The sequence below is a fragment of the Delphinapterus leucas genome, chromosome 6 (genome assembly GCF_059928025.1).
Source record: "Delphinapterus leucas isolate spDelLeu-1000000601 "Yukka" chromosome 6, BTC_Dleu_Yukka2, whole genome shotgun sequence".
NCBI classification, from domain to species: Eukaryota; Metazoa; Chordata; class Mammalia; order Artiodactyla; family Monodontidae; genus Delphinapterus; species Delphinapterus leucas.
The window spans coordinates 112494456-112616351 of record NC_143134.1 but is presented as its reverse complement, the minus strand read 5'-3'; the positions used below and the strand labels follow the sequence as shown (position 1 = coordinate 112616351).

The 121896-nt window shown below is 51.6% G+C and overlaps 4 protein-coding genes and 1 long non-coding RNA gene across 11 annotated transcripts in view; 3 read left to right on the top strand and 2 right to left on the bottom strand.

Moving 5' to 3' along the window:
* The first annotated feature begins 272 nt into the window (after nt 1–272).
* Nucleotides 273–23476, top strand: LHX6 (LIM homeobox 6). Of its 3 annotated transcripts, XM_089913703.1 has the most exons (10): nt 273–450; nt 1519–1671; nt 2063–2245; nt 2600–2721; nt 11613–11833; nt 13993–14093; nt 14310–14405; nt 14623–14797; nt 18546–18649; nt 22825–23476. In XM_089913703.1, the coding sequence occupies exons 1-10, from the start codon at nt 367–369 to the stop codon at nt 22843–22845; spliced, it is 1260 nt and encodes a 419-aa protein (XP_089769829.1). In that variant the 5' UTR covers nt 273–366; the 3' UTR covers nt 22846–23476. The 3 variants fall into 3 exon arrangements, with proteins under 3 accessions (XP_089769829.1, XP_022434519.1, XP_089769831.1); XM_022578811.2 differs by lacking the exon at nt 18546–18649 and having other exon boundaries at nt 1600–1671; XM_089913705.1 differs by lacking the exons at nt 273–450; nt 18546–18649 and adding an exon at nt 676–801 and having other exon boundaries at nt 1600–1671.
* Nucleotides 23477–27357: 3881 nt separating this feature from the next.
* MORN5 (MORN repeat containing 5) lies at nt 27358–59594 on the bottom strand. The gene is made up of 5 exons (XM_022577964.2): nt 59432–59594; nt 55628–55775; nt 53901–54012; nt 49834–49965; nt 27358–27560 (listed from the first exon to the last, which is right to left on the bottom strand). Exons 1-5 carry the CDS (start codon nt 59476–59478, stop codon nt 27481–27483), a joined length of 519 nt encoding a protein of 172 aa, XP_022433672.1. The 5' UTR covers nt 59479–59594; the 3' UTR covers nt 27358–27480.
* Nucleotides 59595–59693: 99 nt separating this feature from the next.
* On the top strand, nt 59694–74270 carry NDUFA8 (NADH:ubiquinone oxidoreductase subunit A8). The gene is made up of 4 exons (XM_022578812.3): nt 59694–59823; nt 65714–65877; nt 69886–70051; nt 73952–74270. Exons 1-4 carry the CDS (start codon nt 59773–59775, stop codon nt 74087–74089), a joined length of 519 nt encoding a protein of 172 aa, XP_022434520.2. The 5' UTR covers nt 59694–59772; the 3' UTR covers nt 74090–74270.
* A 36724-nt stretch (nt 74271–110994) lies between these two features.
* LOC149749047 (uncharacterized) lies at nt 110995–116669 on the bottom strand. The gene is made up of 3 exons (XR_016393643.1): nt 115247–116669; nt 114374–114484; nt 110995–112952 (listed from the first exon to the last, which is right to left on the bottom strand). It is a non-coding gene; the product is annotated as an uncharacterized LOC149749047 (long non-coding RNA).
* The window catches only part of TTLL11 (tubulin tyrosine ligase like 11), a 269679-nt gene continuing 263264 nt past the window's right edge, over nt 115482–121896 (top strand). For 2 of the 5 annotated variants that reach the window (XM_089913700.1, XM_022578815.3), the window contains exon 1: nt 115486–116030. In XM_089913700.1, the coding sequence (XP_089769826.1) occupies nt 115602–116030 (429 nt within the window). In that variant the 5' untranslated portion in view covers nt 115486–115601. Of the gene's footprint in view, nt 116031–121896 lie in introns of all 5 variants that reach the window. The other 3 variants (XM_089913702.1, XM_022578816.3, XM_022578819.3) reach the window with 3 other exon arrangements.

Below are 121896 nucleotides of genomic sequence, written 5' to 3'. Positions count from 1 at the left end.
CCGCCGCCGCAGCTGGAGGGGGAAGAGGACGAGGAGGAGGGAGAGGAGGAGGGAGAGGAGGAGGGAGAGGAGGAGGGAGAGGAGGAGGGAGAGGAGGAGAAGAAGGAGGGGGCGGGGGCCTCTCCAAGTTTGTCGGGACCTTCTTCCGAGACCGCGGCGGAGGCAGCCAGGGAGGCCAGGGCTGCGCACCGGACGGGGCTCGGGGCGGGGGCGGGGGCTGCGGCTGGGACCGGGCCCGGGGCGGCGGGGCCGGCGCCTCCGCTCTCCTCCAGCTCCTGCTTCAGCCTTTGCTCCCGCTGCGGCCGTGGCCCCCCTTGGCGCGGCTCTCCGCGCTGCGCGTCCGCTGAGCCCGCCGCTCCCCGGCCCATGTACTGGAAGCATGAGAACGCCGCCCCGGCGCTGCCCGAGGGCTGCCGGCTGCCGGCCGAGGGCGGCCCCGCCACCGACCAGGTGAGCGAGCGAGAGAGCGAGTGGGTGAGTCGTCCGGGCCGGGGTGGGACAGGGGCCGAGACCCAGCCGGGCCGGGCCGGGTGGCGGGCGGCCGCAGAGCGGAAGGGTGCTGGGGTGCGCTTGGGAGTGTGTGTATGTGAGTGTGTGAGCATGCAGGAGCGCGAGGGGGGGTCGCGGAAAGCGGGAACACATTATGCAAATGTTGAAGGAATTTCTCAAAAAGCGATTTAGCAAAGACACAGGCGAATCAAGAGGAGGCGAGGCGGGTATTGTCCGTCTGAATAGGCGCTGATAGCGCCAATGCGCCGGGGGTTGTGCGGGCGCAAGGCTGAGAATCTCGGCGCGGGGCCGGTCCCGGGCGCTCCGAGGGGCTGGAGGGTGCTTTTTCCCCTTCTTGGACGTCTCCGTTTTCTCTTTTTGGTCCCGTTTCGGCCCCGATCTAGCCCCTGTTTTGCTCTGGGTTTCCCTCCGACTGGCCCGCGAAAGGCGCCTGAATCCGAGTCGGTATCGCCGCACCGATTTCGCCGCGCGCGCGGGGTGGACGGGCTGCTGCTCCCAACGCTCCCGGTTTTATTTTCCTCAAGCGCCCACCCCCCATCTCTTTCTTTTCTTTCTTTCTCTCTTTTCTCCTTTTTGCATTTTGTGTCGAGAGGAGGAGAAGGGAGCGAGAAAGGGGGTGGGTGGAGGGAGAAAAAATTCGATTTTTAATTACTACCATTAAAAAATCAAATTTGCAATTCTTTGGGCGGCCTGATGGATCTCACTGATTGACAGTTGGAATTGACACTCTGGCTACCTCTTATCTTGGGCATTCACGACAATTTCTAATTGCAGGTAGTTTGTATGTGTGCGCGTGTTTTTTTTCCCCCTCAGAGGCTTGTATTGCAAGGGAACTAAGCGATTACTTCAAGAGCCACGGGTTAAGTGCAGGGAGAGGGGGAGAGAGAGGGAAAAAATCCAATCCAAATTCAAATTGCTTCATTAGAGAGACACCGCTTTTGTGGGGAAGGGCTTTAAATGCCCACTACAAAGTTAGGACTCATTGTTCCGCGCCGGTTTATATAACAGGCGCGGGGAGGCGCTGGGCTCAGGCTGCGCGGAGCCAGTTCTGCAGCCGCCGCCGCCTGCGTTCCCTCCCCCCTCCCCCAGGTGATGGCCCAGCCAGGGTCCGGCTGCAAAGCGACCACCCGCTGCCTTGAAGGGACCGCGCCGCCCGCCATGGTGAGTTCGTTCGGCCCTGCTTTCGGTCCCCGGTCTCCCGGCGGCCGGGCCCTGGGGAGCTGACCCGGCTTTCCGGCCCCGAACAGCTGCCCGTGCGCTGGGGGACTGCCGGAGGGCGCCGCCCCTCTCTGAGCCTCGGTTTTCTGGCCGGGAATGGGAGCTTTGACCGCTCCTGGCACCTAGGAAGCGCGTGCTAAAAGTTGGAGCCGTCCTGTCCTCTCCAGTAGGCCCTTCCATTCCTGTCCTGTAGCCCGTGGCTTGTCGTTTCGGGGGCATTTCGTTGTTAGTTGGTTCGCTGAGGCCCCAGATTTGTCTCCGAGGCAGCAGCAACGCTGGGCACCTGGCTTAGCCCTCAGCTCAGAGCGCGGCTCTCCCTCTTTCCCCACTGCAGGCTCAGTCGGACGCTGAGGCCCTGGCAGGCCCTCTGGACAAGGACGAGGGTCGGGCCTCTCCCTGTACGCCCAGCACGCCATCTGTCTGCTCACCGCCCTCTGCTGCCTCCTCCGTGCCGTCTGCCGGCAAGAACATCTGCTCCAGCTGTGGCCTCGAGATCCTGGACCGATATCTGCTCAAGGTGAGACAGGGGCGGAGTGTTGCGTGTGTTGGCGGGGTGTGGGTTGCAACCCAGAGGACTGCAGGGAAACGATGCCGGCGCCAGGTCCACTAAATTCGAAACCTGGCTCGTCCCTGCCTGACTGCGTGGCTTCGGGCAAATCGTAGCGTCTCTCTGCGTTCCCGGGTTCCTGTCTGAAAAATGGGCAGAGTTGATTTCTACCTCCCTGAGTCTGTGTTACAGAGGAAAAGTGGGGAAGTCCCATGTACCTTCAGAGCTCTGGCGTATCTGTCTGCAAATGGGGCCGGGGAAGCTGGGGCCGGGCGTGAAAAGAGGCCCGCGCTGAGCCGCCCCCCATCTCCACCCCCTCCCCAGGTCAACAACCTCATCTGGCACGTGCGGTGCCTCGAGTGCTCCGTGTGTCGCACGTCGCTGAGGCAGCAGAACAGCTGCTACATCAAGAACAAGGAAATCTTCTGCAAGATGGACTACTTCAGGTAGGCTGCGGCCGCTGGGCCAGCAATGTCGCCGCAGGCAGGCCACCGGCGCGCGGAGGCCGCCTTTGCGACGCGCTGTCTCTGGCTCCGGAGCCCCCGTGTCCCGAATGCTCTGGTGCGCCGCGAGGGCCCAGCCCACCGGCTCTCAGCGCCACGAACCAGGAGCTCCAGGCCGAGCGCGGGTGCCAGCACAGGTTCGGGCCGCTGATCGCCTCCGGTTGCTGTGACCCACTCGGGTTTGGTCGCGTCTCTGGCTCGGTCTCGGATCCTGCCCGAGTCTCAGGCTCAAGTTCCGACTTCCAGCGCGTTGGTCGAGCTCTGATGTCCCCGTCTTGCCCCGATCCGCTCGTTTCCCAGCCGACCTGGCTGCATCTCCGGTGCGCTCCGGCTCTGGGTTCCAACCCTACTCCTACTCCAGCCAAGCCGGCGTCTCTCCCGGGCAGGACCCTGAGCTGGGCTCCAGACTCTTGCCCTGGCTCTGGTCTCGGCTTTTACCCCGGCCGGGTTCGAGGCTGGATTCGAGTCTGGTCCGGCCCCAAGCACTAGCCTCGCATCGGTCTCGGATCCGAACCCATATTCAAGCTCATCGATCTAACTCCCGACCTCGGTCTCCGGCTCCGCCTCAACTCAGACCCCGGCATCGCTCGAGTATAGTGTTTCGAGTCTGGGTTCTGCCTGCATCCCAGGTGCCTGTTCCAGTCCCAGCTCCGTCGTCGTTTCGGGCCCCGGCTTCAGCCTCTCTGGGGTCTAGGCTCTGACTTTGGGCCGCCGGGACAGGAAGGGGGAGTCGGGCGCCGTAGCCAGGGCCCCGAGTAGGATCACCCTGGGCTGCGCTCTCTGTGCCGCGGTGCCGCGTCCCCGCCGCTCAGCTCTCAACAGCAGCCCGGCTAGTCCTCCCGCCACTTCTCCGTCACTTGCGCCTGGCTTCTCACCGCGCAGCTCGGGCCTGACCCGGTCACGGGGTCGAGGTCACTGCGAGGTCAGAGGAGCAGCGGCTGCCGGCTCGATCCCGGCGGGAAGCGTGAAGCAGGCCTGAAGCCCGTCCAGCAGGCCTACAGAGTCCAAAGAGAGCAGAGTGAGATTGGTTCCTGGGCCGCACGCCTGTTCCCAAGGGCTTTCTCAGGAAGTGGAGAAAGCTACTCCCCTATAACCACCACCACCCCCTTCCCCAGTCCGCCAACATCCTTCCCATCCTTGCCTCGGAAGAGGTCATGGCTTCAGTCTTCCTGGGAAGACCCCAGCCCCAGAAAGATCCCCTGAGTCAGGGGATGCAGTAGAAGGCAGTGCCGCCCCCTTCCCCGGCATTGAGTCTCTGGGAACTTGGAAAGAGAGGACCTTGAATCTAGGAAGAAGCTAGCAGCATTGGGGGCTGGGGTACTCTAAGGAAACCTTAGGAAGCCTGGTTCGAAAAATGGACTCTTCCTGGTGCATGGCTGTGAGCGGCAGTGCAGCTGGGGTGTGCATGGGGAGGGGCGGCTCTGCCAGGTGGCCTGGGACTCATGGGACTCAAGGATGCTTGTGTGTCTGTCTTGTCCGGATCTGTGCAGTGGTGCTGGGGGAATGTGTCACTGAGCAGGGTGAGGGGTATGCGGACAGCGTAGGTGTTCCTTTACAACAAGCATTTGTCTTTTAGTTTATGTGTGAGTGTAGAGAGTGTGTGGCTGTGTGAATGTCGGGACCGTGTGTGTGTGCGCGCGCGTGTGTGTGTGTGTGTGTATGTGTTGTGCAAGGTGGTCAGGACAAGTTCACATCTGGACTGGGATCTGGAGGTGAGCAGGTGAGGGTTCTGAAATCCCTTCATTCCCCATCCCGCCACACAGCCCTCCTCTGAGGGGGCATTTCTGCTTACGGCCTTAACCCAGGCATTGGGGGCTCAACGGTGTGAGGTGAATGTGGATTTGTGGGTGTGGATGTGGGCTGTGGTGTGTGTGTATGTGAGAGCGGGCTTATCATTGTGTGGTGTGTAATCAGAGCGTGATGTCTCCCCTCCACTGTCCCATCTGACACTTAGCTGGCCAGGGCAGGAGAGGGAGGTTGGGGTCCCTGTGTAGCCAGTGCCCTGCTCTAGGCCTGACTCCAGTTGGTAAAAAAAAAAAAAAGAAAGAAAAACAAGCCAGCTACTCTTTCAGGGCTCCTTGGGTTCATCAGCTATCCAGGGACACAGCTGAGGCCTGGGAAACCCAGCAGACCTCTTCCCGTAGAGTAAGGCAGGCCTGGCCCCCTCTCCTTGCTCTCCTTGTGGGGACAGACCTGCCACCCTGTGAGCCACATGTCTTTGCTGCAGCTCCAGCCCCGGCTCATGCCCAGGCTGGACCAAGCCCCCGTGGTTGACATGCTTTCCTAGACCTTCAAGGCTTAGTCAAAACTCAGATCCTGATCTCACTGTTCAGCACCTCACTGGCTGTGGAGTCCCCCTTCCCACTGCGGTGGGGTGGGGAATGGGATGTCCAGCTGTTGTGGAGACACAGAGACCAGGCTCCACCAGGCCAGCCCTGATCACTGTGTGACCTTGGGCAAATCCCTGCATCTTTCTGTCCTCAGTGTCCTCCTACCAGGGTTATCTCTCTGAGCTGCCAAGGAGGCCAGTGAAGGGAGGAAGGCTCAGTAGAGGCTCCCTAAAGTGTAGGTGCTATGGATGTCACCACTGTCACCATTGGTGACAGGATTCCAGACATAATCCCCTAATGGCATTTCCTCAGGGAGTCTGGGGAGCAAGGATGGGGATGGGCCATTTCTGGGCTGCAGGTTCTGAACGCTAATCCTTTTCCAGCAGTGACAAGAGCCCCCAAAGCAAAACTAAAACAGATTTTTGGTTAAGAAAATGGAGCGAATAAAAGCTCACATTCCTTGGGATGAGAGGAGAATTGTGGCTCTTCTGATCATTTCTCCCCCAGCCAGGTCTCCCTGCAGGCATAACTCATCCCTGGCAGCCCCACCTGTAACAAAAATAATAAAACCCACAGAAAGGGAGAGAAAAAAGCAGGCGGAGTGCCAGGCAGGGACTACTGAGTGCCCGGCGTGGCAGCCCAGGCTCTGGGCGGCTGCTGTGAAGGAGCCCCTCCTGGAGAGAGCAGGAATGGGAGCACGGGAGACAGAGCCCCCTCTAGAGCTGGGGCTCAGGGAAGGGCTGAGCGCTCAGATCCTCTAGCCCTCTGTTTCCTGAAGCCCAAGGTCGAGAGTCTGATGGGAAGTGGACTGGAGCGCTCACCCCAAAGAGAGGCCAAGATCTCTGGACAGGATGCAGGGAGGGAGGAAGTGGCCAAGACCCCCTGGAGGGGGCACTGGTAGCTTCCGAGGTCCTCTGGCTCTGGTCTTATTCCCCAGGGAAAAGTTTCCTCTCAGTTCTATCCCCTATCTTGCCCCTCCTTGACACTGGCCTGTAGACCCCTCTTCCATCTCCTTTGGCAGAGCTGGCAGCGTTGGGGACTCAGGAAGCTAGAAGTTAGGAAGGCACTCCAAGCTCATCGGGGCAGGAGACTGCAGAGCCTGGGTGGGGAGGTGGTCCAGGGGTCCAATGCTGCTCCTGGCTTTGCATTGTTGGAAGGGATTGGTTTTCCACTGGCTGTGTGTCCTCAGTGAGGTCGCTGGACCTCTCTGCCTCAGTTTCTCCATTTGCCATCCAAAGAGAGACCTCACCAGCCTTTGTGGCTTCAACCAGATTCCCACCTCCCCTAACCCCCTGAGTCCTAGCAGGAAAAAAAAAAAAAAACTACCACCAAGAAAATGTGTATTGCTTTTAATTTCTTCACTTTTTTTGGTTTAAGACTGTTTTTTATTTTCTTCCAAGAAGTGAAAGAAAAAAAAAAGTCCTGGGGGGAAAATAGCGTTCCTTTCTGGGGCATTCATGTCTCCACTGCCCTCAGCAATCAAAACCCCAGACAGCTGCCTCCTGCCCACCAACCTGTGGCCGCTGCCCCCCAAAGGCAGGCATGGACTGGTCTGCAGTGCCCTTCAAGCTCCTGGCCTCCTGAAGCGTCTTGCCTATTGTAGAGTGGGGGAGATGATGTCCTGAGAGAGTGGAAAGTGCTGTGCCCCGGGTCCCACCAGCGAGAGAGTGGAAGAAGGGACCAGACAGGGACGAGGACGCTGTCAGGAGACTTTATGGAGCTCTTCTCTAAGCCAGGAACTGTGTTAACCCTTTACATCTCATTGTTTTATGTCATTGACTCCTCAGATTCCCCCTGTGAGTAGGCTACTATCATAATCCCTACATTATAGGAGGGGAAACTGAGGCCCTGAGTGGTGAGGTCACACAGCTAATAAGCGGCAGAACTGGGATAAGCCCCGGGGCTGCCTGACTCACCATCCCTGTGTCTAGATACTCAATACTCTTCTTCTATAGCCGAGACATGTCAGCAGCCCCCCTGTGCAAGGTGGGGCCCATGCAATGGCAAAGGCCACCTCCCCCCACCCCACCCCCACCCCACCCCCCGTGGCCCTAGGGCTCCCACAGGGAGCACCTGCTGTGCTGTGTGACTCTCCATGGGTGGGCCCTGGGAGTACTAGGGCTGGAGTGAAGTGACCTCAGAGTCCCAGTGACTGGAGCAACTTTGCCAGGATCGGGTCACCAGGGTCTCTAGCCCTCTTGCCTCCTGACCACGGGAGTGGGGAGTAACGGGTTAACCGCTTCTCCTTGTGTTTATGCGGGTGGGGTTCAGAGAGTGCCCCGGGCTGGGCCTGGGAGGGGCCCTACCTACTGCTGTCCCCAGCTTGGCGCGAGACACTTAGGGCAAGCCCGCAGCCTTCTTTCCCTCCTTCTGCCCCGAACCCAAGCTCAGACCTCGGACTCCAGCAGGAGAACCCCACCCCCTCCCCCGGAGCTAGGGTACCCCGGGAGGTTCAGAGCTGGGAAGCCGCCCCCCACCGCGGCAGAGAGCAGCCCAGCGGCCGCCAGCTGTTGGGGGACAGATGTTGGGGGAGCTGAGAGAGGCGTTCGGGGAGGGGCCTTGCGCTGGGACCTCCGAGGAGTGGGCCGTTTTAACCTCTTAGTTGCTGGTTCTGTTGTTTCTGGCTGCTTCTACGAATGGTTTGCCGGGAAGGGGAGGAGCAGAAGGAATAGGAAGGACTCCACCTCTGATCCCCCCAGTTTGCTTCATAGCCTCGCTCTAAGGCCCTCAAGCGAGCGTCCTGAACGCAAAACAAGGGACGCCTGGTTTGAGTGGCACCGCCTTGGCTCACTAGCTTCTTAATTAACATTGCCCTTCCCACTCTGAGCTTCGGTTTCCTCATGCAGAAAAGGGGTAGTTTAGTAATGGGCAGGGGTCGCAGTGAAATTCCGATGGGCTCTTTCGTTGAGGCTCATTCACCCAACCAATGACTTCCGAGCTCTTACTCGGTATCCAGGAGAGGTAGGCCGGGGGAGCGAGCCTGACTTGGTCAATGGCGCACACCTCCCTCTGCGGAGCCACTAGCACCCAGATGTCTCCGTTCCCTGCTCCGGGGAGAGAGGGCAAGGCGGTGCGCGTGGCCCACTCCGCTCCTTTCAGCAGTTACCAGGATGCGCAGCCTCCGTCCAACATCTCTCCATCCTCAAAGCGCCTCTGTGCTTTGAGCCTTTGCCCCGTGGCGCGCGCGGGGACCCAGGGAGGGGCGCGCACAAGGCTGGGGGTGGCGGGCGATGGCCGCGCCCCCTAATCGCTTTGGCGCTCCCTTCGCAGCTTCCGAACACCCCTTTCTTGAAGTTTCGTTGTCTCCGCCGCCGATTTCGCTGCTTCCGGAATCCGGCGGCTCGGGCCTCGCAGCCCGCCTGGGAAGGAGTCTGTCGGTTTGTCAGAGCCTGGATCTGTAAGCCTCCTCGTGCCCCTTGTTTGTGCCACTGACCCCTTCCCCGGGTGGGGGACACGCTTCAGGAGCGGCCCGAAAACTGCAAAACGACCCCCCAACTTCATCCAAGGATCCAGCGGGAGGATGATTTCGTTGACTGGGCGGAGACACGGCGAGCGCACGGAGCTCCTAGAGCTGGGGACAGCTCCTGGCATTTAGGGTGACACGCGGAGGGTGAGAAAGTTGCTGACAGGTCGCTAGCGGCTTCCGCCTCAGAGCAAGGGGATGAGGGCACTGTGAGCCGCCAACGTAGGCGCAGAACGCGCCCGGGCGTCGGGGCTCGTGGAGCGGGAAGATCAGGGATGCGCGGGGAGTCTTGGATGCGTCTTGGCCGAGAACGAGGCATCCCGCAGAGCCAAGCGCCAGGATCCGAGATGTTACACTCTGGCTCAGCGCACTGATCCCGGAACACGACAGGCTGGAGACGCAACGGCTCCTGCCGGCCTCTGAGGGCCCGGACCTTCGCCTCCCGGCCCTTTCAACTCCCTGGGAACGCACTCCCAGCTTACCGGAGCCTGAGGGTTCCTATGCCTTGCGCGCGGGAGTTTCCAGGTCCCAAGGCCCGGAGTGGGGATTGCGACTTGGTCAGACCAGGCCCCTTTCCTGTTCATACACCGGGATTCAACTCTACGTATCTCCCGTCCGGCTGCTTTCGCAGGTTCTAGGGGTTCTTTTTGCACTTCGGAGGGGACCTCAACCCCTGCCCCACATTCCGTGTGGTCTTGGCGAAGTCACTTGTCCACCTTGAACCTCCGATTCCACGTGTGCAAATTGGGTGCCAGAGTCCCCATTTCACGTGGTTGCGGCGAGGGGGATGCAAAGAAAGAGTTGCGCCCCAGGACGCTGGAGCGCAGCGAGGGTTCTGCACTCGGTTGGCCCTTCTTCCTCCCTTCAGAGGCCCGGAAGTTCTCCCAATCCTGAGCCGGACCTCGGAATTTGGGGTCGGCCCCTCGGCGGGAGGAGGCTCCGGTGGGCAAAGCGGTTTCCTCTCCTTTTTACTGAGAGATTGGGAACGGAGACGGCGGGCTGTGCCGGGGAAGCCGAATTTCCGGGGTCGGGAACCACTTCTGTCTGGGAGGCAATTGACCGAACCCGCAAAGGTGCGCAGCGCTGCCTGAGCGAACCGCGCCGCCCGCCGACAGGGTCTCCTAGGGCTCCTTGTCTGACAGAGCGGCATGGCACTGGGGGTACGTCTAGAGCCGGGGCTGGCAGAGGCCTCCGCTCTGCTGCACTCAGTTCAACCCGAGACCGTTTATTCAACCGGCAGTTGCTTGCATCTGCCAAGGCAGGCGAGGCTGTAACCAGGGCGCATTTGCTGGGCTGGTTCCTCCACGCACTCAAACGCATTTCCGAGTGCTCTTTTGGGTGGAAATGTGCCTCTGGGGACACAGAGGCAAATCTTCTAGCTCCTTTCCCAGGAATGCCAGGGGTGGAAGGGAGAGCCAAGAAACCTGACATTTACAAACCGGTGTGATCATTGCTGAGAAGGTGGTGCTGGGAGCTGTGGGACTGGGGGTGTGGGGGGAGGGTGGGAAGAGGGAACAGCCTGTGCGAAGGCCTGGGGTGGGAAAGTGCTTCAGAGGGGGCCATAAGACCTGGAACCAACCTTCCACTGTAGCTGACTGGGGCTCATGCTTGAGTGTAGGGTGAGGGATCTTGAGGAAGGTTAGGGAGGAGAGGAGCCAGAGAGGACGTGGTCTGTTGAGCTTTGTAAACTCCCAAGGATCTTGGACCAGATCCTGAGGGTAGAGTGGAGCCACCAGAGGATTTTAAGCAGGGCAGCGGACAGGGTAAAGTGCGCATGCTGGAAACTTCCCTGTAGCCACTACTTGGAGGATGGGTGTGGAGACTGGCAGCAAGGGGCGCATGGTGGGAGCCTGGTTTAGGAGGGCAGTGGTGGCAGTGGCGAGGAGGCGGTGGGTCCCAGAGATACTTAGGAAAGGGAACCAACAGTGCCTGATGATTGGCTGGATGGGGGATTGAGGAGAGGGAGGAGCGTATGATTTAGGTTTATGAGCTTGAGAGGCTGGATGGGTGAAAGCACCGTTCCCTGAAACAGTGTGCACCAGAGGAAACTGAGGCTCAGAGGGTCCAGACAGGGTCACAGAGTGAGTCATTCACTTCAAGAACAAATTTTCCCTGGTGCCCTGGGGACAGGCCTTGGGCTGACTTCTGGGACAGGGCAAATCAGACTGCTGCTTCCTGGAGGGGCTCCCAGTCTGGTGGTGGAGGCAGCCACACCCAAATAGCCCCACCACAAAGGGGGAGGGAGAAGGGGAAGAAGCAGAATCAAGGAAGGCTTAAGGGAGAGTGGGGCATTTGATCTGGGCTTTTTTGTCTTGTTAGAATGACACAGGACTCCAGAGTCTGGGACTAGCTGGTTACGTAATAGACTACAAAGCACTAAACAAATAGCCGTAGCTGCTGTTGTCACCTAGTTCAGCTCAGGGCAAGGAAAATGAGAACTCAGAGAGGTTAAACAATGTGCCCAGGGTCACAAAGCTAGTAAGGGCATATCTGTCTATGCTTCCAAGAAACTCTGAGCTTCTCTACAGCTGGGTTACAGTTTATTCATCTCTGGAGTCATACTGGCTAGGAGTTCTCTCCTTGCAAGCTGTGTGACCTTGTGCAAGTTACTTTACCTCTCTGGTCCCCATTTCCCTCATCTGCAAAATGAAGATTACTTGGGACGATCAGCATAAAACACTTAGAATCTTGCTGGGCAAGTGGTTAAGTGCTCATAAATCTGCCTATATTATTACTACTATTAAATTTTCCCTAACACTTATATTTTAATGAGCAGGTTAATACTATATACAAATGTTAAGTGATCATTGAAGAAAATTTGGAAAACTCAGAAAAGCACCAGGAAGAAAATAAAAACCACCTACCAGCTTGCCTTCTAGGTGGGACTTGGCTGCAGGGGGTGGTGAATCCAGGCAAAGGGAAATGCACGCGTGAAGGCCCTCAGGAACCTGGGCACGGCCGGGCCACTAGGATTTGGATGGTCTGTCTGAGCCTCGCCACCCCCTCCCCTTCGCCCCCCACCCCCACCCCGTGTCCTTCAGCCGATTTGGGACCAAGTGCGCAAGGTGCGGCCGACAGATCTACGCCAGCGACTGGGTCCGGCGGGCACGCGGCAATGCCTACCACCTGGCCTGCTTCGCTTGCTTCTCGTGCAAGCGCCAGCTGTCCACGGGCGAGGAGTTTGGCCTGGTCGAGGAGAAGGTGCTCTGCCGCATCCACTACGACACCATGATTGAGAATCTCAAGAGGGCCGCCGAGAACGGTACCCAACCCGCCCCGCCCCGCCCCGAAACTGGCTGCCCCTCGGCTCCCCAGCCTTCTCTGACCACCACCCCCAGCACCCCAGGGACTGCCCACACTTCGCTAGAGCCAGTTGCCCCCTTTATCACCTGCAGGCAGCATGGGGGTGGGGCTGCACACGGATCTGGCCGCTTCTGGCTCCACCATTTGTTTGAAAGTTGGAAGTCACAGCCGGTCCTTGCAAATTATGTTTCCTAATCTGTAAAATGGGGCTGATGGTAGGACACCTCAAAGCTAGATGAGCCGATGTGCTGTGAAGCCGAGAGGCGCTCAGTGAACCCTAGAGATGATTCTCATAGTGGGGCAGCCTACTCCACCTTTGGACAGCTCTGGTTGGACCGGAGGCTCATCCCCTCCAGTTTCCTGGAACAAGGCTTGGGCCCGTCTGCGAGAGATGAAGTGACCCTCTTCTCCCAACTCCCACCGCAGCAGCTACAGGCCAGAGATTTGGGGGTGGGGTTTTCATCCTGGACTGTAAGGAGAGAGGCCTTTGAGTCCGGAGACCCAAACTTCAGGTTTGCTTCTGGCGTGTTGTGCTGACATACAAAGTTTCCTTTTCTCTCTGGGCCTCAGTCTCCCTAGTTTCAAGATGGATATTGGACTAGAAAGACCCCTAAATCTCTTCTGGCTCTGATACTGTGATTTCCCAAGACAGGCTCAGAGACAGGGTCCAGGTCTTCCTGGGATCATGGGGGCTGAGTCATAAAGTGTCTGCCCCGTCCCCAGTGCCTCTGAGGAGGAACTAGTCTAGACGTCCCCAGAGTGTTCTTGGCCATGGCCACAGCAGATCCATCACTTTCTCCAGCCAGGATCAGGGCTGAGTGGGTCTAGGTGGGGAGCAAATGAAGCTGGGGTGCTCTGAAGTTACCTGCAAGTAACTGGGCAAGTCAGTTGTGGAGCTGGGATGGAAGTCCAGGAGTTAGAGGTTCCCCCACACCATGGCTCAGGAGTGACTCCAGGCTCCTTCCATACCTGGACCAACCGGGACTACCCCTAGTCACAACCTTGCCAATTACACTCCAGCTCTCACAGTCAGGCCTGACTCCAGACTCCTACCACGCAGGGAACCTGAAGGCTTATGGTCTCAGGACTCCTTTACTGACCAGCCCTCAGTTTTGGCTACTGGTTCACTTTTTAATCTTAAACACACACATGCCCATTATAGAAAATTAAGAAAAGATGGTTAAGCAAAAAGAAGAAAATAAAGACCACTTCGAATGCCACCACCCCTCATATTCTAGTGTCTATCTTCCCAGATTTCGTTCTATGTCTGTATGTTGGAGTGTTTGTTTAGTGTTTTTCCTAATTAAAAAAATTATGAACAGTGGTGGAATTCCTGGAGATTTTTATTTTCTTCTTTGTGCTTATCTGAATTTTCTGAGGTTTTGGCAAGGAGCATGTTATTACCTTTGCATTGCAAAAAATGAGGTTCTAAAAACTAAAATGGGAATACATCTAGTGTGATTATAAAAGTAATGTAAATGGAAAGAGAATAACTAACGTATACTCCAGTTAACAAAGTTAAACCTTAGAGAAATAAGGTGATGAGACACGTGATTGTTGAAAAAACTTCAAAAGTTGCAGAAACATTGAAAGTAGAGTCTTCATAATTGCACTCCCTCCTGCTAACACTTTGGTGTATATCCTTCCAACCTTTTTTGCTCCCATCCGTTTTTACAAAATTAGGATCACAGTTCTGTAACCTGCCTGCTTCCCATCTCCGCCAGCCCTTGGTTTCCCCAGTTTATCAAGGAGGGAGCCCAATTTGGGGCGCTAGAGTCAGCCAGCTGTCAGAATACCAGTCGAAAGGTCCAGAGCTGGGATTTTCTTCTCTCTGAACCTCAGTTTCCTCCGCTGTAACACGAGGATAATGTCGCCCGTGCTCAGGGCTGTGAGACATAAAGGGCACACCGAAAGAGAAGCGTCTGGTACTGAGCAGACGCTCAGAAGTGGAAGCCCCTTCCCCAAAGACTGAGCTCAGGGACTAGGACCCTGGGATCCCCCCTCCCAGCCCACTCCGCTCCCGACACTTCCAGGGACCAGCTCCCCCCACCCCCGTCCTTTCCAGGCTGCCACTAGAAGAGATGGGGACGCGTGGTCAGCCACTTCTGTCGCCCTCAGGGAACGGCCTCACGCTGGAGGGGGCAGTGCCCTCGGAACAGGACAGTCAGCCCAAGCCGGCCAAGCGCGCGCGGACGTCCTTCACCGCCGAGCAGTTGCAGGTACCTTGGCGGGCCGCGAGTGGCCGGGTGTGGGCCGGGCCTCGGAGTGGGCGGGGCTGAACGGGCCTCCTGACTCCGCCCCTCTGCCCGACCCGCGGGTGGCGGGGAGGGGCTGTAGCTGTCTGGGGCGTGGCCTCCGGGCCGGAGCCTCTGATTGGGCCGGGGCCTTGGCGACCTCGGCGGGCTCGTGCCTCACCGCCCCGCGGCGCCTGGCAGGTTATGCAGGCGCAGTTCGCGCAGGACAACAACCCCGACGCGCAGACGCTGCAGAAGCTTGCGGACATGACGGGCCTCAGCCGAAGGGTCATCCAGGTGGGGCCGGGGGTGGGCGGGGCCTTCGGGTCTGGGGCGGGGCCTAGGGACCTTGGGGGTGGGCCCTCGAGCGCGTAGCTGGGCTGCGGAGCCGCGGGTTCGGGGCGCACGTGGCCGCCCTTCCTCAGTTGGCGACGAGGCAGTCCCTCCTGGGGTCCCCCGGCGGCGCGTCCGACTCTTTTCCGCGAGGCTGAGGCTGCTGAGGCTGTCGTTCCAGGTGTGGTTTCAAAACTGCCGGGCGCGTCATAAAAAGCACACACCACAGCATCCCGTGCCGCCCTCCGGGGCGCCGCCGTCCCGCCTCCCCTCCGCCCTGTCCGACGACATCCACTACTCCCCGTTCAGCAGCCCCGAGAGGGCTCGCATGGTCACCCTGCACGGCTACATTGAGAGTAAGTGACCGCCACAGCCTGGTCGCCCGGCCTGTGGGAGAGGGGGGTGTAGATGAGCGCTCGTGGGCGGCGGAGGCATGGGGAGCCTCGTGCGTGCAGACGAGGGTTCCGCAGTCCCTCGGACCTAGTGGTTGTGGAGAGGAGTTAAGTGCCCCGGCTCTGCCTTAGAGGGACTCGACCCTTAGTAGAGGCAAGCCATTAAGCCGTTCAAAAAATATTGGTACTTTCCAAACATCCACTCGGTGCCAGGCCCCGGGGACTAGGGAGAGAAAAAGATGGCTAAAGTCCTGTCCTGGGGAGCCTGGGTTCTGGTGGGAGAGACATGGAACAATACGAGATAGATGAGCGTGTGGTGTTAATTGTGGTGATTCCTGTAGTCAAGATGCTGGCTGGGAGTGTCTGGAGATGTTGCCTATCAGTGGGCTGAGACCAGAAGGATAGGTAGGAATTAGTGAGACACAAGGAGTGGGGAAATAGGGGTGCAGGCAGCAGAGGAACCGAATGTAGGCAGAAAGCGTGGCATGGGTGCGTTTGGGGTTGCAGAAGAAAGCCAGGGTGGCAGGAGTACCCAAGGTTGTGAGGCCGTGGGCAAATCACCTGACCTCTTTGAACCTCAGTTTCCTCATCTGTAAACTGGGACATTAATAATGCCTACTTCACAGGGTTATGAGGATCCACTCATGTGTTCAGTTAATATTTTTTGAGTGCCTTCTGTGCCTTCTGGGATACAACTGAAAACACAACAGACCAAAGCCTGTGTGCTCCCAAGGCTCACGCTGCAGGACAGGAGGGGGGGAGAGAGAATAAATGAATAAAGGATGGAGGGCAGGCATGTCAGTGGGGACTGAGCACTGTGGTGGAGAGGGGGTGGCAGGTTGTGGTGGAGTGACCTTTGAGCAGGAACCTGGGGGAAAGAGAGAGAGTAGGCTTGTGCATTTCTGGGGGATGGACATTCAGTGAATCTGCTGTTGAGCAGGTGCTTATCACAGATTTTCTTTCCCTTTGAGGTTGTTTCTATTGATTGTTTCCTCAAAGCTGGGCATGACCAGAAATATAGCAGTGATGACAACATACCCACAAACTCAAACCCTCCCTCTCTGGCTCCAAGGGAAAGAGAAGGGAGGTCAGGGAGAGCACAGCTGTGCCCTGAGTCCCTGCCATGTGCCAGGCACTGTCCTACCACATGTTTCTAAACATCACCATCCCATTGTACAGATGAGGAAACCAAGGGCCAACAGTAAGTTAGTGGGAGCCAGGTTCCTTAATGATTGAATGTGGGCTCTAGCATCAGACTGTGGGGCTTCGGATCCCGTCCCTGTCACTTACTAGCTGTGTGACATTGGGTAAGCTTCTTAGCATCCTTGAATTCCAGTTTCCTCATCTGTAAAAAATGAGGACAGTAAGAATCCAAGCCCTTTTAAAAAACGGAAAGAATACGTATCTCGAAGCAGTGTTGCAAGCCTCAAACGAGATCATTGACTTAGCGTCCTCAGCATTTAGTAAGTGCTGGATGAGCACTAGCTGCCCTTGTGGTGGTGGCAGTGGCTCTGGTTGGTGGCGCTGAGAGTGTAGAGCCCTGCTCACCGCGCCAGGCTGTCAGCTGGAAACAGTGTCTCTTTGTTCTGTTCCATTTCTGAACCATCTGCTTAGTAGGAGGGACTTTTTTCCCCCTTTCTTTTTGAAACAATGACATGTTCAGGCTGCAGAGAGCCCATTGATGATCTAGTTCATCTGTTAAAGGAGCCAAGGACCAGGGGCTCTCTAGGTACCAGGAGTCTGGGCCACCAGCCGGCACTTGCTGTGGAGTTGCTAATGGATCTAGGTGGCCCTGTGGGGAGTGGGGCCATGGCCTCGGGAGCTGTGCCAGGACTCTGCCCACACAGTTTGTCGGCCAAGTCTAGAACTGTCTTGGACACCTAGAGAAGGGGCTGAGGTACCCTTTCCTTTTCCCCTTAAGGTGAACCCAGCTCAGGGCAGGAGGCATCAAGGGTGTTTGGACCTGCTGCCTCTTGCTGCATGACTGAAGGTCACCCTAGCACTCTTCTTCGCCGTTCACTAAATTCACAGGTTCCTGAGTTTCCCGGAGACTTCGAACTTGGAATATGATAAAAAAACTTTGGAATCAGATTCCAGAAATATGCACACACGCAGTTTCCCATGTAATCTCAGGCTGTTTGTGGACCCCTAAAACCCCCCAGGTTAAGAATCCCCCATCTTATACAACCACCTTATTCTACAGACGAGGGAACTGGGGCTCAGAAAGGAACAGTGACTTGTCCTAAGTTACATATCAATTGTAAGTCTCTGTACAAAGCTCTTTCCCCTCTGACCAAAGAGGGTGAAGTGCAGAGAAGAGCAAGGCCATAGACTTCTCCACTGTAGTGGTAAAGAGGCTGAAGCATGAGAGATTTGGGTCAGACATAAGGATGGACTCCCCCCCACCCCCGCCACCACCATTTTAGATGTTGTACAGAGACCCATTCAACAAATTAGATGCCATGCCTCATTCTAGATCCTGGAAATCCACAAAGATCTAGAATCTAGAAAACAGACAAAAATTCCTCCCCTCATTGGAGCTTGCATTATAGCTGGCAAAGACAGATAATATCAAATAAAAAATAAAAATATACAGTAAGTCAGATGATGGTAAGTGCTAAAGAGGAAAAATAAAGCTGAGAAGGATGACAGAGAGGGTAGGGTTGGTGTTGGGTTGCAGTTGTAAATGGATGGTCAGGGAGAGCATCATAAAGAAGGTGACATATGAGTGCAGAGTCCTCTAGGGTGTGGGGGTAAAGCCTTGGTGATTCTTGGGAGATAAGAAGGTACAGTGCACCAAGGGAGGATTCTAATGGATGGGGTACAGCCTTGCGTGTAGGAGGTGTTCTGTACATATTCGTTTCTTTTTCTTTTTTTACTTTTTTAATTTCAATGTTGATTTACAATGTTGTGTTAATTTCTGCTGTACAGCAAAGTGATTCAGTTATATATATATCTGTATATATGTATATATACATACACACATTCTTTTTTTTATATTGTTTTCCATTATGATTTGTGAGAGAATGTTGAATACAATTCCCTGTGCTATCCAGTAGGACCTTGTTGTTATCCATTCTATATATAATAGTTTGCATCTGCTAACCCCAGATTCCCACTCCACCTCTCTCCCACCCAGCCCGCCTTGGCAACCACAAGTCCGTTCTCAATGTCTATGAATGTGTTTCTGTTGCACAAAAGTTCATTTGTGTGATATTTTAGATTCCACATATAAGTGGTATCATCTGGTGTTTGTCTTTCTCTTTCTGACTCACTTCACTTAGTATGATAATCTCTAGTTGCATCCATGTTGCTGCAAATGGCATCATTTCGTTCTTTTTTATGGCTGAGTAGTATTCCATTGTATATATGTACCACATCTTCTTTACCCATTCATCTGTCGATGGACATTTAGGTAGTTTCCATGTCTTGGCTGTTGTGAATAGTGCTGCTATGAACATAGGGGTGCCTGTCCATACTCATTTATGAGTTTATTTATCAGTGAGCTAGACAGTTATCATGTAACACTTTATAGCTCATAAAGAATTTCACGTAGAAAAATGGTACCCTATTGAAATTTTGCCCGGGACCACACAGCTGGTAAGTGGCAGAGGTGAAACTGGCCCCAGGGCTCCAGCCTACCGAGCCTGGGGCTGGTGGGATCCTGCATGGAGGCTGGGGGATGGGCTCCAAGGCATCCTCTCGTCCACAGGTCAGGTACAGTGCGGGCAGGTGCACTGCCGGCTGCCTTACACCGCGCCCCCCGTCCACCTCAAAGCCGATATGGATGGGCCACTCTCCAACCGGGGTGAGAAGGTAAACGGAGCTGGGTTGGGTTGGGTGGGTCAGAGCCACCTTGCCAGGAATGGCTTTCTGGCAGGATTCTCATCGCTGAGCAGGCACCATGCCACTTTGTGGCAGACCCTCTGCCCAGACACTCAGGCCCCCACTGTGCCCCCGAGGTAGTACTCCCTCAAGCAGGCGCCAGTGTGTTCAGCGCGCATGGCCAGCCTCCTCACAGCGCGCCCGCCCATGGCTGGCCTTCTCTTTTTCAGATTTGTGGATTTAGTTACTTTGCTCAAACTTGGCGGTCCTGAGGAGGGCTTATATATCACACACCACCCCGCCTCCCACCATCTCACGGGTTTCTCCTACTTCCTCCTTTGTATTCCTGTCTGTTGGGAGTGAATATCCCGAGCTGGTGGGGCCCGGGGACAGCAGGCCAGCCAGTGACCGTGGTCAACTGGTAAGGCCTCCTTGGTGGAACCCGATCTCTGGTTGTCTCAAGCATTAGGACTGGACACCCAGAACGGTACTTGGACATCGCCCAGTCCAGTGGCTTGAAAGCTTTGTTTTAAGCCCGGGAACCCGTTTGTTTACTCTTTTCCATAACACAAGATGCAGATGAAAGGGGGTGGAGCTGCTCTGGGTGAAACTGCGGAGTGAGTAGGGCCCTCACCTCCGGCTCAGCTCCCAGACACTTCCCAGCGAGCCTTGAAAGCCACTGCTCTCAGACACCCTCTCATTTTAGAGACGGGGAAATTGAGGCCCAGGTGGCTCAAGGTCACAGAGCCTGAATGAGAACTTGTGCCTTGATTCGTTCACTCATTCAGCCGACATTCACTATGTACTGACTGTGCCCGCAAGCCCCGAGTCAGTTGCCAGGAGCACAGAGATGAGGAAGGCATAGTCCCTGCCCTCGAGGAGGCCAACAGTTACAACAAAGGGTGATCAAACTGCGACGCAGAGGCCAAGGGAGCTGGGGGGTGGGGCGCGGCTCGGGAGAGACACAGGAAGGCTTCCTGGACGCAGGCACGTCTGAACCTCAGAGTTCAGCCGGGAAGGCATGAGCCGCCACGGCTCTCAGGCAACCCAGAGCAATTCAGTGCTGCTGGCACACAGGCTTGGGAGGAAAAAGAGTGAGAGGCGGGGGCCTTGGGCTGCCAGGTGAAGGCATGTGGACCGTGGTGGGCCCTGGAGGCCTCTTTTAGAAGCATCACTATAGCGGTCCTTGGAGAGGCAGGGAGCCCCGGGAATCATTGGGTGTGCTGGGCCAGGGAGACAGGGCCAGGCCTTCGAGCTGAGTGCAGTCTTCATGTGCCTCAGCATCATTTGGGCAGCTTGTAGAGATGCAGATTTCCCAGCCTCGCCCCTAGAGAGCTGGTGGGGAGTTCTGGGACAGGACCCCGGGATCTGCGGGTGTAATACCCAACCCCAGTGATTTTGGCAGGCAGACAGGCGTGGGACTACTCCTCCAGGACAGCCCCTCTTACTCTGCCTCCTAATTAAACACCTGCTGTGTGCTAGGCTCTGTGCTGGGCTCTGTGCTGGGTACCGTGGGGAAAGTAGATGGTGCGGAGGTACGGACAGCCCAGTAGGACCAGTAGGTTTATAAGTAAATGGTAGTACATATTCAGCCCCACATCCCGCAGACCCCAGTGGCGGGTGAGCACGCCCCAGGAACGTCCCCTCCAAGATAGTCATACAGGAAGGGCTGCTTTTGGTTGAAGCACTTTCCACGTGTTGTCTGATGCCACCCAATCACCCTGTGGATATGAGGATGGCATCGTCATGGTAAAGATGAGGAAACAGAGGCTCAGAGAGGTGACACAGTTTGTCCGGGGATGCAGCAAGTCTGTCAGACTCTGAAGTCCGCCTGGTTCAGTAGTGACCTCCTTCTGTGCCGCACTTTACAGTTTACACAGCGCTCTCTCTGACCTCGCCCTTCACTGTCTCCCTAGGAGGATGACTATGGTTGATGCCATTTCATAACTGCAGAAACTGGGTCTCAGTCAGAGCAGCAGCTTGCCCAGGGTCACACAGTGAGCGTGGGTACAAGCTGGCCTCCATCCTAGGACTGCCTGCCTCGGAGCTGCCCCCGTCCTGTGGGAGAGTTTGTCCTGTCAGACCTGGCACCGGGACTGCAGAGGCGAGCTGGCGTGGTCCCTGTCCTCAGGGAGTGGGTGGGTGGCTTAGAGCAGGAGGCAGGCAGCCACATCCCAGCTTGACAGGGCAGTTGCGGTGAGGGATGCACGTGGCCTTCGAGGATTCAGAAGAGGGAGTGGCCAGCTCTCGGGAAGAAGCAGGGGACACGAGGAGCCCGTGCCGAGGCAAGGAGGCTTGGAGGGACCTGGATTTGAGGGATGGTGGGGGGTTTAGTGCGGCTGAGGCCTTGGGTGGGGTGGGAGCTGACAGGGGGTCCCATAATGAAGGCCTTGCACCTTCAAGCAAGGGGCCTGGGCATTATCTGGAGAGGAGAGGGGAGCCTTGCAACAGATTAGGGCTGGGCTCAGCTCTTGGAGGTGAGCCCTCGTCTCCTGGTTTCTCAGCTAAGCCTGTGGTTATGTCTGGTTCAGCCTGAAGGATGAGCCGGTCTGGGGTCTGGCAGCTTTGGCCATGGAAGTTTTCTGGCCCCTGGGTTTGGCTGCTGAGCCAGAGTTTTTCTCTTGCTGGGCCATATCCCCAACTTCGTGTCCAGCGGCTCTGCAGAAAAATGTCTCCGCCTCGTCCATGACCTTCCGCCCTCTCACTGTCAGACCTTCCTGCCAGCGGCCAGGGACCTTTTCTGTCCACATCTTGCCAGCCTGGCGGGCTGTGTGTATGACCAGTCAGTGCAGAACTGCATGGGCTTTCTCCCAAGTCCCTCCGGGCCTGAGCCAGCCTAGTGAGGAGGAGACTCAGGGCCCCCTAGGGCAGCCCCCTGAACCCACTCATCAAGACCAGCACTGGCTTGGCCGGGAGAACAGTGCTCTGAGCATCTGGGGTAGCACCCTCCGCCTCCACCACATCATCATTTGGTCACACCTGCCTGTGAGCTTCCAGGACCACATTTTTTTTTTTTTTTTTTTTTTGGTACGCGGGCCTTTCACTGTTGTGGCCTCTCCCATTGCGGAGCACAGGCTCCGGACGCGCAGGCTCAGCGGCCATGGCTCACGGGCCCAGCCGCTCCGTGGCACGTGGGATCCTCCCAGACCGGGGCACGAACCCAAGTCCCCTGCATCGGCAGGCAGACTCTCAACCACTGCGCCACCAGGGAAGCCCCAGGACCACATTTATTCCCGGTCATGGGCCCAGATCCCACGGTTCAGAGCTTGGAAGGCTCTTAGAAATCAGGGCCCGGCCGTTATCGATCAGATGGAGAGACTGAGGCTTATGGAGGGGAAGCGTCTTTCAGAGTCACCCCTCTTGAGAGAGCTTCTGTTCGGAAGAGTCCAAAGTCAGGCAGACATCCCAGAGACCAGAGGGGAGCACGGCCCAAGGTGGGGTGAGTGGGCGAGGCCGTGTGACGTGGGCTCTGGAGTCAGGCAGACCGGACCCCAGCTCAGCCACCTTTTCTCTTTGAGACCTGGGAACACACCCACTGTGTGTCAGGCACCTGGCGTGTCTGAGCCACCTGCCTGTCGAGGTGCTTGGCTGCATGAAGGGCTTGGCCTGTTGCCTGGTGCTTGGTAGGCACCGCTGGTAACTGTCAGGGTGGCCTGGAGAGGAAGAGGCAGTGGGTCTAATGAAGAGAGCTTGTTCTAGAGCCTAGGCCTGGGTTGCAGTGCTGGGTCCATCTCTTCCTGGCTGTGTGATTGCGGGCTCACTGAGTTTCACCTCCCCGGCCTCAGCGGCCTCCCCTGTAAAGAGGAGATGGTGGTGGGACACCCTCGTGGGGCTGAGGTGAGGCTCCTGTGAAATCATGCAGGTGTGCACTGTGCCCAGTGCCGGGTACAGTGCCCAGGAGACAGTTGCTGCTGCTCTTGGATTTCACCAGCTCCTCCCCATTCTGAGAGAGAGGTGTTGTCACCCCATTTTATAGATGAGGAAACAGGCTCAGAGAGGGGGAGTGAGTTGCCCAGGGCCCCGCAGCAAGTAAGTGTCTGCGCCAGGATTTGAGCCTAGATGTGGGCCCTGGGCCCGCCTCCTTCTCCATGCCTTCGAGGACTTCTGGGGCGCTACCAGGTGGGGCAGGCCCTGGCTCAGCCCCCTCCCACGCCCTCCTCTTGCAGGTCATCCTTTTTCAGTACTAGCGCTGCCGGCACTTCCGCATCTGAGCATGGGCGCCCGGCAGCTGCCCCTCAGCCGCTGAAATCCGGAGTCTGAGCCGCTGCCAGGGATCCACCCGCTCTGCCTCCACCCCTCATCCGCCATCCTGCCCACCACGAGCTGGGCCCCTGGGCCTGGCCTTCCCCTCTCCTGCCGAGAACCAGAACCCGCCAGGAGCACCGCGGAGCCCTCCTCCCTGAAGGCAGAGCTCCCTGAAATTTGGAGCCAGGGTGAAAACAACAGCCTGTGTTTCCCATTTAGACAGGAGTCGTCTTCAACTTAAGCTGATTACAATAGCAAAAGGCCGAATTGAATCGCACGACGCCAACAGCCTTCCAATTTACAGGTTTTCTTTCCTCCCATATTGGCCTTTATTTACTACTTCCTTGGAACCATCTCTGAATTCTGAATAGCGGACAACCCCCAATGTTATCCACTCTGTTGCTTTTGTTTGGAAAACTCTACAGTGTTTGTGGGATGTCCCCAAAGGAAAGCTATGTTCTAATTTTATCATTTCCATCTGTCTGGTTATGTCAAGTTAATTCAGAGAGAGAAGAGACACTGACCAACCCTGAGAGGCCCAACAGGGCACAGATGGAGGCCTGCCCAGACCAAGAGGCAGGGGGAAAAGCGGGGGCCGGGGGGAGAGGGCGGGGCAAGGACCCCCATGGGTTTGGAGGCCCAGGAGAAGGATGCGGCACACTGGACTGGGAGAAGTACTAGCCATTTTAAGGAGAGGACAGAGGAAACTCGGGGTGTGTGTCGGGGACCCTGCTTTCACCTAGTTATCCAGCATATGTGCAGGAGACATAGCAGAGGTGGTGTTTGATCTGTGTGGTGACATTTCTGAACGCTTGGACAAGTTAGAATTGGGGACCCTTGTTGGCTACTTGACTCCTGATGGGGGTGCTTGGGCCACGTCTTCTTTGGGGGGACCTCTCATGGGGGAGCTGGAGAACAGAGCCCAGGGAAAGGGCAGAGCTTTCACTCTGGACCCACCTCTGAGTAGAAAGAGAGTGCCTGCTGCCTAGGTGAGTGTACTTCTGGGGTGCTACCAGGCGGGGCAGGCCCTGGCTCAGCCCCTGGCTCAGTAGAAAGAGGGTGCCTGCTGCCTAGGTGGTAGCACCCCAGGATTCTAGCTGGCACTTCTGGGCTTCCCCACCAACCCTGCCCAGAGCCAGTCCCACTCACTCCTGAGAACACAGGCCAGACACAGCTGTGCTCACATCCACCCTGACCCGCTGCAGCTCTTCCACCCCAAACAAAAGGGCTTGGGCTACACAAGACCATGATTTATGTTTTCAGGGGACCCCGTTTGTCCCAGGCTAATCCTGTAATTTTAGAATGACTTGGGTGTCCTGATGCATTTCCCACTAGAGGCTGCTAGTAAGTATGTTTCAGCCCAAGTCCTCCTTCCTGCTTTGATTAACCTGATACGTTGCTTTTGGAAGGAGACGCTAGGACAGGGAAAGCAAGTTCATGGTACCTAGGTGTCTGCTGCCCCGGTTTCACCCATGGCAGACATCGCTAATCGATCGCAGCACTCTCTATCTCGCCGAGTCTGGATAAGGGTTCGGAATCCACATGCTTGAAGTTGGCACTTAACGTGAAAAACGATATGCTCTTCTTACTCTGGGACCTGGAGGAGGGCTGGGCCCGGGTGCAGCCCAAGAAGGGAACTTGCTTCTTTTCCCTTTCAAAGACAGTTCCAGCTGACTCAGGGCAAAGGAAAGACACCCCTCAGAATGTGATCAGTGCAGCTTGGTTCAGAACTCACCCGGTGAATAGAGTGTGCCTGGCCCTACCCTTGGAGCTGATGTTAACCGGAGCAGCTTGGGCCCAGTTCCTGGTGACTGGGGAGCTCTAATCTTTCCTTTGATGTGGTGAGTGGCCAGCCGAGCCATGCCCAGGGTCACCCAGTACCCACTCTGCCTTGAGCCTCCCCCCAGGGTCTGTTCCTTGCGTGGATCACACGGTCGTAGCATGCTGTGGTTCAGACACGTCTCCACTAGGCTGTTAGAACAGCCTGGGAACGTACAGGCCATCAAGACTATTTATTTAAATACAAAACAAAAGGAGGAAAACACACACACGGAAAAAAATTGTAAGCACTTTTTTGTAAAACCAATGTCTGTTTTGTTACATACCTTTCATGTTGTGCTTTGTAAATGTCTTATTTGTGTAATAAATAAAGTTAATGCAAGTAGAAGTGCTGGCACTGACATCCGGAGCACGATGGAATTCCATTTCTTTCCTGCTCTCTGGTTAAGGGCTCAGGCTCAGGCCTGGCCCCCAGAATATCTGGGCTGCTAGACAGTGAAACCCCTTCCCGGAAGACTGGTTCTGTTTCCCAGCTAGGAAACTGAGCGTTGTAAAGGCATGGTGGTGGGTTTCTTCTCTAGTCTGAGCTGTGTAGGAAATCAGGCTGGCTGCTGTCCTCCGTCCCACTCCTGACCGCGCTCTGCTGGGCCCCGTGCCACCCCTGCAGCCTCAAAAGGGTCCAAGGGGGGCTCTCAGCCCAACAAATGCTGGAGACAGACAGATCCCTCCGACGTGCTGTCGAGACGGAGGGGGGCATTTGAGCTGTACCCTTGGATGAGAAGTTCACGGAAATAAGTTCAATGGAGGAGATGCTGGGGGACCAGGGAGGGAGGCACAGAGGAGCCTGAGTGGGAGATGGGGGAGAATCTGATACTGCGAAGTGAAAGGGAATATGCGACGGGAGACAGGGCCACAGGGCTCCAGCTTCCGCACGAGTCTGGGTCTCATACTGGCCTCATCGGGTTCCAGAGCCACCCTGTAATCTGGGGAGTGAGAGAGCGCATCCTTCTGCCGGCCGCCAGATGTTCTTGTAGCAGCAGAACCTTTTGTGCAAACCAGAGCCCACCAGGAAGGGAGTGGAATGGCTCTGCCTGGCGCAGAGGCTTCCCCAGCGCCCCAGCCCCACCCCGTGGCCCCACACAGAGTCACTCCGAAGCCTCAGCTCAGGGTGTACGTGGCCATCGCCCCTGCAGGGCCCCCCGGTTAGTTGTTGCATTCTCCATCCTTGACCCTATCCTTGTCCCTCCCCCTCGACTCTTCCAATCCATTTATCATTTCGATATTTAGAGATTTAGATATATGTGTATCTTTGAAAAGGAAGTTTGTGTGTGTGTGTTCCTTTACATGAATATACTTTATTTATTTTCAAAACACAGTTTGGAAACCCCCAGTGGACATCAGTCCTGTCATTCTACTGAGGTGAGTGACTGTTGCCTTGGTGGGGAAAGGTGATCCCCCATCCCTCTGCGGCGCAGCTGAGCGGGGCCCAGGTCTCCCTTGACTCCTGGCTCTGCCCCAGCAGGCCGCTCATGGGGCCCTAGATCCAAGGCTAGCTTCCTGTCCTTGCGACCTTGGCAAAGCCCTCCCAGGCCCGACTCCCTCTCCTGAGCAGCCCTTGGTGAGCCAGGGGACAAGGCGCAGGGGGCTACAGGGTTCGCAGCCTCTAAGGAGGGAAAGCTACGCAAAGATCCAGGTGATCCAGGTTGCTTGTGGCCCAAGTACAGCCCTGGAACATGTTACCACTTCCTCTGCTGGTTTTCAGCTGACACATGAGATCCCTGGGGGTGATTCTGAAGAATAATTACTCTGTATGCACAGCTAACGAATTAGTTTTTAAAGCAAGTGCGTATTGAATACCTGCTAAGTACCAGCTCCTTTATTGTATTATTTCATTCAATCCACATAGCTACCCTATGGGTTTCAGCATCATTATACATTTTACAAATGGGGAGACTGAAGCTCAGAGAAGTGAAGTGACTTGCCCAAGGTTGTATGATACCCTGTGATGGAGCTGGGATTCACACCTAGGTGTGTATGATGACAAAGCTGCATTCTTTCTGTGGCACCCCACCGATTCCGTGCTTAGGGTAGGAAGCTCAGATAGGGAAGCTTCCGAGAGGAAGAGGCAGTCCTGGGTAATCATTTCTGGGCTTACAGGAAGATAGCAGCTGTGAGCCTGGGCAGTCATCCTGTCCTACTGCCCTGTGAAATCAAGACTGGTAAGGCAGGCAGCTTGTAGTAAACAAACAAACAAACAAACAAAAAACAGCTGGGCTTTATCTTCAGGAAGACTCGGATTCAAATGCTGTGTGACCTAGGGCAGGTCACTCAGTTTCTCTGAACCTCAGATTTCCCATCTCTAAAAGGTAATGCTAAGCCCTTTCTTACAAGGCTGTAATGTGGAGCTGAGATAACATAACCACACTGCCCGCACACATGAGTTGCTCATTCAATTACATTTGTCTATCATTATAAGGTGATGGCTCTCAAACTTCCATATGCGTAAGAAATACCTGAGAATGCAAACTGCTAGACCCCAGTCTCAGCGATTCTGATTAGCAGGTACTAGGGTGGGGCCCAGGAAGAGCTAGTTCACAATTTTGCCCAGGTGATTGTGATGCAGGTGGAGTGAGGGTCCCGCTCCAAGAAATAGTCTAAGGAAAGTACACTTAGGGCCACTGATGGCAGAAAGCTTTTATTCCCGAGTCAAAAGTCAGGTTCTAAAACTACAGCCTGCTCCCTGGGCCAGCCAATGCCAGGGGCACAGAAGGAAGCTTGTGACCGAGGGGGCTTAGCGTTCACGGCTTGGGCTTAGGACCCATGGCCTCGTCCCAGCCCTTCCGACATGTCCGGATGATCCACTCGTGCTCGTCACCATCTGCAAGAGAGGAGGAGGGAGAGGTGGTCATGCCCTGCGCCGGGAGCCCCCAGGCGGGGTCTTGGGGCTGGGGTGCATGTTGGAGGTGGACCTTGCTGACGGAGCCAGGCACAACATGGATGGGCCGCTCTGAGCTGGGCCCGTGCCCAGTGTGACATCCACCAACGTCACCCCCGGGACAGCCGGTCGAGGCCTTCGTTTCTTTTCTGGGTTTTCCATTCTGGACGCTTCAGAGAACCTGTGGTTTCCCAGGAGGCTGACACCCTCTGTTTGCCCAGGTCCTTTCGGTGGGGAGAGGAGAGGAGGATCTGGGGGTCCTGTAGGCCCACATGCATTTATCTCCCTTAACTTAATCCTCATGACCACCCGATGGCAGCAAGCCCACCTTTCTGTGGACGGACTAACAGGCTCGGAGGATGAGTCGCTAGTCCACAGCCACAGTGTTGGTACGTGGGAGAGCCCAGAACTTGAGCCCCGGGGCTGTCTGAGTACAAGGCCTGTGCTGTTTTTAAACCTCAGAGAGAATTGAGTGGGACACATCCCTTAGTCCACAGCACACTCTCTGTGCCAGGCCCCTCTGAGGGCTGACTCTATTTTCATTTTTCCCCTTTATCCTCCAAAGCCACACCCAGCCCCTCCCCCCACCACGACAGAGACCCGCTCCAATGGCGGGATATATACCCCTAAAAATGCACGTAGCTCTGTAAAATATGTACTGTTGTTTTGTGTGCGAATGTGGTTTCAATTTACATAGATGGCATTGTGCTGTGAATTTCATTGTGCCTCACTTTTTTCACTCAACACTACATTTTCAAGATCTGTTCTTGTTGCGACGCGGACATCTTGTTCTTTGCTCCTGACTGCTGCCTAATATTCCATGGTGGGCTTCCGTCATGTTGTACTACCCATCCTCCCAGGGGTGGGCACGCAGGTTGCCTCCACCTCCGGTGACCGGGAATGACGCTGGGACAAACGTTCTTGGGTCCATCCCTTCGTGGATACGTGGGAGAATTTCTCTGGGATTATAGTCCAGGAGGAGGGTTACGGAGCCGTGCACATACTTCATTCCCCAGGACTCCCAGCGAAGCCCATGTTTTTTTCCCCAGCGCCGCAATGCCTGCCTGCGGTCCTTCCCTCGTTCCTGCCTTCCCTCTTCCTGGGGATAAAGAGCCCCGGCCCAAACCCCTGCCCTCGAGCAGCTGTCCTCAGGGCGCAGCACCAGAGTCTCTTGATTCCTACCCTCACCCCCTGCCTAGCTCAGTGCCTCCCTCCCGAGAGGTGGGAGTATGGAATTACTCATCCTCCTTGGGTGCCAAATGGCAGAAGCTAGACATAAAAGACACTCCTTGAGAGCTGAAACGCAGAGGGCCTGAGATATCCTACCCTCCGAACCAGAGCCGCCTGCCAGGAGCCCTTTCCTCTTCTGCGACAGCACCACTCCCCGGCCCAGGGACACAAGGCTTATTGTCAGCCTACTGTGTGCTCTGTAATTTACAAACGTCAATCTGAGTTTTTTGTGAGAGCCCAGTAGGGTACGAAAGATTACCTCCACTTTACAGAGGACGAGCCTTACCTCGTGTCCACAGCCAGTGGAATTTAAGCCAAGGCTCATCAGACCCCAAAGCCTGACTTTTCACCCCAGGGTAGGCCCGACGGTGCCAGAAGGTGAGGCTGCCCCACAGAGCCGGCCTCTTCCGTCCCCCCCGCCCCCCACTAGTTCTTTGTCTGTGACCTCAGGAGAAAGGCTCTCTGCCTGCACGCTCTGGCCTTTGAGGACTGCCCTCAGCAGCCGGTGGGCCTCAGTTTCCCCGGGGAGGCTGCGGGGGAATCCGCACCTGGCTGTCAACCCCGGGGGGTGGGGGGGATGGTGGGCGGGGAGAGCGGCGGCACACAAGGAGTTAAGTGCTGGTGAAGCCCACTTTTGCCACACCGAGAGCAGCCTGGTTGATAATTACAGTTCTGAAGTCTCCGGGCTATTCGAATCAGTGCAGCTGCAACCTCTTCAGTGGTAACCCTGAAACCAGACCAACTGGGTTTATTGTGCTGAACCAGTCCTCAGGCCCCTCCCTGATGGTTACAAATTGACAGCAATGGACTTAACAGCCCTCTTCACTACCCCTTTCACTCTCTACCTGGCCGCTCAGTCACCAATTTGAATGACAGATGCCTCCCCTCCCAGCAGCTGCTCCCCAACCCTCCCCTCCACCTCCCCTATGCCGCGAGGCGGCTCCCCTGTCCCTGCCACGCCAGGGTGAGGCTGCCCAAGCACATTTCATCAATATTTAAAATGGAATTAAACCTGCAGCTTTGATTAATGCCTCCCAGATCCCGGCAGTTGTGATTACTATTTTGCAAATTGCGATTGTTGGAATATGTTAATATGATTGTCTGAGAACATCTTCACCTTCTAGGATAATTTTCCCCCTTTTTCGGCAGGACGAGAGGGGGAGAGGAGGGGAAAAAAAGATGGGGAAAAAAACACCCCGCAAACTCTTTAATCAATTGTAAATTATTACCCTCGGCACAATTGCCGGTGGTTCAGAGGAAGGGGAGGGAGACTTCTGGTTTGGTGCATTTATCTTGAAAAGTTTTGGCCCCCACTGGCCCAGTAATTCCACCCTGGGATGTTATGGGAATAATCTATTTGTCTCGGTACTATTTAGAATCAAGAAAACTGAAATAACCTATGCTTCTAGAAACAAGAGGATGATTACTTTGTTGTATATTCATTCATTTAACAGATAATTTCTAAACACTGACTATGTGCCAGGCATACCGCTAAGTTTGGGGGGCGGGTGGGAGACACCATGTGCCACATGAGAATTTAGCAGCCACTGAAAAAATATGCTTAGGAAGTCTGTATAGCAACATAGGAGGAATGTTTCTGATATTATATCATGTTCTCCAAGAGGAGTGGAAACCTTTTCACATACCCAACCATCCAAAATAAAGTCCTTCACGCCCTTTCCTCTGTCCTGGGCCCTGCACTTCACAATTTATGATTCTACACAAATATGGAGAACAAACTAGTAGTTACCAGTGGGGAGAGGGAAGGGAGGAGGGGGCCATACAGGGGTGGGGGGGGGAAGGGGTTATTATGGGATTATATGAAATCATATGTATGAAACTTGAAAACTGTAAAGCACTATAGAACTTAAAGAATCTTTCATTCAATAAAAAAATTTATGAGCCTACACTTACTTGCAGATTTCCTTATATAGTTTTCTCTCCCACTGGGCTGTAAACTTAATGCAGAGACTATGTCTGCCTGTTGACCACTGGACCCAGCGTGCCGTAGGCAACCAACAACTGCTTTGCCAGTTGAAGTCTGGAATAAGTCTGTTGCCTTCTGATTTGTCTTTGATTGCTATCAACAGACATTCCTGACACCTATTTCTTGGCATTCATGTCTCATCTCAAATGTCACTTCTCAGTGATCCCTGATATCCGGTGTTCATTTTATCTCCTTCAGGGCGTATGCCTCTTGCTGCAATTTTCTTGTTTATTTACATGTTGTCTGTCTCCCCATCCACACTACAAGCTCCAGTGAAACCAGGGCCTTGTCTGCTTCTTCACTGTGGCATCATCAGACCAGTGTCTGGCACACAGGAGTGCTTAGCCCACATCTGTTGAATGAATGAATGAACGATTAAGTCAACAAGCTCAATCCTGTGGCCAGCCCTGTGCCTGGTGCTGGGGGACAGAGGGGACTGAGACCCAGAGGGTTGACCCAGGCACTCTGTGGCTTAATCTGTCTGCTCTTGGGGCACAGAGATTTCTTTATTCTGGTTCTCAAGCTTTGGAAGTGACCTCGCTGCTCCCTGCATCCCCTCCCCTGCTGCCCCCAATGAATCTCACCAATCACTAGGAGAGCTGGGCTTCTTACAGAGAAGAAAAGGAACTTGCAGCAAGAGAGACCCCGAATCTGACCACAGGCCACCCAACTGAGAAGCTTTCCCTGTGAAGGCTCCCCACTCCTTCGCCTGGACCTTAAGAACTTTCCAGCCTGCCTCCCTCCCCAGCTGTGAAATGCAGCTACCCTGACGTAACACAGTCGCCCACAGGCATGTGTTCAGTGCCCCTGTGCCTTTGTACAAGCTGCTCCAGGGAGCGGGGGACACCCTTCCTTTCAGGACCTGGTTCAGCTGCAGGGCCTCTCAGAGCTCAAGAGAGGCCCAGGGCACTTCCCATTTCTGGACCTTAGTGAATATAAAAGTGAAGTAAGACCTAAACATGAGTATAACAACTGCAGTATATTTTAAACATGTACGTTTGACACATTAATTCTTTCAACACAAACAACCCAATGTAACATAGATGAGTTTTTCTAGGATTTCTGTCAAGGAAGTGGAAGTACACAGCGCATTAAAGATGGTGTGGTCAGGAAGCAGGGCTGCCTGCATGGTCATGGTTTCCTTTCAGGCCTATCACAGCCCCAGCTTCAGGCACCTGAATGTGTGTCCCCCTGGCCGTCCTCTGCCACCATGGGCCCTACCTGGATGTCACCTTCCCTGACCCAGGCTGCGGTCATGGTCATGGTCACCCCTGCCAGCCACGGGGAGCCATGGTCAATTCACTCTTCAGAGCCCGGCACAGATCCAGCACTTAAAAAGTATTTAATAAGTATATTAAATATACTTATTTAATATGGATGAGTGAATAAAGAAATGTAACATTGGGGACATAAAAGTAATAATTTTGCTCTGTGGGATTTAGAAAAAGGGGGAAGAATTTCTTCCCCACCCTCAGCCAACGGAGCTGAGAGGGCAAAGCAGTCATGCCAAGGGCGGGGCCAAGGCCAAGGGCGGCGCCAAGGCCACCGGCCGCTGTTTCCTTTCCTGTCTCCAGGCCAAGGACCGAGCAGCCCCACCACGTGGGGAGGATGGGTTGTCTGGGCTCACACCTGGGCGCGAGCCACACTCCGGAAGCTCAAAGCCCTGGCTGGCCTGGGGCCCCACGGTGAGGGTGGGAGGGGCAGGCCCGCACAGGCCACCAAGCAGGGCCCAGGTCACCGAGAGTGTCATTCGTGCAGCCTGCAGGTCGGTGCAGTGCTGGGGGAAGAAGAGTCCTGAAAGTCGGACGGCACATGCAACACAACGTTGGCTCCCCCGACGGCTGGCAGGGAGGCGGTGTGGCGCAGTTGTTAAGGGCGCGAGCTTTGGAGCTCGGCCGCCACTAGCTCAGAGGCCTTGGGCAGATGGCCTCGCACCTCTCTGGGTGTCATTTCCTCATCTGCGGAGGTGCCTGCCTGGAAGGTTTCCTGGGAGGATCAACTGAGGTCATTCCCGAAAAGCGCTTAGCGCAGTGCCTGGGGCGCAGGAAATGCCCCAAACCAAAGAAAGCCGGAAGCTGTCTTTGCAAGCTGTCTTCAGGGCCCCTGCGACTGCACAGCATAGACTGGAGGGAGTTCAGGGTCCTTTGTGAGCCCTGCCGCCATCTTGCTGGGTGATCTTGGACAAGTCACTGCCCCTCTCTGAGCCGGCTCCTTGTCTGTCCAGTGGGTTTAACCAGACCTCTGGCAGACGGCAGACTGGGGACTGGCAGGGCTGAACGGCCCTAGGTGGGTACCCAGGAAGTGTGAGCTCAGATCATCATTTCGATGGGCCTTTAATTCCCAAACTGGGTACCTTCAAGGGGGTGTTCTTAAGGAACTCAGCAGCCCTGGAACTTCTGGTTCCCTGCGGGGACGGAGGGAGGCGCTGGGGAGGCGGAGGTCTTTACACAAGGATCAAGAGCCGCAGCTCAACTAGTGCTTTTGTTCAGAGCGAGGGGCAGCTTGGGGCAGGCGAGCACAGAGAGGGCAAACGGGCTGATTCAGGTCATCAGGCACCCGCATGCCAGATGTCGCTAGCTCATGGCATGCCTTTGGGCAAGCACACCTGCAGTGCCACCTGGTGTGCGGGAGCCTCGGGTGGGGACAGGGAAAGGGAGGAGACCAGGTGAGTCAAGGTGTCCAGCCTCGGGAGAGGGGATGAGGGTCACACTGGCCGAGCACCCGGGAAGCACAGGGCTCTGTGGGAAGAGGGGCACGTCCGTCCTCTTCTCAGTGAGTAAAAGGCATTGGCCCCAGTCAGGACGAGGAAACCAAGGCTTGGGGTGCGAACCGTCTCCCCACCTCATTCCACAAGCGGGGAGGGGAAGGGCACAGAGTGCTGGTGTGAAGGTCACACTTGATGAGGCTGTGTGTGCACAGGCACAAGTGGGCGTGTTTCCGTCGAAGTGTGGGAACCTACTCAAGTGTGAGTGTGAATGTGTGCAAGCGTGCATCGGTGTGCCGTGAGTGTGTAAGTGGCTCTGTCTGAGGCGCAGGGTGAAGAGAGAGTGCGCCCGTATGGGGACCCTCAGCCTGCGTGTGACACACGGTGTGTGGCTGGGTGAGTGGCAGGCGGTGTGTGAGCGTCTGAGTCTGTGTGTGCGTGATCAGATGTCAAGGGAGGAGGCGTGCAGCTTGCAGTGACAGCCCGGCGCGCACCCAGAACGCCAGGCCATGCCAGGCTCCAGGGCAGGAGCTCTGCCGTGAGGGCTGCCCTCTCTTCCTGGGGTCAAGGCCAGCGCGCTCTCAGATGGCTCCTGTGTGAACTGTGGCTGGGGTGAGAGGTGCGTGGCAAACCTGGGACCCCAGGCTGTGGGCAGATGCAGTCCCCAAAGCCCGGCCACACCCTCTGTGCAAATGCAGGGGTGAGAGCGGCAACCAATGCCGGGCCATCCCTGTCCCAACCCCTGCAAAGAGGCTTTGAACTTTGCTGGCAGAGGTGTGGCCAGAGGCCAAGGCCACAGCGTCTCCAATATTGACTGACGGGTGGCTGCCCAGGCAGAGCCCACCATCGGGCAGGAAGGGAGGCCCGGGGCTGCTCTTGCTTTCCCTGTAAAGGAGCATCTTCTGGGCTGGGTGGGTGGAGGTCTCCAGGGGGTAGGGGTGGGTGTGGTGAGGCCAGGCTGCTTCACCCACGGGGAACTAGAGGGGCAGGGCCCAGCACCCACAAGCTTGTCAAGGCCTATTCAACTGTAAGAGACATGGGAAAAAAATGACTGACTCTGAAACACAGAAAGGGAAACTCCAACACTGAAATTAATAAATGTTATAATTAATGCATAAAGCCTGAATTAATTATTAAATTTGGAAATCAAAACAATGTTATTACACTTGAAATCAATTCGTAGGCTTGGTTTCCTCATTTGTCAAGAATTCTCCAGTGTGTACATGGCTCTCAAGAAATCACAGCCAATTGTTAAAGTCTTGCAGTCATACCATCTACCAAGCAAAGTCTGAAAAATCCTTTCGAAGTTTTAACAGCAAAAAATTACATTTAATATGGGAGCGTGGCTACATTCTGTTTTAATATGTTGAAACCATTGGGTTGAGACCTTCAAGGTCAGACCTAGGGCTGGATCGGGCTGTGACCGGGGGAGGGTGAGTCTGGGCAACGAACATGGTGAGCTGGGATCAGGTCCATGTGCCGGGCACATGCATGTACTTTCCATGCCCGATCTCATGCAATTCTCATACCACCTTTGTTATGTGCACAGTTGGTGTCTCAGGTGGCATTGCAGATGCTCCAGTTGGTGGGTAAAGGGAAAAGTGCCCACGGTCATAATGACCCTTGGGAATCTCTTAGGAAAGCCCCAGACTGGAGAAGGACGTCTCACTAAGTGTCGTACTATTGGCTATTGGGATTCTGACACTATTGGGACAGAGAGTTATTCCTGCTGTTGAGGTCCAGATGCATAGCTGGCCTGTGTTTATGGGCCCTACTGGTAAAAAAAAATACACATCCTTAAATACTAGCATCAGCCTGTGTGCGGCAAGGTGCTCACACAACAGGAGGTGCACAGGGACGCAGACCAACTGATTCATATCTCCCACACTCACTCCAGAGCAGGTGTGTGCTAAGTAGGGGAGGGTGCAAAGTCACCAACACCATCTATATTGCTATTCTTCTTGTTTCCCTGATTCCCACTTTTATTTTTCAAGCACTCATAATTGCATTTGTGTTCACTAAAGATGTCTGTGATGCCTGGCCGCTGTACACAGGCAGCGCTGGGAAGACAAGTGCTGAGGCCAAGGTCACTTGGTCGGCCCTTGCTCTGACCCTCTGCTCCCTTCTGCCCCTGCTCTCCAGCTGCGTGTGGACGATGGACTGACAGGGACAGGCCTGGCACTTGGGCCTGTCCTCCAGGTGGCAGATGCTGGGGGCAGAATTAAGGCTGGGACAGTGCGGATGGCCAGGAGGGATGTTAGGATGTTAAGGACCTACGGATCTCAGACTAGAACTCACTTAATCCTCACAGCAATCTTGCAAAGTCAGTGTTATTATTTTTTAAAGATTTTTTTAAAAAATTAATTAATTAATTTATTTTTGGCTGGGTTGGGTCTCCGCTGCTACACGTGGGCCTTCCTTAGTCGTGTTGAGTGGGGGCCTCCTGTTGCGGTGGCCTCTCTTGTTGAGGAGCACGGGCTCTAGGCGCGCGGGCTTCAGCAGTCATGGCACACGGACTCTAGAGCGCAGGCTCAGCAGTTGTGGCGCTTGGGCTCAGTTGCTCCGCGGCACGTGGGGTCCTCCCGGACCAGGGCTCAGACCCGTGTCCCCTGCACTGGCAGACGGACTCCCAACCACTGCACCACCAGGGAAGCCCCAAAGTCAGTGTTATTATCCCGTTTCACAGGGGAGGGCTCTGAGGCTCAGAGAGATGGAGTTATATGTCCCAGCTCACTCAGCTAATAAGGGGGTACAGGCTCATACCCAAGTCTATCTCCAGAGCTGCAGCCCTCAGCCACTACAGACTTCCCTGAAAAATCTTTCTGCAACTACCACGTCTTTACTGTCTGAAGGATTGAAGCTAAGCTCCCTAACCTGGCATTCAAGCCTCTCTCCAGCCCACACTGGGTCCCTCTGCTTTGAATGCCCAGCTCAGACACACTCCTACACACCCATCAAAGCCTAGTCTGTCCATCACTGCCTAAGGGAGGCCTTCCTTGACTACTCCTCTGTCTCCCAACACAGTAGCGGGTCTCAGGTGCTCCATCTTGAGTACCCAGGCCCCTGCGTCTCTGTGCCTCTGCTCATGTTTTCCCTTCCTTTCCAGGCAGCAAAATCCACCTCTCAACCTTTAAAGCCTAGCCAAACACCACCTTTTCCAGAACATCAACTTGACTTGGGACACACTTACCGTTTTCTCTGTGCTCCCCCAGCACACTGTGCTTCTGGCTCCTGGCACCAGCAAAGCAGGGCACTCCCGGTTTTTCGGAGAAAGAATCTCATATCTGGGACTTCCCTGGTGGAGCAGTGGTTAAGAATCCGCCTGCCAATGCAGGGGACACAGGTTCGATCCCTGGTCCGGGAAGATCTCACGTGCCGCAGAGCAACTAAGCCCATGTGCCACAACTACTGAGCCTGTACTCTGGAGCCCACGAGCCACGACTACTGAGCCCACGTGCCTAGAGCCCACGCTCCGCAACAAGAGAAGCCACCGCAATGAGAAGCCCGCGCACTGCAATGAAGAGTAGCCCCTGCTCACTGGAACTAGAGAAAGCCCGTGCGCAGCAACGAAGACCCAACCCAGTCACAAGTAAATAAAATAAATTTATTTTAAAATAAACATCATGGAGAATATAGACTTATGTTGGATTTCCTTCCATGTACTTTTTTTATGGTTTCTGTTATGTTACTTTCTGACCTATATTTTGAGGGGCAGGAGGTTCTCTGCAGCCTTTTGAACACTTAGGCTCTAGGCTTCCATCCAGAGAGTGCCCATCCCGGGTCCTGTGACTGTTTATGCATCTCTCCCCACCCCCGACCTGCACTGGTTTGGGGAGGTGGCAGGCACTGAGGTGGCCCCCAGGTGAGACGCTGGCATCCGCAGGGGATCAGCGAGGGCCCGCGTCTGGGGGATCCTAGAGGGTGTGAGGCTCCAGATGAATAAGAAATGCTGCGGGTGATGCGAACACATCCAGAACAGTGCCGAAGGCGGGCTAGAGAGACCAGGGGACTGCAGGCCTCCAGCCCAGTTTCGAAATTGGCATTAAAAGCAGGTGGGAGGAGGCCAGAGGGCAGCTTGCCAAGGTCACTCTGGCTCCTCCCTTTGGGGCATGGAGTTAAGGAGGCCCCTGCATCTCAACCAGCACTAGTCCCTGGGATATAAAATAATCCCAACTGTTATCTCTGACAGGCCTTAAGCTCCTCGTGGGCTGGGCACTGCTCTTGCTGCATCCCCTGCATCATCTCAATAACACTCACCACAATCCTGGAAGGAAGGTCGTAGTTCTACCCCCACTTGTCAGATGAGAAAACTGAAGCTCAGAGAAGTTAAGAGACTAGCTTGAGATCACACAGCCGGCCAATGGCAGAGCCAGGGTGTGAGGGCAGATCTGGCAGCCCCTGGGGCCGGCCTGTAACCCTGCCTGCGTCTCCTAGACCTGAGGTTGAGCAGGGATCTCAGCCAACTGCCCTGGGTTCCAGCGTGTGGGCTGAGGAAGCGAGATGAGGCTCCTGCCCCCTGGGCTCTGGCCTCACATCCACTTCTATTAAAGGAGACGAAACAAACCACGGCGGTGCTGGCTCGGGTGGACTCCAGCCACGGAAGGGGAAGCTGTATCCTTTGGATGCTTCCAGGAGGCTGCTGTGGGGGGTGGGGGATGTATTGCTGTCAGAGTCCTGTGGGCACAATGGCTGGAAGGGGAATTTCCAGGGCCTTTGGAATTGGAACTGGGAAAAGAGTCAGGCAGGGGGCGGTTCCCGCAGGTCAGGGAGGGGCACAAGGCATGGCAGGCTGTCATTCCTAGAGCAAAAGGGCCTTGACAGGCCAATCCCACCCTCTGTAGGGGAGGGGGGTGGCTTCTAGTGTATGTCTCTGGGGAGAAGAAGGTCCACAGCTTTGCCAGACTCTCAGAGAAGTTCATATCAGTTCACAGTGTGGCCTCTGGTGTCAGAGATGCCTGGGTTCAAGTCCCGATTCCTCCCTTTAGTAACTGCTCCTGTCAGTAAGTTACTTACTCTCTGAGGCTCAGTTTCCCCATCTGCCAAATAGGGATAATGATGCATTCCTCAAAGGGCTGGGACGTGGTAAGTCCCTGGCACGGTAAAGGCATTTGATACTCATGATTCCCTTCATACTCCTTTGGCTTAAAGCAGATGCCGGGATCTGTGGTCCGTGTGGGCATTTTCTTTGGCAGTTACAAGTGTGATATTATCCCTCCACAAAGCCTTCATTATGGTGCTGCTAACAGTACCGCAGATATGGCAGGCACGGCCCTGCGTGCCAGCCTCCAGGTGATTATAACATTTGGGTAAATTGCCTTTTGTCTTGAGGAGAGATGACAGCGGGAGGGGGCGGGGCAGGACAGTCGCTCGGCCATTTTGCAGAAACCACGGGGGAAGCAGGGTGGGGGGCAGCCTGGGTTTGCCGAAGGAGCCCTGGCTGGCAGTGGGAAGGTGGGTCCGGCCCCGGCCCTAACACAGACAGGCTGTGTGGGGTCCGGCACGTCATCCTCCCTCTCTGGGTCTCCGCTTTCTCACCTGTCAGGTGGAGGCAGAGGCTTCAAGATGAGAAGAGTCTTGGTTTGTTGGTGGCATTGAAAGACTCGTGTTCCTTGGCCAGTTTTTGAGCAATAAAGTGGGCAGAGAACTATCTAGGGAAAAAGAACCACTACTGCCATCTTACACTCCTTGGATATTTTTATGTCTCTGGGCCACAAGGAAGGCCCTTGGTTCTTCCTTTCTTTCACTAATAAACTCCAGCTTCTCATTCAGAACCAGCTCAAATGTCATCTTTACCTCTGAGTCAGCTAGACCTGGATTCAAATTCCAGCCCTGCCACCTATCACCCGGGTAACTTTGGGCAAAGCATTTCACCCCACCTCAGTTTCGTCATCTGTAAAATGGAAATAATAAAGACAACTGTTTCCTAGATAAAAGAAAATGAATTATGTAAAGTGGTCAAACCAGTGCCTGGAACATAGAAAGCACTCAGTAAGTGGTGGTTATTATTATTATCCTGCTTTTTCACCTGAAATAAACTATGGCTACCTTTGTATATCAATAGGTCCATTCCTTCACTGCCATTTTAATGGCTGCATTGTATTTTATTGTAAGCCTATATCATATATTATCTTTTACTTGGCCTCACCCCGCAGCTTGCAGGACCTTAGTTCCCCGACCAGGGATTGAACCCGGGCCCACGGCAGTGAAAGCACTGAGTCCTAACCACTGGACCGCCAGGGAGTTCCCGAGGCTATATCATATATTATTTAATGAGTTCCCTCCTGCTGGACATTTGGGATGCTTCTAGTTTTCAACTGTTTAAATGATACCAGAAAAACTTTAGAAGGCCAAGTGGCCTTTCACTTCTAGCTGCTCACTATGCAGCTTTGTAAAGTTGGGTGGGGAGCAGATAAACACCAATGTCTGGGAGCTCCATGCCCAGGCCTCTGTGGACAGACAGTCTTGGAGTTGGCTGGGCAAAGTGGAAAGAGGCAAATCTCTGGAGGCAGATGAGCCCAAGTGTGAATCCCAGTTCCTGCCAAATTTTCTGGGGAAATTCTTTAACTTCACCGAGCCTCAGTTTCCTCATTTGTCAAACAGGGATCATGCGAATACACCCCTCCCCTGTAGTTGAGTGCCTGGTGCAGGGTCAAGGCTCAGTCAGTGCCACCTGTCACCCCACCCCCCTACCATCTTCATCCTCCCCTGGTGGAGCCAGCTGTCACCTCCAAATCACCCAGGCCAGGTCACTCTTTGGACCCCGATTCACACCCCTGCTTCCTCCCATCATCCATTTACCCGAGCATACATTCAAACGAGGTTCATGATCTTGATTTTAAATTCTGTCTGAAACCTACAGGTTCAAACGCAAAGGGGCCCTCTCTGCAAATAATCACTGGTATGCGATATTTTTAAGAAGCCCAAGCCATTGTTTCTGATTGAAGGAAAGTTGGTGCTATTTTGAAGAGGAGCACGATTAAGCGGTGGCGTTCTCTCTCTAACCGTTGGGAATTATATGCTGTTTGAAAGATTTGTGAGCTCTAGGACATTTGCCAGATGTGCTTGATTCGACATTTCAGACAACAAAGGGGATAATGTTGGCGGGAATCTTGACAGCATTTCTGATGATCAGGATATTCTTTGAGGATGGTACTGAGACCTTTCGGGGAGGAATTTCAGCTTTTACATAAACTAATTTGGGATGCTCACTCTCTGTCTTCCACAAAGCAAATTTAGTTCATTGTTAGTTGTATATGTTAAAATGGTTACGAGCGTTTTTTCCTTTGAATATTAATAATGTGCCTTTCATCTGAGACACGCGCATGGGGTGTCATTAATTGCGGGGAGGGGGGAAGGCTTAGTGGTGCAGTTATTTTGCAGATGATTCCTGATAGTAACGTTGAGGCAAGCAACAGCTACTCCAAGAGACGTACACACTGCCAGCGCGGCTCAGGCGCATCCCTCCTGAGAGGAACGAAAGGGGAGAGTAGGAGGGCTAAGGGTTAGAGTTAATCTCCCAATTTCCCACTATGTTAAAGGTAACTATCCCAAATGTCTTCCAATGCTTCCCTACTGGCCCACAGTCTGTAAAGGACCCTTTATAAAAAAGGTAGCATCTCATTTGGGGACTGTGGTGTTCCTGTCTCAAGACTCTCAAATGGACATTTTCATTCATTTAGAGCATCACTGAGCTCCCCCGCTGGTACCAGGAACTGTGCTTGGTGCAGGAGCACCTGTGAGTGAGACACAGCCCTGTTTGGGAGCGGAGAGGCCGAGTAAAGAATAAGCTAGGACAGGGACTTCCCTGGTGGTGCAGTGGTTAAGAATCTGCCTGCTGATGCAGGGGACACGGGTTTGATCCCTGGTCCGGGAAGATCCCACATGCCTCAGAGCAACTAAGCCCGTGCGCCACAGCTACTGAGCCTGAGCTCTAGAGCCCGCGAGCCACAAGTACTGAGCCCGTGTGCCACAACTACTGAGCCTGCACTCTAGAGCCCACGAGCCACAGCTACTGAGCCCATGTGCCACAGCTACTGAAGCCTGCGCGCCTAGAGCCCGTGCTCTGCAACAACAGGAGCCACCGTGATGAGGAGCCCGCGCACTGCAACGCAGAGTCGTAGCCAAAAACAAATAAATTAATTAAAAAATATATTAAAAAAGAAAGAATAAGCTAGGACACAAAGCTGGCAAGAAGAAGGAAAAGAAGAGGGTTTGGACAGAGTTGGGTTCCACTCGACTCTGTTGCCAGCTGTGTGACTGGGAGCAAGTTATTAACCTATTTGAGACCAGATCTTCTCATTGCAAACTCTGGCTCCTGAAAATTCCCCACTTGGGATGCTGGGAAGAGCAGAGATCAGCAGGTAAGGCACTTAGCGAGGGCCTGGTAAGGAGCCTCCCCAGCTTCGTGACCCTGAGCTGTGGATGGGCAGGTGAAGCTGCATGCCATTCTTCCAGGCTTGCAGGTGAACCATGGCCTTCTGTTGTGTGCTGAGCATGGAGAGATGAGGACTGTGATGGGGGGGAGAGAGGGGGAAGGGCATTCTCAGCAGGGGGAACATACGATGTGAGAATAGAGCCATGTTGATCAATGGAGGGCAGCTAGTCTGCTTGGGCTGGACCATGGGGTGGGAAGAGACAGGGTGGTGAAAGGTAGACTGGCACTCTGAACCCCGTAATCAAGAGTCTCCAGACCCCGGAGTTTCAGCAGGATTTCATTTCCCCAGCAAAACCCTGAGGAGGCAGAGAGACCTAGCACGTCCAATCACATGTCCCCTCAGAGCCTTCTCCTCTCTCAAACACCTAGAGAAATCTTAACAAACCCCAGGGCTTACTCTCCTCTCTCTCCCCCAGCCTGAGTCAGTAATCAGTACAGTGATAACAGCCTCAACTACCGATCACCGGACACGTGCCTTGAGCTGGGTGCTGTGCTATGTACTTTGCTTACTTAACTCCATCTTTTCTAACCACAATTCCTCCAGATTAAGTACTACTATAATGCTCATTTTACAGATGAGGAAACAGGCTCCAAGAGGAGACAAGAAGTAAGCTACCCATGGCCACCTAGCTGGCCAGTGGCGGATCCGGGACCAGAGGACAGCCGGATGTGTGTATTCTAGGTCCTGGACATTTCTCCACCACACCAGAGGGAGGGAGCTCCTAACTCAGTCTCTGTTTTGTTTTGTGTCTGCTGTATTAATTGCAATATTGCCTACACTGAGTTGCTGTCTTTTATAGTTTTATGGTCCCAACAGAGGCAGCATCAGAGTGGAGTGGAAAGACCACAGGACTTGTAGGAAGATGGGAGTGGGTTAGAATTCCAGCTTCACCATCACCAGTCTGTCATTCATCACTCCCTGACCTGGATTCCTAATCTCAGGACACACCCATTCCCAGCTCACAGGATGCATGTAGAGTTCCCAGGAGATGCAGGGGTCATAAGCTCAAAGGCTTTAAGGGGGGTACCTTAAAGAAATGACAGACGCTGGGAATTCCCTGGCCGTCCAGTGGTTAGGACTTGATGCTTTCACTGCGTGGGCCGGGGTTCAACCCCTGGTTGGGGAACTAAGATCCTGCAAGGTGCGGCATGGCGTGATCCCCCCCCACCCCGGGACAAACAATGACAGGTGCTAATGGGGGTCAGACAGCAGGGAGTGGTGGGAACCTGGGCAGTGCTTGCCCCCTGTTGGTGCCCAAACCCATGCCAGTTCAAACATGCGGCCAGTCAAACAAAAACTCTGGCTTGAGAGCCACTGGTTTGAGATCTCTAATGCTTAAGCTTTACAAACTTGGAGGTGCAGAGAAATATAATGGCTTATATTTATTATTGAAAATAAGTTGTCTATTATGTGCCGGGGACTGAATTTTGTATAATTTGTTGAAGAATCTGAGGGAGGTCCTCTGCCCACCAGCCTGCTTTTCTTTCACAAACGTTGAATCACCTCCAACTTGTGGGACCCGTGTGAGGTGCAGAACACCCAGGGCTGAATCAGACACAGACACACGGTCCCCGCCCTCAAGAAGCTCTTAGTCTAGTGGGGAAGACAGGCAAATAGAGATTCTTCTACTGTCATGGGCTAAGTGCTGCGAGGCTTGTGGGAGCACAGAGGAGGGACATCTCACACAGACAGGACGGAGGGAGGCCGGGGGGCGGGGAGGGAGGGGTTGGTCAGGGAAGGCTGTCTAGAACAATGGTCCTGACCCTTAAGAAGGTTGTGAAATCAATTTAGTGCATAGCAACCATCATTTTAAAAAACGGAATAGAAAATATGGACTTCTCTGGGTGTCCAGTGGTTGAGACTCCGCGGTTCCAATGCAGGGGGTGTGGGTTCGATCCCTGGTTAGGGAACTAAGATCCCACATGCTGCACCGTAAGGCAAAAAAAAAACCAAAACAAAAAACCAAAAACTGGATAGAAACTATCATAGCACATCTCATGTAAGAATACATGCGTGAGTGTGAGTCTGTGTGTGTTCTGGGTCATGATGTACATCATTCCTGATACGAGCCAAGGTCCAACGGTTTGAGAGCCACAGTTTGAGAGAATTCTTGCCTGCCCTGCTCCCCAAAGCCTAGCGCACTGCAGGCACTCAAAGGCTTCTGGATGAGCAGACGGATGGATTTCAACTCTTGCGGTGATCCGGCAGTACGTACTGTCCTTTCCAGTTAAGAAAGGCACACTTGGAAACCCAAGTCTAGCAAACCTGGATCTGTCAAGCGTGCTCACAGCCTAGCAATTTGTAGCTTAGCCGTCCAGGGCTTTCTCTCTGCCCAGGGGGAAAAGAAGCCAGCCCAAGGTGGGTGAGGGGCCGAGGCAGTTCTGAGCGAAAGGCGACCCTTCTGCTGGTGCCCCAGCCTGTGACCTCCTATAAAGCAGCATTCTCGGCTCTGACCCACCCAGGTGGCACGTGCCTCATAATAGCAGTGGCTTAGGCCACTGTGTTTACTCTGGGATGGCCTCAGTCACCGCCTCGGGCCCACGCGGCCAGCCGTCCTGAGCCTCCAGGACGCCGACAGGAAGCACCGTTTACGGGGCAGATTGGGACGCAGGGGAGAAAGAGCCCCGGGGGAAAACAGAAGATGGACAGAAGGCCACATCAGTCCCCGCAGGGTGAGACGAGTCAAGGGTAATGACGAGGTGGCTACTAACAGAGACCCCTTTTTAGTGGTTTTCAGGACACTCCGAACTTGATCTGTCCTATAGTATCAGGACCAAAATACCCTTCCTCCTCCATCATAGACTTTTAAGGTTAGAAGTGGCCTAGAAATCATCCAGTTCAACCATCTCATTTTGCAGATGAAGAGAAAGGGGCCCAGAGAGGGAAGGCACTGGCCCAGGGTCAGCCAGCAGGCAGCCTGGAACCTGGGACCTGTGGCCCTTCAGATGCCCCTCTCTTGCCATCTTGCTGGAAGGATCTCCCATGTCCTATCCTTTGGCCCCTTTTCTAATGTAACAAGAGAAATCTTTCTAATGGACAAATCAGTTACTATTCCACTTGCCTAAAACCCTCCCTTACTCCCCCATGGCCCTCAGGTGACAAGACACCTGTGATCTTTCCTCCGGCCCTCTTGAGCCTCCTCTCCTGCTTTTTCCCCTGACGTATTGGTGTCTCACGCTCCTGAGCGACCTGTAGCCTCTTAGATGTGCAGTGCTCTCCCCCATCTCTAATCCTTTGCACATCCTGTTCCCTCTGCCTTTAACACTCTTCCCAACCCTGATGCACTTGCCTGCTCTGATTTAGGTTTCACATTAGATCTTGCTTTTCCCAGGAAACCTCCCTGGCCTGCTGGCCTCCAGGCTTTGGGATCCGCACCAGGTTCTCTTGCAGCAACTCTGAACTGTCACGATCCATTTCACTGTCACTTTCTCTTGCTGCCTGAGAGCCTCTAGGATGCCGCTGTCACCTTCATGCCTAACACAGAGCCCGACCCATAGCAACTGGTCAATAAATATTTGTCACCCAAACAATAATCAGTGTCTGCCCTTCTAAGAATGGCCTTCCCTTCCCCGATGCAGTTTTTTAAAAGACTTAATTTTTTAGAGCAGTTTTAGGTTCACAATAAAATTGAGAGGCAGGTACAGAGATTACCCATATATTCCCTGCCCCACACATGCACGGTCTCCCCCATGACGAACATCTCCCAACAGATGGTACATTTGTTACCACTAATGAACCTACATGGACACGTCATAATCACCCGAAGTCCTTAGTTGACATTAGGGTTCACTCTTCGTGTTGTATGTTCTATGGGTTTGGACAGATGTATAATAACATTTATCCATCATCATAGTATCATCCATAGTATTTTCACTGCCCTAAAATCCTCTGTGCATCCCCATGATGCATTTTAAAGTTTATCATCAAGCATGGCTTTTGCCCACAGGATTCTGGGAACCACAATTTCTGATTCCCCAGTCACACCATGCGTATTCATGCCTCTGTGTCTTTGCCCATGCTGTTCCCTGTGCCTGGAATGCCCTTACCCACCGATCCTGTTTACGAAACCCCTACTCATCCTTTAAGACCCATCACTTGGGGAATTCCCTGGTGGTCCAGTGGTTAGGACTCTGCACTTCCACTGCAGGGGGCACGGGTTTGATCCCTAGTCGGGGAACTAAGATCCCACATGCCATGTGGCGCAGCCAAAGAAAAGACCTATCATTTCTGGGACCTTTTTCCTGACTGACACCCTCCACCCCGGACAGGTGATCAATTCCCCCTCCCCATCCCCCCCCACCATTCTCCAGGGCTTCCCCCCACCAGGGCCCACATCACATGATATTGTGATTATATTTTTCTGTATCTGTCTTCTCCACTAGTCTGTGAACCTGCACAGGACCAGCATGTCCTCTCAGTGAGGCAAGATTTGAATACAATTCAAATCTAGAAAACTGAAAATGCATCAGTTGTATTGTACAACAACTGAAGAAAGATTATGCTAACACAGAATTCCCCAAAACAGTAGTGCCATAAAAATTCTCCCTGCTGCCCCATCTCCCAACTAATTTTATGGTCAAATAATTTTAGGAAATGATGTAAATATATCTCTCTGGTAGAGATTCACAGTACACACTCATTCCTTAATTTATTTTTTTCATATGCAGTTAATGAGCACCTAATATGTGCCTGGGTCTGTGCTTGGTGCTGGAGCTACAGCAGTGTGCCTGTTTTTAAGAAAAAAATTTGCTTCCTTTCTCCTGTAACTTTGAACTTTGTTGGTTCAGAGGCCTTAGTTCTCAAGGAGAAATGGTCCCACCAAGTGATACAACAATGGTTCGATTGAACTGGAAGTGGAAACAGCCACCTAGCCATTTTCGCACCTTATGCCACTGAAACAACAGGCAAAGTAGGGGAATACATTTCTGGCTGGAGTGAGGGATCTCGATTGCCAGGTGGAAATTGGGTTGCTGTTACTGGGGAAAGGAGACACTGTATGGAACCCAAGGGGGTTCTCTAGGGCACTTCTTAGTACTTCCACTGCCAATAGTAAAAATGAATGCAAAACTAAACCAACCAACGAAACAACCAAAAAAGGCAGGACCAGTAAGGATTCAGACCCCTCAAGAATGAAGGTGTGGGTCGCCCTACGTGTTAAAAAACCAGACCAACTGAAATGTGGGCAGAAAGCAAATGGAACATGGAATTTATAATAGAAAAAGGAATTTATAAGTATTAACTACAGCCTCATGACCAGTTATAGGAAGAGGACTGTATCGACGATACAGCTTTTCTTCCTTGCTTGTATGTTTATGTATAACGGTATCTATATCATTTATCTATCTACATATTTGCTTTTATTAACTAATTTTTTTTCTCTTCTTTCCTCTTTTCCCCTTAATATTTTATAGGAAGATTCTTGGCAGTGGCGTGTAGGTTGTAGATTAGGCAGGACTGTCAAGGGATAACATCACTCAAAGATGGATGCAACGTCTACTGGGTTTAAGGTCTCCCCTCTCCGAGGAGGTGGTGAGAGCATCTTTGTATTAGTAGGAAGGATAGTTGCAACTTGTAATACAAAAGAGCATAAATGCGTTATCTTTACAGCAGAGAAGAGTGTGTTTGGATGCTGAGCAACAAAAAGCAGTTGATGGGGCCAGTTATGAAGCTACTGACTCTCAACTCCAAACCTACCTTTCTGCACTCTACTTGGCGATGCTGGGACTGGGACCGCATGGAGGATACTTCTCCTTTGCCAGCTGGCCCCCAGTCAGGTGCTTCAAGGCAGACAGAGGGGGAGGGGACACGCTCCTTCCTGTTTTGCTTGCTGTTCTGGTCGGTGTCTCAGCAGTGGCCTTTCACTTCCAGTTTCCAGCTTTCCCCACACTCCTAGAATCAGCGTCATTGTGCTCTCTCTCCAGAGGCCCTCCTGGGCAGTGCCCCCTCCTCACAAGTCTGGGATGCAGCTCCTGGTTGGGGGGGCCTCTATCAATCTACATTCTAATAACCCAATCTCTTGCTTCCGCCCCCCGCCGCCCCAGTTTTGAGGTGGTAGCTGCTTCCTGCAGTTACTTTCTCTGTCACCTCAATGTCTTCCTTTTGATTTTTCAGCTCTCCAATACTTACTTAACCAATTTCCTGATATTAAATTCTTTGTTTTTCTGACTGGACACTGGACAGGTACAAGTGGAGACAAGACAGACAGAGTCCCTGCTCTCAGGGACCTTACCATTTAGTGGGAGAGGCAGACAGTAAGCAATTCATTACACAAATGAGTATTTAATTACACTTGAAATAAGTGCCGGGAAGGAAAACTACAAAGTATACCAGCATCTAAAAGGTCCTGAGAAGCCCTTCAGCAAGTAAAGCTGTTTAGTAGTACTTAACTCAGTATCTCCTTAGTTGATTTGATCAAGAAGCTTCATGGGAGCCTATTTATATCCAGCAGAATTAGTGTTCTATATAGTACACTCTGTTAATGGAGGATGAGAAGTCAGAGAAAAGTGCCAGGGACTTGGAATGCAAGCATTTGCCATGTTCCCCCAGCAGCACCCAGTGGGCGAGGGGAATCTCAGCTCCAGGATTCAGCCACGCCATCAGCTGATGATTCCCTTTGCGCTTATTCCAGCACCACAAGGCAACTTTCTGATCATCGTTGAATTACTGAGTAAATTTCCCTACAGGGAGTGGAGACCCTCAGTAGCCAACCCAGGCCTTCTGGTCTACCTGGCAGTTTCTTTCTCATTACACAGTAGGGTTTCTTGACCTGGGTCTTTAGGGGAACCATCAACCCCTTAAGACTATATGCAAAATGCATATGTGTGTGTGTGTGTACACATATATATTTGTGTGTGTGCATATGTGGGCATTTTCCTACGAAGAGGGTCCATAGTTTTGGTTATTCCTAGTGGGACTGTGACTCTAGAAAAGAGAAGGATTAGGAATCATGGTGTTAAAGGAAAATGTTCTTGTTCTTATTTGTACATTGGCCTCTTGCAAGTTTGTTCACTGTCAGTCAGTCCTTCTCAGTCTGATCAGCTTGTGTTCACTCACCAAACTGAGGTTCTGGATCCTCCAAGGTACTCCCCAGGCTGAGGGGCCAGCAGTCATCCTGGACCACATGGCATCACTCACTTTCCAGGCCTTTACCTGTGCTGGTTCCTCTGGCTGGAAAACCTGTCCCCACACCTTAGGGTCAACTCCGCATCATTTTTTGGGTCTCAGGTTAGCTATTTCCTTCTTGAATCCTTCTCGGAATTTCCAGTTCTGGATTAGATAGCACTTCTTTGTGCTCCCACAGCATCACTCCCACCTCTCTGGGACCCCATTCCCATCTCCACTACCCCCCACCACCATTTAGGGCCATGTTTTTCCCTTTCATTTTGCTTATTCCATGATGCAATTAACTGTTCATAGTACTTGTCTGCTATTTGCCAAACATAAGCTCCACGAGGGAGGGGTTTGTGGCTAGCTTTGGTGCCCAGACCAAGCAGAGTGTCTAGCATACAGCAGGCACTTACTAGCTGCAGGGAAGCATGCAAAGATAAGTACTTGAATCCTTTCCGTGCTACACTTATGTGCTGTCACAGTTAGACCATTAATGCCCTCTGCCCTACTCTGTGACTATGTATAGACTTGTCAGCCATGAGAATTCCAAAGAGTGAAACATTCAATCAATTTTTGTCAGTTTTCGGACAATCAATGATTGGCAAAAGCTTCTTTCTCGCTAAATGCATGCATGTGTGTGCACACGTGTGCGCAAACCTACATGCGATCAGGCGAGACTGGGCACGTTCAGGGTGGTATGGCCATAGACCAAACCTACGTGTGATGAGAGAAGAGAGAACATGTGTCACATACCTGCATTTCTCAGAAAGTGATTCTTATAGTCCTTGACGATCCTCGTGGTCGGGTTATAGAAGCCATCTCCGCAGTCGTAACAGCCTGGAGGGATTTTTCTAGGCGGGTCCATGTTGGTGAGTTGAGAGATACCTTGAAAGGATATCACGGATCATTAGCTGACCACCAAGGTCAAATCCAGTCCCAACCTAAAGTCCACTTTTGGCTGGTTGCTCATGTGACAATCCGGCCCCATTTCTAGACCACACACTCCCTATCAGGGTACACAGCAAAAGCACCACAAACAGGGCCCCAGAGGAACTTCCTGAAAATGGCTCCATGAGTAGGTTCTGGGAAACTAAGTTGCTTGCATTCCTTGGCTCGTGGCCATGCATCCCTCTGACCTTCACTTCCATCACCACATCTCCTCTCCCTCTGCTTTTATCATCACCTCGTCTTCTCTCACTCTGACCCTCTTGCCTCCCTCTTATAAGGACCCCTGTGATTACACTGGGCCCACCTAGATAATCCAGGATAATTTCCCCACTTCAAGGTCCTTGACTTAATCACATCTGCAAAGTCCCTTTTGCCATGTAAAGTTAACACATTCATAGGTTCAATGATTAGACGTGGACAGCCCCCTATCTTCTTCCCTTGACCCCATCCTCTATTTCTAGGGACACCATGAAAAGGGCACAGGTTCTGGAATCAGAGAGACCCTGAGGATGTGTCAGAGTCGGCCACATAGCTAGAAAGGCATGTCTGGGAGAGGAATGGCATTCAAGGTGTGAGCAAAGGCCACAAGATATGAGCCTTCATGCCTTGCTCAGGAAGCCTTGTGGAACAGGGTGTGTGTAAGGAAAACAGCAGGAAAGAAACGGGTCACGTGGGCAAGGATCAGGTGATGAAGAACCCTGACCCAAACTACCAAAATAGCTGCCAGGCATTGTGCTAAGTGCTTGACTCCTACTATTTCGCTTACTCCTCATAGCAACCCTGTGGTCCCATTTTACAGATAAGAAAACTGAGGCTCAGAGAGGTCAAATAACTTGCCCACGGTTAGATACTGAGCTCTGTAGCCTATACGTTAAGCTGCTGATATCAGGGGAGGAGAGGGCCTGGGCACCGCCTCCCAGAACCGGGGACATTGGAACCACCAGGAGTCGGTGTACCTTTAAGGTCATAACCCCTGTGTGTTGTCTCTCTTGGACGCTGAGGCCTGAGGAAAGGAGATAAGGTTGGAATAAGTAACTTCTTGGTTTCCTTCTACTAGTGGGTCTGTAATTCCCTGTCCTCTGGACTGAGGGCTGGATGCCTGCCGAGCGCAGCACACACTCACAGCTCAGGGTCCCGCACACAGCGGTGCTCTGAGGTTGGCTGACGATGATAAGCAGGTACACTATTGGCTGATGGTTACTGAGGGCACACTCCACGCCAAGCGCTTTACAGCCAGTTCTCTCCCCGAAGCCTCCTGCCAAAGCCCATCTCATGGATGCCCTCCCCCCGGCCCTAACAATGCCTGCTGCTGAGGCTGAGAGGGGGCTTTTGGAGAGGTGAGCAGAGTGCCGAGGGACTTGGGAAGGAAGTGCGTACTTAGGATAAAGCTGCTGAGCCAGGAGCCGCTGGAGGAGAAGGCGTGGCCGCAGGAAGGCTGTGCGCTGCCTCACGCAGCTGTGTGAGAGCTGAGGGCCTGAGGCCGGGAGCTCTTTGCCTACAGGCCTCAGCTGGGGTGAAGAGCTCATGACAAAGTCATCGCTAAGCCAAGGGGGAGCCATTCACAAGGTTCTCCAGTGGCATCCAGACTGGCAGCTATTTGAAGGCAGAGACTGTGTCCTCGGAGCTCTCGGTCCCCCAGGGCCCAGCCAATGTCTGCCACAGAGCAGGTGCTCAGGGAACGTCTGTGAACAGCATTGCTGTAACTACCCAGAGTGCACCAATCACCTCCTACTGTGACGTCAATATTATTGTCCCTGTTTGATAATAACTCTTTATCGAGCACCTCCTACGTGCCAGGCAATGTGCTAAGCACTGGGGACACACAGAGCCTTTGCTCTCAAGGAGCTCACAGTCAGCTCCTCATGAGAGACACTCATGACAGAGCTGGGGGAGTGGATCGTGGCTGCTCTGTGATTTCTCATGGGGAGCACTTGCCTAGTCTGGGAATTCAGGGAAGGGTCCCAGGAAAGGGGCATTAAGCTAAGACCTGAAGGGTGGGAAGGAGTTATTTGGGTGAAGTGAGAGGGTTAGAGCATTCCAGGCAGAGGGAAAGGCAAGAGCATGGTTTCTTGGAGGAGCAGAGAGAACATCCGAGAAGGGTAGGGAGCGAGGGATGAGGCTGGGGACCTCGCAAGAGCCAGAGCACGCTGGTCATTCTAAGAGTGTGGAACCTTATCTTCAGGGTAGTGGGGCGGCACTGGAGGGCTGGTGGCAATCAGATTCACGGTCTTCAAAGATGAAAGTGACCACAGAGTGGAGAATGGCCCAGAGGGGGTCAAGCGTGGATCTTAGGAGATCAGGTAAAGAAGGGCGGAGCATGGAGGTCTGGAATAGGGCAGCGGCAGAGAGGATGAAGAAACTCAACTTGGCACACGGCGGTGCTTGGTAAATATTTGTTTAATGAACAAATGGATATACTTTAGAGGCAGAATCCGTAGGACTAGGTGATGGATTGCACACGGGGGTAGGAGGAGGCAGGATTAGGCTTATCTCGGCTGGGGGTGGGGGGGAGTGACAGTCTCTGGGGGAGCAGTCCTTGGGGGAGAGGGGGCTGGTGAGGAAGGTAATGAACTCAGTGCAAATTGAGGGACAACCAAACGTAGGTGTTGGGGAAGCTGGATGCAGGAATCTGAGACTCAGGGATTTTGATTTCAATTTGATTTCAATTAAATGAAGGCTTAAAAGTGCATCAGCTTGTAGGGAGAAGGTACAGAATGATGACAGAAGAGGGTCTAAGCCAGAGAGCCGTGGGAACCCCAAAGTTAATAATCAAGGGGGGGAGAAGCTGCAAAGGAGACGGGATGGAAAGAAAGTGGGAGAGTGAGGTGTCAGGAAAGCAAAGGGAGAGAAGGAGTCTCACCTGGTCAGCTCTCTGATCCAGGTCACAAAGCCAGGGTTTGCACTGACTGACTCTGACCCTGAGTGCCTTCTGGAGGTTTCTGTCCTCAGGGAGGTTGAGCTGCCCAGGCTCATCCAGCTACTGAGTGGGAATGCTAGGACTCCCACCCTGACCTTCCAGCTCTCTGCTCTGTCAACTACACCATTATCTCATGTTCGGATTTTTTTTTTTTTTTACAGTTTGCAACATCATTTTCCCACATTTGGATATGTCGTCTGGGTTGTGCCGAAGTCTAGCCTCTTGAGGTTCAGCTGACCTCACACGAGTCTCAGAAACACAGGATGAGCCCCTTAAGCTGTCAGAATCCAGACTCTAGCCCCGATGTCGCCCTCTGTGATGGAACTCGATTTTTGCAGGGACATAGCGTGATGCAGGGGACCTCAGAGAGGAAGACATGGGCTCCCATGGGAGCTCTGCCACTGGAAACAGGTTTGGACTACGTGGACTCAGCTTCCTCCTCTGTGACATGGGACTAGGAAGGCAGACATGGCAGGGCCATCTGGAGATTCTACTAGACAGGGATTATAGAGGGCCTCACCCGGCACCCGATACACAGAGCACACGCTCCACTGGTGCTGGCCCACGTTGGTGCTACAGCTGATCTGATGAATGACAGCAACTGAGGTATACTGTGCACCTACTGTGTGTGCAAGACACTGCTGTGCACACTTTACACGAGTGATCTTATTTATGAGACACGTGGGGTAAATGATGCTATTGTCCCATTTTGCAGGGGAAAAACTGAGGCACAGAAAGGTGGAGGCACTGCCCTTGGTCTCCGGCTGGTACAGGCGAGCTGAGATTTGAGGTCTGGCCTCTCTGATTCTAGAACCTGGCGCTTCTGCATTCTGTGACCCTGCTCCGTACTTCCCCCCTTTGGGTGGGTTACTTCAGTGGTGCCACAGCCCAGTTATTTAGAACCGTTTTTCACCTTCCTCTCCGTGTGTGAAGGGAAAGAAGGGTGCCTGGGTACCTGCAGGCTTCAAGCCATAGCAGATCTCAGTGTAAAACCTCCGATCGTAGCTGTCACAGTAATGCCAGTTCTCAGAGTCATACTGCAGCCCGTCTGAGAAGGTGTACGTGCCCTGGAAGGTAAGGAGCACACACACAAGTCTGAGGAACTCACAGCCCACTTGCCAAGAAGGATGAAAGTCAAGGGAAGGGGTGGCTTTTTCATTGCCGTGGAAAAGAAGTGTTAAGTATCACAGCTATCACAGCTGTGGTGATTAGGAGGAGTGGTTATGAAGTCCTGGCACCCAAAATATGCAACTCAAAATATGCAATGCTGTATATTTAATAGGGTTGATTCAATGTAAGTCGGTGAGATAGTACATGAAAAGCACTTGACATAGGGCTGGCATATAGTAAACAGTCAATAAACGTTACTATTATTCTTTTATTATTATCACGGCTTGAAAGTTCAGAGCCCTCAGTCATGGCTCTTTGTCCAAACATGTACATTCAGCTTTTGCTGCCTTAGTGCTAAAGGAAACCTCAGGATGTAGACATCGCATTGGCCTGGGCATCAGGAAACATGGGTGGAAATTCCAATGCTATTAATTCACTGGGTGACCTTGGGTAAGTCACATCCCCTTCCTGGGGCTTAGATTCTCCAAGCTGTAAAGCGAGGAGTGTTTCTTAGCCTTTTTTTAGGTCATGAGCCAGCCCCTGTACACACCCATAATCCCACGAAAGTTACAGATCCTTTCTCTGGAGAAATTATAGTCACATGTACACAGAAGCTTTTGTATATAAATTGGGAGATTTCATTGACTCCCTGATTTCTACTTGTAGCCCACAAATCCCAGGCTAAGAACTGACTTAGATGATTTATCATGATAGTAATGGTGGAGTTAACATTTATTGAGTGCCTACTGTGTGCCAGGTACTGAGCAGAGTGCTCACATATATTGCCTCATTTATTCTCATACCCATCCTAGGAGATGCCTAGTACTCTCATGGCCGGTGGAATCATGGTCCCCCAAAGATGTCCACGTCTAATCATTGAACCTATGAATGTGTAACTTTACATGGCAAAAGGGACTTTGCAGATGTGATTAAGTCAAGGATCTTGAAGTGGGGAGATTATCCTGGATTATCTAGGTGGGCCCGGTGTAATCACAGGGGTCCTTATAAGAGGGAGGCAAGAGGGTCAGAGTGAGAGAAGACGAGGTGATGATAAAAGCAGAGGGAGGAGATGTGATGATGGTAGTGACGGTCAGAGGGATGCATGGCCATGAGCCAAGGAATGAAGGCAACTTCTAGAAGCTGGAAAAGGCAAGGAAGTGGATCCTCCCACAGAGCCTCCAGAAGGAATGCAGCACTGCTGACCTATTGTAGACTTCTGCTGTCCAGAACCATAATAAGTTTCTGTTGTTTGAAGGCACTGAGTTTATAGTAATTTGTTACAGCAGCAATATGATACTAATACAACCATTGTTCCAGTTTATAGACAAGAAACATGAGTCTCAGAAAGGGGAGGTCATGGGCCCAAGGTCACACAGTTGGTGGCAATAATAGGATTCAAATTCATCATGGCCTGTCCAGGAGCCCTTCTGGATGCAGAGGGAGAGGATTCCAGAGCCCTGAAGATCAAGAGGAGGGAAAAAAGGGCAGCAGAGGGGGAGGGCAAGGTGCGTGTCGGGGGGCTTTTCCTGTCCGAGGCTTTCCCCTCTGCAGACTCCTTCCCCAGCTGATTACCTTTACAACCAATCCTTTCTCCCAAATGGCATCGTATCGGCTCCCACTGGGGAAGTACAAGGTTCCTTGGCCATGAAACATGCCGTCCTTCATTTCCCCAACATATTTTGTTTCGGTAGGGAGGATGTATTCGGCTTCACCCTCCATCCTGTAAGGACAAAGGGAAGTCACTGAGCCCTCATGGCAGCTGGAGGATCAGAGCTGGCAGGTGCAGCAGAGCCAGCAGGAACCTCAGGGTCCTCGGACGTTATTGTCCCAGCAATATTCTGTTCAGAAACAAAATGTTTGTTTCCGTCAAAGCTCAAAAGTAAGAGGGGCTGTGTGTCGAAGGGGATACAGGGTTTGGTCTATTTGTTCTCCCTCTCTCTCAGGTAGGGACTGTCCTGGAGTTTACACTGCCCCTGGAAGCCCCCTTTGGGAGGCCCAGAGAGGGGAACAATGCGTCCAAAGCCACACAGTAAGCACTGTGAAGCAGAGATGGGGGCCAGGTTTCCTGGTAGCTGATGCTGGGTCTTCCCCGTCCCCCACAACCAGCCTACCCCTGCCCATTGCGCCGTAAGTAGGAAACTGGGAAAAGTGTGAAATTTAGATAGGAAACAGGAATTTGAATCCTACTTCACCATGCTCTAGATGTATCATCTTGGAGACTTTCCTAAATCTCTCTGTTTTCCCTCCTTCCTTTGTTCCTTCCTTTTTTCCAAGAAATATTTACAGAACACACCTGCTATATTCCAGGTGACTTGCTGAGTCTAGTCTGTTGGATACAATACTACAGACACAACAGTGACCAAGGTAGATGCAGTCCTTGTCCTCGGGGAGCTCACAGTTCAGTGGGGGACACAGTTTAGCAATTATATAATGCGTGGTCAGTGCCATGTAGAAGACAGGCCCCCACCTGAGCACGGGGCAGGGAACCAGCTGGACCACTTACTTCACGTGTGGAATGGCTGAGATTAATGCCCAAGATTAACCCAGATTCTGGTAACAGTTTTCCTAGTAAAGGGCCTGACATACAGTGAGTGCTTAAGAAATATGCTTTCATTCATTCCTTCATTCCTTCTCCATTCTTCCCCACTAGCTGGAATTTACCTCTCCTAACTCTGAACTTCTTTTTGGTTTTGTTTGTACCTCCGCTGGACGCCTTGCACTTTCTGCCTTGCCTCGTAATTGTATACCTCATCTCCCCTATTTAATCAAAGCTTCTTGAGAGGAAGACCTTGGTAGCCTCAGCTCCTAGAATCATGTTTTTTTAAATAGGTGCTCGTGAACATCTACTAAGTGAGGAACGAAGGAAACAGAAGGGCCAGTGGACTTCCTGAGAGGATGACAGAAGTTGCCGCTGTGACAGAGGCCCCAAGCAGGAGAGCGCTGTGGTTAAGGCACAGCTTCTGAGCCGGGCAGGCCTGGAGTCCAGACCTGGCTCCACCTCTCCATGCCTGTGTGACCTTGTGTGACCTCCACCTTTCTAAGCCTGAGTTTCTCATCTGTAAAATAGGGATAATGATGACACCTCTGCAAAGTTGTGGCGTTAATGGCTATGAAACTATAATAGAATGCCTGACGTATAGAAGAGCTTAAAAACTATTTTGCTTTTACTTTGCTGCAAGACACAGAAGGAAAGAGAACTCTTCTCTTTTTTATTTCTTTAAATTTTGGGGGGCTGCACTGGGTCTTAGTTGTGGCACGTGGGATCTTCGTTGAGGCATGCGAGATCTTTTGTTACTAGCGTGCGGGCTTCTCTCTAGTTGCGGTGTGCGGGCTCCAGGGCGCGTGGGCTCTGTAGTTGTGGCACCCGGTTCCAGAGTGCGTGGGCTCTGTAGTTTGTACCGCGCAGGCTCTCTAGTTGAGGCGTGCAGCTCAGTAGTTGTGGCACGCGGGCTTAGTTGCCCCGCGGCACGTGGGATCTTAGTTCCCTGACCAGGAATTGAACCCACGTCCCCTGCATTGTAAGGCGATTCTTTACCACTGGGCCACCAGGGAAGTCCCTCCTCTTCTTCTTTCCTCCATCTCTTTGCTTGAGATCACATCTGTCATTTCTAAACATAGTCTCCATCTAAACCCTTCTCTGAGATTTGGCATCTCCCCTCTTATTATTTTTTTTTACTGCAACTTGGACACTATTATTCAGACCACCTACAGACATCTCCAGCCCACCCCAAATAGAACTCATCCTCTCCTCCCCCAAGCAGCCGAATCTTCCAGGTTCAAAGCCTGGAGGTGGGCTCTGGGCTGGGATTGGAAGTAGTCTCTGAGTGGGACCAGGAGTCAATCAGTTGCCAACTCCTGGCAATGAAATCACCCAACTTCTACGTTTTTCTCTTTCCTGCAGCCCCACTGCCTCTGCCTTGGCCCAGAGACCTGGTGCCTCTTACCGAGACAGTGGCAATGGGCTCTGACCTGATCTCCCCACCTCCACTCTGCTTCCTTCCGTCCCTCTTTCCATCCTTCCCTTCCTCCTCTCCCTCTCCTTCCCTTCCGTTTTTTCTTTTATTCGTTCAAGGTGAAAAGCCTTCATTTTATATATGTATTTTTTTGGCCGTACCACGTAGCAAGTGGGATCTTAGTTGCCCCACCAGGGATAGAACCCACGCCCCCTGCATGGGAGTGTGGAATCTTAACCACTGGACCACCAGGGAAGTCCTGAAATGCCTTCATTTTAAATTCAAAGTAAATTAGAAAGAACAAAGAGAGCTACTTTATAATGAAGACATCAATCCTTAACAAGGATATGATGACCATATCTCAAATATTATTCATTCATTCATTCTCTTATTTATTCATGTGGCTAACATTAAACGGAGTGTGTGCCAGACAGATGTACTATGAGGAGGGTTACAGAGATGAAATAAATTAGATTTCCTAATGCCCAGCACTAGCAAGGGTCTAACAGTGGCTCTTCCCACCCACAGAATTGTGCATGGTATTCAAATCTCTCTACGTAAGAGCACAGCCCCCCTGTCTAGCTTGGGCTCCCACTCTCCTCCAGGCACATTCTACACTCCACCCAAACTGAACTGCCTTCTCTTTCCCTTATAAGCCCTCTGAGCTATTGCTCATGCTGTTCCCTTTGCCTGTAAGCATTCTTCACCTTGCATCTCCATCCACCTAGATCCTACTCAACCTTCAGGGCCCATTTCAAATATTGTCTCCTCCATGAAGTCTTCCAGGACTGCTCCAACTAGATGCATCCTCTACAGGGGCTCAGCAGGGGTCTATAGTAGAAAGCACAAGGGCTCTGAAGTCAGATCTGGTTTTCATCTCTGCTCTGTCAAATGCCAACCAGGTGACTTTGAGCACATTATATAATTACCTTGTGCCTCACTTTTCCCATACGTATAATGGGGATGATTATATCTATCTCATAGGGTTGCTATGAGGAGGGAAATATTCAAGCAAAGCCACTATCTGAAATTATCTTCTCATTTATCTGTTTGTTGGCAGTATACCAACTAGATACGCTTCACAAGAGCAAGAATCTTGACATTTTTAATATTCTTATCCCTATATCTAAGACTGGCATTTAGCAAACACACATATATACGGGTATACATGGAATGGATGTATCTCAGCTCTGCTGTTTATTAGATATGCGTCCTTGAGCAAGTTACTTCACTTCTCTGGATCTCATTTTCCTGAACTGTAAAATGGGAATAAACGTTCCTATCTGAAAGGGTTGTCCTGAAGTTTAAAAGGCATAAAGTTTGTGAACGTGTCTGGTACAAAGTCCTTTGCAGAGGCAAAAAGACCGCCGGCTTTTCCCAGTCACGGATGTTCAAGACATAGTGAATCAAACGAGGTCCTTACCTCCCATCTACAAATTCCCCAATATATTGGCTCCCCGTGTACTCCATGGCGCCTGCCTCTAGCTTCCAGCCGTTAGGAGACCAGATTCTCGGTGTATCCCGCCTCACTATGACAACCAGAAGGGATAGGCGGAACCGAGGCGAAGCCCCACCCCCAGGGTCCGCGGAACTTCCTGGCTCTGCGCATGCTCTGTGGCTCGCTGGTGGGCAGAGCAGTGCGCCTGCGTGCCGCCGCTGCGCATGCGCGGACGCTACGTGGCCCACGACAGTCGGAAGGGGAGTTCAAGGAGACGTGGGCGACGCGGCAGCGGGCACCTCCTCGGGGTCGGGGCTACCGCCGTCATGCCCGGGATAGTGGAGCTGCCAACTCTGGAGGACCTGAAAGTGCAGGAGGTGAGGCTCGTCCGGAGGATAGGCAAGCGGGGCACAGGGCTACAGCTTCCCGGGCCTGGGCCCAACCCTGCTTGCACTCCGCGGACCCTGGGCCCCGGATCCCCCATCCCCACCCCATGCCCCCAACACTTACACAGGTTGACCCTCGGAGGCCTCCTGGTCAGCTCGGGGAGACCCATCCCTAAGTAGCTCGAGAACTCTCCTCCCCTTCCCCACAGCAACCTGCGTCTCCGTTACGTGAATAATAGTACTTTTTATTAAGCACCAACCAGGGTCACTTTACTTACTTCATGTCGCTTAATACTCAAACCTCCTTGCGAAGTGAGTGTACAACCCCGGGTGCTCCAGTCGAGGGAGAGAGAGAGTCACCTTAAAGTAGCATCGTCGGTGCAGAGTGCATTGGAGTGGAGCTAGGAAGCCGCAGAAAAAGGAGATGATATTGGAGAGTGAATTTGCTAACAACCTGGGAAAGTGTTTGGTAATAGGACATTTAAAGCATTCATTTATTCAACAGCTCTCATTTGAATAATTACCCATACACTGGAAAATGAGAGAGATAGTCCCTGTCCTCGTAGAGTTTATAATCTAATAGGGAGACAGAAGCATAAAGAGGCAATTACAGTACAGTGTAGTTAGTGCTATGAGAAGTGAAGACTGATAATACTAATTACAGCAGACACGATCAGGCCTTTTCTAGATGTCAGGCAGGTTGCTAATTACAGACATTAATTCATAGGGTCCTTCCAGCAACACTGTAAGGAAGGCTATAATCGATCTCTCCACGTTACAGATAAGGAAACAGGTCCTGAGAGAAGTGATTTGCCCAAGGTCACATGGTAAAGCTGGAATGTGAACCCAGGTCTGATTTTAAAACCCATGCTTTTAAACTACCATATTATGGGCAAAAGCTCAAAAGAGCGAGAAGGCAGTACCTTTTGTATTTTGTGTTTTGCTTTTTGACATGACTCTTTTGTTGGTGGAAAGCAACAGTTGCTGAGCCAGGAGAGGTACCTTGGGCTGAGGCAGGGCTGGAAGCGACTTTCACAAGGCCAGACTGAGCAGTTTGGACTTCATCCTGTAAGTGAGGTGGTGGGGAGAGGTGGAAGATTTTAAGGCAAAAAAAGTGCCAGGACAGGACTGGATAATGAGGCTACACTGGAGGAGAGGGAGGGGAAGATGAAAAATTACATGCCAAAAATTATATCCCAGGCCCTGTGTTAAGTGTTTTACCTGCATTATTTCACTTCATCTTATATGCCTGTGAGAATGGCAACTATTATTATATTATTTTAATTATTATAATAAAGTGACACGTACCAAAGGTTGGGGGTGGGGACGTGTGGGTACTGCCAACAGTCAGTTTGTTTCTTGCCCGACTGTGAAGCTGGGTTAAGACTTTGAGCTGCTGTATTTTTCACTGGCACTTTAATTTGGTTCAGCAGTCATCTGAGGTTCTGCTTCTTGCACGTGTTCTATTTCTGGAATAAATTTGCCTTTAGAGTTCACACAGTTGAACTGAGGAACAGATAATTACATAAATAGCTAAAATACAAAACCAAGTATGATTAAATGCTACAGAAGGGGGCAGACATGGTTTAAGAAAAGAGGGTAGGATTTGAAGTTGTATCTAAATTCTAGGCCTAACTCTTCGGTTACCTCGATGAGTCACTTTTCCCATTTGCAGACACAGTTATTTTATTTGTAAGATGAAGTGATTCCAGCTGTGTAGTTCTCTGAGGCTATGAAGGGAACAGAGAAAGCACTTCTTGGGCATAATGTAAGACTTGGCTAAATGTCATTTGAAGAATGGCATTTACAGGCAGAGATGGAGAGAAGAACTTTCTAAACAAAGCAGGATCTGAGCAAAGGTAAGCAGGTGAGGCCAAAAATGGGTTCCAGGAAAGTGAGTTCAGTGTCCTAGAGGACAGCCAGTACCTTTTTAAAGTCTGGTGGGTGAGAAGGCCGGAAGGATAGTTGGGATCCGAAGGGTTTGAATACTTAAGTAGAAACTTAGGCCTTATTCTGCTGTTAAGCCTGAATCCTTCAAGGGTTTTGTTGCTAATTTGTTTTAATAACAGAGTAAAATAAGAATTGCCTTTTAGGACAGCAGCTCTGTGAAAATGGTTGGAAGAGAGGAATAAGAAAAGCAGGAAACCAATAACTGAGGAAGATATTATTGACCCCAGCATGATTGGTGACTGTGCTTACAGAGAGGAAAGAATGCATTTATCTAGCATTGATCCGACTTAGCAATGACTTAGGTATCAGAGGCAGGAAAGGTTGAGGATTCGGTGTCAGATTTGCAACTTGACAGAACTGGGGAAGCCAGAAGGAGTGGGTTTGAGAAGCAAGTTAAATCCATTTTGGACCTCATTGACCTTCGAGTTATATGACACATGCCTATGGAAAAATAGTCAGAAGCTTTGGGCAGGAAAATCCTTGTACACATTAACGATTTTGAGTAAAAATAATGGCCAATATTTATGATGTGCTTCTATGTGCTAGGCACTGTTCTTCATATTTTTAATGTGTGTTAACCCTGACAACAGTTCTATCAACTAAGTACTATCATCCTCCATTTTACATAAATTAAGCAAAATACAAAACCTAGTATAAATTAAGAACTACAAAAAAAAAGGTGCAGATCTGGTTTAAGGAAGAGAGAACAGGACTAGAAGACTGCTCGTAGATTGTGGGACTTCTTCTGCCTCTGTTTCCGCACCTGCAGACCATCTAAACCTGCTGTGCAGTGAGGCTGTTATGAGGACAGATGAGGAAGGGCATTGAAATTCTGTGTTCTTTGAGACAAAGGGAGCTGAATGAATCTGAGAGGGTATTCACAGTAAGCAGCTGTGAAAGGCTGTGGCTTCTGTTGGAACTTGTCAGTATTAGTGAAGAAGCAGGTGAGGGGTGGTGGTGACATCTGAAGTTCTTTGCCTCCTCAGTGATGCAATGGGGAGAGACCTGATTGGAGGTCACACTTTCTGGTGCTAGTTCTGCACTTGCCACTGACTTGCTGCGCCATCTCGAGCACATTGCTCCTTTTCCTTAGGAAATAAATTCAGTGAGTGGTTCTCAGCCTTGATTTCCCTGTGACAGGGCGTGTTTTATGTGCTTAACAACATGGGCATAACCTAGATTGGGATAAGACCTCTACACTTGTGGGGAAGTAAAGCAAAGAAAGCCATAGGCTTTTGGGGGCGTGATAGCTGTGAAGGCATCGGAGTAATTAAATCAGCCATTTAAAGATGTTTTAAGACATTTGACAAGGAAATAAATGCAGCTAACTTAATTTTTTAAATATATTAAGCTTTAAAAAAAGTCTGCGTCTTGATTTTTTAGCCTCCCAGCTCTTTACAGGTAATATAGCAAGCAAACGTGTACTACTCAATTAACCTAAGTAAACTATTATCAAAAACTCGAATACAAAATATTACAGATTTTTAAATGAGCATATTAGAATTGTCATGGCAAATTTCACTTACATCCTAAATTTACCTTTGCTTTGATAATTAGAACAGTTGTAATATTAGTAGTCATAGTCATAACTTTATTCTTCTCTTCCTATAGTGTGTAGATGAATTATCTTTTCATCTTTCCTTGCCTTTTATCTTATTAAAAATATTAATAATTTAACCTAAGCTGTGTGAAATTCCTGAAAAATGAAATTATAAAATTTTTATTATTATAAAAATAATAATTATAAAATTATTCTCATGTAAAAGTTCTTAATACATATTTGCAGATCAAATCCAGGGGTATCTTAAGGCATAATGCACTAGGGCAAACTAGATTTTATTCTAGGTACAATGGGTCAGTTTTAGAAAATCTGTTCATGCTCTACAGTACATTTATAGATTAATGAAAAAGAAACCTGAAAATTTCAGTCTTTCCTGGTGGAGGAAACAACAGTGCAACAAAGCCATTTATGGTTAGAAAGAAACTTCCCTAATGAGGAACGTCCAACAAGTATATCCCAGACACCAACAGCCAATATCATACCGAACTACTTTAAAGTTTAGAACAAGGCAAGGACGCCTACTGCCATTGCTGTTTGTCTGTATCATCCTGGAAGTTTTGGTCAGAGCATTAAGACAGGGAAAGAGAAGAAGAAGGACAAAAAGATGTAATATCAGAGAGGAAGGGAGGCAGTTTTTATTTGTAAATGGAAGCTTTTCTCTTAATCCTCTCGAGTTTCCTATTAGAACTGACAAGAGTTCAGTAGACTATGGTTACAGAGAAGATACAGTGTAAAAACAAGCAGTAACCAACTTGAAAATCTAAGGGAAAAATGTCCCATTTAGATAGTATCCAAAATGTGAGAACACTGAGGAATAAACAAGAAATATGCAAGTTTCCTGTATGAAGGAAACTGTAATTTTGACCAAAGAAAGTGAGAATGAGCTAAATAAATGGAGAGACATACTGTGTTCTGGATGAGAAGGCATCAGTCACGTATTCTTAACTCTCTTGTAACTGTTACCTCCCCTGCTGCTGGCACGGAGTGAGTGCTTGACGGCTGCTTGTGCTGGGGCGCTGTTTTGGGTGCTTGGTGGACCATGGTAAACGCCACCTTAATTAGTTTAACTTAGGGAGAACGGACATCTTTACAGTAGTCGTCCTCTGTTAAAAACAAAATGCCAGGGCTTCCCTGGTGGCACAGTGGTTGAGAGTCCGCCTGCCGATGCAGGGGACACGGGTTCGTGCCCCGGTCCGGGAAGATCCCACATGCCGCGGAGCGACTGGGCCGGTGAGCCATGGCCGCTGAGCCTGTGCGTCTGGAGCCTGTGCTCCGCAACGGGAGAGGCCAGAACAGTGAGAGGCCCGCATACCGAAAAAACAAACAAACAAAAAAACCCAAAATGCCTACCCTCTTGGAGCTAACGTTCCAGTGGTCACAGATAGAGTGACCACTGGTGCTAGCTTATCTAAGGTGATTAGGGAAAGACTCTGAGATAAAATGTGAGCAGAGACCCAATAGTGTAACCGTGCCCTTTCCTTTCTAATTTGTTGTATAACTAGACTTAGGACAACTCCAATGGGAATTATTGGAGGAAGGGTGTTCATCTGTAAGAACAGCCAGAACGGTTTTGAAAAGGATGAATAGTGAGGAGGATGGTCTTCCCAGACAACGAACAGTAATTCAAACATTGTGGCATCGGCACAGGAAGAGGTGGTACAGAAAGAGGCTAGCAGGACCCCTGCTGTAGCAGCTGCTACACGGGCTCTGGACTGTACCGTGAGCTGGCTGAGGCTACGCTGTGCTTCTCAAGAAAATGTGCTGGGGTGCAAGTGAGTGACACTGACACCGTCGTAGGGATGGCTGCCTTGGATATACTCTATAATTTTAAAAAGTTCACAGATTCGGTTCTTTATTATTAATAATAACTTGCTAAGCTAGATGCTCTTACTGATCCCTTCCAGTCTCTAATCTTCTGTGAGTCTCATCTTCCGGGAATCTTGTATATCCTCCCACTGTTACTTTTATTCCTGGAGAGGAGACTCATCAGTGCTCCTCAGAGTCGGTTCCTCCCCGTACATCCCAGAAGCCTCCATCTTCCTTCAGAGCTCCACTTTCTCTCTCATAAAGATCTAAGGATTCCATTCGGGCTGCCATTTCCTTATGTCTAAAATGGGGATGGGGATGGTAATATCAGCCTGATGAGATTATTACGAAGGTGTGGAAAATCATACATGTGAAAGAGCTCTGTGATCTCTGAAGCACCATAGATCATAAGGGATTATTACAGAGTCCCCTGTCTTTAGTGTTCTTGGCAAAGTCAGAACGGGGCTACCTTCCTGTTCCCTGTATCTTGACCAGCATGAGGTGAGGTTAAGGAAGTGGTGTCCTGGTACAAATCTGGTCCTTCTCCTCTGTTCCTCTCCCCAGGTGAAAGTCAGTTCTTCTGTGCTGAAAGCTGCGGCCCATCACTACGGAGCTCAGTGCGATAAGCCCAACAAGGAGTTCATGCTCTGCCGGTGGGAAGAGAAGGACCCGAGGCGGTGTTTAGAGGAAAGCAAGCTTGTCAACCAGTGTGCCCTGGACTTCTTTAGGTAAGATCTTTTCACGTCAGTGCCCACTGGTTGCAACATCAAGGTATATGTATCTCTGTGAACATCCAGCTAATTAAATGGAAGGATAAGTTTACTAATTTTAGTAGGGAATGCAAGGCTTTACAGTCACATAGACCAAAGTAGAGCACACAATAAATGAGAGTTCTTTTTGTTCTTTATTACTTGGCACTTTTTTTTTTTTTTTTAAATATAGTTGATATACAGTGTTGTGTTGGGACTTCCCTGGCGGTCCAGGGGTTAAGACTCCATGCTTCCAGTGCAGGGGGCGTGAGTTCCATCCCTGGTCGGGAAGCTAAAATCCCACGTGCCATGTGGCCTAAATAAATAAAAATAAATAAATAAATAAAATTACAATGTGTTAATTTCTGCTGTACAGCAAAGTGATTCAGTTATATATATTCTTTTTCATATTCTTTTCCATTATGGTTTATCACATGATATTAAATATAGTTCCCTGTGCTATACAGTAGGACCTTGTTGTTTATACATTCTATATATAATAGTTTGCATCTGCTAATCCCAAACTCCCAATCTTTCCCTCCCCCATCCCACTTGGCAACTACAAGTTGGTTCTCTATATCTGTGAGTCTGTTTCTATTTTGTAGATAAGCTCATTTGTGTCATATTTTAGATTCTACATATAAGTGATATCATATGGTATTTGTCTTTCCCTTTCTGACTTAATCAGTATGATAATCTCTAGGTCCATCCATGTAGCTGCAAATGGCATTAGTTTATTCTTTTTTATGGCTGAGTACTATTCCATTGTGTGTGTGTGTGTGTGTGTGTGTGTGTGTGTGTGTGTGTGTGTGTGTGTGTGTGTAGACCCCATCTTCTTTATTCATTCGTCTGTCAGTGGACATTTAGGTCACTTCCATGTCTTGGCTATTGTAAATAGTGGCAAGTTCTTTAATCTCCATGAACCCCAACTTCCAAATTGTAGAGTAATACCTATCATAAGATTGTTGTGAGAAATTGGAAAAGGCACATAAAAACAGCTTAGCACAGGGCTTGCTTATAGGCATTTATTAGATTGTTATCATTATCATTACTACAGAACACACAGTTACGATGGAAAGGAAAGGTGTTCAGAGTCAAGTGTTGAGGTAGGCCACTGTACTTGATATAAGTAAAAAAAATCCAAATTATGATTGTGGAAAAATGTTTTAACCATATTAGTCAGAACTCTATTAAAAAGGACAGAAACTCAACTCAGAGGGAGTTGGCTCATGTCACTGTAAAGTCCAGAAACAGGACTGGCAGGACTGGATTCAAGGGCTTAAATAATTTCACACCTACTTGGTATCTTTTGGCTTCACCTCTTATCCCCCACCCCCAGTTTCTTAGTCCTGCTTTCTCTGTCAAATTCATTTTCAAAGAGACCCTCTCCTTGCTTTAGCAGCAATGGCCACCAGCCAGTCCAAGCTGCTGTGCTCCTTGCTTAGCAGACCCAGACAAAGAGTGCCACCCAGTAGCATGAGCAGTGGTCCCTGGACTGAGTCTTAGTGGCCTGGCTGGTCAACTTCATGTGCATATCTTTGAATCAGTTGTGTTTCAGGAGATAAAATGCTGTGAGTGGTCAGGCCTAAAGTGGGGAGCAGACTTAGATTCATCTAAATCACATTGCCGAGCGATAGGGAGGGGTTGTTCCCCAAAGGAAAATTTGAAGGACGTTCCAGAAGAATAGAGAATGACTGCTGGCTAGGCAAAACCCACAGCTGTCCCTTACAGTGACGCTAGAGGAAAAAAAAATTGCTTCACGCAATAGCGGCTTTCCTTCTTTCTTGCTTCTGCTGTCTCTGTCCACATGCAGAGATATTTCTGTGCTTAAAGTCATGGTGTGTGTACATTTGAAAATTCATTTTTTCACTTGAAACTATTGGAAACATTCTTTCAAGTTGCTCTGTCTTCATGATCATCATTTTTCATGGCCGTGTAATATTCCATCCGTAGATAAACCAGCCATAATTTTGTTATTAAACATCATTATTGATTGTTTTGGATAAATCTGCAGTGATTACATTTGTGTAGAGATCATTTTCATTTTATAATTAATTCCTTGGCATAAATTTCCGAGCAGTGAGATTATTCTTTAAAAGGCTTTGAACATGATTTATGGCTCTTGAATTACAGTTGGAAGTTGGGTCAGTTTATGCTGTCCTCAGCCTATATCCTGGTATCCCTCTCCAGCATTGCATATTTATTTAAATATTTGATAGGTACAAAATGGTGTTTTACTCTTGCTTGAATTTGCATTGATTTGATTGCTAATAAGGTGGACTGTGTGTTCCTTTAAAATTTTTTTATTTTCTAAGAGAACTTTGGCAAAGTATTCTTCCTTTGACTCAGAGGGAGCATGTTTAAGTGGGAAATGTTTGGATTTCACCAGCTCCTGAGGTGCTGAACTAGCTTGCTGTAAGCACTAGTAGGTAATTGTCTATTAGTGTGGGTACCAGGGTAACAGAGCCCAGAACATAGACCTAAGTACCAGAGTGATGGTTTGCAGCCTTTCTTCCGCTGCAGCATACTGGAGGAGTCCAAAACTCCAACTGGACACGGTTGTTCACCACCATCGCGATTCTTAAGTCGAGGCTAGGGGGGTGCAGTTTTGTGTACCGTAGAAATGCAGGTCGTTGAGGCTAGAGGTAACCCAGAAAAGCTCCTGAGGCTTTGACATTCCTTCTTCCTTCCTCTTAACACATCCCATCACCCCCAAGGCTATACTCAAAATACCTGCAAAGGGGGCTTCCCTGGTGGCGCAGTGGTTGAGAGTCCGCCTGCCGATGCAGGGGACGAGGGTTCGTGCCCCGGTCCGGGAAGATCCCACACGCCGCGGAGTGGCTGGGCCCGTGAGCCATGGCCGCTGAGCCTGCGCGTCCGGAGCCTGTGCTCCGCAACGGGAGAGGCCACAACAGTGAGAGGCTCGCGTACCGCAAAAAAAAATACCTGCAAAGGTATAAGAAACCGGTGCCCCTTGGTTGCCTCCCAGGAGGGGAACCGAGCAGGAATGGAAAGGCAATTTTTCTTCATGTATTTCCTTCAGCCACCTCCGAGGTTCTTCCCGAGACGTGTTAAATACGATTCCTGTGTTGAGTGTAGCTAGATTCTTGGAGTGTGACAAGCAAATACTTCATTATTATTCCACCGGGGGAAGGAGGTGCTCCACGCTTCTTCCACTGCCTCAAATATGGCTTTTACATAAAATAACAGTATTTTATTCTCGTTTGACTTTGCATTTATTTGCTTACTAGCAAAGTTGAATGGTGAGAGAAGGGGAATTTCGCAAAATAATGGAGGCTTATCCCTTTTATACACAAAAGTTAGTTTTTCTTCAGCCATTTCTGGTTACCACAAAATGAATTATATGCTATGTTGCTTCTTAACAGAGAGCAAATATAATTTAACTTTCTTCTTAATGACAAGGATTAATCTCTGTTTTTGTTCAGTGCATGAATAGAATGAAGGCTTTTGAGCTTTGGAGGCGTGTAGGTCAATCTGCCTCTACACAGATTGACCCCAGGATCAGAAGATCCTTGTTAGTTTGTGAATTTGCTTTTTATAGTCTGTCTCCTCCTCTGTCAATGTCTGTCACCTCTGACTTCTGTCAGCATGCCCATCTCTGAGTGTGCCTCCTTCTCTTCTAAATTTGTGAAGAGGGTAATCTTTAGATTGGATCTAAGAAGAATAAATAGGTCCCAAATGAGGAGTTCTAAGTGAAATATATACCCCTTAGACCACAGTCTTTTGACATTTCTATTCATTTGTTTTTGCTACACAAAGAAATTAGGTCTTATTCCTCAGAATCTTTTTTTACGTATTGTTTCTCAACCTGAGGCTCTCCAAGTGGTCTTGTAAGTGAGGTAAGAGTACTCCCGTACCTTTCAAAAAGCAAGGCTGTGTGTATGAGGTCTGCACCAAATTTTTCCCCACTTTTTTGTTTTTCATCGTTTTGCAAAGAGCTGCCCCTAATCAAGCCCTCTTTTCCAGGCAGATAAAGCAGCACTGTTCGGAGCCTTTTACAGAATACTGGACCTGCATCGATTACTCTGGCTTGCAGTTATTTCGTCGGTGTCGCAAACAGCAGGCGAAGTTTGACGAGTGTGTGTTGGACAAACTGGGCTGGGTGCGACCCGACCTGGGGGAGCTGTCAAAGGTAACACAGTTTCCTGCTGCTCTCTCCCTCTTTCTTTCTCTCTCTCTCTCTCCCTCTCTCTCTCTCTCTCTCTCACTCGCTAAGGGTGGGGAAAGGCAGGGGGTGGTCCGGAATGGGTCTTCTGTGAGTACAGATCTGATGTGAGAAATCCAGACTGACCAGTCAGCTTCATTAGGGAGTGGTTATACACAGTCCAGAGGGAGTTTATTTAATAGAAGTGTTCCTTTAAATAGCTCGCCCAGCATGTGCAGATTTGTTTTTGATTAATTAGCTAACTGAAGAACAGAAGGGAGTAGATGAGGATAAACAAAATGTTAGGGGCACCGTCAGTTGAAAACATTGAGTTTATTGTGGGGAAATAGGTTTGAGGTTATGCCAGATTTTTCAGGAACATACCTGAGATTTAAAAAAAAGTAATGCCTATAGTTTAAAAAGCTTGTTTTTCTTTTCTTTCTCCCATATTTCCTGTCTCAGTTGTGACACCACCATCTGTTGAACCCTCAGAGGGAGAAACCTGAATGTCTTTTTTCTTCACTTTGCACTCCTTCTTCCTTTATCCAGTCCTCAATTCCTGTAGCATCTCCTGGAATATTGTTTTGAATCCTCTCACTGTCCCCCACTTCCTGGACAGGAGTTCTTAACTGGGCTACATGAATTTCTGGGAGGGGAGGATGGATCACTATAGGCATGATCTGTGTGGAAAATAAGTCAAATATCACTTTCCTTTAAAAAAACAAACAACTTTTCAAGGGCACTCCTATTTGCTTGCAAAACAAAGCATCCCCTCCATATCCTGACATGCCACAGCCCTTTGTGATCTGACCCATCCCTGGCTTCTTAAGCATTGTCACCCTCCATTCCCTCTGGGAAGCATAGGTAGCAAGGCATGGAGGGAAGAACTCTGGTTTGAATGGAGACTGAGAGTGGATTTGAATGTTAGTTTCCTGACTTAATTGCTATGGGTCCTTGAGCAAATTTCTTAACATTTCCTATCCTACCACATTTATAAGATGGGACCAGTATTAATCCCTGTTTTTCTGTGAGGATTAAGCTACGGAGCCTGTGTGAATCCCCAGCACATAGGTCCACAGTTAATGTTCGTTCCCTCCCTTTGTGTGTGGCATCTGTGGATAGTTGGGTCTTAAGCTTTTTGCTATAAGTAGAGGAATGGTTACGCAATTTTTTTGTGTGTGTATCTGGCATATCTTTACTTTGGATATCTTCTTTGCTGCACCAAACAAATTATTTATTTTTATTTAAAAATAATTTTTATTGGGCTTCCCTGGTGGCGCAGTGGTTGAGAGTCCACCTGCCGATGCAGGGGACACGGGTTCGTGCCCCGGTCCGGGAGGATCCCACATGCCACGGAGCGGCTGGGCCCGTGAGCCATGGCCGCTGAGCCTGCGCTCCGCAACGGGAGAGGCCACAACAGTGAGAGGCCCGCGTACCGCAAAAAAAAAAAAAAAAAAAAAAAAATTATTGAAATATAGTTGATTTACAATGTTGTGTTACTTTCAGGTGTACAGTAAAGTGATTCAGAGATATATATATGTGTATATATATACACATATATATATTTTTTACATTCACTTCATTACAGGTTATTACAAGATACTGAGTAGAGTTCCTTGTGCTATACAGTAGGTCCTTGTTGGTTATTTATTTTATATATATAGTAGTGTGTATATTTTAATTCCAAATGAACAGATTATTTTAAATAGTTGATAATTCTAAGTTGGAAAGTGGTGGAACTTTTACATAGAATCGAGAAAACTACCGTTTCTCATTTCTGTCTCACGAAAGGAGAATTTACGAATCATGTTGTTAAGAAAGCATTTTTATTCCTGAATCTTTGTAATAACATTTTTAAAAACCTATAAAAGGAAAACGTACTGTTATCTGAACTCTCTTCAAAAGTGTATTTCTTTGAGAGGATTATCAGCTTTAGTTATACTTAAGTTCAGTATTCAGTCTCTTTCTAAGAACGGTCATAATTGGCTGGACAAAGCCTCCATTTTAGCGTCATTCACTTGTGCATTCTGGTTCCACTGGCTTGCCCTTCCCTCCTGTTTGCCCCCAGTGAGTTCATACTCACTCGTCCAGTCTCAGCTCAGGTGTCAGGTCTGTCTTTGAAGTTTCTGGCTCTCCTAGGCAGGATTGCTCTCTCTCACCCATAATTCCATTGTCCTAATAATATTAATATTGAAAATAACTAATGGAGCACCTGTTCCATACATCGGGTGCTTCATGTATACTCTAATAACCCTAGGAGCTACTACTAGCTCCGTTTTACAGATAGGAAATTGAAGGTTAAATCAGGTGCCCAAGGTCATTTACCTAGTAATTAGTTTGACCACATGCTTCTGCTCCTTTTCTATTTTGAGTGTGGTGCAGAAGAGGAAGTTGCTTTATTGTCCTTTCCCCAGTAATTTGTCCTTTAAAGGGGTCCTTTTATTTTTTCTAGGTTTATTTCATAGACATCTTGAATTCCTTAAAGGAGCTTCAGATGCCAGCTGGAGGCATTTGGAATACTCTGTCAAGCAGTAAGGAACCATTAGTGATCTCTAATTATAGCAGAGAGATGAGAGAACTGTTTTAAAAGCAAATGAAAAACTATTCTGGACTTGTAGTCAGAAGACTGGGGTTCCAGCTCCAACTCTTGACATTTGCTGCGTCTTGATCTTAGACAGGCCAGCCACCTCTGCTCCTCTTCCGTGAACTCGAGATAATTATGCCTCAGAGGGTGGTTACAATAAGAATTATGTGATTGTGTCCATGAAAGCTCTGTTCACAATAGATGGTGTTTGCATTTGTGCATCTGGGAAGATTGATCTGGTCACAGTGTGTGGAGTGGCTTAGGAGGCTACCAGATAACAAGACTACTGATAACCATGGCCTTCTGTCTTTCTGCCTCTCTGGGCCTGTTTCCTCATCCTTAAAATGAGAACAATTTCTGCTGGGTTTCTGATGGAGACTTCTGTGGGTTTCAGTGGGTGTAAAACGCCGTCCTCCTCTCTCCCCGGGACCCCAGTTGGCTCCCTCTCTCGCCTGGCCCATTGGGTCAGCCCCCCCGTCTAGCTTCTGCTCCTTCCGGCCTGGCCTGCAGACGTGAGTAAGTTACTTCCCTGCTCCAGTGACACCTGTTGCCCTTGGGTTAAAATTCAAGCATCTTTGCGTGTCGTTCATCACCTGGCTCCCGTGTCTCAGTGTCGAGCATTCTGTGAGAGCACGGGCTTTGGAGCAGGCAGATCTCATTTCAGGTCCATCCACCGTTAGCTGGGGGGTCCCAGTGAACCTGCAGGTTGACCTCCGAGGAGTGTGAGAGTGAACTGGAGTAACGCGCTTGGCGTCATGTCTAACAACAGGACATGCTTGGTTAGGGGCTGCCTCTCCCTGCGCTCCGCGCGCGGCCCGTGCTTCGGCTGCCCCAAGGCCGCGCCCCTGTCTCCGTGTGCACTGTTGGCTTCCTGGAAGGTCTTTTCCTCTCCAATCTTCCTGGTTGGCTCCTGCTCACCCTTCAAGAGGAAAGTAAACGTTGCCCCCTCAGAGCCAGGCCGAGGACGCGTGGCCGTGTGGAGGAGGCCTTGCTGTCCTAGCGCTCATTCGTCTCTCGGTCACCGTGACCCGCTTAGGAAGGCCTGGGTGCTTTTCCGGGCTGACTCCTTCACCGAGGACAGTGTGAATCGTGCTCTCTTCCGTATCCCTAACTTCTTCCATGTGGAAGGACACAAAGTAGGCCTTCTTCAATGTTTATTCGGGGTAAGTGTGATTTGCTAGGGCTTTATGGATGGGGAGTGGCTGAGGCAGCCAGAGCGGAGAGGAGACCCCAGGAGGTGGGTTCATGCTCACAGCTTCTCCACCAGCCCCTCAGCTCTGCTTCTCCTCTTTTACCCGCTGCAGGTCACCAAAGTGAAAACAGATCGGCCTTTACCAGAGAATCCCTATGACTCAAGAGCAAGGCCAGAGCCCAGCCCTGAGACGGAAGGAGATCTGAAGCCCGCCAGACATGGCAGCCGCCTCTTTTTCTGGACCATGTGAAGATGGGTCCGTGGCCCACACCCAGTCATGCACCCAGGCAGCGGTGATGAAAACTCTCCTGTAGCTTCATCAACCGATAGAGGGCTCTTTCCAGAATCACAAACATTAACAAAAACATTAATTTATGTGACTTGGCAGTTATTCTATACCATTTCCTGCCCATTAAAAATTTTAAAGGAAACAGTTGTATTTTATTATGTTTTATATAACCTTTTGGCCTTTAAAGATGACTTCCCCTTGCTTTTTCTGCTTGTGGTCCTGCCTGTTCCTTTCTCTTTGCTTCAAGTAGGCATTTGCCAGTGTGGCAGGGGAGCCGTGTGGGATCACGGACAAATGACTGTGTAAAGGAAAGGCTTTGTTACCTGAGACAGCGCCTCGGGGCCAGTGTGGGTTCACACATTTTGAAGTCTCAACTTTCTTTCTTCCCATCCAACATCTCTGACAAATAGAGTTCCCTGAAGGTCATACAAGGGAAGCATCCAGGATAGGAGAAGTGCAGAAACACTTGAGCCTTGTGACTCAGGCCATGGGCGGGGCTCCTGGCTTGGTCTTCTGCAGTCTCGCTCAAAGTTTCTTAAAGAACCAAACTTCCACCACTTCCCCTTGATATCCCATCCTCAAGCATTATAACCCAGATGTTTTTCCTGATAGACAAGGGAGTTGGAGGCTGAGCTCCCAGCTCCAAAGCCAGGAAGTCGGGAGGTCTGAGTGTCAGTTCCAGCCTTGGGTGTGTTTCTTAACCTCTTGTGAGAGGTTGAATTTGAGGACAAACTAAAGGGAACATGCTTATCTACCTCCTGGGCAGGTTAAAGCCACAAGTATTTATAAAGCTCTTTGGTTCAAAGCACTGTTATGTCTTTCTTTTCCCTTTCATTCAATTCCTTTTTCACTACTAGGCTATTTCCTCTCCATCTGACTGGGGGTCACTTTACACCTTCTGGTCGTGGCCTTATATTGCATATGACCCTGCGTAAGTCTCAGCTCCCTGGGCCTTGCTTTCCCATTTGCAGAGCCCTGGAAAGCAAAGTGGTATGGAGTCTTTATATATAAAGGCCTTTCCAACTCCTAGATACTCGAAGTGGGGAGATTGCAGTGAGGCATTGGTCTGTTGCCCAAAGTGTTAGGACAGAACACAAAGCATTGGAAGATGCGCCTTGCCCCGCACCCAGTTCTGACCCCTTATTTGGGAGCATTTTGGGTAAACCTTACTCGTCTGCAAAAGCTTGCCAGCCACTGTTGCCTTATTCTCCAAGTTCAGAAGAAAAAGAATAGATTCTTAAATTTTTAAAACAGCTAAGGCAACACCCGTTAACCCCTTGCGGGCCCAGTCATTGGAAGTCATCCCTGGTGGGGAAAGTACAAGCAGGCCTGCAGGTTTGTTCTTATGATAACCTCAGACTGTGTGTTGCTTCCTAGGTTCTTTCTGCAAAGGAAGCTGGGACTTGCATCAGTAATAACAAATATTCATTGAGCCCTGTGCCTTGTGCCCAGTGCTTTACATGTGTCAACTCCTTCAGTGCTCAGAGCCCTTTGAAAGAGTTTCTGATATGTCATTTCACAGGTGGAGGAGCTAACGCCTAGGGAGAGGTTAAGAAGCCCCATTCCTCCTTCCTATATGAAATAGTGGATGTGGGATACAAATGAAAATCGTCTGGTTCCAATGGCCGCATCCTTGTCCTTCAAAGTCATCAGTGGTTCTCAGCCTTGTCTGCACATTGGAATCACTGGGAGGCCCTGAAATACTGATGTTGGGATCCTACCCCAGAGAGATTCTGATGTAATTTGTCTGCACTATGGCCAGGCCATGGAGGTTTTGAAAGCTCCTCAGGTTGCTCTAAGGTGGAAACCAAGGTCTAGGGCCCCTGATTGATTGAAGCAGGTCCAAGAGGTTAAGTGCTCGTAGGTAAGTGACTGAGATTTAAACCCAGATACGCCTGATTCCAAAACCCTTAGTCTTCCTCTGTTCCGATGCATATACATCACCTGAGGTCTTATTAAATGAAGATTCTAATTCAATAGGTCTGGAGTGACATCTGAGATTTCTAGTAAGTTCTCGGTGCTAATGTTGCTGGTCCATGGACCACACTTTGGGTAATGAGGGAATAAACCACAGTATCTGAGTGCAGGAGCTATGATTAATCTATCTGGCTGCAGTGTCTAGCACCAGGCCCTCCCTGAAAGTTAATTCACTTCTTTAGAATCAGAGCAACAAGTCTTGAACTGTTAATGGCTTCAAATTCAACTCTAGGATGTTTTTTTTTGCGGTACGCGGGCGTCTCACTGTTGTGGCCCCTCCCGTTGCGGAGCACAGGCTCCTGACGCGCAGGCTCAGCGGCCATGGCTCACGGGCCCAGCCGCTCTGCGGCATGTGGGATCTTCCTGGACCAGGGCACGAACCCGTGTCCCCTGCATTGGCAGGTGGACTCTCAACCACTGCGCCACCAGGGAAGCCCTCGACTCTAGGATGTTTTAACTTCTGCCCAAGTTGGACAGAAGTTCTTGCCTTGCCTCCTCCTTGCTTTGAATTCCTTGAACGAAGAAATTCACTTTGGCTTTCCTGTGTTCTTGATGGAATCATACCACATCATAGCCTTCTAGGACTGAAGAGTCTTAAGTAAAGACAGAATTCCTAAAATCTCTCACCCCAGACGGGTTCACAATTTCAGTAGGTAAAAAGGTCACAGCACAATTTGAAAGCAGTCGGTGCGAAGAATCTCTGAGCAGGGCGTCAAATAATAGAAAGTCTTCCTGCTGGTTTGGCTTAAGAATAATGAGGCTGACTCCTCACATTCCCAAAGGAAATTTATCTGCCCCCTTTCCTCTGCCAAGCCTGTTCCTGTCTTCCCTATCGGAGGGAATGGCGTCTCCATCCTTCCAGTGTCAAAACATGAGATGCTCCCGTGACTCCCGCGCACTGCTCTCTGTGTTCCAGTCCCACAGCAAGTCCTGTTGAGTTCCTTCTATAACCTCTCACGTCTGTTACTTCCTCTTTTATCTCACTGTCACTGTCCTAGCCTGGTTTTGTTCCCCTTGCTTGGATTATTAACACCACTGCCTAACTGGTCTCCCACCGCCATCTCGCCATCCAGACCATGCCCCAACTTGCTGCCGTGCCTCTGACACTCGAAAACCTTCAGTGGCTCCTGAATGGCTATTAACTAAAGGCCAGACCCTTACCGGCATCCCGACACTCTGTAATCTGCCCTTAGCCTGGCCCATTTCCCGTACCACTATCTTGTCACAGACCCTACAGTCGCCCAAACGCCATTCCTCAAGAGCGTTTTCCAACTTCCAAATCTTCACTAACGCCGCCACCATCCACTTGCTGGGAAACAATCCTGCCCCCATCTCTGCCTCTTGAAAGTCGACCCATCTCTCAAGTCAAACACTAATGCTGTCTTCCCCAGGAAACGTCCCTTCCTACAGCCACAAGTGCTCTTTCCTGCCCCTTTGTTCCCATGACACAGTATGGCATGAGGGTTAAGCACGAGGACTCTGGAGTTGGGCTGTCTGGATCTGAATCCAGGCTCTGTTGTTTCATAGCTGTGTGATCCCAGGCAAGTTACTTAACCTTTCTGTACTTTCTTTTCCCCATCTGTAAAATGGGGGGAACAATGATAGTACCTACATCCTGGGATGGCTCTGAGGATTTAATGAGGTTTACACATGAAATGCTTTGTACAGTGTTGGCAAATGCTAGCAATTGTCACAGCGCTCTATTTGAGTAATGCCTGTCATGGCACTGGGTGTTGTCTTGTTTCCCCTGGTCTTAGTACTGTAAGATCTGGCCTTCTGTCTTATTTATATGTCTATATTCTAGTGCCCAATACATGGAAGACATCAGAAAATGATTAAACTATAACCCACGTTTATCTTTCTGAAGAACTTCCAACCCCCCTCCTTGCTATAGAGCAACAAACCAGCACATTAATTATGTAGAGATAGGAGTAAATCTTTTTTTTTTTTTTTTTTTGCGGTACGCGGGCCTCTCACTGTTGTGGCCTCTCCCGTTGCGGAGCACAGGCTCCGGACACGCAGGCCCAGCGGCCGTGGCTCACGGGCCCAGCCACTCCGCGGCATGTGGGATCTTCCCGGACCGGGGCACGAACCCGTGTCCCCTGCATCGGCAGGTGGACTCTCAACCACTGCGCCACGAGGGAAGCCCAGGAGTAAGTCTTTGAGATTAAATTGCCACCTTTGTAGGTATCAGGTCCTAGCTGAAATGCTTTTTGGTATAATCAAAGATGTACTCTTATGCTCTGAAATGGATCATGGCACACTTCGGCTTTAAATATACCAGTTGCTTCTACCACATAGGAAGTCTCTGTTTGGGGTTGTGACATCTCTTTGTGTCTTGAGCATTTGTAACATGTGTCACAGGTAATTTTACTAAGATACTAAAATTCATAAATGTATTTGCTTAAAAAAAATAAATTAGAAAAAAAAAATTAGAACAGAGTCAAGAGATTAGGGAGAGGTGACCCCAGACTTTATCTGAGGAGTAGATCTGGGTGGTAGACCTGAGAAACAAATGTGGGTTGTCTGGTTCCAAGGCCACACTCTTATTCTTCAGAGTCATTGAATCTTATCCTTGGATGCACATTGGAATCACCTGGAGACCTTTAAATACTGATGTCCAGATCCCACCCCCAGATCTTCCGGTTTCATCGGTGTGCAGTGTGGCATGGGCATACAGATTTTGTAATAAGTAATATCGCACCTGCTCACTTACGCTCAACCATACTTTCTTCAATGGGAGGGAAGGGGTATAGTTGCAGCTAGAACCCTGGAAATACATTCATTAATTCTTTAATTCATTCGGCAAATATTTGACGTCTTGCTTCGTGCTACTTACCATTCTAGGCAGGAATGATGAGCAAGACAGACGGGCTCTGCTGTCATGGGGCTTCCATTCCAGGGGGGAGGCAATAAACAGGTAAACAATGTGAAGGGTCAGTGTGAAAACGAATAGCTGGAAGGTGAGGATGTACTTAGAAAGAGAGGCCATGGAGGGTCTCTCAGAGGAAGTGGCATTTGAGCTTCCCCCTCAAGGAACAGCCAGTTAGAGGGCTGATGGAAGCATGTCCCAGCCTCAGGGAACCACAGGAGCAAACCCCTGAGGCAGGACAGGGCTGTGTGCTTCGGGAACAGTCTGCCCGGAGTGTGGTTTTGTGGGTACAAGCGCAATGCAGTTGCAGCTTCCTACCTCAACCTTTAACATGCCGGGGACAGTCCCTGTCCTCGGTGTCTCCACAGTCTGCTGCAGAAAGTCCACACTCCTCAGTGTGACAGCCGGTCATTCCAGAGTCTGACTCAGAGCTCTCCAGCTTCATCTCCCACCATCATCCCCGCCACACACTGGATCCGCGCCTTCTCAGACATCTTGCGCCTTTCCTCTTGCTGTGTGCTCTGCCCCAGAGTTCTCCTCCACCTCTCCTCGGTGCACCTTTCCCTCAAGACACAGCTCAAACGTGCCTCCTTGGTGAAGCGTCCCTCAGGTCCCTCCAGAGTGACTCACATCTCCCTCTGTGTTCGGGCGCATCTCCTGCACTTCAGCTGCTGTGCTTTTGGGGAGCGAGAAGTCCATCTTGTTTAACACCGCAGCTACCCCTTCAGGCAAATCTCCTGGCAGATTGTCAGTGCCTGATTGCTGAATGAATGTTGCACAGCCATTGGCCTCTCCGAAAGGGAGTAGCCTAGTTAATCCTTAACTGTGTACCCCTCTATGTAGAGTAAACAGGAGGGCATTCTGTATTCCAGGAGAGGCTCAGGGTTCTGCCACAATGATTAGCGCCACTGGAGAAAGAAGGGAATGCTCTGTTTTTTTGTTTTTATTTTTCAAAAAGAGCCCAGAAATCCCTGTCACAGTGGCAGTAAAAAGTGCCGTCTGTGAACTAAAGGGAGGAAGATCCATAAAAGGTCAGATTAGGCTATGGTAATAAGAATTATAATTGCATGCCGGTATTCCTTTAATTTGAGGGTTGAATGCAAGTTAAGCAGGATGCCCTTTCTGGAAGCCGTGTTTTAATCAATTCTGCTGCTCTGGTGGAAGAGTTGAAGCTAAAAAGAAAGTGATGATAACGTTTCTTTCACTTGCCATCTGAAACCAGGGTATTACGTGATGTGACAGTAGTTTGATGTACAGGCTTTATGTGTGTTTTATTGTCTGTGGAACATGCAGTAGCTTTATGTTGCTGGGTTCCAAGAAGCTGAGGTTCCCAGTGGTGGCCTCAAACCAAAGAACTTTCAAGAAAATCCCTTGGCCTCTTTTCTTCTCTATCAGTGTGATGGCCAGCAAGCTAGTTGGAGGAGGTGCCTGGGGTGCCGTTCCCATGCTATCTCTGACCTTGCTGTGTGATCTTGGCAAAACACTTTCCCCTCTGAGCCAGTTTCTTTAGCTATAAAATGAAGTAACAGACTGAGATGGTATCTGGGCTCTTTTCCATACCAAGAATTACATAAAACGCAGTTTCTCCCCTAGCCAATTTGTTGGGGGAGATGGTGGCGTTTTGGTGATTTTCTTGAGGTAGATCTAATCACCTGGGCAGTTCATTCTGGACATATCATTAAAATGAGAAGGGCATTTCAGGCCTTGGTTTTAAATAGATCACCCACTCAGCCTTTTGAAGGACACAATACAGAAGAGAGTCAAGGGTTTTGTCATCCACTTCGAAATTGTTTCATGTAGCTTTCTTGTTAATTGAGGCTGAGTTTGTTCAGAGGATTATTAAGAAGGCTTTGATCTTGGGACTTCCCTGGTGGTGCAGTGGTTAAGAATCCGCCTGCCAATGCAAGGGGGCACGGGTTCGATCCCTGGTCTGGGAAGATCCCACATGCTGCGGAGCACCTAAGCCTGCGAGCCACAATTACTGAAGCCCAAGCGTGTGGAGCCCGCGCTCCGCAACAAGAGAAGCCACTGCAATGAGAAGCCCGCGCACCGCAACGAAGAGTAGCCCCCGCTCACCACAACTAGAGAAAGGCCGCGCGCAGCAACGAAGACCCAACACCACCACAAATAAATAAATAAATAAATTTATTTAAAAAAAAAAAAAAGGCGGCTTTGGTCTTAAAAGTTAAAGGAGGAAACCTTTGGAGATCATCTTCTACTTGAACTGCCTTCTGACTGGGCCAAGCCCAGTCTGAAGCCCTCTGCCGTCGTGGGTTCAGGCTGGCTGACACGGAGGTTGGCTGCGTGGAGGGCCGGGGGGCACAGCTCACCTGTGGAAATAGGCAGCAGCACTTGGAGTACGAGAGGGGACCTGAGCATCGGACGCCGAAAGGGCAGGACTGGGATAAACAGGGAGCACGGAGTCAAAGAGTGGTTGGGAAACAGACACCCTAATAGAAACCTCTGCAAAATCCGTGAACAGGCAGTTTGCAGAAGAAAACATCAGAATGGCCAATCGACTGTGAAAAGATGTTTAACCTCCCTAGTAGGCAGAACAATGCACATTAAAGCCACAGTGAGATGCCATTTTATTAGCAAAAACGTAAAAGGTTGATGACGTCAAGGGCTTCCCTGGTGGCGCAGCTAAGCCTGTGTGCCGCAACTACTGAGCCTGCGCTCTAGAGCCGGTGAGCCACAACTACTGAAGCCCGCACGCCTAGAGCCCGTGCTCGGCAACAAGAGAAGCCACTGCAATGAGAAGCCGGCACACCACAACGAAGAGTAGCCCCCGCTCGCCGCAACTAGAGAAAGCCCGCGCACAGCAACAAAGATCCAACTCCGCCATAAATAAATAAATAAAATTAAATTAAAATTAAAATTAAAAAAAAAAAAAGAATTGACCCAGATGTGGGGAGATGGGTACTGTCCTACTGATCCTGTAGGAGTATGAACTGATACATTGATATATTATGCTTGGAGGATCAAAATATAAAGTGTGTGTACTATCCCACACCTGTAAACATTCATACTACAGAAGTGTTGATTCAAGTATTGTAAGATGTATACAAGGATGTTCACTATGGCATTGCTTGTAGAAATGGACAGAGAGAGAGGAATGGCCTACATCAGTAGTAGCAGAGCAGTTGAATGAGATGCAGTAGAGCCACACAATGCAGTCCTGGCAGCCAGTAAAAAGATGAAGAGGCTCTCCATTGGCCCAGGAAGATTGCTATTTTATCTCTGACAGAAGCAGAATTACAACCTGGGCCTGATTGGCTCCAGAACCTGGAGTCTTTGCTCTCCTCCACTCTGAGCTGTCAGCTTGGAGTTGGTGAATCGGACGATGGGAAATGGAGGTCTGACTAGGGACAGGAGAGAAAATGCAGAGGGAAGTGACTTGCCCAAGGCCACACTGCTCTACGCTTACTTGACAAACAGGATCCCAAAGGCTGCTCTAGAGTCTGGTGGCTCACGAGATGGTCCACTCCTAGTGGGACACACTGCTCTACGCTTACTTGACAAACAGGATCCCAAAGGCTGCTCTAGAGTCTGGTGACTCACGAGATGGTCCACTCCTAGTGGGACGGGGGGACACACGCCACTTCTCTGAGAACCGCGGATGACGACAGTGCTTCTCTTCTGGGGTGGTTTTGTTGGTTGGGTGACAAGATGACTGTCGGTGCGCAGTGAATGTGACCCTCTCAAGTTGACAGGTGCACCCGGCCGTGGGCTGTGGGGCAGGCTGGACGGGCAGTGGAGCTGAGGTTTCCTAGAAGAGCCGGAGGAGGAGGGCTGAGGGAACACAGCGCCCACTGAAACCAGCCCCCTGCGCCGCGTTCCCTGTGAGTCAGCTTTGGGCTAATGGGCGGACGATGACGCTAATGAAAAAGCCATGTTCCTGGACAGAAGCGCCCACCCAGCTCCCAGGCCTGCAGACAGCTTGAACCAGTTGTGTGGCTCTCATCTCCTGAGGAGGAGTCCAGCCTGCTGGTGAACGGGGGACGCCAGGTCTGGGCTCCAACTCAGTGTCAGGTCCAGTGCCGGGAATGGAGCTGGGATGCTGGGCCACCTCCCAGAGCATCAGAATCGGGAGGAGCTTAGAGACCAATTTCCCTTTACCTTACAGATGGGGAAACTGAGGCCTGCAGAAGGGAAGAGCTCAGGGCAAAGTTAGGATGGAGCCTAGACTTCTGATGTCCCCGCCCTGGACTACCTGTGGGGTGGCAACTGGATGCTAAAGAGTTGTGCAGAGCCGGAGGTGTGGACGGCAGAGAGGAAGGGCTCGTAGGCAGGGGCAGCAATGTGAGCAAACACAGGACGAGATGGGGAGGCCCATGGTGGCAACAGTAGGAACAGGAGCTGACATCTTCTGGGTGTCTGTCTACTCTGCCGGGCACTGTGCCCAATGCTTGACATCTGTTGGCCTATTTATTCCTCATTTGATGCCACAAAATAGGGATTCTTGTTATTGCTATTTACTTTATTTGTTTATTCCTATTTTCCTTTATTTGAGAAGAAACTGGAGCTCAGAAAGGCCACGATGTTGTCCCAGGTCACACAGCCCATCATTGGCAGAACTGGGATTTAAACGCAATTTTGTCTGACTCCAAAACTGTAGGTCTTCACACATCGTACCCAGATAATGCACACGGAAATGCTTGGCACCCAGTAGGCTTGAAGAATGTGAGTTGACCGTGTCCGGGCTTCAGAGCCAAAGTCACATTTTCAAATGCCTACTAAGTACCAAGCACTTCCTGAAGTACTGTCTCGGTACAGTGTATTCGCTGCTACTGCAGCTCCTACTACCATCGTTATTACCTCGTCTGATCTGTGTGCTAGTTCTGCTGGGTGAGCATCGGATCCCCAAGTTTTAGATGGGGAGCTGAGGCCCAGAGAAGTTAGGTGACTGGCCCCAAGAAACACAGCCGGCTGGTGACAGAGTGAGGCATAAGACTCCCAAAGATAAGCATAAAGGATGGCCCGGCCAGGTCTCAGGAGGTGGGGAGGGATAGGGCAGGACCAGGCACAGGGCAGCAGCCCCTTCCTGGCTTCCTGACAGCGCTATTGTTTGAAGCCGGTTCTTGGACATCCAGGAAATGGGCGACATCACTCCCAACAAAGGAGAGGAAGCTGCTTGAATGTTTCAGCTCCACCTCGTCGTGCACTGGCCCTGGGGCTGGAGGTGGGAGCCCGGCCAAGGCTGCCTGACCCCTCAGCTCAGCCAGGACGCCCAGCCCCCACCCTCGTGTCGGGCAGGCTCCCTCCGCTCTCTGCTAATCCAAATCCAAACCCTTCAAGCCCCGACCAGCAGACCCGCCTGCCTTAGGCGGCATCCCCAGAGCTCCACCAATGCCCCTGAGTCCTGCTGGACGGGACATCTTCCACCACACCCCCTGCGGGATAGGAGTCTGTGCCTTTAATTCTGGGTCCAGGCCTGGCTCTGCCTCACAGGGCCTCAGTTTCCCCATCGTATGGAGGCAGAACTGGTCAGGTAGGGTGTGGTTCACCTCAAAGGGCTCTTTCATCCCTGATGCTCTGGAATTCTGAGTCTAAGCATCTTTCCTGCCTGGACGAGGAGGAAGGGGTGCTGTGGGCAGCACCAGGGGCCCCAGAAAGAGGAGGAAGAGGAGTTCTAGGGAGCAGAGCTGTCACTGAGAGAGGGACGAGGCAGCCGAGTAGAGTGGACATCGAGGATGGTCTTTCTACTGGGCTCTGGAATCAGATGGGCCCGGGTTCAAATGCCAGTTCTGCTACTTCCTGGCTGTGTGACCTTGAGTAAGTCACTCCACCTCTCTGAGCCTCTGTCGCCTCACCCGTGAAATGCACGCAGTAAGACCTACTTTGCAGAGTGGTTGTGGGAATAAAACGGGGTCATGGGCGTAAAAGGGGCATGGGGCAAGCGCGTGGTGCCTTTTCCCTCACTTCAGTGACTTCTCTGGCAGGAATTGGAGTGAGATGGAGCAACAGACACTGCAGCCTCCTAATTAAGAAACTCGAGGCCCTGGTGGAGCTGGGAGGACAAAGACGCTGTTCTGTTGCCTGACTTTCCTGGAGTGTGTGTGAAGCCAGGCCCCCTGGTTGGTCAGGGAGGTCTGTGCCTGGCATTTGGCAAACTCACCGGTCAGTGTTGCCCAGGGTTGCAAGGTCCCTTGAGCTCGTCTTGCTATAGAATGGAAACCACAGCCTGTATGAGTGGGACGTGCCCTTGGGGTCATCTAGTTCATCTTACAATCTAGAGCACCTGTTAAATGAGGCCCAGAGATGACAAGAGACTCCCTCTCTTCTGAGGTCACAGGGCCAGTCAGCACTGGAACCCAGGCCTCCTGCCTCAGGGTTCTGTCCACTGAGCAGGGTTCTGGGATCGGAGAGGCCTCGCTTTACTCCCCGGCACCAGCCCAGGAGATGAGAGCCGGGCTCTTGTCAGGAAGTAGAGGTAAGGCAGGGTCACCTGTTTGTGCTGGCAGAGAAAGGATGGTCCTGGGCCCCATCCCTCTCAGAGAGCCTTTCTGCTGGGAATCCCCAGCATTCCTGACCTGCCCCATGCAGCTGACCCTGGTGACTTTGACCCTCCTCTCCACCACTCTGACCTCAGGCTCCTCTTCTGTGAAACAGACATTAAAAACCCTCCTCAGGGGCTGCTGTGAACCAACAGATAGGAAGCACCTTGAAAGGCGAGGGGTTGTTTTAGACCTTTAATTTTGATAACAGCATTAGTTGAGCACCTAACATGTGCTATATTATTGTCCCAAACCCCACAGAGACCCTGTAAGGGAGGCATCTCACGGATGAAGAGACAGAGGTGCAGAGAAAGGAAGGATCACATAAGGGACCAGTGGCTTATCTGAGACCAGAATTCCAGTCCCTGCTTCCAGTTCAGGGGAGCCCTTTCTCAAATACTCTCTGTCCCGTCCTGGCAGCCCTGCCACCCTGGGGGTGGGGGAGGGGAGGACAGGAGAAGAGAGGAAGGCGGGTTAGGAGCCCCCTCCCCAGCCTCCCATCATAGGGAACAAATCTCCAGGAAGCCCAGCGGGTGGTCAGGTCCCAGCACTGATTGCAGAAGATGGCACGAGGGCCCGTCGGTTGCCATGGCGACTTCCTGAATTGCAGGGCCTGTTCCCGCTGAGGCTTTGGGAAGTCGAGACATACCTGGGAAGCCCCTGACCCCGGCTGGGCCTCTCTGAGGGGGAGGACACATGGGCATGTGGCATGTCTGCTCACATAGAATCCACACATGCACGTGAGCCATGGCAGCAGCGGGCGTGTAGCCGTAGCACACGCACGGGCCTAGGATGCCGAGATCCACATGTGGCTGACTGCAAACCTTCCTGGCAGTGAGTGGAGCCTCTAGTGATGAGAACGAGCAAAGGAACAGAGAAAGCTGGGAAGGATTTCTTGGCAGAGGGAACGACAGGGAGGCTCTAGAGAGCATGCCAGTGAGCGGCTGGAGGAGGATGAGGTTGGCAGGGCCAGGTCACGTGGGGCTTTGCATGCCTGCTAGGGAGCTTGGACCTTCACCTGGAGGTACTGGGGAGCCAGAGAGGGCTTGGCAGCCAGAAAGTAGCACGGTTGGGCCTGAGATCCCTCCAGCAGCCCATGGAGGATGAGTCAAGGGGCAAGAATAAAGCCAGGGAGAGCAATGTGGAGGCTGATCCTCCTTACATGACTCTATTTTTTAAAAATTAGCATTTATACTTTCTAACACATACCATTTACTTATTTACAATGTCTGTTCTTTACTGTCCGTCTTCCCACTAGGGTGTCAGCTCCCAAGAGCGAGGGGTTTATCTGCTTTGTTCACTGATGTATGTCAAGCACCAAGAAAAGTGCCTGGTACATAGATGCTCAGTAAATACTGGCTGAATGAATGAATGGGGATCTGGACAGGAGGAGTGGCAGAGGGATGGAGAGAAGTATAAGAACTCAGAGAGATGTAAAAGCTAAAAGGGTTGGCTGGGTTAAGGTTGAGTTGGTCAGTTGGTAGCCGTATACCTGAGGCCCCTTCTGAGTTGGTGGGTGTGGCCCATGCAAGTGCTGTTCTAGCTCAGGAATGAGACCGTGGCATGATTCCACATGGGATGCAGGATGCTGGGGCCACAAAAAACGGGAGCACCAGATGGGGAAACGGAGGTAGATCCCACATGCTATGCACTGGCCCAAGAGCCCTGGGAGACTTAGGGTCACAGTAACTGAACGTCTGGGGTCTGCCCCTGACTCCTCTGGGGCTGGGACCTGCAGCCTCTTCCAGACCACTGCTTCGCAACAGAAATACAACACAGGCCACACGTGTGGGCCACGTATGTCACTTTAAATGTTCTAATAACACGTTCCCAAAGGAAAAGGTGAAGTTGTTTCAATATTTCCACAATATTATCATTTCAACAAGTTTTCAATATAAAAAATATTCATGAGATATTTGATGTTCTTTTCTGGTATAAAGTCTTTGAAAACCGGTGTGTGTTCCACACTGACAGCGCACCGCAGTTTGGACTAGCCACATGTCAAGAGCTCAGTAGCCATACGTGGCCAGTGGCTACTGCCTTGGACAGCACAGCTCTAGGTCCTGGAGCCCACCCACTGGAAGTGAGGTTCTGGGTGGGGCTGAGTCTGTAGAGGCACCTCGGGGGACACCAGCTGATTGGGGCTAGGGCGGGGAGGAGGGAACCACAAAGGTCAATGCCCAGCCTTTTTCTTTTCTTTTTTTTTCTTTTTTTTGTGGTACGCGGGCCTCTCACTGTTGTGGCCTCTCCCGTTGCGGAGCACAGGCTCCGGACGCACAGGCTCAGCAGCCATGGCTCACGGGCCTAGCCGCTCCGCGGCATGTGGGATCTTCCCGGACCGGGGCACGAACCCGTGTCCCCTGCATCGGCAGGCAGACTCTCAACCACTGCGCCACCAGGGAAGCTCTTCCCAGCCTTTTTCTGTTGCTTTCTTTGGGTTCAGCCCTTCTCACTCACTGGCTCACGTGACAGAATTTTATTGAGCACTTACTATATGTGAGGCACTGGGCTAGGTGCCAGGGCTAGAATGAGTGAGACGGGCATGGAGTAGTAAGCTAGGAACCCTCCGAGCCCTTTCCCCTGGGCCCGTGTTTCATGGGTCACCTGGATGCAAGTCATAGATGCAAGTCAAGCCCCAGAGGGGAGGAGGTGGAGGTATAGGTGGTGTCTACAGAGGGACTTCCCCAAGGAAACCCAGGCCTCTGGGCTCTACACCTCCCTGGAGACGTGCTTCCTCTCCCTCCTCCTTGATCCCCCTCCCCCAACCACCTGAGCTTTGATGCCCTGGACCTCGGAACCAGTATTTCCTGATGAACCTGCATTCAGGCCGTCTTCTTTCTGGGTCATACTTTGTCCAGCAACCTGGCCAAAGTGATAGTGACTGGTGACCACCGCTGACCTGCTGGCTCCAGAGGCTGGGCTGGGGCCAGCCTGGATGTCCCCAACCTGAAGGTCCATCTCGTACCCAGGCAGCAGCAGGGATGGACAAGCATTGCTCTTAGTGGGTTCAAGGCTGGACTCCTCCTTTACCAGCTGGTGACCTTGGGGAAGAGACTTTGACCCTTAAGTGTCTTTGGGTTGTGCCTCCATAAATGAACAAAGTAGCCTGTCCTCCAGGATGAGACCACACAATGACCCTGAAAACACATGATCCCAAATAATGGTCACCAGGGCTTTGAAAGGGACGGTTTTTCGAGAAAGACCAACTCGTTTGAGTTTTGCTTAGACACCCTGACTGGGTTGCCTCCAGCAGCTGGGGGCCTGGCAGGGGTTCCACAAGTGAAAGCTCTGAAATGAGTCCGGCATGGGGGCTCCGGGAATGAATCTGGTCCAAGGGGTCTTTTCCTCTGAGCTCTCCTTCACCCTATCATCTACTGAGCACCAAGTGCCAAGTGGACGCCGAGGAGGTTACATAGCTCTTCTTTAGAGATGAGGAAACCGAGGCACAGGAAGGCTTGGCGCGTTGCCCGAGGTCTCCCAGCCAGGAAGCCGCAGGGCTGGACTTTAAACCTTGGCCTCCTCATTCAAAACCACTGCCTCTGGCCACTGCCCAGCACACCGAGGTGCCCATTGGCTGTCCCCGGGAGCCGCTCACGGCAGCTGCCTCACGGAGAGCCCAGGTCCCCGCGGACTGGGGTCAGCCCTGCAGCAAGACACACAGGAGCAGGGAGGCTGCAGGGAGGGTGCGGCCGGATCCGCAGGGTGAAGACTGTTCCTCCGGGCTTCCTGACTTCGTGCCTTCCCCGCTGCCCCTTCCCCGGCCGCCTCCCTTCCTGGCCTGGCGCGGGGGTGACCAGTGGGTGGGGTGGTATCCGGGTGCCGGGTCTAGAGCTGTGAAGAGAGTGTCTACGCAGACTGATGGCCTGTCAGTTGGCTGCCGGCACATCCTCAGATTCTTTGTGTGCAGAAGAGGAGGGGGTGGGGGTGGAGTGTCGAGTGGCGGGTGGGACATCTCTGCGGCCTGCTGTCTCTTTTCCATTTCCTGTCCCGGGCTCTGTTTCTCCATCAATGCAATGCGTCTGTCCAGCTCCGACATGCCGTTACCTGTGTAAAGCTGAGCTGATAAGCGCTGTGGACCTGAAATTCTGGAGGCCTTGGGGTTCTCCCGGTGGAGGGAGCAGCAGAGGCTGAGTCTCAGAACTGCCTGAGGGAGGCATTGGGGGCTGGGCAGGTGAACCCCCAGTTCCACAGGGGCTGCCAGGAGGGCAGAAGCTGCCCTCTCCCCGGTCTGGGCACCCTGGCCCAGTGTGCAGGGGAAGTGGAGCTGATGGAGGGGTGGCCAGGGAGGAGGGGACAGACAGAAGTTGTCATCTGTCCTGAAAGAAAGAGACCCCACCCTGTGCTTGGGCCACCCCCACACACTATCCTGCCAGGTCACGCAGCCCCAAAGGGCCCATCCACAGACAGACAGACAGACACACACACAAGTGTCACACAGCTCTACACACACGGCCTCCCCTCAGCCACACAGCCACACTCAGTCCCTGTCACTTAGCCATCGCTGGGCAGACACACTCAGCTCCACGGTCTCACAGGGAGCCAAGCAACCACATACACAATCACAGCCCGTCGCACTCATGCAGGTATATCTGCGGGTGGACCTGTACACACACGCTCATACACACACACACAGACCCAACCACACAGGCGCGAAGCCCGTACAGTCACAGGCTGACTTGCAGAATCCCGCGTGCCCTGGGGCTCGCAAACCCAGGCGCGTGCAAGTTCCTACAGGCACGCGGCCCCGTTGTGGGTGAGCCCAGGGCGGTGGCCAGCTCTTTGGAGAAGCGCTTTGAATCCTCAGAGACACAGTGTCACAGGAGCCCACTCTGGGTGGGGCCTGGGCCGATAAGGAGCCTTCTGTGGGCCCCTGATCCCCTCTTTAAAAAAAGGAGCTCAGCGGCCCCTCCCTCGGCACTCCCCAGCACCTCCAGCCTCGGCATCCAAAGCACTCGGCACGGCACCCTTTCTCTCAACTGACGCCCCATCTTGTGCGGGGTACAGTTAGCGCCTCCCCAGGGGAGCAAGCAGAGGCTGGGAGGACAGGATTCGAACCCGAGGCGTGGGCTCCCCAAACCCATGCTCTCCCTCGCCGCCCACTCCCCAATCTGCCGGGCCGGAGACTCCGCAGTGGGCTCCGTGCCCTCCAACTCCAGCACCCTAGGGCCTCCGGGCACAAAGCCACGTGGCGCCGCTCGAGGGGGCGCGCGTGGGAGTGCGCGCGGGGGCCCGCGCCTCCGGCCAAGATGTTCCCTCTCGGCGTGATTGACAGGCTCGAGTGCCGAGAAACAAAATTGTTTATGCGCTAATGAATAAGGCCCTGATTGCAAGATCCTGTTTGGAAAATTACAGTGCGGCGGCGGCGGCGGCGGCGGCCACGGCGGCCCAATTACAGCCCGCGCTGCATATTCATTTCGTGTCTCCTTTGCATCGAGATGAACGGGCGGCCCCGCGCCCTGCAAAGGCGGCGCCAAATTTAGTCCCAGGTTCCGCACTCCTCCGCGCCATTGTCTGCCCCGACCACCTGCCTCCTGCCGGCCTGATTGCCGGCCACGCGCGCCCGCCCCGGAGGCACGAGGAGGGAGGCCCAGAAAGTTCGCCCTGCCCCCTCCTCCTTGCACCCCTCTCTCTGTCCTCTCCCTGCCTTCCTCTGTCTCCCCGTCTCTCAGTCTCTCCTCTTCTCTCTTCCCATCTCTATTTCTCTCCCCCTGAGTCTCTGCCTCTCTTCTCTCTTCCTTCGCCGTGCGCCCGACACACTTTCTTGGACTCTGTCTAAGCCTCTAACTCCGTGTGCGCGAATCCCATGGACTTTTTTCAGCCCTGTCACTCTTCCCCCTTCAGCTGCAGAAATTCCCAGGGTTCCTGGGTCCTTGGGAACAATGGGGGCAGTTATGGGGACCTGTCTGCTCTGTGGAGGCCCTGGAGGTATGAAGTGGAGCCCACTCGGCCTTGGCTTTGAGGATGGGCTGGCTTGGTCAGTCTCCAAAACCGGCCTGCTTGGGAGGAAGGTTCGTCTCTGTGCTGCATACTTCCCCCAGAGTATCACCTGCACACAACCCGCAGTCCAGGCACCTAGCCTGGCCAGGCTCTGCTGTCACACCTCAGTGCCTTTGCACATGCTGTTCTCTTGCTGGCACACTGTCTTGTCCTCCAAGACCCATCCCAAGTATGGTCCTAAGAAGTCTTCCTTCTCCCCGCCACCCTAGGCAACGGGACAGCTTCCTCCCCTGGGTACCCTCGTTTCCAGGCATGTCCCTCTGTTATAGCAGTGGGCAGGGGTACTCATATGTTATTCTCCAGGTGCCTGACTTGTGAGGACTGGGGCTGAGTCTTCCTGGTACCCTAGTGCCCAGTTCAGGGCCGACCAAACTAACATACCTCCTCTGTAATATGGACATGTAGTCACTCATCCTTGTAGGGTGTTAGCGGGCAGGAGTGGATGTGAGGCTAGGAGGGAGGGCCTGGGGAGCTCTGGGCCCACATGGGCCCCACAGGCCAGGATCCGCTGTGTCTCAAAGCCCTGGGCCTCAAGCCAGCAACAGGCACGTTTACCCTTCTCACTGACTAGGGTCATTGCCCTTGTTGACAAGTGCCTGAGGCCCAGGTGTGGCCAGTGAGACTCATGATGGTGATGGTGGCGGGGGCTTTTCAGAGGGTGAGGACTGCACAGGGTGAGGCTGTGCTCCTTGCTGTCCTTTCCTGGGGCCCCTGGAGTGACAAACACGCTCTTTTCTGGGGTAGGAATTGGGGGACCCAGATGTGAGCAAAAATGGACAACCGCATACAAACTGGCCTGGACAAACAACCCTCTCAGAGACACACAAAGTAACACACACACACTCACACACACACACAACACACACACACACACACCCTGGACAAACAACCCCCTCAGAGACACACAAAGTAACACACACACACACACCCCACACGCGCACACACACTCCCTGAAAAACCCACACCATCTGACACACGGAGGTAGGCTGGTCCCAGGGGCCGTGTATGGGGTAGCACCGCCCTCTGGTGGCCATTCTGATAATCTCTGTCAGGCCCAGATCGGCTTCCTAGAGCCACAGCTGAGCCATAATCGGGGGCACCCAGACCCAAGGTACTGGGACTCCCAGGGAGGAAAAAGCACTTAAGTGTCCCTGAGGATGAGGGTTTTTTCAGTTCTGGTTCCCCACCCCTATCCAGGAGCAGAACTTGCTAACATAGGGCCTGTCCAGTGATGGCAAGAGGGAGGGAGTTCCCCATTGTGGGAGGTATACAAGCTGAGCTGGAGCCACCTGCAGATTGGTGGCCTTGTGGTGGCCCTAGTGGCAGAGTGGACAACTTTGGAAGTCATCACCACTTTGGGATGACATGTCCAGCCTTTTCCCACCCTCACCCAGTCTGAACACCCTCCCATTCAGTTATTCAGTAGCCATTAAACTTTGAGAACTTCTCAGCACCCGGAGCAGCAATGTGAGATCACGGGTGGTGGGACACGAAGTCCCAGGGGGTGGCAAGGCCACCTCTTGGGGACCTTCAAGACCAGTCTTAGGAGCATGGACTTTATTTGGGGGGTATCAGGGATCTGGGGACAGGCTCAGACAAGGAAGCAACACGATCAGATGGGCATGTGAGAGCCAGCTAACGAGAAGAGGCTCGGGTGGGAGAGCCAGCTGGGAGGTGCAGCGGTGGCCTGGACCAGGGCAGGGGCGGCAGTGGGGTGGTGAGAAGGATGCGATTCCAGAGCTGTAAAGGAGACTGAATCAATGGGTTTTGGTGAGGGATTGGCCATGGTGGGAGAGAGCCGGAGGAGGTGAGCGTGATGGTGGAGTCACCTTGGTCGTTATCAGTGCTGGGCGGTGGGTTAGGGGAGAGGTGATGAGAACGATTGGGATCTGGGGAGCCCGAGAGCCCAGGTGACATTTGAGGAAGGTATCCAGGAGGCAGTTGGAATCAGGTCTGGTGACATCCTAGGAATTGGAAGGTTATTGACAGCTGGTTTAAAGTAACAAATAGATGAGGTCACCCAGACGGGGCCTTCACCCTACCTCCGTTCGTTAGTCAAAAAGAAGGACGGTAAATTGTACAACATAACACTTACATGTATTATAAAATTGTCATCATCACCAGATGGATGGGTTCATAGAAACAGACATTTTCCTCCTGGTCTTCCTTTTATGGCACTGCTGGTCTGACGGGACCCTGAGGCCATCTGCCTACCTGCCTGCCTGCTAAGTGATCCAGCTCCAAGTCCAGGCAAGAGCTGGGAGGTCGGAGGCTCAGGAAACATCAGGGACAGAGGGGAGCAAGAGGCCCACAAGATCTGAGAGGGAACAGCCTGGGAGGTGGGGGAAAAACCAGGAGAGTCTCTCTTCATGAGGGCCAAGGAGAGAGAATTCAAGAGAGTGTGATCAGAGAAGGCAAGGGGGTGAGGACTGAGGACGTGCCCCGGACATGGCAGCAGGGCCGTCACGTGGGCACAGGTGCAAACGCTCACTCAGCAACAAAGAGCTGGTCGCCCCTCCAGGGGTCCCTGCCCAAGGGAGCCAGCCTGGGATGGGGAAACTAGAGGGCCCTTTCACCTTGAAGCTCCTCCACACTGATAAGTAGGGCGTGGATGGTACCCCAGGGCAGGGGTTGAGGGGAGCTGGCCTGGGAGGGAGAAAAGTACACCAATACATCTATGGACCCACTGCAGGGGGTAGCTGAGTGGCTGAACGCCTGGCGGCAGTCCCTCCTCTGACCACGAGGGGGCAGCATGAGAACAGGTCACGCCTTGGCCCAGCATTCTGCGTCTAAGGACAGCATTTCCAGATCCTGCGGGGTGATCTTGGGCTCCCTGGGTCTCAGTTTCTTTCCCTGCGAAGTGGGGCGGTTGGGCATTGACCGAGCCACGAGAGTGTGTGCAAGGTCGGCATAGCAAAGACCCACGAGCGTGGGCCTCCCTGCAGGCCACTGTCTTGATGCTTAGCTGAGCCTCAAGGAACTGCATCTCAGGGGCCACGGCCAGTCAGGCCTGAGCCGGCGGGATGGCACCCACCCACCCAGCTCACGTGCCCACTAGCCTCTCTCACCCAAACCTCAGCCTTCTGCATCTGCTGCTGCTGGAAGCAGACCTGGGGGGCTGCGGCCACGGCGGGAGCCCCAAAGAGAGGAGAGAGGCAGGTGCTGGGGTAGGCTCAGGCAGGAGGGGTGTGAGCTAGAGACTATTCAGACCAGAAGTACCTCCTTATCCCTATTCTGATACATCACCCGCCCGTGCGCAGCCTCCCACCTGTCCCTGCACACCTGCGGGGGCAGCCTTGAGTACCTTGAGGGAGCTGAAGCCAACAGTTTATCTGGGCCCTCCAGGATCTGGGGTCCCTGGAGTCTGGGGGCAACGCTGGCCTTGCTGGTGATGGTGGTGCTGGAGTTGTGTCTTTGGGCATCTGTTCCATCCATGGTGTGTCACTGCCTGGTCCTCCAGGCGCGGTGGGTGCCGGTCCTCACTGCTGTGCCGTGGGCTCCGCACACACAGAACAGACCATGTGTACCGACGTGGGGGCGGGGAGGCATGAGCACAGCCCCTCAGGTGGAAGCAAGTGTAAATCGCTTGGCCACACGCGTGCGTGTGCAGACACGCACACAGGCCTAGATCAGTGAACATGAAAGTGTGGACATTGGTAGGTCTGTAAAGGCCTGGGGGAGGGAGCTTCACCTTTTTCTTGGGCTGGAAGACATGGCGATGGAGGATGTCTTGGACGCCATCTTGGGTGATGTAGACAAATGCCTTCAGGTCCAGAGAGTCATGGCACACGTAGAAGATTCTGGAGGAGGCGGAGGAGGTACAAAGCATGACCTACACCTGGCAGCCACCAGGCCTGGTGGGAGCTGGGCCTGAGCTGGTCAGGTACCCAGGGGCTGAGGCTGAGCTGGGGCCTCCAGACCTGTGGATGGGGTCATGCAGCATTAGGGCCGAGCCCTCATCCCTCGGCAACTCTGGCCTCTGCAGAGAGATGGGGGATATGAGAAGGGCCAGGCCATGCCCTGGGGTAAGGTTGTGAGGTCCCAGGCTCCCATGCAGGAAATGAACAGCCCCAGCCCCAGTGCAGTGAGGGCAGGAGCCATTAGGGGGTGCCTGAGTTCACCATAGAGTGGGGCCTCCTCGGGACACTAGGGCAGCTGTGACCTGCAGGGAAGCCATCCAGCCCTGCCCTAAACATAGTCCTTGACCAGAGCCAGCCCTGGCCTTGGCCTTGGCCCCCAGAGGTACAAGGAGTCCAGCCAGATCCTGGCCACAGAGAGTTCTAGGAGGGAAGAAACCCAGGCAAAAGACCAGAAGCTTCCCCAGTTCCAAGAAGGGGGCCAAGCTAGCTGTGGCCAGGGTGCTTGGAATGTCCCTTCTCTGGGAACCCACTTTGGGGCTGGTGCTTTGCAGCCCATTTCTCATTTGATCCCATCAAACCTCGTACCAGGTGAGTACTGGCACTCCCATTTGGGAATTTTAAAAATTGAGATAGAATTCGCCTACCAAAAAACGCACCATTTTAAAGTACACAGTTCAGTGCTTTTTAGTGTATCCACAGAGTTGTGCAATCATCACCACTGTCTAGTTTCAGAACATTTTCATCACCCCACGAGAAACCCTCTATCCATAACAGTCACTCCCCTTCCCCCAGCCCTTGGCAGTCACTCATCTGACTGTCTTCTATGGATTTGCCTTTTCAGGACATTTCACTCCAAGGGGACCATACGACGTGTGGCCTTCTGTGTCTGGCTTCTTTCAGTTTTCAAGGTTCTGTGCTTCTGTTTATAAAAGAAGAAACTGTGGCCCAGACAGACAGAGTGACCACCCAAAGTCTCTTGGCAACCAGGAGTCAGGCCCCTATACAGTGTTGACCTTTTAAGGGCCTCAGCCTGGGGTTTGTGGTGCCAGGAGCTGTGGATAACGGAAGAGCCCATACCCCATCTAAAGGGTGGCATAACTCAGCTGTGACTGTTTTTGCTACCGTGTGTGAGGGAGAATATGGGGTCAGCATTGCCTGATACTAACATTAGCAAATAATGATAAAAACAGTAACAGCTAACATTTTGAATGCTTCTTTTGTGTCTATGGCTGTTCTTTTATTTTATTTATTTTTCGCTGCGTTGGGTCTTCGTTGCTGAGCGTGGGCTTTCTCTAGTTGTGGCGAGCAGGGGCTACTCTGTTGTGGTGCACGGGCTTCTCATTGCGGTGGCTTCTCTTTGCTACGGAGCACGGACTCTAGGCGCATGGGCTTCAGTACGTGTGGCATGTGGGCTCAGTAGTTGTGGCTCGCAGGTTCTAGAGCACAGGCTCAGTAGTTGTGACGCACGGGCTTAGTTGCTCTGCGGCATGTGGGATCTTCCTGGACCAGGGCTCGAACCTGTGTCCGCTGCATTGGCAGGCAGATTCTTAACCACTGCGCTGCCAGGGAAGTCCTGCTGTTCTTTTTTTTTTTTTTACCGCACCACATGGCTTGTGGGATCTTAGTTCCCCCACCAGGGCTCTAACTTGGGCCCCAGCAGTGAAAGCGCCAAGTCTTAGGAACCAGGGAATTCCTAGGGTCGTTCTAAAGAAGTGATTTGTAAGCATTTTCTCATGTAGTCTTCATGACAATCCTGAGGCAAGCACTATTATTATCCCCATTATAAAGATGAAGAAACCACAGCACAGAGAGGTTAAGTAATTCAGCCAAGGACACACAGCAAGTTAGTGGCAGAGCTGAGATTGGATTCCACATAGTCTGACTTCACAGATCCTGCTCTTATCACCTGTACAGGTGAACTATCTCTTACAAATTTTCAGAGGAAAGCAGTAAATACAGATGTTAATGTGAAATCTCAACACTTTTAATGTTTCTAAATGTTGCTAACTAATCACAGCTGTTTTTCAATACTGTACAGACTGGAAAGTTTGGTTTAACACAAAGGGAGGGGTGGACACACACCTTTGGCTACTTCCCCAACAGCAGTGCCACCCTGCCCACCTCCTTCCTCCCGACAGTTCTGGCCGAGGCAGGCAGAGCCTGTCACCGGGCATCCTGGGTCCAGCCAAGGGCCACGCTACGGCGGGCCACCCTGCACCCGGCAGCGTGACTCCAGGCCAGGCCCTGCCCCTCTCTGAGTCCCCATTTCCCCTCTGCAACCTGGCGAGAGAATGTTCTGTCTCACAGGATTAAGTGTGATAACTCGGCATAGAGTAGCGACTCAGTAACCGTTAGCTGCCTCATAATCAGGTGGAGATACTGCAGGCCAGCGTTTGGGCTGGAGAGGCTCATCAGGGACAATGATAGTGTTAACTGAGCACTTAGACAATTCCAGACACGGTGCAAAGCACTTTCCACGCATTGCTTCATTCAACCTTAAATCGCCCTGCTGGTTACAAGCCTAGGGTTTTTTGTTTTATTGTTTTTTTTTAATCGGAGTATAATTGCTTTACAATGTTGTGTTAGTTACTGCTGTACAATGAAGTGAATCAGCTATATGTATACATATATTCCCCTCCCTCAAGCCTAGGGTTTTAAGCCAAGCAGACTTCCTTGAATCTGCCACTTCTTAGCTGTAGGACCTTGGGGCGTTACTCAACTTCTGAATGTCTTTATTTCCTTCCCTGTAAGATGGGGAGAATAACACCCACCCTTAAGGCTGCAGTGAGGATTCAATTAATTAAAACCTAAAACACATAGTAACTTGCAACCTATTCAGCGAGCACTTACTGCAAGTTAGCTTTTCTCCTGATCACTATTAATTCCCATTTTTCCGATGGGGAAACTGAGGACAAAGAAAACTAAGGGACTTGTCTAGGGCAGTGGTTCTCAACCGGGGGTCCTTTTACTCTTGAGGGACATTTGTCAATATTTGGAGACATTTGTGGTTGTCACGTCTCAGAGGGTGCTACAGGGATGCTGCTAAATGCCCTACAAGGCAGAGGGCCGTCCCCGCAACACAGAATTACCCGCCCCCCCACGAAGGTCAAGAGGGCTGAGGTTGAGAAGCCTTAGCCTGACTAACTCCACTGAGAAGTGACACAATCAGGGTCTGAGCCCAAGCCGGCTGGGGCGGGGGTGGTGCAAGGTAGCCATGACTACCACGCTCTGCTGCCCCTCAGGGTGTCCCATCTGTGAGTCCTGAGCAACAAGTTGGCTCCAAAAGAAGAAGGTCACGCAGCCCAATGTCAGGAGCAGAGGCAGGACTGGTTTGAGGCCTCCCAGCCCCAGCCTTCCCCCAACAGCCCCTGCCCCTTGCACCAGGAAGCAAGGCTCACGTGATGCATGGGTGGACCCCACTCTCAGCAAACCCCAGCCACTCCAACCTGCACCTCCAACCTGATCATTTGAAGGGTGATGCTTTGCACAACAAGAGTGGTATCTTGCCTACAGACCCACCCGTACAAGGCCTCTGTAGGGCCTCTGGGGGTGGCTCTGAAGAGGCTGGGATTGCTGCTGGCCGAATAGCAGTCCTGGAGTCCCTGGCTGGGCAGCTGCCAGGGAGAAGATGACTTCGCTCCTCAGGGAGTCTGGGCTAGATGCCCCAGGGAACTGGCACGAAACCTCCATCCTGGGCTGGCTGGCAGGGGGTGGGGGGCTGCAGACAGACCCCTGCAGGATCTGGTGAGCTCATCTGCCTGGCACTGAGCCTCTCTGTGCAGCCCCAGAAACGAGGAGCTCCTGGGAGACAGACCAGAAACAAGGCAGAGGGACTAGGGTCATGCAGAAGGATGGCCAGGCTTTGCGGAGCACAGAGCCAAGGATGACCCACGTTTTGCTGAGGAGAGGCCACTGGAGCTGGGCTTTGAGGGACAAGAAGTGGCACGGAAGCAGGAAAGCCAATTGGAAGAGAGAAAATGCCAAAGCAAGAGTCAGGAGAGGGGAGAGCCTGTCTGGGGATTGTTGGGAGTCCTTCAGAGGACAGGCAGCTGGGGAGGCCAGAGCTGCAGAAGGCCCTCGGTTCCAGGGAGCAGGTGTGGGCTTATCTGAAAGGAGGCGGGGGACCCAGGGCAAGGGTGGGAAGAGGGGAACTGAGTTCAAGTTCATAGGACTTCATAACCCAACTCCACTACTAGGAGTTCACAGGGTATCAGGCACATGGTAGCCATGCAGGAAACGGTCTTATCCAGGAGGGCGTGGCTTCTGTTCTTCCCCAGGCCAGGCCTCCACAGCGGAGGGGTAGGGGTGGGTGTCCACCCTCTACCCAACACCAGAGACGCCACCAGGGCCAGGACTACGGGAGTGGAACATTTCGGAGAAAGTAGTGATTTTTCAATCCTTTAGCTCAGGCAGTCTCTGGTTTTGGTGGAACAGGTGACAAAAAATGAAAGAGGAAGAATGAGAGAGAAAGAGTCTGAGGCAGAAAAAAGACAGATACAGACACACAGAGAGACACAGAGCAAGAGAGAGATAAGTAGATAGGACCATTGCAAAACATGCAGAGACAGAGAGAGACATACACAAGGATGCAGAGGAATGTGGGAGGGGGCAGGGCATGGGGACACAGCAAAAGAGGGGGCAGGGAGATGGAAACGGGGATGGAAAGCGAACCCCAGCAGAGAGAGGCAGAGGAGAATTGCCTGCTGTTGCATCACTACCCCAGCTGAGATGTGAACCGCGCCCAGGATGCGCAGGTCAAGACCGTGCCGGGGCCTTTGCCTGTGAGTGTGTTGGGGGGTGGTGGAGGCTGCCCTCTCCTCTCTGTAGAGCTGAGCCAGCTCCTCCCTCTTTACACATCTCTTCCCCATCAGGGCTCTCTATGCTCCAGGATGGCCCCGCTGAGATTTGAAGATGGAGATAGCCATTGAGTTCCCCAAATCTCCTCCATTGTGCATTTACTGAGCACCTACTGTTTGCTGGCCACTGTGCCAGCATCGCCTCCCCAAGCCCTCTGAACCACTTTACCAGGAACCTGAGGCTCAGAGAGGTTAGGCTGCTGGCTCAAGGTCACACAGGAAGTATGCCCTGAGATAAAATTCAGATCTGCCTGTGATGATCCAAGGATTTTTTTCTCACTGCCCCCTTCATCCTCCAACTCCGTGGTTTTAAAACGCCTGTGCCTCAGAATGTGCTTCAGTTTGTCCCAGTATTTTTAGAAATTTTCTTCCTCCCCCTTCTCCCAGGTTTGGTTGGAAAAGGAAGGGAGCATGGAGGGGGCAGAGATGGGTTCAGAGGGGGTCTCCTCTGCCTCCCAAATTTCATCTGGATCCTTCCGTGGAAGCCTGGCAGTTCCCCAGGCACCCCTCCCTCCCTCCCCGCAGTCCCCTGGCCTCTTAAGAAGCTGGAGGAACAATTGCTCATCAGCTTCCGAGAGAGCCTGGGGAATAAATGGAGGAGCGCCTGGATTGCTGGCAGCTGGCCGCCTCCCCGCACGGCAGCCCTGGTGCTGGTGCCTCGCTCCCCTTCTCAATTCCAGCTTTGCCTCCTTCTGACTGGTTTTCTCAGGTCTCGTCAAGGTTCTTCCTTGACATGATGAAGCCACAGGGATTGACAGATGTCCCCTGCCTGACATACCCCCTTCCTTCACTCACCTCCTCCCAGGTGAGGCCCTCATAATGCTCATTACGTTTTCATCTCTGAGCCTTTGCACACTCTACTACTTCTGCATGGACAGCCCTCCTCTGGCTGGCAAACTCCTATCCACCTTCTAAGATCCAGCTTACACATCACCTCCTCTAGGAAGCCCTCCTAGGCCTTTCCCGCTCCTCCAAGACAAACTCCCTCCTCTGGGCTCCCATAGCAGCCCACACTGCAATATTCATGGCACAGTCCTTCTCTCCAGTGCCCAAGGCAGGACGTGGCCATGTGGGCAGTCGGTACGGCAGTGTGATGTGTGGGAAGAGCACTGGAAGTGGAGTCCAGTGGGTCTAGTCATGGCTCTGACTCATAATGGGGCAAATACTAACTTGAGCTGTTTCTCTGACCTGCCTTTTTTTTTTTTTTTTTTGCGGTACGTGGGCCTCTCACTGTTGCGGCCTCTGCCGTTGCGGAGCACAGGCTCCGGACGCGCAGGCTCAGCGGCCATGGCTCACGGGCCCAGCCACTCCGCAGCATGTGGGATCTTCCCAGACCGGGGCACAAACCCGCGTCCCCTGCGTCGGCAGGTGGACTCTGAACCACTGCGCCACCAGGAAGCCCTGAGCTGCCTGTATACCTCCCAGTCCTCCTCCTCCAGGTCTCAGCTTCTCTGTCGCTTCCTTGTGCAGACTCCTCTGACCCCTCCCCTCATCTACCCTCCTCAGCCCACTAGGAGTGACTCATTCGGTGTCCCTGGGCTCCTCTAGGGCAGTGGCCCTGACTGCGTGGGCACCAGTGCATCCCCATACCTGGTGCACGATGCATTCATGCATTCATCATGGAATGAATGAATGAATGGATGAGTGACTAGAACCTCAGGCTTCTCATATGTAAAATGGGGAGAGTAGTGATTCTGCCCTCCCATTGGCTAAAATCAAAGTTTGCTTTTCACCAGCTCTCAGTACTCACCTCTCCTGTGACTGTAAATGTTGACTGAAGGGAACCCAGCTCCCCCGAGGTTGTTCTAATGGGATTCCTGCAGGCCCAACACCTGGAGGCTGTCTTGGAGGAACAGCCTGAGTGCTGGTGGGGCGGGGGTGGGGATGCAGAGGGGCCGGAAGATTGGTAGAGTCAGGCTGGAGGTATAGGCTCAAGAGCCAGACTGGCAGCTCTCCCCTTCACAGCTCCAAACTCCAGACGGAGCCCCAAGTCATAGCTGCCGATGGAGAAAGAGAAGGGTGGACGAGGGCCACGTGAGATCAGCAGAAAGGCTGGACTGCGGCCTGTACACGCTGGTAGAGCAGCTAGAGCTCCCCCCCACCCAGGGCATCACAGTGCAGCCCCTCTGTCTCCCGTGTTCTCTCTCCCCCACTAGCCTGTGAGCTCCAGAGCACGGGGTGGGGGGTGGGGCCCGGAGATTCTGCTCAGCTTGTGACCCCGGCTTCAAGCCCAGCATGCAATAGGGAGTCAGCACAGCTTTACTGAATGAAAGAACGGAAACAAAAGCCGAGAATGACGGACACCTGGAAAGCTGAGTGCCGGTGATGGGCCAGCATCCTTGGGTGGGAAGGACGGGTCGGGTGGTGGAGTCTGAGCCCTGCTCCTACGTGGGCCCCAGGGTGGCCCGTGGCCCAGGGCTGCTGCCGCCAAGAGGAACTCCATCCTCCCTGCCAAATCTGACCTGGCCGACAGTACGAGTAGCATATGAAGTGGGAGTCAGACACCAAGAGTATCCCCAACGGTCAGTATAATACAAATATTAATATGCCACTAAGTCACATTTGCAGGACGCTTTGTGTTTTATTCACATTTCCTCATTTGGTAAGAACTATTCAAGGTAGGCACGGTTGTTCCCACTTAACAGATGAAGGAACTGAGGCTCTGGGGATAACAGCTGTGATGGTGTAGCCCAGGCCTGTGGTGGCACAGACTTGGCCCCAATCCGGGGGCCCCAATCCTCTTGCCAGGCCTGGGGCTTCCCTTCTCCCTGCTTCTGTGGCAGCTGTGGCCCGGTGCTCAGTCTGGGGTATTGGGTTTTTCTGGGTGGGGCTCTTTCTGCTGAGTTATTCCTGTGGACTCCAGCCAGAGGAGGGCTTGGGGCGGGCCAGGTGGCAGGAGTGGTGGCAGATGTGGCCAGTGGCATCAGACCAACTGAATTTGAACTCAGGCTCCGCTGCTAACTGCATGAGCCCGGGCAGGTTGTGCAACCCAGGCCGGCTGCCGGCCCCCATCTGTCTGCTGGGGATGAGAACAGGGTCTCTGCCCTTTGCCCAGGCAGCTCCCTCCTCCAGGAACACCCTTCCCACCTTGCCCACCCGGGTGTGAGCTTAGATGCCAGTCCGGCGGGCAGCTTTTCCTGGCCGTCATTTCAGACTGACCCCTACCTCCCTCCCCGGTGTCCTGGAAATCTGTGCTTCCTGTCCTCAGCTCTGTGGGGTTTGCAGTGTGCTGGCACCGTGCTGGGCTCGGAGGGTGTGACACAGGGCCCTGTTCCCAGGAGCTTGCTCACACACCTCGGGGAGAGGCTGACATTAAAATGCAAGGTCAAGGGCTTCCCTGGTGATGCAGTTGGGAGTCTGCCTGCCAATGCAGGGGATAGGGGTTCGAGCCCCGGTCCGGGAGGATCTCACATGCCACCGAGCGGCTGGGCCCGTCCGCCACGGCTACTAAGCCTGCGCTCTAGAGCCCACGATCCGCAACGGGAGAGGCCACCGCGGAGAGGCCTGCGCACCTCGGCGAAGAGCGACCCCCGCGTGCAGCGGCGGAGACCCAGTGCAGCCAAAACTAAATAAATAAAATGCGCAAGTTTAACAATAGGGGGGAGGAAAAACATGCAACGTCAAGTGTGACTAGGACGACGAGGGGGCCAGGGTGGGAGCCACTCTGGTGCTCAGGGGCGGCTGCCCCGAGGAGGGGGCTTCTGTGAAGAGGCCTGGAGACGAGAGGAGGAAACTAGGTGTGTCAAGGCCTTGAGGTGAGAGAAAGAGCCCGGCACATGGGAGGGGCTGCGGCCTTCACGGGGGCTGGAGCAGAGTGAGGACGACGAGGCGGGGGGTGGGGCCAGATGGCCCAGGGCGCGTGGCCACCCTGAGGTGCTCCTGCGGACGCGGGGGTGGCCACGTGAGCTCGGGGTCCTCAACAGTCCTTGCTCAGAAGCCACTTGAGGACTGGAAGCAGGCGGCAGCCCCGGGGCAGGGGCAGCCCCAGGGCAGGGGCAGCTGGGCGTGGACGTGGGTCTGGGGTGCAGCCTTGCCAGCCACCGAGGCCACCACCATCCAGGTCTGATGGGTCCTGGATGAGACCCCCCAGACCTGGCCATCGAGGGCCTCAGCTCAGAGGAAGCCCAGTTCACGCCCTGATCTTGGGAGGGAGGGGCAGTGTTGGCCAGGGTCCTTCTGAAAATGAGCCTGAAGCCCGGGATAGCAGGTGGGGCAGAGCTGGTGTCGGCAGAGCAGGCTGCAGGGAGATGGCACTAGGAGGAGCCTGGAACGGCTGCCCCGGCCCTGCCCACTCTTTATTTTTGGAGGGTGAGGTGGGCAAGGTCCCTGCTGCCGTGTCACACGGGCCTGCACGGAGGTCCCAGCTGCTCCTGTGACTGGCTCTGAGACACTTGTCAAGTAAGTAGCTTAGCTTTCCTATTGGCAAAACGGGGATGGTCTCAGTGCCCACCTCCCAGGGCTCGAGGGAAGATTCAGTGACGTAGAGCAAGTCAGTCACGTAGTTTGTGCAGCACCTGGCATGTGAGAGGTGCTCACAAACGTCACCTGTCGCTGTGACTCAGACACGGGTCTGCTCTCAGGAGCTCGCAGCCTCTCCAGGGGAGGCTGCCCCGCCAGGAATAAGCCTGAGATCAGGGCAGAAGAGGAGATGAGGGTGCACCCTTCTGACTTAGTGGATGCAGACAAAGAGGATGTGCAGGCAGGGTGGGCTTTCTGGAGGTGGCAGACTTGAAGCTCAGCCTTGAAGGACTGATGGGATTCCCACAGGCAGACACTGCTGGAGGCATCCCATGAGACCTGAACTGTGATCTCTGGGGACCGGTGTGGGTGAGAGGATTTGTCAGAGCCCCCAGCCAAGCCCCTCTCCCCTCTGCCCCTCCTGAGCCAACCCCTCCCCAACAGGAGGAAGAGAGAAGGCTTGCCAGGCACAGGGGGCCGCGTGGGGCGGTGCTTGGGGGGCACAGTGCGCCGTGTCCGTGGACATCAAGATGGGGGCGGGTGGTGCAGAGCTGACTGGGAGGCGCCCCAGGTCGCCCCTGTCTGTAGGAGTCGGTGGGGAGGGGCTTCTCCCCTCTGCCCTCAGCCTTCCCCCAGCCCTGGCCCCCCCTCCCCTCCCTCCTGGCTCTTTCAGATTCTCCCTGGCCTGGAGCTGAAGAGGGCTCCGGCAAGTCTCTATTCTTGGGCCTTAACTCTGCTTCTGGGGTCTCACAAGCTAATAAAAGTGAGTAAAAGCACATAGGTTACTCACTCAGTGAATGGTTATCTTGGGCCTGGCCTCTTGGTAAGAATGCTACCTGGATTATCTGGATTAATCCTCAACAACTTTCTCAGTCCCATTTTACAGGCAGAAAACTGAGGCTAGAAGATGCGTCTGTCCCCCTGCCCCTCAGCGTCCCTTTGGAGGTCGGCAGCCAGTGTTGAAGTCCCCCCACCTCCTCCAGACTCCTCAGCCACACCTTCTTTCCCCTCTCCTCCCATCCCATCTCCCACGGGCTTTCCCAGCCCACCAGCGCACACCCCCGTGGCCCCTGGGGTCCCCTCTCTCACATCCACCACCGAAGGGCTCCACTGGGGGAAGAAACACAGACCAGGAAAAGTTGAAGGCAGGGACAATACTTGGCAACCCTGACGTGCAGGCCTAACGTTGTCGTGACATAAGTGGAAATTTAGTCTGGGAGACTTCTCGGCTGGCCCTCCTGACAATCCACACTTAACCTGACCCAAACTGACTCACTGTCGTCCCCCAAGCCCGATTCTGTTTCTGGCCCATTTTAGTGAATGACGCCTCCATCCCTGAGTCGGGCAGCCTGGGGACAGCCTGGGAATCACCCCAATTTGCTTTCTCACTCGCCTCCCCAGTTTCCTTACAGACGTCGCTAGGTCCGCCCCCTTCTCTCTGTTCCCACGGTTCCAAACTATGCCAACACTTGGAACAGTGCCTGGTATGTAGTAGGTGTTCAGTGAAAATTCCCTGAATGAATGAACAGGTTGGGGTCTTGCCAGCTGCCCGCAGACTCTCTTCCTCAAATCCATTCTCCACTCAGCAGCCAAAGTGACACGTGGGCCACGTCAGCCCAACTCCATCCTGCTCTGGTTCCAAACCCTCAGTGTCCTCCACCCGCCACTGAGTGCAGGATGGTGTTCACTCCCGCCTCCTGGCTCACAAGACCCTGAACGGCTGGCCACGTCCACCTCCCCAGCGCCCTCTCCCCACACTGTGCTGTATATGGAGATGTTCCAACCGTCACATGGTGTGCGTAGGCAGCCGACAGTGCCAGGCGGTTCCATGCTTTTATCTTTGCACATGCCGAGTCCTCTGGCCGGAAGTCGTCCCAGACTCCACCCTATCTGCCTGGTGAACTACCTGCTTCAGAAGCCGGACCCAGCAATCCCACTACTGGGCACATACCCTGAGAAAACCATAATTCAAACAGAGTCATGTACCACAATGTTCACTGCAGCTCTATTGACAATAGCCAGGACATGGAGGCAACCTAAGTGTCCATCGACAGATGAATGGATAAAGAAGACGTGGCATATATATACAATGGAATATTACTCAGCCATAAAAGGAAACGAAATTGAGTTATTTGTAGTGAGGTGGATGGACCTAGAGTCTGTCATACAGAGTGAAGTAAGTCAGAAAGAGAAAAACAAATACTGTATGCTAACACATATATATGGAATCTAAAAAACAAAAAAGGTCGTGAAGAACCTAGGGGCGAGATGGGAATAAAGACGCAGACCTACTAGAGAATGGACTTGAGGACACGGGGAAGGGGATGGGTAAGCTGGGACAAAGTGAGAGAGTGGTAGTGTATATATGGACATATATACACTACCAAATGTAAAATAGATAGCTAGTGGGAAGCAGTCGCATAGCACAGGGAAATCAGCTCGGTGCTTTGTGACCAGCTAGAGGGGTGGGAGGGAGGGAGACACAAGAGGGAAGAGATATGGGGATACACGTATATGTAAAACTGATTCACTTTGTCATAAAGCAGAAACTAACACACCCTTGTAAAGCAATTATACTACAATAAAAATGTTTAAATAAATAAATAAATAAAGTTCATCCTGGCGAAAAGGCTCAACTTGACCACCTTGCATGCCTCCCTTGTACAGCACTTCAAACTCTGCCGTTACATATGGATGCGCCTGGCCCCTCAACGCACGGGCTGCATCCCCAGGACCTTGTTTTATTCATCTGTGTGTGGAAGGAAGGAGTGAAGGAAGTTTCTCAGTGTCAGTTAAACCTGAGGCACAAAGGCAGCCAAGTCCAGGTACCTGAGCAGGCACCCTGTACATTGACCTTGACCACGAGAAGGTCACTCTTCCAGCTATTCGCTGATACATGATAAATGACCCTAAAGCAAAATTGCTTAAAATAATGGCAATTTATTGTTTTTCCTGGTCTGAGGGTTGACCGGGCTCTGCAAAGAAGTCCTTCTGCCCCGTGCAGTGTAGCTGAGGTCACTCAGTGGCTGCATTCAGCTGGGAGCGCAGCTGGCGCTGGGGCTTCTCATCCTTGGCGGCCCCTCCATGTGGCCTCTCATCACTCTACAGGGCATCTTGGCAGCATGGCTCTGGCTTCCATCGGGGACCACTCCAGGGTGACCAGTCCTAGTGTGTAAGACCCTCTTAGGGGTCACATCACCCTTTCTAACATTTCATTGGCCAGAGCAGGTCATATGTCCATTACTTGGGCTGCTTCATTGGGGTCATTCATGTAACTGTCCACCACGGTCATGCTTCCTTTTGTAGAAATGGCCCTAAGTACAACTGAGAACGCTCTCTACCTGTCAGTTCAAGGCAAGCTGAGTTAGTTGAAGACAGTTTGAAGTGGCTTCTGATCCTCTTGCTTTGAATCTAAGGCTTGGCCAGAGTTGGGGCCTGTCCCATTCATCTAGGCTTGGTCTGCAGGTGAGGCCGTCAGGGAGACACCCAGCCCCAACCTCCATGTGGAGCATCTACCTTACCCTTGGGAGCCTGGGTCTTTGAGAACAGCCCCCTCCCATGGGACACCTGTCACTAAAGCCAGTAGAAAATGGAACGATACTCTTTGTTTACTACCAGGATGGAGAACAGAAGGGGGTTCCCCTCAATGGAGGGCTTTGCTGCTTGGAGAGGGCAGGTGAGAAGAATCTTCCCCCTGCTCCCCCACTCCCCATCTGCCCCTTCCTCATTTCACTTTCTCTTTCCCCATTTCTGATTCAGGGACTTAGGCTAAATGACCTTTAAGATCCCTTCCAGCATCCCATGTTTATTCTTCCATCATCATCCATCCTTTTGGCATCAGGTTATTCTTTATTTATGAGTGCCTAGCATGTACCTGGGCACTTTATCTGCCCTCACCCTGAAGCCCCTGGAGGCCACTGAGCTACCTGAGTTTCACACACTGTCCATTAAAGTGTGGTTCTGGGACCTGGGGCTCATCACCCTGGTCCCTATCTGAGGTGGTTGTCACGAGACAGTTCACTAAACATTTCCAGCTGTCCTCCCTTATCACATGGGAGGGCCGCCTGTCTTCTCTGACTCTGATGTTATGCTTACTCTGGTCAATGTGTACGAGCAGAACCGTCATGCATCACTTTCAAGTGAAGCTTTAAAAGCCAGTGTGTAAGTCACCATGTCCCCTTTCTTCCCACCCATGGTGGTCATAGAAGCACATGGTAAAATGGAGCTTCTGATAGACTATGACCTTGAGTGACTACTATGTCCAGAGCCCCTGCCCTGGATGTGTGGTGAGTGAGAATTAGACTTTTCTGTTAAGTCACTGGGATTTGGGGAATGTTTGTTACTGCAGCATAACATAGCCTATGCTGACTGATACCTACACTCAGGTTCAACACAAGAGACCACAGGGCTGCTGCAATCACTTGTCTAGCCCTCATAACCAGCCTTTTTGGAAAATGGCAAAACATTTTTCAAGCTCTTTCAACATCCATTTGATAAATTCCATGGAAGTCAATATGGGTCTTGGTGGTTAATTGGTTATGGAGGGGTGGGGGAAATGGAGGAGCAAGGCTCCAAAAACAGAAGGAAATCCCCTCCCTTAATTCACCCCTAAACCAACCAGGAGAAGGATTTCTTCTCACATTAGGCCATTTGGGAACATCAGGGATTTATTTTTCCCCTTCCTCTCTCCCACAATCCTTCCTTCCTCCCTCCCACACTCCTTCCTTCCTCCCTCCCACACTCCTTCCTTCTTCCCTCCCTCCATCACTCCCTTCCTTATTCCCTTCCTTCCTTCTTTCTTTCCCTCCTTCCCTCCTTCCCTCCCTCCCTCCATTCTTTCTTATTTACTTTCTTTCTTTCGTCTTTTTTAAAACATTGCTTTCCAAAGTTGGGTTAAGATGGAATTCTTGGTAGTGTTTTTTTTTTTTTTTTCCTAGTAGAACTCCACTGATACACTTCAACAGGCCCCACTTCCTGACTGGGGTGAGGCATATTGATTGCATACAGATGATTGCTTTATAAAATATTTTAAAACCCTGACAGCTCTCCAAAAGAGAAGCCTGTTGTTAGAAGAGTGCAATGGCTTTCAATTTCTCTTGACCTTTAAGGAAAAGTAATTTGAAATGTGGTGTTTATTTTCTGCCTGCACCGAGCACTTGAAGAATGCAAGATGGCATCATGTTTTCAGTTATGTTATTTCCAGCTTAGAGCTTCACAAACCTGGCCGTTATTCTATTACCTGCAGATAGAACCTCCTCTTCTCCAGGGGGCCGGCATGAGAGTCCAACAAGGGAAGCAGGAAGTCCATTCTCTAGGTTTCACGCTGATGGCACAGATGCATGGTGCATGGAGCCGGGACACCAAGACTCAGCATTTCCACACCATCTTCTTCACCAATTTATTAAAATGTCATACTTTTTATGAGCATCCTGGCCAACCTCCTCACTTGGCATGGGGAAAATGGAAGCCCAGAGGGCACAAGGCCAGGCCAGGGCCTCTCAGTGGGTTAGGACCTACCAGGAGGTGACAGCATGATAGAATGGTGGAATGCAAAGAACTCGGGCTTAGCGCTGGTTGCGCTGAACTTTGGACTTCAGCTCTGTCACTTACTCACTATGTGATTCTTGTCTCAGCTTCAGTTCCCTCACCTCTAAAATGGGAACCGTAATGATCATCAACACTCATAGACCACTACCTGCAGGAACTCTATTTCAACTCAGTTTTTACAACTGCACTCTGAGATAGGTTCTATTTTCACCCCACTTTTTTTTTTTTTTTGCGGTACGCGGGCCTCTCACTGTTATGGCCTCTCCCGTTGCGGAGCACAGGCTCCGGACGCGCAGGCTCAGCGGCCATGGCTCACGGGCCCAGCCGCTCCACGGCATGTGGGATCCTCCCGGACCGGGGCACGAACCCGTGTCCCCTGCATCGGCAGGCGGACTCTCAACCACTGCGCCACCAGGGAAGCCCCTATTTTCACCCCACTTTTCAGATGAGGAAACTAGAGGCCAGAGGAGTTATAAGACTTGCCTGAGGTCACAAAGAAGAACACAAACTCCAACCCAGCCATGTGAGGAAGATTGTACTTTTCTCCCTGGAGAGTTGCTTGGGAGAATTAAAATGCTAGAATACGCAACAGGGCTTGACATACAGGTGTGCTCAGTGAAGAATGGCTATTATTGTCATTCAAAAAGATCCCACCTATTTGAGAAACAGTTGACTCAGAACTGCACATGGAGCCTTTTGCTCACTCATTAAGAATGATCACTCCAGGGGCTCCAGTGCTCCCAGGAGCCCTATCACACCTTGTCTAAGGAGAGGAGATTTTGGATCTGAGCCTTAAGAATAAACAGCTCACCTAGCAGACGGGGCCAGTGGGAGGATGCACCAGGCAGAGCGAGAAACATTGGCAAAAGCCTACGAGGTGCAAAAGTGTGTGTGGTTGCGAGTGGAGCGGGGTGGGAGCTGCTGGGTGCTATTCAGGTGCTTGTTGCCGGGGGACCTCCCCTGCCCCTCATCCTCCTTCAGCCTCTTCAAAAACCGGACCTCACGCGCCACCTGGTGGCGTCCTCTGATGCTAACAGGGCAGAACCTACCAACGGGAGTAAAAGCTGCCCACACCCCGTCCCCTGTCCCTTCCTGTCCCTTTCCTCGGAAATGGACTTGCTATAAAAGTGACAGAATAACAATCAAGAAACATTTTTTATTTAAAAATTACATTTTTCCAGTTATCAAAACAATGCGTGGTCATTGTAGAAAAGTTTAAAGGAAAAGTTTAAAGGAAAATTGTCTCCCTCAATTCCATCACCCAGAGTAACCACTATTAATATACTGGCATATTTGAACCCAGAGATTTTCTCTGCATGTAATTTTCATGTAATCCACATACGCTGAGAAGTAGGGTGTACATATATTTAGGTATAAATACATATACATATATATGGACTCAGTTATGTTTAAACATACGTGGCTTATTTTTGTGAACAAAGGGCTTGGTGTGAGGGGTAGTGTGGGTGTTGGGAGCTGGGTGCTAGTGTCAGATCACCCTGAGTCTGAATCCTGTCTTTGCCTTTACAAACTGTGTGACTCCAGCAAGTGACTTCTCTTCTCTGAGCAGCGATTTCCTTCACCATCTGTAAAATGTGGCGAATAACGGGATTTATCCCAGGGCCGCTGAGAAGCTTAAATGACACAACGTATGCAAAATGCTTAGTACGGGCCTGGGACAGAGAGGTTTCTGACTGATATCAGGTTACCACGGAAAGCTTAGTCTGCCTTTCTGACTCGTAGCAGAAACCTCTAGAAATGGGATGAATTTCTGGGTCCAAAGGTAGGAAGAGCCTCCAGGTCGATACAGTTCGCCAAAACCAAGAGGGAAAATTTCAACCAAGATCGCGTGTCTCCAGCACCACAGCTGTTCTCGCTTGTCTCTATCTTCTCCCAGGTCCTGTTTATGCAGAACAGTCTTCAAGCGTTGTGGTTACTATGCTTGCACCAGTTCGCGAATGTTACATCACCAGGATACTGTTTATCCTAAGCGGCTAAAGCTGTCGTTGACATTTGCTATAATTTGCATATGTATTTTCTTATTATTGAATATCTGAGCTTAATTTTTAATTCATTTGCTTGCTCATTTATTCATTCGTTTGTTTGTTTATTCATTCATTAGCAAATTCATTCATTCAAGAAATGGTTATTGAATGCCTACTGTCTACCAGGCACTGACTGGGTGTTGGGATATGGTCAACTAGAACAGGACACTCCTTACTTTTGGCACTTGGACTCTGGTGAGACAGACCGTTATAAGTAAACAAGTAAAACTCTGACTATAAGCTGTGGTGAGTGCGTGAAGGAAAAGGTGAGACCTACTTCTTTATACATTTGTGTATTTTGGGAGGTGGTCCTGGTCCCTGATTCTCACCTGCTCTTTGCTCCGCAACAGCCGTAACTAAGCTCCCCTGTGAGGAGTCCCATGTGGGGTTGGATTTTCCACCAGCACATTTTAGAATTTCCTGAGAAGTCAGAGGTCAGCACAGCATTCAAAGACCTGACAGGGAGCTCCAATGGGCCTCGCCTCCTGTTCACCCTTCCTCTAAGGCTTGTGTTTCCACCAGTCTAGTCTGCTAGAAAAGCCTTATGATTATCCCCCCTTTTTTACAGGACTAATAAATTTTATTTTTTTCTTCCAGTTTTACTGATATAATTTACATAAGCAGTGTATAAGTTTAAGGTGTGTACAACATAATGATCCGATTTACATACATCACAAAGTGTTGATCACAGTAAGTTTACTGGACATCCATCATCCTGTATAGGTACAAAATTAAAGAAATAGAAAAAAAATTTTTTCTTGTGACGAGAACTCAGGATTTACCCTCTTAACAACTTTCATATATAACATACATTGGTGTTAATTATATTTGTCACGTTGAACGTTACATCCGTAGTACTTATTTGTCTTATAACTGGAAGTTTGTTATCTTTTGACTGCCTTCGTCCAATTTCCCCTCCGCCAAACCCTTTACCTTTCCCCTCGTCCCACCTCTGGTAACCACAAATCTGTCCTCTTTTTCTATGAATTTGTTTGTTTTGAAGTGTAACTGAATTACAACACTGTGTTAGTTCCTGGTACAGAACTTAGTGGTTTGATATTTCTATACATTTCAAGCTGATCACCATAATTGATCCCCTTCTCAAACTTACTTGTACTGTACCTTTTCCTCACCTCCCTCTCAGTACAGGGCTTCCTTCAGCCCTGGGCGCCTTTGAACCAATCAGCAAAGGTGCTCCTTTCTGGTGGACAAAGCCTCAATGTGTGAGGCTAGGCAGGCAGAGTACAAGTTGGATTTCAGCCCCTTTCAGGCCCCATGGGTCAACTGCATGACTGTACACGCTGCCGTGCCCACAGCCTCTGGAATGACCACCCCACCTACTTTCTTTCCTTTTTTTTTTATAAATTTATTTATTTATTTTATTTTTGGCTGCGTCGGGTTTTTGTTGCTGCACGCAGGCTTTCTCTAGTTGTGGCGAGTGGGGGCTACTCTTCGTTGCGGTGCGCGGGCTTCTCATTGCGGTGGCTTCTCTTGTTGCAGAGCACTGGCTCTAGGCGCACGGGCTTCAGTAGCTGTGGAGCACAGGCTCCGCAGTTGTGGCTCGCAGGCTTTAAAGAGCAGGCTCAGTAGCTGTGGCGCACGGGCTTAGTTGCTCCGCGGCACGTGGGATCTTCCCGGACCAGGGCTCAAACCCATGTCCCCTGCATTGGCAGGCAGATTCTTAACCACTGAGCCATCAGGGAAGTTCCCCCACCTACTTTCTATCTAGCTGATTCTTACTCCATCTTGAAGACTCAGTTTATATTCTATCTCTTATATGAAGTTTTATCTAGCTTTATAATTTACAGTAAATCCTCCATCCGTGGAACTCCTAATTTTTCTTTTTATCCTTTGCCTCATTTGACACTTAACTGCATGCTGCCTTGTGATTCCTCTCGTTTTCCTCTCTTGTATCATTATTTCATCTGCAGAGTGTGGCAAAGTTCACCAGTGTGGGCTGTCACAGCTACTGTCCTCAGTGTGGGGTGCTCTATCCTCCCAACCCCATTCCCCGAAAGAACAAATATGGTTCCCTAAGGTGAGAAGGGAAAGCCCTCTCCTTGTGTTGGCTTTAAAAATATATGGCAACCCAAAAGAATATAGAGCAGGGACTCAAATAGGTATTTGTGTACTCACGTTCATAGCAGCATCATTCGCAATAGCCAACAGGTGGAAACAACCCAAATGTCCATTGTCAGATGAACTGATACAATGTGGTCCATTCACACCATGGAACGTTATTCTGCCCTACAAAGGAATGAAATTCTGATAATGCTTCAACATGGATGAACCATGAAGGCATTAGGCTGAGTGAATAAGCTAGACACAAAGGGACAAATATTGTATGATTCCACTTCTATGAGGTAATTAATCCAATTCATATAGACAGAAAGGAGAATGGGTAGTTCACGGGCTGGGGGAGGGCGGACGGGAGTTAAGAGTTTAATGGGTACAGTTTCAGTTTGAGAAGATGAAAAAGTTCAGGAGACGAATGGTGGTGATGGTTGCACAACAATGCGAATGTATTAACGCCATTGAAGGCTATTCCTAAAAATGGTTAAAATGATACATTTTATGTTATGTGTATCTTACCATAATTTTTTAAATGTCAATATGAAAAGGGTTGGTTAATGTCCTCAACTCAACCGCGAATCTGCAGGCTTCTCCACGGCCTCCCTATGCCATTGGGAGCTCCCTGAGAACGGGGAAACGTGTCTCCCCTCTCAGTCTGGGGCTCTCGCAGGACCAGAAAGGGATTTCTTCAAACGGGGAGCTAATCCTTGAGAGTTTGGACTTGTCATGTCCATCATCAGATTGAGGTGCTTCCTGATGGTGGAGCTGCCTAGAACGGGTGAGGCTGTGCCTCCTCCAACAGACCGGGAGTTAAACCAGGAGTGTGTACGGGGTGGGGGAAAGTGGGCTTCGTGTTTGAAATTGTTGTCTCTCCGGCCCAGCCCCTGGGCTCACGAGCCCCGCAAGCGCCCAACGGCTTTCTGCCCTCAAGCTCACCTCCAGCCTCTCCCCTCCAAGTTCCGCGGGCTCAGAACGCCGGCGGGTTGTCCGGCTGGGCGGACAGAGGCCACTTCCGCCCTCTTCCAAGATGGCCGCCTCCTCTGCGACAGGCACGGTCACGTGAGCACCCTCGCCTATGAGGTCGCCGGGGCTGGGTCGGCGATTGTCCCTTCCCGGGCCCCGTCCCGAGTCGGCGACTGCCCTTGTCAACCGGAGCCTGAGAAATCATGGCAACTGGCTCGGGCTGGGAGCGCGTGGCAGCTGCGGCAGCGGCGGCAGTTTGGTCGGGGGCCGGGGCGGCGGAGCGGCGGCGGCGGCGGCAGCACTGGCGCTGGCACCGGCCCTGAGCACCATGCTGCGGGGCAGACCCGAGAGAGAGCTGGCGGCCTGGTGGGAGGCGGAGGCCGTGGTCGCGGCCAAAGCGCATGCGGCGAAGGAACAGGTCCGCGTGGACCCGGGCTCAGCCGGGGAGCCGGAGCGCAAGGCGGGGGAGGAGCAGCCCAAGGAGCCGGCCCCGGCGCAGCCCCGCGCGGCCGAGGAGGGCGACGCCCGCGTCCCACCGCGGCCGCCGCCCACGCTGCCCATGTACCAGGCGAAGCCGGTGTCGGCGCAGGGCCTCTACCCGCACGGGAAGTCCAGGAGCAAGGGCCGTAGCTGCAAGCGGAGCTCGGACCGGTCCGAGGAGTACTGCTCTCCGCGGCCTGTCACCGTGGACAGCTCCAAGGCCAGGACCTCCCTGGACGCCCTGAAGATCAGCATTCGCCAGCTCAAGTGGAAGGAGGTGAGGCCCGGCCCGGCCGCGTGGGCACAGGGGGGGTGGACTGGACGACCTCAGAGGAGACGGACGGCCCAGGCCAGGTCTGAGGGCCGAGCTCCTGCTGTGCGCCACGCTTGTCAGCCGCAAACTGCTCATCCTTCAAAGCCTAGCCCCCAAGTCACTTCCTCAAGACGGCTCTAGACCCCTCCAGGTCAAGTTAGCCACTCCCTCCTCTAGCTCCTCTGCAGCTCCGCTCCAGCTCCATGGTCTCCAGCCATCAGCGCTGGCCTTCCCACATGGTAGATATTTGTTTATATGTCTGCCCCCTCCACCAGTTTTTGAGTCCCCGGAGGCCTGGATCCTCTCTCTGTCTTTCACTTCTTCCTTAAGTTATATTTGTTTAGCATTTACTGGGTGACCCTTGGGGCGGTTGAACCGTTTGTACTTTGGAGGCAGGCAGACTAGGGTCTCAGCACCCTGCCACTTAGCTCTGTGACCTTGAGCAAGTTCCTTCACCTCTTCAGCCTATTTTCTTCTCTGTAAAGTGAGGCTAATAAAACCTATCTCATAGTTTTCTTAGTATTAGAAGACTCGCCGCTTATTGTAGTATAGCCCAAGTGTGCAATAAATGGTAACTAACCTTACCACCTACTCCTCTCTCTCTTCCACCATCACTATCACCATCACATCACCATTAGCATCGTTGTCGTCAGTGTAGGCACTGTGTTTTATGTTTCAAGGCTTGGCTTATAGCAGGTGTCAGGAAGTGGTGGGTGAAAGGGTGAATGAAGGAGTGGGTTATTTGTCCCTGAACTCATTTTAGACCCGTTGGGGGCTGGGATGAAGCACCAGTGACATCCAGAGATATCTGTTGCAGTTGGCGGAGTGGATAAAGCCATTTGACTTTATTTGCAGCACCTAAGGTTATTGAATGTGCTTTTGGGAGTGTCAGGATTGTGGTTTGGGGTAGTCGAATCTGGAGGCTTGGACCCAGATGGTCTGCTGATGGTATAGGATCTGTAGCAGGCAACACGAGGACGCAGGTCCTTAGCCCTGGGTCTTAGCTATGGTAGAAGTTCAGGAATGGTTTAATGAAGTTGGAACATGCAGAGAGATGGTCACAGAAAGGATTGATGAGGTCAGAGGGTTGATATCGCAGCAGAAGGGGTCGTGTGGTTTGGAGGGCAGTCAAGAATCAGGCAGGGCAGACTTCCAAGTAGGGAAGTGTTAGCCATTGCGAAGTCTGATTCCAGGGGTCAGGGCCCCCCAGCCTTGGGGCTTGGGGTTCAGGGGAGGACTTTGATGCCTATGAAACCTGGAGAGAGTGAGGGAGGCTCCCAGTACTAGGTGTCTGGGTTTTGGGACAGGGTCCCAGGTCCAGACCAGAGATATGTGGACCAGAACAAGATAAAGCTGGAGAGCTTATCAGTACTATAGTCCTAATGAAGGGAGGATCCAGGAACTGAGACCAGGCCACAGAATTAAAGAAGGCTGATTGACCCAAGCCTGTGCTTAGCTTAGCCCTGGGGAGGAGAGAGACGCAAAACTGGCCAGATCTCAAGTGATGGAGCCACACGGACTCAGAAATCAGCAATCACACGTGCTGGGCCGACTTCATTCACTCATTCCGTAGGTGTCCGTAGTGTCCACTATGGATGCTGGGCCCTGCGAATCAAAGATGCTTAAGATGTAACCCTTGCCTTCAAGGACCTCCAAGTTCAGTAGGAGGTAAGACACAAGTAAAGAAATCATTGCAGTAGTTACAGGGCCTTTGCTACTGCTTCTTGAAATGCTCTTTTCCCAGCTATTGGCATGGCTTACTCTGTTACTTCAGATCTCTGATCAAATGCCACTTCCTTGGAGAGTCCTTCCCCCAAGATCCCTCCACTTGTCTTTATTTTTTTTTTCATAGCACTGAACTCTAGTGACATTATATTTTGTATTGTTTATTGTCTGTTTCCCTCAGTAGAATGTAAGCTCCATGAGGGCAGGGGCCTTTATTTTATTTACTGCCGTATCCTCAGGTGCTCGGCACATAGAGGTGTTGATTGGATGAACACCTTATGGGATGAGCGTTTCTCTCTCTTTGTAAAGGCATACATGCAATAGGAGATAGAGGGGGGCCATGTCAGGGCCAGGTACTGGAGGAGAGAGCCCTGAGCTGAGTTCTGAGTGCTGAGAATGAGTTGGCATTATTTAGGGGTCGTCGACTTTGGCTCCCTGGCCGAGGGAGTGGGATGGACCAAGCAGAGGTGCATTTGGGGCTTCGCAGGTAGCTCAGTAGGGCTGAGTCATAGAGTGGGGGGCAGAATGGTGAGAGAGGGGGCAGGAGGGGTGAGCAGGGGTCAGATCGTGTGCTGCACTGTGGAATGTGGATTTTTTTGGAAGCCTACATGAGCCACTACAGAATCTTAAGCGTCTTCTGTTTATCTGCTGTGCTACTTTGGCAAGTGAGTTAAATTCTTTAGGCCTCAGTTTGCCTGTCTGTCAAATGGGGTTGGGTCGGTGGTTCCCAGTCTCCTTACTGCTGTAGCCACATAATGGTAATGTGAGTCTATGTGTGGCCCTTGCACAGGTGAACCCGGTGGGGTGAGCAGTTTACACGGCGCTACCTGTAACTGCCTCCTCCAGCCCCAGTCCTGCCTGTTCTGCTCAGAAAGCATGTTGGCATGTAAGTGGAGATGCTCATTCTAGTATATTTTAAAACATAATTCACTCACAACAAGACTTTACTATTAGACATGTGATTATTTACATAGTCACGCTTCCCTATTCGTCTGTGAGGTCCCGAGGACAGGAGTGGTGTCTGACTTGTGTCCCTGATGCCCAGCAGATGGCGGGTGATCCGTAAATGAATGAATAAATGACTTGCAACAGAGCTCACATCTCATCTTGACACCATAGAATGTGGAGTTTGAAAAGTGCCAGACTGGGTAAACTTTGAAATTCCTTCCAGCTTTAAACAATGGTCATGGTATTCTTAGTACCTACCACAAAATTGGCTGCATGACAAGTAACATATATGTAAACTGGGTACTAACAAAATGTAAGCACAGCCTCCCCAGGCCTCAGTTTCCCCATCTGTTACAGGGGTGCTGTTGGAAAAGGTCACCTCTAGCGCTCAGCACTGATATTCTAGGAGCAGGAAGTCTGCTGGGGGCTGGGTTGTAAGGAACTGAGCTGCAGTGTCCCTTGTATGTCATGCTGTGCTGTCACTGCAGGATTTGGGAGTCCCTAGCTGGCTGGCTTTGGCAGGGGTTGGGCAGCAGCCCAGGCAAGAAATAAGGTTATGAGCACCAACCAGTGTGAAAGCTCTGTGTCTCCTTTTGCGAGTGAGTGGTGAGGGGCTCCACCATCGGGCTATTCAGCAGGGCAGCGCTGAGCCAGCTTGGGAGTTCAGACGTTTGCTCAGCTGCAGGGCACAATCTCCCTTCTTTCTCCACTTTACTCTTTTCTGCACACACTTAATGACAATAACGGTAACAGTGATAATGAACAGCAACTATGATGAAGCCTTCCACAGCTCTTCCCCCATGCCAGGCACTCTTCTAAGTGCTTTACATATAGCCAAGGAGTTGATTCTCCCAACAACCAATAAAGTAAATGCCCTTTTGTCTCCATTTTACGCGGGAGGAAATCGAAGTACACAGAAGTTAACGTATTCAAGGTCCGACAGCTGGTAAGGGGCAGAGCTAGCATTTGAAACAGGTTTCCACTTGAAACCAGCCTCCCATTCTGTGCCCTTCCCACTGCTCCCTGCTGGCTGATACTGGCGGACCCTGGGTCAGGTGTGGCATAGACATGACAAGTCCCTCCTTGCCCTCCAGGGATAGACATGCATACAGACAGTTGCAGTCCAGCCTGGGAGTTGAGTGGGTAAATGGCATTCCATACAGAATAGGAGCAAAGGCAGGGAGACCCGGTTTTATATGCAGGATGGGGTGATGGTGGCTTAGAGACTGTGTGGAGAGCAGAGAGAGATGAAGAAGGAGCCAGGTTGGAGGACGTCGAAGGCCATGCTGAGAGGCTTGCACTTCTGGCTGAATATAATCTCAGATTCTTGCCATATATAGACTGAGCTTCCCATGCCCACTCTGTCAGTCTCAAGGGCCCCACGCCAGCTCTCTGAAATGATTCAGTTGTCAGTTGTAACTCCAGCCAGGTCTAATGCAATGGTACCCACCATGCTAAATTTGTTTCTCAAAGGACAGTTCACAAATGTTAGCTCTGTAAACTTGTAGGTAAGACGAAAGCTTATTCTAGAAGAGCAAAATCATGTTTATAGAGTCACCGTGAAGTTGCAACGTGAGAGGGATGGTTCCTGGCTCATAATAGATGTTCAATAAATATTTACGGAATTGTATGGTCCTCTTACAACTGTGTGAGCCTCTCTCCCCATCTCCTGTATACTCTTTTTGCAGTTCTGACACCCTCATTAGAGAAAACCTTAGGGAAAAGACACCACGGAGGATAGATGCCACTGTTGTTGTGAGCTGCCCTCCTTGGAGATGTCGGTTGTGTATTTGTGCACAGTGGTGCCATGGACACCAGCTAACGTGAACGAGGGCACTGAGAGATTTGATAGAGGGACCTTTGTTGATAATAGTTGGCGTAAGCCCCATCCCAAGATCTATTACAGTGTGAACTCTTTGTCTGAGAGTGTCAAAATCAAGTGCTGTTTTCTGAAATGTATCCAGCCCTTCTTCAGAACATATATATATACTTATGCTATCATCCTGTTTATAACTTGTACTATGTTAGTTACTGTTTATGAAATATCATATTATGTGCTAGGCATCATTCTACGTGCTTTATACTCATTAAAACTTGTGTAAAATGTTTATTATGGATTATTTTATTTAATCCTCACAGCAACCTTCTGAAGTGGATCCCCTTATCATTTCCAATTTACAGATGAGGAAACTGAGATTGAGAGGAGGTTAGTTCAGGGATGAGCCCAAGTTCACACGGGTAACAAGTGGCCGAGCCATCCAGGGCCTGTGCTTGTAGCCAGTATGCAATCCTATACTGTCTTCTTTGCTAATCCTTTGCTAAAATCCACCCTGCAAGGAGTTACTCTATTTTCATTATTCCCAGGTAACAATTGAAGAAACTGAATTGGGCACAGCAAGTAAGTGGGAGGGTCAGGGTTCAGTCTGTCTTGTTCCCAAGCCCACTTTTCAGTATGTTTTATCACCCTCCACTTCTTAGCCCTCCAATTCCTCATCTGACTCATAACTCTGAAATGGCAGTGGTGTCACTTAGAACCAGGAGGGTGACATTGCAAACAGGACTTAAAGTAAAACACATTGAAACATATCCTGCCTGGCAGAGGGAGCATTTGGTGTCTGCACCTTGCAAATCCTATCTCATCGCTGCCCACGAGGGAGAAGAGATTCTGGTGCATTTGACTTGCCGAGTGGCCTTGCTCCTCTGCAGGATGTGAGCCTGCTGCATGAACTGCTGTGTCTCAGACTCTTTGGGGAAGAAGGCAGATTAGAAAATGAAGAATTGTGTAGTTTAACATTCCTCCCTTTCTCATTTTAATGATAGTCATCACGAGATTTACTTTCCATTTTTTGAAAACAGCATTACCTTTAGGGACGGTTTATAGCCTACTCCATCACATGTTCGCCTTCAATAGACACGTTATTTTAACGCCTAGTCCACTAGGATTTTTCCTTTGCAAGTTAAGCTTGTCACACCATAAAAATCACAATTCACTGCCACTCTTATACAATATATATAATAGCTTCATGAATCCACACTAATGCCTTAGAGCCCTTTAAAAGACAGTAAATTCCAGGAGCTCATATTCGAGTTCTATAACTACTACAAATAAAAATATGGATTTTTAAGCAGGTGTTAAAATTGTTAGAGCAGTTTTCTG

Excerpts from the sequence above, each read along its gene's own strand:
- LHX6 (XM_089913703.1), top strand. The coding sequence starts at position 367 with ATGTACTGGAAGCATGAGAACGCCGCCCCGGCGCTGCCCGAGGGCTGC. Across the intron at positions 451-1,518 it reads GCGGCCCCGCCACCGACCAG|GCGCGGGGAGGCGCTGGGCT; the intron begins GTGAGCGAGCGA and ends TTTATATAACAG. Across the intron at positions 2,722-11,612 it reads TGCAAGATGGACTACTTCAG|CCGATTTGGGACCAAGTGCG; the intron begins GTAGGCTGCGGC and ends CGTGTCCTTCAG.
- MORN5 (XM_022577964.2), bottom strand. The coding sequence starts at position 59,478 with ATGGAGTACACGGGGAGCCAATATATTGGGGAATTTGTAGATGGGAG. Across the intron at positions 55,776-59,431 it reads GGGGAATTTGTAGATGGGAG|GATGGAGGGTGAAGCCGAAT; the intron begins GTAAGGACCTCG and ends TTGTCCTTACAG. Across the intron at positions 49,966-53,900 it reads CTATGGCTTGAAGCCTGCAG|GTATCTCTCAACTCACCAAC; the intron begins GTACCCAGGCAC and ends TATCCTTTCAAG.
- NDUFA8 (XM_022578812.3), top strand. The coding sequence starts at position 59,773 with ATGCCCGGGATAGTGGAGCTGCCAACTCTGGAGGACCTGAAAGTGCAG. Across the intron at positions 59,824-65,713 it reads AGGACCTGAAAGTGCAGGAG|GTGAAAGTCAGTTCTTCTGT; the intron begins GTGAGGCTCGTC and ends TCCTCTCCCCAG. Across the intron at positions 65,878-69,885 it reads TGTGCCCTGGACTTCTTTAG|GCAGATAAAGCAGCACTGTT; the intron begins GTAAGATCTTTT and ends CCTCTTTTCCAG.